This window comes from Canis lupus, chromosome X (genome assembly GCF_003254725.2).
Source record: "Canis lupus dingo isolate Sandy chromosome X, ASM325472v2, whole genome shotgun sequence".
NCBI classification, from domain to species: domain Eukaryota; kingdom Metazoa; phylum Chordata; class Mammalia; order Carnivora; family Canidae; genus Canis; species Canis lupus.
In genome coordinates, this window is record NC_064281.1 from 34,636,570 (window position 1) to 34,778,078 (window position 141,509).

At 53.8% G+C, this 141,509-nt stretch overlaps 1 protein-coding gene and 1 long non-coding RNA gene across 13 annotated transcripts; one reads left to right on the forward strand and one right to left on the reverse strand.

Annotated features, from left to right (window-relative positions):
- Positions 1 to 430: 430 nt before the first annotated feature.
- BCOR (BCL6 corepressor) lies at positions 431 to 114,711 on the reverse strand. 12 transcript variants are annotated; one of them, XM_035711850.2, is made up of 16 exons: positions 114,473 to 114,711; positions 24,750 to 24,875; positions 23,331 to 23,409; positions 19,556 to 22,399; positions 18,784 to 18,837; positions 18,117 to 18,303; positions 12,055 to 12,315; positions 11,361 to 11,705; positions 10,460 to 10,785; positions 9,860 to 10,114; positions 5,307 to 5,473; positions 3,798 to 3,943; positions 3,217 to 3,294; positions 2,862 to 3,018; positions 1,334 to 1,621; positions 431 to 1,015 (listed from the first exon to the last, which is right to left on the reverse strand). In XM_035711850.2, the coding sequence occupies exons 2-16, from the start codon at positions 24,833 to 24,835 to the stop codon at positions 1,003 to 1,005; spliced, it is 5,286 nt and encodes a 1,761-aa protein (XP_035567743.1). In that variant the 5' UTR covers positions 24,836 to 24,875; positions 114,473 to 114,711; the 3' UTR covers positions 431 to 1,002. The 12 variants fall into 12 exon arrangements, with proteins under 12 accessions (XP_035567743.1, XP_035567746.1, XP_035567741.1 ...); XM_035711853.2 differs by lacking the exon at positions 114,473 to 114,711 and adding an exon at positions 83,624 to 83,644; XM_035711848.2 differs by lacking the exon at positions 114,473 to 114,711 and adding an exon at positions 44,685 to 44,763.
- On the forward strand, positions 55,921 to 60,179 carry LOC118353692 (uncharacterized). Its single transcript, XR_004813010.2, has 3 exons — positions 55,921 to 56,143; positions 58,082 to 58,145; positions 59,957 to 60,179. It is a non-coding gene; the product is annotated as an uncharacterized LOC118353692 (long non-coding RNA).
- Positions 114,712 to 141,509: the final 26,798 nt, after the last annotated feature.

Sequence of the window (141,509 nt, forward strand, 5' to 3'; positions counted from 1 at the left end):
GCAGAGGGGTCAAAACTACGGGCCTGGGCCGCAAAAGGTAAAACAATGAGAGGTCTGGGGAGAGAAGGGACACGGCAGTTGGGTTTCTAGAACGATTGCTCCTTCAAGATAAAGGGTTGGCCGTGATGGAGTTATCATAGTCCATCAAGGCCAAAGACCATGTAAAGGTGTACTAGGGCATCAAAAAAAAATTTTTTTTTTAATGGGGAAGAGAAGATTCTGAGAGACATCAAAATAAATACACGCCCACGAACTGAGCTTTTAGGCTGGGACACATGTTGTGTTGGAAGGCTAACTCCCCTGAAATCCTCAGTTGGCTTTCGTTTACAGAAATGATAAATTCCCCTTCAAGTCACTGGTAGGGGACTGACTGCCATTGTCACATCTGTAACAATAGTAACATTTTAGGAATACATCGGACACGAAATACTTCAATTTTCTCCTTTCCTCAACAGGTTTATTGCCTTTTAAGAAAATTTTTGTAAAATATAAATACAAAGGCAGAGAATTTACTTACAAAGTTAAAACACAGATTTCAAACATAAACACACAATTCAGAAAATTTTAGTTTTATGTACATTTTCAAGCAACCTCAACATATTATGTTAGTTTTCAATATTTTACAGGGTACAGAAAAAAATAGCTCAAAGTCTTCTTTAAATAAGAGCATAAAATGTTTAAACATATAAACAATCCGGTTTGATGCGTGAAAACTAATTTCACAGCTTTTAAATTAGGATATAAAAGTTTCATACAATTAGTTGTTGTGTGTGGATATGGTTTGAATTTATATTACACGCTACTGGATTACATCCAATAGCATTTACCTGGCCTGAGCAGGTACTCTGTAAACAAAACATAAAGTTACAATTACCAAGTGCCTTCACCCAATTCGCTCCCCCAAACCAACCGTATGGTTCTGGCCACACTTGAAAACAGTGGTGGCCTCTGTCATGGGAGCTTTGTGTGACACCTTGAGTCCAAGTGTGCAGCTCCTTTTCCTCATTTTTTTTTCCTTAAAAAAGAAACGAAAAGAAACTAATGTTCCAAGTAAAAACGAACATATCCCAAAGCAGGTGTGCATTTGAAAAGTAAAGAAACATTATAACAACTTTGTAAAAACTGACTCAGAAGTTTAAAAAGGAAAACAAAACAAAACAAAAAACACCACATGTTGCTAAGTCCTTCTGACTGGAGTCGTTTCTCTTATATAAAGAAGAGATATTTTCATATGTAATAGTGTCCTTTCTTTACAGAAATAGTCGTATTATGACACATATGCACAAAGATTAACACTATGACACACTGTACACGGCGGGTCTGGCGAGCTCACCAGTAGTCGTCCGAGGCCATGTCGCTGGGGTGGAGCCACTCCATGGACGAGCCCAGCAGAGTCTGCAGCTCGCTAGTGAACTCCACCAGATCTAAGAGCTCCTTGCTTTCTGGGTTAAAGGCCTCCAGGTCTTTGGAGCAAGAGAACAGGAGACTTGCTGAAACTTGCCGGTAAAATTCCGCCTCTGCGATGGTGACGATTTCCACATTCGGGAAATTGCAGCGGAATATGCGGGAAGACATTTTCAGCTTCTTGAGCACATCCGAAAGCAACAGCCAGTTTCGAGGCCTGCGAACAAGACAGGAGAGTAGTTCGAACTTCTGGCCAACCTCGAAGCACTCAGGACTACGAACGCCCACCCTTGATGAGAAGAGTCCCTGGGCTGGCCACCACCGAGGACAGTCACTTCTGCAGTTACATTGCCACCCCGCTTCTCACCATCCTCAGAAGATCTACTTTCAGAGGCGAGAATGCTGGACCTGTCTGGATTTATTAAGAGACCATCGAGAGATGACCGGCTGACTTAGAGGGAAGCAGAGACAGCACCCCGAAGGAGCCTCGTCTCAGGGTGTCACGGTGCTGCCAGAACTGACACACAAGGACCCACTCACTCAGCTCTGGCCACAGCTCAGGTCACCACTCTCCAAGGCGAGTGCCTCACTCCTGTCACCGTGGGCAGCCTTCTGTATCCCGGCCTGAGAGTTGCTCTCGGAGGCCCCCTGGGGTCTTTCCTCCCCGCCGAGACCCCCAAATGGAGCATTATAAATGTGGAAGGCTGGCTGGCTCGCGTTCCCTTCCCCACACTCTCCATCCCCAACCTCCGGTGCTTTTGGGAGGGAGTGACGCTTTGGAGAAGGAAGGTGTTACATTCCTTCTGTATGCCCTGCCACGCTTTATGATTTCTATTACTAATAAAATGTCACCACAACGGCTATGTGTTTACAACTTTGGAGCCTGGGGAGGATGTTACTCATTAAGCACCTGTGTCAACACATAGCACAACAGTCCCCTAATGTGCACACACTCCCAGGGGATTGGTCATCTGCAGCCCCATGGCTGGACCATGGGGGCAAGACTGGATCTAACCAACTTGGATGACGCTCAAGAAGATCCCAGCTAATGTATAATGTTCTTTCCAGCTTTACACGAGAGGTGGTCTAGCAGCATCAGCCAACAGATCTCAAATGCCTTGGAAGGTCCCTAAGGTGGCCTGTTGTGGGGGGCTCCTGAGGAGGACCCAAAGAATTTAGTGACCTAAGGATCCAAGGTGCCCAGACTCTTCTGTGAAATTCCAGTCACTGAATTCAATGTCCTTTGGGCTCCGGGTAGGGGTCCTGTTAAGGGCACTTACACCATGCTGTACTCCCCCTCCACACCTTTTCTAGAAAGGATTGACTGCATTATGTGGGGTTTGTGGGCACTGAGGATTCATTCACCCACCCGCCCTCATCTGCTTATGGGGCTTTCTGACTCCTGCCACCTCAGGAGCAACCCATTGAGTTCTCAAGCACATGATAGTCATGCTCACCCCTGAGCGACGGACACTTGGATGTTGTAACACGGTAAGAGGGGGCTTTCTGAAAACTCAAACTCAAACACATCGCTGTAGGCCTCATCGTCGTCATCCTGGTCCTCTGGTCCTGGGGGGTTTGCTAAAACATCATATCCACTTTCATCATCTGGTTCTGATGGAGGGCAAAAGAGATAAAGAAATCAGTAAGCTGCCACAAGATTTCAGCTGTTGTCAAAAGAGGACTCTAAAAATTCTTGCCCAACTCAGCCCTGCTTACAGCATTGGCTGCCCACCGCCCCTCACCCACACCGGGGAGAAACGTTCTGTAACTCATTCACTTGCCACTGAACTCAAAAGAACCACTGCTCACCACACACAGAGCTGCCATAGAACTCCCAGGAGCCATTGGAGTCTTCGTCACTGCGACCCTGTAGGTCATTTAAGTAATCTGGAGAGAGAAAAACAAGGTAAGACCCACTGGGGCAAATCAAACCCTGGCCGCCTTAGGGGAGGCATGGGGAGGTCACTGTTAGGGCTGTCATATCACCTACATTCCACCTCACAGCGCTCCCTCTTAGGCATGCTTCCAATACCTTGCTCTTGGCCACATGGGACCAGAACCTGCATACCTGTCCACCTGCCTTCCTGATGGGCGGACTACCTTTCCTGCCCCTGGCCCACCAAAAAGGCTACATTGGCAAGCTAAGAATTTTCTCGGCCCTCACAAGCAAAGACAGTACGCGTCTGAATCATGTTATCCCTACTCTGATAGACAGGCTTTCCCCAGGAAGCAGAACTTAAAGGGAGGAAGAGTGGGCCCTGTGGGTTGGGGGGTGGGAGTGGGAGGGTCACTGGACGGAAGTGTGTGAAGAAACCATCTATGGTTGAGTTTTTTTTTTTTTTATACTTAGTATGGTTGAGTTTAAGACCATTTCTTGAACTTTGTCATACCTGTTAAAAACTTTTCCATGAGTTCACTGTGAGTCATTTTCATGATGGTTCTACCTGAGTACGTAGCCAAAGTGGGGTCAGCACCATAGGAGAGGAGCAGGCGGACAATTTCCAAGTGATCATTCTCAACAGCGTCGTGGAGAGGTCTAGGAGAGACACATGGTGGGATGGAACCTGTGCCTGCCTCCCACAGGCAAATGGACGTGTGTGCACCAAGCCCCCCGGGCACACTATTTCACCAAGGAGGTGCGGTGCGTACCACTGCTGCCACTCCAGATAGGGAAACTGAGGCACTATGAGTGGCCTGAGGTACAGCAACAACTTACTCTGCTATTATTTCTATGAGTAACCCTTTACAAGGCATGTGAAAGGACAATTTCAAGCCTAATTTGCAGATGCAGATCTATTTTAATCCAGGGCCCAAGGAGGAACTCAAGCCATTAAAATGAAACTCTTTTCAAAAGAACTTAAGTAGTGATAGACTGGAAAAAAGAAAAAAAGAATTTATAGGGGGCAAAACAAACAAACAAAAATCACACCATTATAGAAGCCAAACACCAAACAATTGTTCTACCATTAAAAAAAAAAAAAAAAGCCTACTCGTTTTTAAAAAAACTACGTACAAAGTGGAGCCTCTCCTGAAAGCCACACATGAGCAGCTTAGAGATCAATGATCAAGCCTCTGGCCCAGAAGTAGAGTCCCTGGGGCAAAATCTCAGGAGGGTAGAGTCCTCCAGCCCATGTCCACCGAGGTCAGAACATTGCCCTCAGTCCAATCCTGAGGGAATGCTATTTGGAAAGTAGCAAGATACCAAATATTTTTAAGTTTTGCTAATTCTCTGCCTGTCGGGAAAGCCCTATGCCCACCTCCCGGTAGCATCCCATGTACACCACCAGGAAGACGCTTGGGGGACTCCAACCTAGGAGTCTGACCTGAGGTCAAGGACAGGATAGGGGACAGGCCTGAGGACGTGGGTGGACATGGCAGGTCCTACGGGGCCAGTGGCCATTGGCCCTCTGTCTGTATTCCTGAGACTATCAACTTACATATATTTTAAATACAGCAATTTGAGAGATGCTGACAGAGTCTAGGGTTTTAAAATACAACATCTGGGCCCCTGGGTGGCTCAGTGCTTGAGCATCTGCCTTTGGCTCAAGTTTGTGATCCCGGGGTCCTGGGATTGGATCCTGCATCGGGCTCCCTGCAGGGAGCCTGCTTCTCCCTCCACCTATGTCTCTGCCTCTCTGTGTGGGTCTCTCATGGATAAATAAATAAAATCTTTAAAATAAAAGACAAGACCCTCAGTTATTTCACGCAGGCTCCAACATCTTCAGGGAATTCTGTCCAGGGGAGCTTTACTAATTTAAAAGTCCTATCTAAATTTGCCAGAGAGGTTTGTTCAATTCCATTCTAGAAGACTCCGCCATCAACATGCTTAGGTTATCACCTTTCATCTTTCCTTCGGGGGTTTTCCCCATGCCCTCCCGGTTCCTCCCACAGCCACTGACCTGGTTCCGTCCTGGGCACTGCAGTTGACGTCTGCGCCGTACTCGAGGAGATGTCGCACGATGTTGAGCCACCCCCTAGCACAAGCCTCATGGAGGGCGCAGTAACCCGCATTGTCTCGATGGTTCACGTCACAAATCTTGTTCTCCAGGCAGTACAAGACCACCTCCTGTGGGTGGAGAAGAGAGAGGTACACCATCAGAGCACTGCTCAACAAACCCTGTGAGGGTGTCCTGTCCATAGCCTGGCAGTGCCTACTCTCAAAGATGTGCATCCCTGGGGCTCAGAACCCCTGCAACACAGGCGGGTGGGGGGGATGTGCTGGCAAGGCGGCAAGAGCACATGTGATGGAGTGAATGGGTCCATTCAGTAGGTGGTAGTGTAGAAAAACACAAGTCTAGATAAAAGCGTGGATGACCGATGCCCAGAGATTAAATCAGCTGGAGAACATTCCTTCACGTAGAGGGGGGGTGGGGGGGGCCAGGTTTGGTTAGCCAGGTCCTCCCAAGCTCCTGCTTGCAGGGTAAATAGGGTAAAAGAGACACTCTCTCTTTTCACCACATATAACATCGAGAAAGGACACCAAATGCTTCAGATAATCCCACTCTCTATTCTACCTCACACCACCCCACTTGGAGAAGAACCAACATGTAAGATTTTCATAGTTCCTTAAGTTAAGGACAGAGATCCAGAAACCTGTACGCTGCACCCTACACGTCTTGAGAACTAAATAAAACAAGTCTACACACCCGCCGCCCCCGTATCAGAAGGTATCCTGTGTCAACGGTTTGCATTAGAATCACTGTTATTAATCTGACTTCTTTGGTGTGTTAAAATATTAATATGAACCGCTCCCAGTAAGCAGAGCAGTAATTTATTCAATGTTTTATTACCTTGATTAAGAAAGTTTTCAAACACACAGAACAGCATTTGCTACCAGAAAACACACCACACTGTTTTCCTACAAGTCATGCCCAGCAGAGAGCTGTCAGGTTCCCAGAGCTGCAGGTAGGCGGGGCCTGCCTACACTCAGTCTACTTGCTAGTGGGGAGCTGGACGGGGTCAGAGCAGGCCTCCCTGGAACAACTTTTAAATAACTCATCTGTTAAACCTAAAACTGGGGTCATTCCAGCCACCCACAGATGTAAGGTGGGATCTGCAAACCTTCTGTGCCCTTTCTGGGACCCATCAATCAAAAGTGACCATATACTTGGGAGTTAACTAGAACGTTCCATATGTTCACCCTGTGAACCTAATGTTGCATGCTGGTAAACTTGGCCATCGATGCCCTGTTGCTTCAGGTCCTGCTTCCAAAACAGGAGGAGGAAGACAGGAGGAGGAGGAAGACAGGAGGCATGCCCACAGACGCGTTTCTTCGTTCAGACCCCAACCTGCCAGAAAGCCCACAATCCTCTGGGCTCCCAGGCCACCTGCCCCAAGCCCTGGTATCCAGGATACCGCATGAAGCTGCTGCTCTTTTAGCAGGCCCTCACTAGCCAGACTCGAGTGGACGGCTGCAAGCTAATGAGTTGTGTGCCCCAGCCAGGGAGAGGCCTTGTCACGTGGCTCTGGGATCAGGTCTGAACGCCACCGACTGCTGTGCGCAGATCAATTTACCCGGGTCCCGGCGGCCTGCCTGGTGTCCTATCAACCCAGGGTTTATTTGCTCTGACAATTATGGCCTTCACCTGGAAACCTTCATCGCTACTGGGCGGGTATGAGGGAACCTAGAAATGAAAGGACAACGAAGCTGATGGGTAAGTCAACTCTCTTTTCTTGGAGGGTGGCAGGAGAGGCAGCTGTCACCTGCCGGCCAGGTCGGGCTCTTTGCCCATCATGGGCAGCCCTAACTGAACTGTGCTATTTAGAGCATGTCTTATTTTCCCCAAATGAGTCCATCACCTGCTATCCCACAGTAAACCTTTGGGACGGCAGGAAGGTTAAGGTGGTACTATTCTCATTCAACGCTTGAGGAAATTGAGGTCTGGAGAGGTTAAACCCCAAGTTCAATGAAGGTGAGGTACTAGATCTACAGCTCAAGTCGACGGGTAACCAGTCAGGAGGGAAGATCCTGAAGGTCCAAGAGGGCCCCTGTGAGAGGGATGCAGTCCGGCTGTGATGAGGCCCACTCTGTACACTCACCTTGCAAGGAGGGCAGTGGCCTCTACAGTGGTTGATGTCACCCACAGGGACGATGGCTACGAGGCTGGGCCAGTCCTCTACCCAACACAGTTCTTGCTTTATTTTCTATGCTAGACATGGGAGTGTTTGAAGGGCAGCCCACCCATTTCCAAACAAAATTAAACTGTTTTCGTTGGACAATTCTCTGTTAAGCGGCTATAAGCCGAATGCCATTAACCGCAAAATGTAACCATAAAGGCCATAAACCCGACATTGTTAATTAATTAAATGCCTCATTAACTTTTTTAAAAACATGATTTATTCAATTCATAGAAAATTTAACCATCACCACTAAACGCACAAGCATGTGGTTGCACACTGGCATTTTAGCCTAAGAAACAGAAGTCTTTTTATCAGGAGGGAGAGCTTCAAGTGTCTCTAGCCATGCAAAGTGGTCTATTTAACACAGAGGGTGTTTCTAAACCATAAGGACCAGATAACCACAACACAAAGCTCAGACAACCTTCTATGACACATAGTATCTCTAGGTAAGCAGAAAAATCACAGTGGTAAAGATTAACTTCTGCAAGACCCTCCCCAAATCAATGGCTTCGCAAAACACGCCTTTACTGGGGTTAAACAAACTGTCCTTCAACATTCAAAGATTCAGACTGTCAAATCTAAGTGGCCACCATCCCGACATTTTACATCCTGCCCAACGAAATCCTAGAAAGTTGGGGGTTAAAAGTGAATAGTTAAATGTTCGGCATCAAAACTGGTGATTTGTGTAACTTACATACTGAACTTTAGCTGTGAAGGGGTAAACCCCCCCGAGTTGTCCTGACCTAAACATTCCCAGGGCTTCAGACGCTATCAAAACCTGTTACGTAGCTTAATGCGTGGATTGAGTAAGGGCTCTTCCGTCCAGGCCCGAGACCCCCTGAGTTCCACAAAAACCAAGATGGAAACTTCCTTAGAGGACAAACAAGGGTCTCCTGAGGTTTCTGGTCCCAAATGGGGATTGCTGGAAATGTCAAGTTCAGAGGGGAGATTGGGAGCCCTGCCCTCTAAGGCAAATGGAGCAGGGTCACCCTCCTGCTCTCCAGTGTCTGCCAAATCACAGGTCCTTTTTCTCAGCCATGACCAATAACGAGCGAACGCCAGGCACCTGGGCTCTAGCTCAGCGTGTAGAGTATCTGCCCTGTCCTCTTAAGTGCTGCAGCTCTCAGCTCCCAGGAAGCCAACCGTGCCACGTGGGTTTCACCTCCCCTAACCAAAGAATTATTCCAGAGTTCTCTCCCGGCAATCCACAGATCTCTGGAAGAGACATGTCGGTGCAAACGGTAACACAATTAACTGACAACCTAAACTACCCCCAAACTAAGAAATCTGCTAGGGCTTCTTACTTCCTACCCAGTCACTTCCCTGGGGAAGGGAGGGGAGTGGGTGGCAGGTGGAAGGGGCTGGGTTGGGGTCAAGCTCCCCCCTACAGCAGACAGAGGCACAGAGCTGGCCAGGGTATGGGGGCCAGGACTCCGGGCAAGTCCTGGGAGCCCTCGACGGAGCCCTGGGCCGGCACAGGTCTTGCCACCTCGGGCCTCGTCCACACCTCCACACTTAGCCTGCTGAGCCCCGTTTTATTTGCACCATTCAATTCCCAGAGGGCTGATGCCAGCATAAAAAATGCCTTTGCCCTGTGGGCTATTACATCACAATTTCATCTGACAAGTGTGGTGGGGAAGCCGTGCAGGGCAGAGGGGGTAATCTATCTCTCAGAGGGCAACTCCAATGTGAGGGGGTCTTGGAGAGCAGTGGGGTGGGGGAGAGGGAGGGGGTGGTGAGTCTTAGGCAGAGCCAGAGTTCCTCCCCCTCAGGCTCCTGGGCCCTCAAAAAAAAAAAAAAAGACCCTTCTCTTCTGGTGTGCCCCCCACCGCACCCTACCCTACAACCCCTACCCCTGCCCAGACATCTCCCACCTCCTCCCAACAGGGTCCCCGCTTTGCCTGAAACAGCAGAAGCAACCCAAAATAGAGCTAATAACTTCTCTCCCCCTTGCTAATCAGAATCCAAAAGGGCTCATTAAAATTCCCCCAGTCGCCAAGCCCTGGGTTATGTCAGATTTTATATCAGAGATAAGTGAGCGAGACTGGAGGATGCCGAAGCAGCCTACCTGCCTGAACACGAACTGAACATCAGAGAGGCCTTTCTTTTCACACGGCGATTGAACAAGCCAGCAAAGAGACGGGAGCACGAGTGGGGCTCACACAAACATCCTGCTGGAATATCCAGCCTGGCCCCTGATGTGGAGGGGGCTGAGCCCCTGCCCTGGGGCAGGCGGCGGTGGCGGGGAGGGGGGGTACCCCCACCACCCCCAGCCTCGAAGGAGCAACGAGGGTCAGGGGTCTTGGAATGCAGGGCTCCCAAGGCCTCTCACCTCGTAGCCGAGCCTGGCGGCCCGCTGCAGGAGGGTCTCGCCTGCGTTCTTGTTGACGATGAGTCTCCGTGCTTCTGGAGGCATCGGGCGCGACTGGGTGGTCTCTGGAGGGGAGCTTGAGCGTGGCAGCTGTGAGGACTGGGAAGCTGGCAGCAATTGTTGCAAACGGTCGAAGGGCTTCTGGTCCTGCTTGGCTGGTGACAGATCGTAGTCGGAACTGGGCTCAGGCCGCTTTCTGAATCTCCGGACAGTCACCTATCACAAAACCAGGCAGCGCGGATGGTTAGGTCCGGCTTCCGACACCAGCTTCTCCTCCCCTCCTCCCCAAGTAACGGACCGGAGTGGAGGCAGGCATTTTTCCCTTTTCTTTTGTTTGGGGAAGGTGTGGAGAGGGGCCAGGGGTGGGTGGAGAGAAGGGGTTTCATTCTTACTAGTTTGAAACTTCATCACCAGCCTGGAATGGGGGGGCAGTGACTTTTAGGGGAAGGAACCTGGGAAAAGGAAAGCCCCGTCCTCAGAAGCAGAGAGGCGGGCAGGCGGGCAGGCAGGCAGGCAGTGCTCTCCCAGGCCCAGCGGGGGAGCAGGGGGGGCAAGAGGTACCTTGCCATCAGTGTTCTCCACATAGTAGTCTCCTGTCAGTGACAAGCCCTGCCTGGGCTCCTGAGGGATCAGATGCTTGGTTTTGCACAGTCTCTTCCCGGATGGTTTCTCGCTGTTGTCGGTGTATTTCTGCAGCAGGGAGGCAGCCTGGCAATCCTCTTCTTCGTCTGTGCACAGCACATCTGTCTTCTGGCTTTCTTTAATTTTCTGCTGTTTGGCAGGCGGCCTCGAGGCTGGCGTGCAGCTTGGCTGAGTCTGCTTTTTGCCGCTTGCATTGGTGGATGAAAGGCTCTTCATGGGCGGAGAGCCGGAGAACACAGGCAAGCCTAAATCCGGAGGGGGTGGCGGGCGGGAAGGAGGGAGGGGGAGAAGAAGCGGGCGTTACACAGTTGTAGCCGATGCGGAAAGAAAAGCCCATTGTTAGCACTGATCACTGGAGCGGCTTCAGTTTTTAAAGATATACCAATTATGTTTCCAAAGCATTAATATTTTAATTATCCCACATTGAAATGGCAAATAGGTTAACCCACAAAACGCCGCACGGCCAAGTTTCTTCAAAGGACTGGGACAGGAGGGCAGGAGCCCAGCCCTTCCATATCTCCCACCCCCACCCACAGGGGGTGGCGGGGGGACCCCTGGCCAGCCCCTCAGGGTCACCCAGACTGACTTGCCTTTCCTGCCCAGCGCCGGTGAGCAGGAACTAGGAAGCCAAGCTCCCTCCAGAGCCCCTCACTGTACACTCATTCCCAAGGGCAACTGGGGGCTGGAAGGGCCTCGGGGGAAAGCACTCCCCCGGCCACATCCCAGGCCACCCATTTCTCTGGTGTGCTCCCGGGGCCTCTCCCTGCAGGAAGGCAGGTGAGCCACCATCCAGGGCCAGGGTGGGGTGGCCTCTGCATACCTTGTTCATTGTCACTGGATTTGAGGGACTCCTCCGACCAGCTTCTGTTGCCTTTGGCCTCGGCCCTTTTCCTGCTGGGTTTCTCTTCGGGGCTGTTATTGCCCTGGGCGGTGACCTCAGGCTGGGTGGCCTGGGTCACTTCCTTCCTGCCCTGGCGGCCAGGTTTGCTCTCTGCTGCCGACACCTGCTGCTCCCAGCGTTCTCTAAGGTGCAGCAAGTGGCGTTGCTTTTTAGGATGGAGCCCTGTTAATTCAATGCACACCTTCAGGTTGGTCAGCTCACTATAATGTGGCTCTTCTAAGTGGTTAGAGGAACTGTTTGTCATTTCCCTCTCAGGCCAGTCATCTAATGGAGAAATAACTACAAATTAATCAAAAAGCCCCCTGGGGGGGGAGGGAACAATCTGTCTTACACATCACTAAGGGGGTGGGGGAGGGGAGGGGTGGGCCACCAAGTCTCTCGGGAGGGGACTTATTCATCTTTGGCCATCTTTGGGCTCCGACTCCTGCAGCTGGCTTTGGGGCCAGGGCAGGCGTGAGCGGCTTCCCCGGGGCTCCAGGGCGGGACATGGGGGACCTCCACTGCTCCGCACTAGGGACTTCCCCTGGGCGCCCCGCGGCTCGGGTGGGCAGCACCCCTTGTGTCCATCCACCTCTGGCCACAGGCGCAGGCGGCCGAAGCCGACCAAGCTCACCTTTGGACACTCGTCTCCGCTTGGCTTTCAGCAGAGGGTCCTCCGGCAGCTCTTCGGCGGCCGTCTCAGTGTGGGTGCTGTCACCTGAGACTTTGCGCTTTCTGTCCAGCCGGAGGGTGGGGCTGTGTGGCACATCCACGGCCGCCTGGTCAGCGGGAGGCTCGCTCACAGGCTGCCTGTCCACGAAGTATTTCTCCACAGGAAGATCTTTCTCCTCTGGAGCTTCAAAAGGATCATGTTTGTTTCCAGCACTGTATTCACCTGGGGGAGGGAAGACAGTAGCACAAGGAATGAAGGCCCAAAGGTCACCACAAGAAGGCAGGAGCTCCCTGCCCACGGTAATCTGCCACCAACAGCCCACTCTCCGGAAGACCCGGGGCGCCTGGCACATTAGAGGCACAAAGCCCACCGAGACAGAAGGTCCTGAAGGAAGGGCAGCTGAAGAGCTTCAGCAAGTAAAACAGAAAGTGAGGCATGTGCCACACTCCGCTTTCTCTACCTTCTTATGGTTGGGGCACAAGGAGAATTGGAAGATGAGGCATCGCCACAACTTCGATAGGCTTAGGTCCCTTCTGGGGGCCCTTTCCCATGACGGGGCAGGCAGGAGGGCAGGTGATCCCGCAGGAAGATCCAACCAAGCTAGGGTTGACCCAAGAGATCTCTCGGAAACATTCACTGAGGGTATTATTTTGAAATTAAAGGAAAGCTATGTAATAAAAAGAACAAATAGCTCCTCCATGTCATCTGCAGAAGGGACTGCATCCATGTCCCCTTGGGTCAACTGGAAGATCGTGAAGAAAGGGGGCTGGGGAGGGAGGGAGTGCTGGCAGGCAGAGAAACTGGGGGCCCAAGGGCAACTGGGAGAGGAGCTGGGGGAAGCCAAAGGAGAGGTTTCCTAGTGTGCGCAACAAGGGTCAAGGGCAGTTTCGAAGAAGTCAATCTGATTCACTACGCATCCCGTGTGTCTCTCACATCCGGGGAGAGAAAAAGCGTATTTTACCCCCGACACCTCAATGACACCATGCATACCCACGGGGACACCAGTTCACCCAAGTGGCACCCCTTTCAAGCCTTCCTTTAACATGCAAGCACTGGAGGACTTCCAAACACAAGGCTCCGCCCCCTTTCAGTGTTGGGGTGTCTTGTTGTGCTAAGGCCTGTAGTTGCTGAGCTGCTAGCTCCAGAGCTCCCTATGCCACGTGGGCTCCTTCCGCTCAACCAAGCATGGCCTTGGGACTTGGGACCTCTCCTTAAATCGTCTCAGCTTGACATCATGCACAGGCGGTGCCCTGGCCCAAGAAATGGTTCAACTTCTTGGGTCACCTTTCATCTAATACACAAATAATTTCATACTCATCACCAAGATGTTAAGGAGTGGGAGTTTGGTAGTTCGGTTAACACTGAGAACTGCTCGAGTCTCGAGTCCATGTCCAGATGAAGTCACAAACACACTCTTCATATGCTGACCCCATTCTTCCTCCTATTTCCTCCCGACCCCTGGCCACTTCGAATATCACTCCTGCCCATCGGGCTCCTGCGAAGAGCCTGTTTCTCCCTCTGCCTGTGTCTCTGCATCTCTCTGTCTCTCATGAATAAATAAATCTTAAAAAAAAAAAAAAACCCACCAAAACCAAAAAACAAACATCACTCCCGCCCCAATATGCGTTTTCTTGGGGACATCACCACCATTTAGTGATGGTCAGCAGTTTGGGGGGGGCGGTGTGTGTGTGGAATTTCTCCCTGGCCTTGGCTAGCCTGTGCGCTCAATGGTGGAAGGACCCCACCACGTGGGTCTTCCGTCACCGCAGCGTCCCAACACAAAAGCTCAGTGGCAGCCGGGTTGACCGCCGGCCTGGGTTGGGCCACGGCACGCAAACGGGGCAGGTTGTGCCTTGCATGCCTGCTGCTCTGTGACCCTCTTAACTGCTCTAGCAGTAACAGTGCTACTTTACAACTCGGCCCCCTTCAGCTGTAAAGTGGGAATATTACTGCAAGCTGCCTCCCGGGGTGGGCTTCATAAACACAGGCTGAGCCCAGCTAAGAGAAAGGCTGGAGAAATCACTCTAACAACAGACGGATGCCAAGACTGTCAGACTAGCTTGAATGTTAGCCCCATTGCATGAGATTTTAGGAAGTGAGCCCTCCTGGTTAACACCAATTGACGTCTCTGGTCGGCCCATCCAGAAAGCCCCGTGGGAGGTGCTGGGGATCAGCTAGCTTTCAGAGCCACCGCGTGCTAATTTTAAAGTCAGTTCAGTATATGTGTCATCCCTCTCCCCACACCTTAGGTAGGAAAGATGGTTCAAACCAGGTGACTGGAAAGCAGGGGTAACTGGGAGATGATGGGCACCTTCTAGGGATCACAACCAGGCAGTGGCTTAGCCGGCCTGGGGCCCTGGCCACCTCGGCTCACACCCGACATGCACCCTGATCAGTTAAGCCACTCTCCACCCCAGTGCTTCAGAGGTCACTTCCACATTTTACACTCTGGCTGCGAGTCTCACAACTACCTGTATCGGTAACAGCCCCAGTTCTTTTCAAGACACACGTCTTGCTCAGGGAGGCTTCTCACAAGTTTTCGCCCTGCCTGCAAACTTCCAACAGTGCGGCTCATTTCTATCTCGCCTACCTGGCCTCTCGCCATGTCAGCAAGCAGTGACTGGAGACCTGTCTCCCTGTTCCTGGCTGAATGACAGTCCCTTCTCCCCCAAGTGGGCAAGAGCCTTTCCCCCTCTGGTAAAATCTGCTTGACAACCTTTCCCCAGGCTAGGTACATCTATCCTCTCCACAAATCTCAAGGCTCTCGGGGCCAAGATCCCAATTCAACTCAGTGAAGGCCCGCCTCACCCCAAGGCCTCACGCTAGCACAACCTTACCCGGGCCAGTAATAATTCTCAAGAGCACCCATCATGACTGTCTGAGATACACATGGCCACGGCTAGGGGGGCAGATTCCATGTCACATGCCTGACCCAGAGCTCGTCGATGAAGCTATTCTAGCCACAACTCCCAGGAATGCCCTTGGAAGCAAAGGAGATGGAGAGCTAGATACACAGGGGTCCTAACCACCAGGTCTACCATCACTGCTACAGGGAGCCCTTCTACGAGTGGGAAGGCATGTGTTCTTGGTCACTGGACCTAAGCAGATGTGAATGTGGCTGTGTTGGGTGGCTTACCACTTGCTCCCTGCAGCGAGGTCCCATGACTCACAGCACATATATCCCATAGTTTATCTCAGTTGTGCCACTGTACTGCCTCATAGAAACCTTGCCATGGTGACATGTAAATGTCACCGTGGCAACAAAGCACCCTCCCCACTGTCAGCACCCCCTCCCCTGTGAGCCCAAAACAAGATGGGAGGGTTCCCCAGGATGGAAATTCCCTCCTCTGCACGGAACTATAGCACCTCCAACAAAGGCTAACTTTGTGGAAGCTCCTGCCCTCTACCAAACCCAACATAGTTTACAAACACACAGGTGCTCAGTCTGAGAAAGAGAAGTTTCGTGAAAAGCCCCTTGACTGAGGCTTCTTCCAGGTCCTGCCCAGGCACTGCCACTGAGCAGGTCCTGGGTCTGCCCCAGTCAAGTGGCTGGCAAGAGAGACCATCACTCTTGGTTCATAAGGGTGCGGCCAATTATCTCCTTGTCCCTCCCCACCTTCAAAAGGCCACTGATGGTTCCCCTATTAACAAACTTCCAAGTTTGAGAAGTCTCCTGAGGCATCTGTCAGACTTCTAAAATTAAAACTTAATCCAGCCACCCCTACTACCATAAAGAGCAAATGAAAATCCTGATGGTGTTTTTGACTCCATTTGCTCTTCTTAGGTCAGCCCCTCCCAACAAGATGCACCCATGCCTGGGCAGCTGGGGCCACGCAGGAAGCACATGCCATCTCACAAGCTCCTGGGGGCTACAGGAGTGGAGGGCTGCCTTGGAAGAGGGAAGGCATCTGGAAGGCATCCTGTGCCCTCTTTGTCGCCCCTGCCCCTCCCACATCCCTACCCCAGCTGCCATGTGCTCAGCTTGGCTCTCTGCCATGTGGACACCCGTGAGGGGAACCAACGTGGAGCAGGGCCCGAGCCCCCATGGGTGCAAGACATGAGGGCCAAAAGGACCAGAAGGCCCGTTAATTTGCAGCAGAATGGATCCAGCACCTACCATCCTCTGGATGAGGAGGTGACAGCAAGGACAATGGCTTCTCTAGACCAACCACAAGCCATGAGTCCCCAGAAGGTTGGGGATGGTGCCCCGCCTCCTTCGTTGGGCCCCCTGCCCCCACCAGGTCTTTAAAAGTGAGCCCATTGGTCTGAGCCTGGAGGGACTCAGGGCAGCAGAGAACGGAAGCCTTTCAGAGTCATCTGGGCTCTGCTCTCCGTTGCCTAGATTGAGCGCTCAACTCCAGGTTCAGCAGGAAAGATGGGGAGGACACAAACTTCCCTGGGAAGAAGGCCAGGGTGAGTGAGATGTGAAGAGCAGCAGCCACCCTGGGTCCGGCCACGTTACTGAAAAGCCAGACAAAGGGTGAGGAGACTCCAGGCTGGCTAGCTTCCTGCTCCCTTCCTCTGGCCTATCTCCCCCGTTTCCTCTTGCCAGAGAGGCACCCACCCACTAACTTGGTTTAGCCCACATCTACCCGGTCTCCCGGAGACTTCCCCAACAGCTGGGCTTAGGGGCAAGTCCGGGAAAGAAAGAGCTGCCCAGACTGAGCATCTGGAAGGAGGAAGGCATTCTTTGCTGCTTTACCCAAGAGCAGCTCAGACCCTCCATACTCCCCTATCAATGCCCCCCTTCCCCCCCCGTGGAAACATAGGCAAATCTTTATTACTCCAGGTACATCAGCGTCCCCACCACTGACCAGCAACAAAAACTCCCTTCTTTTGAGACTTCAGTAAAACAGACTGGTCCTGGTGAGGCCTACCCAGAAACCAGCCACAGGCCTTTGACCCCAGAGCTGACTGGGGGGTGGAGGGAGGAGAGGGCTGTGCTCCAGGGAGTCAGAAGCGCCGTGTCTGGGACAAGTTCTCCCCAAACTCCTTTGGGCACCGATGAACTAAGTAGGTGCACACGGGAGACACCAAACCTGTGACATCCAACATCTCACAAATTCACCTCCCACCCCTATTGTCCTGTGTCAGGAGGATCCTGCACCCACTGTCCCCTTGACATTCAGCCAGATGCCCTAACACCACCACCAGTGAAGGTTCCAAGGTCTAGAGTGGGCTGCAGGCCTCGTGCCTGCATATGTAAGAAACGAGGAGAAACACCTGCTCCACTTGCTACCCACACATCCTATTGGCCAGGGGAGTCTCTGGCCAATCCCTTTGAGCAAGTCACACTGCAGTGGGTGACCAGCTGCTGGGCCCAATGAGTGACTTGAGAAAAGCAGTAGCTTTCTTGCCGTTTTGCCTCCCAGGCACAATACAACCTCTGTCCGGTGGGAAAAACCCCCTTGTTTCTACCACATCCTCGGATCGTGCGGTCAACATCTGATGAAGGCCAATGGACCTGCCACAGAACATCATGATCTTATCTCTGTGGTGCCCTCATGGTCCTCCATCCCATTTTAGCAAAACCTCTGCCTTTGGAGGGAGACTAACCGCAGCCTCCGTTCCATGGGTGACCGTCATCGTGGTGGGTGGCGAGTGCCTCTGGCTGGAAGTATCATTCCACTGCTACAAAAAGGAAGGGAAGGGCAGGGAACCGTATCTGTACCCGCTATGAAACAGAACACAATACACACGCCGCGTTTCTGTCTCCTGCTGTCATTATGCTGCTTCTATCGTATCAGACTGTTACTAACTATAGAACCGGTGTTTCCCTAGGAAAGGAGATGTGTCCCAGGAAATAATCTCGCATGGGTACCTCATCCCTGGATATCACCACATTCAAATGGACAACCGGCTCTTCACTCCTCAGAGGGCAACAGCGGACTGTTTCTCTCAGCAGCCCACTGGCCATAGGGCTAGAGCAGCAGAGTTGCTTCCCATAGCCTCCCTCAGCTCTGGGAGCTGTGCCCCCCCCCCAGCAGTGCACCACCACACATAAGCTGCTTGGGGTTACTTACATCTCTCATTGTCATTCTGGTCGGCAATGGCCTCTTCCAGGGCGACTGACTTTGGCTTTTTGTCCTGATTTCCTTTCAACCTTTCCCAGTCGGCAGGGCTGAATTTGCACACCTCGGAGTCTTTGGTTGTTGGGTGGCCACCTTCTCTCTCTTTCATCTCCAGCTCTGAGAAGCGCATCATTGCACGCTAGAAAGAGAACGGAGACGGGGAAAAAAAAAAAACACAACACCTTACCATAAAAGCTATTTCGTTTGCCTTACCTTAAAGGAAAATAGTTTCAAAGAAAAGTTTGCCCAAAACCAACCACAATTTATGATACAACTGAGATATTTTAAAATGTAATAGATAAAAATGTAAGAGTAGCTATACGTAAGTAATCACACATTCTTTACTTATAAAGCCATATGTATATAGATATATATGCGCTGTGTATGTATATCCATACATACACCATGGCACAGAGACATTCTCTTTTGAAGGTAAATAAAAACAAAACAAAAACACAACGCAAAGAAAACAAAACAAAAAACACAACAGAAAAGAAAACAAAATGCACAATGAATAAAGACGACCATGGCCCACAAACTTCCCTTCGTATATTTGGAAATGAAATTTAACTCAAAAGGTTTATGTAAGATTCTAGTAATAAAAATTTGAAGAACTGACCTCACAGTAAGCAGCGGGTAGACATAAAATACTGTCCTCTTGTAATCCTTCCATCTATGTAATTAAAATGGGCACTCAATGGATCATTTAGATAACTTCATCCATTTTTATAAGCATAAACCAATTTTTTTCTTAACATTGCAACACAATTTGGCTTTATTTATCTTTTAATTAAAAGTAAAATATCTTAAGGAAATTCCTACACAACATCTATCATTCACTAGCAAGTTAAATACAGACTATCCCTTTAAGCGAGCTCTTTTTCTTTTTTTGGTGAAAAAAAAAAAAATTGCACGAATCCCACAGACATGCGGCTGCTACACACCTCCACCAAGTATCACGTAAGGCATTCTAAGCAGCACTGCTAGGTATTATTCGTTAACGTACAGTAATGGCAGAGAAATCAAAGCAACTGATAGGTAAACGTCATGCAGTCTTTAGCTGTCCTTTGCAATCATTAATACTTCTGTTAGCAGCATCTGAGTGGAGTTCTCTCAGTATCTACAGAATTTAACTTCAAGTATCCAGACACATGAACCTCCTAAGTGCTACCACTCACGTCCCCGTACCGGACACATTTCATTACATTTACTTGACCGTAAGCTTCATTAACCAAATCTGCCCGGTGCCCTGCCCTACCATACTTCCCCCAATCCACTTTCCACATTAAAAAATAAAAAAAATAAAAAATAAAAAAAAGAACTGACAACTGGCAAAGTCACTGAAATTGGGGGTGGGTGGGGGTGGTGGGCTGGGCGGGGGGGTGGCTCACCTGCAAGGCTCGCTGCTCCCGGCTGAGCTGGCTGGAATCTGCATACAGTTCCGTAGTGACACACTTGAACCGGTCACCCACGTAACCAGCGGAATTTGCGATTCTCTTTGCCAGCTTAGATGGCTTCGGTTTCAGAACTTTGCCATCATTGGACTCTGCCTCATCGGCTCCATCTTTGGTATAGGTGGGGGTGACATCCACGCTTGGTGGGGCACTGCCCACACAAAATGGTTTGGGATCCTCCTGGGTTTTACCAAAAGTTACAGCCGGGCCGTCGCTCCCCAGAGTTGGCTCCAGGAACGGAGTGGCGACTGGCATCCCCAGGTTCTCCTTGCTGGTTCCGGCCGGAACGCTCTCCTTGCTCAAGGTGAAGACTGGCTGGCCCGGGGCCTGTTTGAAAGCGTAAGCTTCGTGGAAGTCACTGATGCGCCCCAGCTCCTCTCGCAGGGCAACGAAATCGCGGTGCGGCTGCAAGGCCGGGTCGGCCGGGGGCTTGGTGGGCTCAGTGCTCGGGCCCACGCTCTCGGCCACGAAGCCCGCCTTGGCCACGTTGGCGTCTGTTTTCCCGTCTGCCTCTTCCCGGAGGAGGTCTACGTAGACAAGTTTGTCGCTCTTGACGACAGTTTTCCCTTGGTTCCAGCCAGGGCTCGGCTTTAGGTTCTTGTCGCCGGGGACCTCTGGGTGCAGCTTGGCGCTGCTAGCCTCCAGCATCTCGGAAAAGCGGTTCCGGAGGGTCGGGTCCTCGTAGCGGGTTCGCTCGTGGGAGCGGGACCTCCTCTCCGGCTTTTCCTCCTTAGTCATCTCAATGGGCGTGTGAGGTATCAACATGGGATGCACCATGCCCAACCCCAGCGCGTCCTGGTAGGTCACAAACTCCGGCCGGCCCGTGGGCAGCCCGTACGGCAGTCCAGGCTTCGGGGCCAGGTGCCCGGGAAAGAGACTGCCGTTGGGCAGCAAAACCGGGTGAGGGTAGACGGGTCCTTTGCCGTGTAGGGAGAGGGGGCTTATAGCGATGCCCTCGGGAGCCGGGTAAGGGAGGTAGCTCCTGGGGTAGGGGATCGGCGGGGACCTAAACGCCTCGTTTGGAGATAGAAATATGGAGCTCGGCGGAAGGCCATTCTCGTTGGCTTTGAAGCTGGGCTCCGGGTTGCCAGCTTTGGCGCCCTTGCTGCTGGTGCCGCCGCTGTGCTTGGCGGGCGTGGTCGGGGGCTGGCCCACGTGCTGAATGACCGACGGCGTGGTGTCCATGGAGCTCCTGCTGGTCTTGCAGCCATCTGCGTTGGCATTGGGGGCCGGCGACGCCGAGGCCGGGCGGCCAGCGCTCGACACGGAGCCCGAGACATTTGTGACCACGGCGTCCGTGCCGCCCATGCGGGGACACGATGAACTGCGCTGCTGCGGTATAGCCCAGTCCAAGGCCTTGTTTTTCAGCGGCATGCTTTTGCCATTGTTCTCTTCGTTAGGGCTTGGCCCGGGCACCACCCAGGACGAGGGCGCCGTGCTGATGATCTCAGATCTATAGATAGCACAGCCGTTTCCGGGAGGAGATAGTGTTTCTTTTGGAATCTCGCTGCCGGAGAGCACGAGGCCGCTTCCAGCTCTGCTGTGAACGAGGACCGTGGGAGCCATCTTTTTCATGTGGTCCGCTTTGGAAGCGTCTACATCCACCATTTTCGCAGACAAGTCCAGGGGCTTATCAGTAACGTCTTTGGTAACTGTCTGCTTCTCCAACAGAGGAGGCGAGCCACCGTCTTTCCTGTCCTGTCCTGCCGCTTTCCGGGCATGCCCGGGAACTGGCGGGCCACTCTCAGCCCCTTCCGGGCCCTTGGGATACTTGCCGTTGGAGAGCCTGGCTGACGGGAACTCGCTGCTCACCGTCATGTATGGCTTTGACAGGGTGACGGAGGGCGAGGTGGAGATCCTGGCGTAGTGCTTGTGAAATTCCGAGTAGGTGTCTGCAGCAGGCTGGGAAGGAAGGTGGACCCGGGGTGAAGGCCGAGGTGAAGGAGGCAATAGGAGAGCCGTGTCCCCGGGCAGGCCACTGGTGACTGCCTTGGCGGAGGGCACCCTAGGCTGCTTACTGTTCTGGATGTGGGGGTAGGCGTGGGAATCGACGGGGTTCCCAGGACTGACGCCCATCTTCCAGGGCAGGCTTTTGTCTGCGCAGTGGACCAGAGGGGGGATGGCCGGGGAGGCCGAAGGTGTTGAGAGCCTCATGGGTGAAGCCAGGGAGGACGGGATGTGGGGACTGACGTAGTGAGGTGGCGGCAGGTAGAGAAAGCGCTCCCCGTTGGTGCAGACTGGGGAATACAGCGGCTGGGCCAAGCTGTAGGACTGCTGAGGTAGCAAGGCCTTGTACATGTTCAGTGAATACTTATTTGGCGAGTCGAGGAAAGGGTAGATGGCTGGCGTGGCACCCTCCATGTAAGGATTGACCCAGGGCAGCCGCAGGTAACTAGCACCATTGATGTTGAGAGGGCTCTGTTTGTCGCTGGCAGGCCTGTCCAAGCCCAGTGTTTCTGCTGTGGGTACAGCACTTTTTTGTATTCCAGGTGGCGTTTTATAGATAGCACTGAAGCCATTTGGGGCTTTTCCAGAGACAGCGGAAGCCTCCACCGTCTCAGGTGTGTTCGGTTTGAACTGCATTTCTGGATTTCTCTCGGAAGAGAACCCGAGACCACCTAGAGTGCTCGTGGCGGCCTCCCGACTTTTCTCCGAGCCCAGTCCACACAAGCTAGAATACACGATGTTGCCAGGGACACGCAGCCCTTCCCGAATCAGGCCAGTGCGGTCCATGCTCAGCGCGGCCAGGCCATCGATCCGATGGGCCGTAGTGGCATCCACCTTTGCAGAAGAAGAACACGGGTGTTATTCGAGACGCTCCTTCAAGGAGGCAGGGCCCATCCCAAAGAGAAACCGCTAACTAGTTCAATGTGACATCAGCCTCAACATCTGAACAGAAAGGGTTAAAAAGGTAGACTCCACAGGGGCCCAGGTCCCCTGCCCACTTATCCAAAAGCCTCTGCTGCCTGCCTTCTCACCTCGGTTCAACTAGTATCCTGAAAGCCTGTAAAAGGTTGATCCCTTTAGACTTGGGGCCCATACATTAAATTCAGTCATCTATTAACTCTGGAAAATTCACCTTCTCAGCAAAAATTCTCTGCTGCAACAGAGATGACACCAGCTCCACTACTCCCAGCACCACCCTCATGGGGTAGGGACCTGAACCTCCCAGGCCCATTAGGTTTGGGGGAGGGGGTGCTCACTAGGGTTTTTTTTTCCCCTGGAGGTGGGGAAGCACTACTATTTAACATAACAAGAAACAATCTTCAGTGGGATGGACCATCAGGAAAGGAGAACTTTAGCTGTCTCATTTCTAGATCAATAGAAGAGGCCACGGGTCAAACTCTGGTTGTGTCTTTTGACTTCCTCTCCCTGCTGTCTGAAGATGGGTCAGTGTTTCCTATTTTCCTGGAAAAGGAAACCCTTAGGGTCTATTGGGAGGCTGGAAATTTACCCAACTCCAGGGGACATGGAGGCAGCATGTGGCTTTCTAGAAAAAAGGAGGCACGTATCCTAGTCACTGTGGGACTTGGACATAAATGGGCAGCGTGTGAAAAGGAGTGTGGGGGCCAAGGAGAGCAGGGGTAAGGACCTGGTCCTGCAAAAAAGCAGCAGCCTACTTGGCCCTGCCCCTGCCCTGCCCCCAAAAGGCCCTTGAGCTGCAGGATGGATTACAGATCACTGATAGTCACAGAAGCCGTGAGTCTCTTACCACGTTGTGGTTCAAGGGATTTTCTTCCCTTAGTTCCAGTCTGGCCTTTGAAGCGTCACCATCATTCACAGGAATTTTCCTAGTTAAAAAGGATATGCCAAACTTCGTGAAAGCATTCCCCACTTGATCCACCTTTCCCAGATCACCCCAGAACAGACCAATTTCTAACACCTCCATGTCTCAAACTGCCCTTACCGGAACAACTCCTCCCCAGCGGGCCCCTGTTGAGAGTTGTTCCCACATTGTGCTTCAGCTGGGTTGGAAGAAAACAAAGGAAAGGCAGGGCTCAGAGCGAGGGGGACGTGAAAATCACAAACGTCTCCCAAAACCGGACGCCACTGAAATGAACATCCTGCACCATGTTTTCTCTAGAGAGGCCAAGGAGGCCAATCTGAGCTCTGCCCTCCTAGCAGACCCTCCTGAGCTGCTTTACGTGAGGACTGACATCAGGGGAGTACGAAGGCCAAAGACCGAGGTGGAGACACAGGCTGGAGTCTGTGGGCTGGGTGCATGAGTCACTTCCGTGCTCCTCACGAGGGCAGGCTTTCAAAACTTTTCCCCAAACAAAGTTAGGTACCATGTTCTACAAAAGTGGTTGCCATGGTGATAATGAAGCCATATTTGACTGCCTTTATCAAAATGACGGGGGATACACACGAATATCATACAAATGTCAGCTGCTCCAGGCTCCAGAGAAAGCTGCACATCTGTGCCAGGCTGCTGCGGCTGCCCTGGGACTTGTTATCAGACAGCATCGATAAAGAAAGCGCTCAGTGCCAACTTCCAAATCCCCAGGATAAAATCGCTGACAAGCAGCAGCGGATACCCCGAAGAGCGGCTTCAATCATCTACTGCTTAGCTGCCTCTACCCCACACTCCAAAATTACTGATTAGGGAGCCTACCAGAGCTGCCAGGCAACTGAGACCAGGAGCCGAGGCCCTTGCCAGAATAGGCAGCAGAGGACACCAAGAAACCTGGGGCTTAAATGAAGGAAGGGGTGGCCATCTCCCCATTTATTACTGAGCAAACTATTTGTTTTAAAAGCACATCGAATGCCGATCCACCTGGGCCCACACTCCTGACATTTAGAGTTAAAGCAGCATATAGACTGGGATTAATTCTCCTTCATAAATATGAAATAATAAATTAAGGACGAAAGTGCACTGAAAGGCCGCTTTAGGGGCTAATCTTTTAAAGGGCGGCAATGCTTCGCTGAGCCGGGTTGCCTGTTAAAACTGTAAATCAAGGGCCGGCAGCTAGGCGGGAGATCATTCTCCCCCACCCTGTTTGGGCCTACTCTGGCTGTGAGAAGGTGAGGGGGGCTTCAGCCCGGAGAGCCCAGAGCATGGGGTGGGGGTGGGGCGGGACCGGGGGCACCCACCCCCTCTCCCCAGGCCTCAGCCAGACAGCACATTCACCTGTCTTCGTTGATCCCACACATGCGGACCCTCTCGCTGTTCATCCAGCTGTGAACGTTCCCATACAGGGGGGTTGCTGAAAGCATGTCGTCTTCTTGGATGGCAGCTTTTCTTCAAGCGTCTAGTCTGTTTAAAAAAAAAAAAAATCCCAGGAGGTTGAATAAAGAAGAGCCAAACAGGGAACCAGAGAGGCCCTCTTTCTAGGTAATTCATACAGAAGGCAGGCTGTGCCCAATGTTCTACAGATGTCCAGGAGTGAAGGAACACACCTGACTCGAAGGGTACAAGGGCTGCCCGCAGCTTCCTTGCCGGCGGGGAGGTGTTAAAGAACCATATACCACACCATCCACGCTACTGCACACATCGCACTGCCACCCCCGGCTGCCTCTGCCTGCCCACCCGCCCACCTTCTCCTTTCCCAGCCTTTGGGGAACACGCTTGGCAGTTTATGGCACTGCATCCCAGGGAGCCATATGCAGGTTCTTCTGGGGTCTGAGAGGACCAGGGGTGGTGGAAGGTACAAGGGTCAGGTGTGGCAACCCAAACTACGATGCGTCTCCGGGGTTGTGGTGTGGGCTACTTAACAGATCGAGGGTTAAAAAGAGTCGGTGGGCTGGTGAATCACCCCACTCAGCCCTAGATTAGATTAGGCGCTGAACCCCGGGTGGTTTTGCCTGGGTGGTTTGGCTTGGGAGAGCTACAGAGGGAAGCGGTTGAGTAATTCCATGACGCCTGCTCGCTGGGGACAAGAAATCATTAGTGAGTGCAGAAGTCTTAGCAGCCCAGGCTGCCGGGCTAGGAGCCACTGGCAGGCTGGGAGCAGGCAAAAGCCACGCATTTTCCTTGTCCGGGGAGGGGGAGGCTGCCCAGGCAGAGGAGGGGAGAGCACCTCTCCCCGGCTTTCCTTACCTTCGCTGCCCCCCCCCCCCACATCACATTCTAGTTTGCTGCATGAGTGAAGGGTCAGGACAAGCTGCATTTTATTAACAGGATTATCACGGCGCGTGATTTATCCTCGTGCAGGATTTTAATTGCTCTTTGGAGGTTGAGCCGTTTCTTTTGACTGCGCTTCAGCCCATATCCTGCTGTTAAATGCTGGGTTAATAAGTAGGGGAGCCTTTAATGCCTGGGACCGATGGCCCTCGGCAATTCCCCGCGCACAAACACATCTCCCTTGTCCGGGCCGGGGCTGGGCCAGGGCATCTTTACGCGGGGACCCAAATGGGAGTGTGAAGTCAGTGGTGTGCAGATCATCGGGGGAACTTTCCTTTCTCCTCCCTCACACACCCACCCACATAGTTTCTGAAAGCCCAAATGTTCCCTAAGTCGACACATTTCCTTTGTTAGCAGGGAAAAATATGCAAATGCTTGCTTTTACACTCGAGCACAGGGAGCAGACTGCCAGGTCGGTCGGGGTGGAAGCACCAGGTCCGGGGACTCTTTCTGAGAGTGACTGAGGGCGGCGGTTGGGGGAGCACCTGGGAGACCCAAATCCAAAAGCTAGGCTGGTCTATCCTTCAGCCTTTCTTTGTGCTAACTAGGCCTTTTGTCCACCAGTATCCTTGTTGGCCCCCTATACATAGAACACCGTCTGTTAATCAAGAGCCACACACACAGACACACGGCACGGAGTTAGAGCCCAACAATGAAGCTGGAAGAGGAGGAGGAGGACGAGGACGAGGACGAGGAGGAGGAAGAGGCAGAAAATCTGCAGTTGCAGCAGGCCTGGTGGGATTCTGAAGGAGCACCTTCTGGAGGAAGCGCCTCTTTCTTTCTCTTTCCGATGGGCTAGCCCCAGTGCCGCAAAAAGACTAACTGGGGTCTTGAAGAAGGTTCTGTGGGGGCTCTGGGCTTCTCTTCCTTCCTCCAAACATACAAATCAAGTTGGGGGTGGGAGAGAAGGCCACCACTAGTGCACAGAAGACCACAAGGCACATTCAAGGGACTGTCCCCTCCCTCACCCCTGCCGCCCCTTCTAACAAAAGAAGACATTCTGGGTGGCCCAATGTGGACAGTGGAGCAACATTGCTTGATGCAAGTGTCCTGGTCCTCAGCGGCAGCAGTGGGACTGCACAGGCCATCCCCTCACTACGTGCCACAAGGAAACGCAGAAATTACACCAGGAACCAAAGGGTTGATCAAGCACCCCTAGGAAAAGGATGAGGGAATGAAAAGGGGTGTGTGTGTGTGTGTGCGCGCGCACCTAGGAGACTTCAATCTTCTGTGGTCCCTGAAGTGGCCTGGCCTTCCACAAGCTGCCACAGACCCACCTCCTTCGGTAGCTGCCTGGTGACAAGGACCTCTGAGCACCTGACTGAGGAAACAGGATCCATCATCCCACTTTGCCCCCTTCCTACTCCCCCACCCCTGCAAAGGGCCAGCGGCCCCCTTCCCTGGACACAAGGGTGAATGTGATGCAAGACACCTGGGAGCCCTGGGTGCTCTCAAGCTCCCCACCACCACTGCAGGGCTCTTCCTGTGGGCTTTTCAACATTAATGCCGCACACTTAGGTGACACGGGCAGCAGCATGAAGTGGCTTTGCAGGCACAGGGTCAGATGAAGTATTGGGGGTGGAGGAGAGGGAGGAGGCTGTGCGAGAAGAAACAAGGGAGGGAGAGGTACATTGTTGGATCCTGCTGACTACACACACACACACACACACACACACAATCTTTAGCTGCCCCATGAACTTTTTGTGAACTGTTTAAAAGTGGAGGTCTGTTGAACAAACAGCGGCGCCACTGCCAGCCATAATTTCATTGCAACAAGCTAAAGACTTTTAACTCTTCAGGTTCCTGGGCAAAGATGGAGCTAAGTGGGAACGGCTGGTGAGCAATGGCCCAGCCTGCAGGGAGCCCCTTCTCCAGGGTGCCAGCCTGCTCCGGAGGAGCCCGGATCCCCAGCAGGTACATCCTCTGCTGAGGCCATGTTGAGGCCATGCTGCGTCCACCCCGCCCACCCCGCCAGGAGGCCAGCCTGGGGACCTCCCCTCCACCCCTCTACGGGATGTGGAACTAAGGGGGTCGGCATTTGGGTAAGAAACACAAAGAGCCCAAGGGGCGGAGATACAGCGATGCTCATCCCACTCCACTTCCAGAAGGGGCTGTTGAAATAGTTGGGGTCTTTTTTTGACTCTAAGAGAAAGTGCTTCAAAACTGACTTCGCTGACCCTAAGGCCACGGTGGAGAGGACAAATAATGTGATTTAGATGACAAACAGAGCAGGCACTTTGCGGCTCTGAGAGGCTTGTTTGCCTTTATTTCTCCGCGGGCACCAACTCCCCCCCCCCCCAAGGCTAGAAGTGCCAAGATGTGTGAAGTCACTCAAGAAAAGCACTTTACAAGCACCAACCTGTTTCCATGTTAGCTGCTAAGCTGCACCTTGGCGATGGGGTTTAACCCTTTTTCAGTGAATGGAGAGAAAGGGGCCAAGGATGCAGGATGGGGATGGAGAGGGAAGGGGAAGGTGGCTGAGAGGAAAGGGTCAGGCAGGGAGACTGAGGAGTGTCTGGTTTCTAAAGAACAGACCAGGAATTGTAGTGGTTGCCCGCTGGAACACCCAGTTTTGGGGAGAGATCTGGCTGGCAAAATGCGCACACGCGAGTGCACACACACACGTGCACATATGCACACCCACACACCCCCAGAGTGGACTCCAGCTCTTGAACTGGCAGTAACTGAAAGCACAAGAGAGCTTGCGTCTCCCTCAACAGACATGGGCAGTTATCTGCTCTGGGAGCCAAGGGTTATGCTTAGAGTACTAGGCTTGGCTTGAACACCGAGGAAAGGGCCTGACTGGCAGAAGGAGGTCAGAGGGACCAAAATTAGGAGCTGTCACCTCTGAGAAGGGGCACTGCCAAGCCTCTGACAGGACACAAGGAGCACATGGGTCCAGAAGTAGCACCCGCCGCTGCCACCACCACCACCCATTCCTGCCATGAGGACATCGTTATGCACTGAGGAAAAGGAGACGGCTGTTTGGGTTTTCTTTACAGGCGATCTCCCCTGGCAGACAACAGACAGCGGGTTGCAGACTTCAGAGGCTGGGAGGAGCAAGGGGACGGGAGGCAGCACCAGACCACTCTTGGCACCCCTCCTGAACTCTCCGCTGGGCTCCTCCTGGCACCAGGCCACCTGTACTGCCTCTGCCCTTGAGGAGGTGCTCCATTCAAGCCTGCACATCACACTTGTCAAGTTCACCAACAAAATGGAAAACATCACCATCAAACCATCCCAGCTCCCCTGCACCACGCGAGCGCCAATGGTGAGGTGCCCCTTCCTTGGGTCTCTCAACTGCCACCCCTTGCCCCCATCAGGCTGTTATCCAGGCAATGGTCAAGAAGGCCTGGGCAGGTGTGGGGCGGGGGGGCGAGCTTCCGGCTCAGAAGGCAGAGCTGGCATTGGGAAGGCTGGCCCAGTGTGTGTGTAGTGTGTGCTGGGGACCTCTTCGGGGAAGGGGCCTCCCTCCCATCACAGCCACTTCTCTGCAGAGAGCACGCAAGAACCTGATTACCACCACAGCCTCCCAGCTCCCACCCTCACCAGCAGTGTGTCTCTGGGCAGGTGGCCGAACCTCTTCAAACCTGCTCCCCTCATCTGTAAATATTTGGCACCGCATTTTCCAGAGGATTAAACTGCACTATGGACTTGAGTTTTGCCTGGCAATGCCTAGTACAGGCCACGTTTAACCCCATTAAACAGCATCTGATGCCACAGAGCGTACCGTGTGACAACCCCAGAATGGTCGCGTAGTTTCTTTGTGGCGTTGGGAAGGCTGAAGCAGGGACACAGAGGGGGCCAGGCCAGGGAGGGGTGACCTTCAGCAGAGTTGTGTGGATTTCATCAAAGCCCAAAGCGAACCCGCGGGAGCCCTTCCTGGGGCTGCTCCAGAGCAGACTGAGTCACGCACAGCAGCACTTCTCTCCTGGTGTCAAGGAAGGGAGGGGTGAAGAAGTTCCTATTTTAGGATGGGGGGGAGGGGGGCTGTGTGGGGGTAGATGATGAGAGGAAAACGCTCTCCCGGATGTGCACTGTTGGGGGCGGGTCCTCCTGGGCTGCTTTTTGGGGGGGCTGGTGGAGCAGCAGGGTGAAGCCGACCGAGACTGGGCCCCCCCCACAGCGCGCATCCGGTCGTCCAGGGGTGTGACTGAGGTTGGTGGCTGGCCTGGTCAGCCAGCCCTCCAAGGGTGTTGGAGGGGGTGGGTGGGGGTTTGGGAGGAGTGATCCAGGCTGCCCAGGCGCTGTCTCTTGGCACACTCCAAGCCTCGGCCATCGCCTCCGGGGGCGTCCCCACCCACGCCCCAAGTTTTGCATTAGTAACACACCAAGCTGGATGGGAGAGGGAGCGAGGAGGATGGAGGATGGGAAACTCGCGCGGTCCTGACCTTTCGAGCAACCAGAACCTTCCCTGCCTCCTCCCAGGGCGCCTGGGTCAGAGCAGAGCCACTCGGGTAGGTCGGGGGTGAACTTGGCCCTCGGCGGCGGCGGTGAGGGCGAGCAGGGGGAAGGGCGCCCCCTCCCCCGCCTCAGCCCGAGCGCGATCGGTCGGCAACAAAGAGATTTTCTCTCCCACCACACACACCCGTGCTGCTCCGGGCTCGCCCGCCCCTCCTCGCGGCTCCTCCACCGAGGTCCCCACGCGGGGCCGCCCCACGGCACACGCCCACACCCTCGCGACGCGCCCCCGCCCAGCGTTCCAGGAACTCCCGCTCTCTCCGGGACGCGGCTGGACCTCCGCAATCACCCAGTCCACTGACCCCAATTAACCCCTCGGGCCCTGCGGCCCGCGTGCTCCTCCGGGGTTCCCCCTGACTGAACCCCGCCGTTGAATCTCTGACAAAAAGGAACTTTGGGTGGGCATACGGAGAACCCTGGCTCCTCTGCCGGACCCAGCCGAGGAATGGGCGTCGCAGACACCCTCCTCCTGGCCATTCCTCCTAGGCTCCTTCTGAGCAGACTGGAGGTCCACCGCCCCCCCCCACACACACACACCCAGGGTCAGCTGTTGGACCAACATTGGGACACTTCCCCTTCTCCCCCGACACCGATGCAGGCCACAGCCTTGGGGTTTTGTTCCTTTCACTTTCTTTCACGTTTATGCCACACACCACCACATGGGCAAGAGAGGGCCTATTTGGAAGCCGGTGTCCCTCAACAGGAGGCAGCCCAGGACAGGAAACCTAGGTTGAATGCAATGAATCATCCTTCCTCCCTTATTCTCCCCTCCCCCACCCCCAGCCTCACACCCCCTTCGGGATAATCCCAACAGGGCTGGGTTGCCACTTGGGAGTCTATACAACCTGGGGGCAAACCCAGAATAAAGGAGCCGTATCACAACTCCAGAGGGGGTGTCAATGCACTGCCATCTCCACCAGGGTTTTGTAGGAATAAAACCACACTTGACGAGCCACCCCCACCCCGCCCCCCGCCAAAGGAACAGGCTACATGGTAAGGCTATCAACAACAGCGATCGTGAGTACACAGGAAGCACAAAGGAACTTTTTATGCATAAAAGATGCATAGCACACGGGCTCCTGTGATCTGCACCGGGGTTCCTTAAATGATTGTGCACTGCCTGGGAGTTCTGGGAGGGCTGGGGAATGAGGGTCAGAGGAGCAGAGGGGCTCCCACTTTCTTGACAAGGAACAAAAGAAACCCCATGTCTGCTACTCACTCTTGGAACTCGGAACACCCCAAACAAAGCTGTGGAACAACTATGGTGTAGATGGGGGCCCAGGAATTTTTGTCGCTGCTCAGAGCTTAATTACTCCTCCTTGATCCGTGGGACTAGACACGACACCGCCAAGGTTAAAATGCCCCGAACAGCGCCGAGCAGATGTGAGCGAGCTGGCAGACGCGCAAATGAGGCCTGCCTCGGAGCACGATAACAAGTGACTAATACATTGCATATCGTTGAAAGAAAATTATTTTTCTCTAATTTGCATTTGCTTGGGGAAAAAAAAAAAGCCAACCAGAGTCCCTCTTCACAAGCACGAGTCTAATCCTGGAAATACAGCCCGGCTGCTTTAAGAGAGCTGGAAGGAGGGAAAGACTGCCAGTGTTTTGGCGTTACAGGCTTGTTTATCTTTCCGCCTTTCCTCCAAGGCGAAACTCGTTTTGCAAGCAACATTCCTACAGAAAATGGCACACGTCATAAAAAGAGACCAATTTATAGAACTGGCACCGAAGTTCATGTATCACTCCAGAAGCATCTTCCCAGCTCCCCACTGGGGAACCCAAGTGGATACAAAAGTCCACGTTAAAACTCAAAGAGGGTAGGCCTGGGGGGGCCAGGGGCAATGAACTCAATTTGCTGAGATCCTGAAGGCTGTACATCCAAGGGACCAAAATCACAGAGAAGGACAAGATACAGAATCAAATCAGCTCTAAAGGATCCTCCAAACCCCGGGGGGCCAAGGGAGGTGAAGGGGAGGGGAGTGATTCTGACACCCATTTTGCCCCAGGACAGCCCAGAGGCGGGGCCCACCTCTCTGGTCACCCTGAACCCACCTGCTCAGGTCAACTGGGCATCTCCAGGACCAGCCAAGGGGGTGGCTACTGCCACCAACTGCTCTCCTTCCCACCCTGGTGCCTCCCCCCAGTGTCTGGCTGGCGACTAGGAACTCAGAGAAGGCCTGTGGCTGTGGGCATCTAGTTGATTAAGTCACAGAGTGGGTGGCGCTGTAAGCACACCTCAGAACCACGCCTTTGCGTCCTACAGCTGAAGTCGAATGTGCTCATGGAAATAGGAAGGCTTAGGAGGAAAAGTTAAGGGGTGTGGGTAATCAAAAGCCAAACTGCACCCTTTTACCCCACTCCAATATAACCCCCTTTGGGTCTTGAACCTACACACTTGCGTTTCCAGCCTGGGAAATGGTGGTGAGTGCACAGTACCCACCAGTCTCTCTACTCTAACTTGTCTGAGTAACAGAGCCATTTCCGAGGGGGACCGAGGGCCATCAGAGACTCTGCAACTTCCAGAAAGCCTTTGGTTAATAACACATTGTTTCCAACAAGCTTGCTTAGAGCTGCAAGTTATTTCCCCAAATCTTAAAACCATGCCTATGAGCACCAGAGGGCCCAGGTCCTGGCCAGACCCCTCTCTGAGCAGTGACACTTGGGACCCTGTGGGCCTTCTCCCACCACCTCTGCAGAACAAGCCCCCTAAAGCACAACACACAACGCACCCATCCTGCACCTCCGTCCTGATTCCAGGAGCCAGAAAGGTGTGTGTTGGGGGAGGAGGGGTGCGTGGGGCGGTGCGCGGCGCTGCCGACTTTTTCTCTCATCTCAGGACGCTGTGGCCAGAAAGCGGCGGCCACCTCTGCAGCTCTCCGCGGGCCTGCATAGTGCACGCTTTGTGTAAGCGCAGCGCTGCTCGTGCACCAACAGCTGTCACATTATTTGCACTCGCTGTAAACAGCCTTCACATTCCCCCCTTACCACATAGTTAAAGCCAGACTAACAATCCACAGTTCGAGATCAAACCAACAACAGCAGCATTGTGTCTGCCTCCGCTGCCTTCGCACCAAGCCCAGCAGCTGGCAGGTTTCTCCGGAACAAGGGGACCCCCCCTTCTTCCCCCACCCCTCCAGGCTCCAGCCAAGGCTAGCCAAGGCAGCGTGCAGTTTGTTGCCGCTGATTGTAAAAGCGAAAAGAGCACAGCCATGTCGCAGGGATTTCTGTGTGGTTTATCAGCCTTCTCCCAGAGTTTGCCCCTCCTGGTGGCTCGGGGAAGCACCCCTCCCCCACTTCCTCAGCTAGGAAGAAAGGTTGTTCAGACTCCCAGGGTCGCTTTCAACGCTCAGCAAGGCGTGGGCTGGGCCAGGCCTGGGGTCGGGGACAGGGAGGCCTGCCGCTCCCTGTGCTGGGTCACAGGGGGCCAGAAGGCTCTGCCCTTTGCGAAGCCCGCGGCCCAGTGCCTCTGGTGCCTCGAAAATTGTCCAACTCCCTGAATACTTACTGGCCGCCCCACTGATCAAAATGTCTCCTTTATGATTTTTGGTTAAGTCGAACATTTCCATAATCGTCATTATTAGTGCAAATTACACGCCTAATCGGTCCTTAAATAGATTTTAATTAAATAATCATACAAGGCTCATTTTATGACTTAAGAAAGGCATTACTTTTCGTTATAAACTTTCCACCAGGATATAGACTCATGATAGCAGACAAATACTTATTCTTTGAAACTTGGCAAGAACTGATGGGCAGAGAGGATCCTGAAATGACACCATGTCACCTTCTGGAATCCCGGCTGAGACCAGACATAACCACATCTGTGCAACTTTCCTCTTGGGAAGGGAGAGGGGATCTCTTCCTCCAAATCCTCACTTTCGCTGTCTCCTCTTTCTGGCCAGTGGAAAGAAGCCCCAAATGCTACTTTTTCCTTACCCATCTGCAGAGATTCCTCCAGCGGGCCGTCTCTGGTAGAGACCACTCCTCCCCACTGCCATCCATCCAGTCTTTCCCCCTGGTCTGCCGAGAGCCTCGGCGCAAAGCAGGCAGGGTTGTGCTTGTTAACTGCTGTGTAAAATGCTGTTAATAAAATAATAAATACAAAGGATGGAGGCTGCTGGTTTCCACGGCTGTTTTGACTGGAAATGCCTTGGCACTTGTCATGTGTTTATGGGAGGGCAGACAACTCCAGGATTTGCATAGTTTGGACATTTCTGTACTTCATTTATTCTGTCCTAAATGACGTAGGCCTAGAGCTATTTCAAGTTTGCATTTGTACAGAACTGTTGAGTGCCTAAGAGCTTCTCCAATTAGACCAAGTTTTAAATCAGACCCAAAGCTGGACCGTCCTGGCTCTGACTCGCCCCCTCTCCACCTTCTGCCTCTGTTTCGGGAGAAAACAAACAGACCCTCAACAACGACCCCCTGTCCTTGCTCTCCCCACCTTCACCCCCTCTGGGGGCATCCAGGGCAAAGGTTAAGGTGTCTTCAGATTACAGGCAAGGCCCCGGCTCCGCAGTGTGGAAATCATGGCAGTGAGGCGCATCCTGGCCACACTCTACCTCTAAAATAGTAGTGAGCTAAGATGCGGGGAAAACTGCTGGCCTGGTAAAACCCACTGTTCACAAAACAATGTCAGCAAAGGCTGGAAGGCATTCTTTAGAGAGGGACCAAGGATTCGTGCCTACTGAAGCTCTTTCAGCACAAAGGCTTTTAGGGGAAGAAGGGAAAAAGAGGGAGGAGGAGGGGGGAGAGGAGGAGAGAAGGGGAGGGCTCCTGTTTCAGAGCAGGCATCCCCTGAGAGTCAAGAACCAAGTGTAGCTTCAATCAAACGCTGACTTCCCCTCTGGGAGTCGAGTAGGAAACCTGATCACAGTAGCTTACTACCGGCCTGGATCCATACAGGTCTGGTTTTCTTCTCATGCTGGTAATTTTTTAAAATACATATCGATATAAAAAAAGAAGCGATCCCTGGCAGACTTTATTGAAAACCACACTGAGACCTCGTAACATCCGGACTTAATCCCTATCAAACAAACCACAGCACCTCTGGCCTCTGCAGCAGGCCAGCCCCTCACCTCTTCCAACCAGGTCTCTCCCCTCCAGCCCCTGGCTCTTCTCTCCCCCAAGAAAGGAGGACGAGAAGGCTTGCCAAAAAGCACCAAGATACCCGGTTCTGGAATCAATTCCTAACCATATAATGATCCCGCTTTGGGGGGGGGGGGCGCATCCAAGCCCTTTCATATGGAACCCTTTAAAGCGCAGAATGCAAAGAACTGCAACAAAAGAAAAGAGGAACCCATGAAGGCAGACCAGAAGGATATCAACGGAGGCGAATTTAACTTGCGACAGTCCCTGACACTAGCCTAGACAGGTCTCAGGGGCTCTAGGGGGCAGCCGGGAATGATGGAGCAACCTATAGGAACATGACCAGTCATTCAACGCAGTCCCTAATTCTCGGGGCCTACTATGTGCCAAGTAGTCTCCTTTGATCCTAAAGGTGGATAATTATTACCAGTCTTACAAATGAAGAAACTTACCAAGGCTCAGAGGCCATAAATAACTTGCCCCCAAGGTCACACAGCTAGTAAAAATGAGCCACGGTCAAACTCAGTCCTGGAGTTCCGGAGAGGAGCCAATTATTGGTCAAATCGTGCCATCTGAAAAATCCTCAAGAATTTCAGAAAGCTTCCCTTAGCTCTAGTACTCGAGGGCAGGATAAGAGCGTTTGACACCTATGTACCTTAGTTCACAAGGAAACCGAAGCCCAATTTCTCCTACATCCAGTAATCTCTTGGTTCACTTGAAGTCTTTCCCAATTTCCTGTGACTTCCTACACAGGAATACCCCAGTGTGAGGTCAGGGCTCCAACAAAGCCTCACTTTCCCCTCCTCCAGAAACGTAGAATAGGCAGGGGTAGGTGGGTCGCTACTGTCGGGTCTCCACAGAAAGTGCTGACTCCCGGTGCTAGGTCTGGGCCTGCCACCCTAGTTTTGCCACAGAAAGCAATAAATCAAATTATCTAGATAGAGCAAAAGCCCTTTTGGAAAGAGTGCCTCCACCTACCTTTCCTAGGGTTTTAAGGAAAAACCTCCAGGGACCAAAGTAGGGTGCGGGTAGAAACTAAGAGGTAAGTGGCTTGTAAGACGTCAGGCCCTCCTGGACTGGGGGTCCCCATAAAAGGCCAACGCCCGCGATAAGCCAAGGACTGAGTTATCTCCCATATCCCCAACTTCTCATTCCAGAAGGAAGGGGTGTGTGTGTGTATGGGGGGGGGGTGTCGGGGCCTAATATCGCCAGTCGGCCCCAACCCCAGTTTCCAGATCTGCCCCAGGCTTTCGGATGCTCCGGGAACTCGGCACACCGGACGACCCAGGCTCCACAGGGCCATCTCCCGCTCGGCAGGGGGACCGGACAGTCAGCTGCCCCGGCGGGCTTTCCGGCCCCGGACCGGTGGCTCCTCCAAGAGGCCGAGGCTCCGGACGCACGAAATGGCTCCAGGAGCGACTGGGCGGGCAGGGGCCTCGGGCGCGGGAGGGATCGAGGCGATGGCGGCGCCGGGTCCTCACCCCGCTAGCCAGCCGAACACGCCCCCGCCGCCCGGCCGCCCGCCCCTGGCTCCCCGCCAGTGGCGCTCGCTCGCTCGCTCGCTCGCTCTCTTAAACTTTCCGGCGTTGGCGATCGGGCAGGGCTTCCAGCCTCCGCCCTCCCCCCACCCCTAGCTCGGTGCAGGCCCTTCCAAACCTCCGGGGAGGCGACCCCCGCCCCGGTACCGCGAGACAGAGGCCCCGGCAGACACCCTCCCCCCCTCCCCCCCTCCCCACACACACCTTGAGCCACCTGGAGCCACTCGGAGCGGGCGGCTTCCCAAAGCGATCGGCGTCCGGCCGAGCGTGGGGCTGCCGCGTCCGGGAAGGAACTCCCGCAGCCTCCAACGGTCCCGGCCTGCCCGCGGCGCGCGTGCAGTGCGCCCCACACTCGCGCGCTCCGAAAGAACTTACACCGGGGGGAGGGGGAATGGAGCAGGCGGGGCTGCGCCCCCCCCCCCTTTTTTCCTTTTTGAAACTCTTTAGTTGCAAGACTTTTGGGTGTCCCTGGCAAGGCTGCGAGAGCTCGGGTAGAACAATAGAAACAGGGGCTTGCCGGAAATGGTGCAGGAAGACCCCTATAACCCTATAAACCTCTCCTCCCCTCCTCAGTTACTATTAGCATTAAAAGACTCCAGTGCCTTCAATGCAATAGTACCTGTTTATAACTTTCACCCGCTGGGTCCCCATACCCTAAACAAGTCCCCCTCCTCACATTATGAAATCACAAGGGCAAAGATCGCTCCCAAATCTGTGACCTCGGTAAGCTCTCTGGGACTTTCACCTGCTCTGCCCCTGGCACCCCGACCTGACTCACCCCCTCCCCCAGTAGTTCCTCTGGTTTGCACCTAGACAATAAATTTAGTTTAATTTAGCTTCCGGTCTTTAATTTTAGCAGGTCTCCTTTTTGCATGCAAATCAATATGGCAATTACCATCTAAAAGCTCGCCCAGCCCCGGGTCAATGTAAATTGATCATTGTCCGCCTTCCACAAAATAACACCGGGAGTCTGTGGTGCATAATGAGATTATACTGGAAACTGTCTTTTAGATCACAAATTATATTTTATGCTGTCAGGATCTTCTAGCGGACTTCCCCGCTAGTCTAATCACAGGGAGCTGAGCCCGTGGGTGCTGAGGGGGGATGGCTGGCTCAGGGAGACGTGACTCTAAAAAATAACCATGCGAGGGACCCCCCCATTTCCAAGACCCTAGACTGGGGACAGGCACAGATGAGTTGTGCTGGGAAAGGGGGCCTTCTACAGAAACATCCCGGAAAAGCATCGTTCATTAATTCCCATGCAACACAAAGTCAGATATCCCTTCCAGAGGGATACGTTAGGGGCAACCAGCAAAAAAGCCGTCGAGCCGGGCTGGTGGGAGGGGGGAGCGGGAGGAGGAGTCTCCTGCCAAGAACTCAGCACCAAGGCGGCTTGGCTACCACCCGGGGCGCGCGGGGAGGCCGTCCTCTCCGGCCCCTGCAGCTTCTCAACCCCGCCGCCGCCACCTAGGCCCCAGCAGCGCAGCCTGCTTTGCAAACAGACGGAATCCTGCGGGCCAAGCACTCGGGCAGAGCAGCTGGGGCGGGCCTTGGCCGGCCCCGGCCTCCCCTCCCCGAACCGTGTGAGCCGACCGCCGAAGCCTCCAAGCAAGGAGAAGGTCCTTTCTCGCCGAGAGCACGGCTCCCCGCCCCTCCGCGGCCCCCAGGGCACGGGTGTGACCCTGGGGCCTAACAAAGGGCCTTCTGAGTTCGCTTCGGCCTCGGGCTGGCGGGGGGAGGGGTGGGGACCGCGGGGGGAGGGGGAGGACTCGTCGGCCGAAGCGGACCCTCGAGGTCCTCCGCCCCGCCCCGCCGCGCCGCGCCGCGCCTGGCCAGCCCGGCCGGGCCCCGCGCCCTCGAGGAAACCACCAAGGTGGCATTGTCAGGGCTGCCGTGCGCTCCCGAGGACCGTCCTGGAGTTCGGGCGGCACTGCGGCCTGCAGGCCTCCCGCCCAGCCCGCGCGGCCCAGCCCTGCCCCGCCCGACCCGGCGCGGGCTCCACCCGAGTGCGGTCTTCCCAATAAAAGCTGGAATTCCCGGCTGGGCTCAGACAAAGAGGAACCGCGGCAAATCGACGCCGCGGGCAAACCAAACCCTAGCCTAGTTTACGTGAGCGTCTGGGGTCACACAGGCGCCTACTAATCCACCCTACACAGGCCGTTCCCGCAAGGTCTCCTCCAGGAAAAAAAAAAAAAAATTAAAGCATACCAAAATGAAAGCGTACCTCCTCTTTATTCCTCCCGGGGGGCGAACTTCGCACTTCTTTCGGTTCTATCTTTATCAATCCACCAGGCTGACAGCCACATTAGCCAAACAGGACTCCAGAGCAGTGCCACCATCCATTCCCATTCCTCCTGATCCAAAGCCAAAAGCTACTCCTTTTCCTCCACCATCCATCCACTCAAGGTCAAGAATTCAACATCTCTTAGAGATCCTCTTACCTGCTCCCACACGTACCCTCTTCCCCTGCCCCAGAAGGAAAGAAAACTATAACCAGAAGTAATATTAGTGAGGGCCATCCGCCCTTAGCTAGGCCGCTTTGCCCTCAGTTTCCTTCCAGCCTACCACACAGGAGTTCCCTGTGAGTGCGTGCACGAACGTGTTGGTATGGCCCACAGCCACATGTGCCCATGTGGCTCTCACTCGGCAGGAAGGCGGAGAGTCTACGTCTGGCGTGGAGGAGTTTTTGTCATTCAGCTCGTGTATCTAAGCATGGATGTATACATATGAATGCTTTTTGTGTTTCCAAGTGACCCTCTTCACACCTTTAAATGGGCTTTTGTCTCTGGTAGGCATTTACAGAAATTCTGCCCCAGTTTCCAGCTCAACAAAGTCTGGGATTTTCTCTTAGAATATCACTATAGGTCTCTGTATTTGCATATCCGTGTTTACATTCCTCTCGGCCAGTTCTTTATCTCTTATGTATCTCTTGTTCCATGTGGGCATCAGAGCCCAAGTGTCTTGATTTGTCTCAGCACATGTCATGCAGGCGCACATCTTAATCTGAGCATTCCGGTCTAGCTCCTACACCTCCCCACTACTTACATTCTTGCGTTGCCAGTAATGTGTGGCCCATTCCCAGGCTAGACCAATATGGGTTTGCAGTTTAAATATAACCAGAGGATCCCCTGGACCACAAACCCTAAAAGGAAAAGGATGGGGAAGGAGACAGAGGTGTATTAACTAATGATTTATTTATATATAGGGGAACCCACCCACCAATTTCAACCTCTAGAAAGAACTAGACCACCACCTGCGAAGTTATGTTAAATTTGGAGATTCAATGTCGACCTCACATACGTGAATGCGAATGATCAATCTTGCACACATCCCTAGCCAACTCCTATTTAGCAGCTGTCCCCTTGCACATATCTGATTGTAACTCCCCACAAGTTCATGGTTAAAGTGCATCTATTTATACAGACAACTCAAAGACCTCTTTGCTGTCTCCCACGCATACCTGTATACCCTGGCCTGACATTTCAGCCTCAAGTCTTCCATCTGCAGCAGTCTTGGTCAGAGGCCCCACCCCACTACGGCTCTGAGCCTCTGAGCCGACCTTCCCATTACTAGACCGTCCACATGAATTCTCTCTGGGAGGTCTAGATCTTAATCTCCCAAACTCAGTTCCTTAAGTGAGGGTGCACACTGGGTGTTCACGCCTCCCTCCCCGTTGAAAAGTCCTAGGTCAAAGTAGATCACCTAGCAGCTGCATTTGGTTTGTCGAAGAATCGAGTCCAATGCACCAGGATGTGAGCGTGCAAGCACAGAAGAGAAAGGAAAACCTTAGGCCTAAACTCCTGCCCCGCCTCCCCCTCCGGGGGGGGGGGGGGCTAGTCTGCCTTCAGGAATTTCTACTAGGATCTTTGTCCCCTCCCCCATCACACTCCCCCATTGCCTTTAAAGGGTTAAGAGAAATCCTCACTGCCTTCCCTCCACCCCGCTCACAGGGCCCGCAGGCTTGCTCGCTCACTCGCTGCTCACGGGAGTCTGCCGCCGCCTCCGCGGCCCGCCCCCCCCTTTCCCGTCCTTCAGCCGGGAGGGAGCCTGCATGCCTGTCTAGACCGATCTATCACAGGCACACCAACAACACCCGCGAGAGCACGGAGACCCTGCACAGGTCCCCCTGCTCGCACGGTTCCCGGCGGACAGAACCCGGGGAGCGTGACCGCGCCTGCGGGGTGGGGGTGGGAGCCGACGGGCGCGGGCCGCCCCGAGCGCACCGCGGGTTCTCGCCGGCCCTGGCCTCGGCCCCCGGCGCTCCCGCCAGCCCGGCTGCCGGGGCAGTCACAGCTCTGCGCGCTGGGCAGTCCTATTTTTATCTTGTCTAATCCCAAACTGGGCGGGGAGCACAGGCGTCGTGCTTAGAGAACAAGAGATAGGCGAGGGAGGCGGGGAGGAGCAGCCAGGCAGCGACGCGAGCAGGAGCGAGTTAAAGACACAGTCGAGGCGACCGAGACCAGGAAGAAAGAGCGGGCTGCGCGGGCCTCGCGGCGCCGCACGCAACGCGCAGCCCGGCGAAGTTACACTCGCCTCTCCCCACCCCTTGCTGCCGGTCCCTCCCCACTTCCCAGCCGCGCTCTCCGAAGCCCGGGCCGCGGGGCTCCGGCCTGTGTGGGAGGCAGAGGCCCGGCCGGCCCTGCAAAGGGCTAGGGAGAATCGCTAATGAGCTGTGCGGCCCATTGATCCGGAGAACACTTCCTAATTAACTCTCAGTCACCTACTGGTGACAGCGCCTCAAAGGACAGCGCTGGGGCCGTGCGAGCCCCAGCCCCGACCTGCCTGCCGAGCGCCTGGCGCCCGAACCCGCGCGCTCCCCTAACTACCCCAGGCAATCCCGGCGAGGGGCGGCGGATACCCGCACGCTGAAGGCCAGCCTCGCATTAAACCTGGACGGCATATTAATCACCGCCATCCTCCCCTCCCGTTCCTCCACGCGGTGAAATCGTGCCCCAAATAAACACGCGAACCGACACTGCAAAGCCCAGACCAGATAACAGGTCGGGGGTGGAGTGGGAAGGGTCGAGAAGCGAACGTATTCTCCAAGTGCCCACGTACAGAAGTCTCCGAAGCCGACAATTAAAATGCCTTACACACAAGCAATTCCTTTGGCAAAACCGAATCCAACACCTCGTAAGGATTGATTTCGACCCGCGGTGTCCGTTTCCAGTGCCACAGGAAGTGTCAGATGGCTAGAAATACCCAACTCTGTCTGCGTTCGCCACCCACTACCTTCTGGGGTGGGCCATTTCCTCCCTGTTTTCACTTCCAGGCCGTTTTTAAGGATTTTTCGACAAGAAGCTACCCTTACCCCCAAATACCACTACTCCCCTCCCCTAGCCTTCTCTTAAAAGAAAAAAAAAAAAAAGATAAGAAAAAAGAGAAAAGGAAAAAAAAAACAGCTAAAACCCTGAGCTGTCTGGTCTAGACACAGGGAGTCTGTGTGAATACCTATTTGAAGCGCGCTGGTTTCTTTTTAAGGTTTGTTTTTAAATACACATAACCCTCCCCCCTTCCTTCGCTCTTCAATTCCCCCAACCCCCACCCTTCAGACGCCGGCGGCGCGCGCCCTCGCGCGCAGGCACTCACAGCCTCTAGCTGGAGATCGCGACTTTCTGGAAAAGATTCATTAACGGCAAATTAAGCCTCGCCCGGCCTCGGCCTACACGCGGCCAGAACCCGCCGTCACAGGGACCCGGGGAAGTGCCCACTGGAAAGTGCGAGCGGCGGGAAGCCCGCCGGGACCACGCGTGCCTTGAGCCGCCCTGCTCCGCACACGGCGCCCCAGGGCTTGCTTGGTAAACAGCAGGCGCACGTCGCCGCCGCCCTGAGCCCCCGAGTTGGCGGAGGCTCTGCGGCGCAGCGGCCCGCCCGCTCCGAGCGCGAGCCCCGCGGCGCGGTGGCGGCGCCTCGCCCTCCCCGCCTCGGCGAGGATCGCGCCCCGGGTGCGCAAGTTCCTCTTCGCCCTCAGCCTCTGCGCCGCACGCCCTCCGAGTGGGACCAACTTCCTCCGGCCGCAAACACGCACACGCCCAACCAGCTTCCCCACTAGACTCCCCGCTGCCGGGTGGAGGACCCAGGTCTCGCCCCCCCACCCCCGCCCGAGCCCACCCTTCCCGCCGCCGCCCCCGCCCAATCTACCCCCCGCCCCCGGGGGCTCACAACTTAAAACCTACCCCGCAACGTCGGAGAGGGCGTGGGGGTGGGAGGGAGTCGCGGATTATAATTTCAGAAGAACATTTAAAAAACAAAGCGTCTGACCTGGCGGGCGGACGGGCCGAGTCGGAACCCCCTCGCTCGGCTCAGCTCGGCTCGATTTCCTAGTAGTTTCTTTTCTTTCCTTTTTTTTTTTAATCCACGTGATTCGCGCTTTGGGGCAAGCCAAGAAAAAACCCGGGACTCCCCTCTCGAGTTGCGCGGCGGCGGCGGCAGGTCGAGCTCGGCTCGGCCCGGGGCGCCCGCCACACACCCTCGCGCACGCACACGCCGTCGTTCCACTAGGAGGAACGACCGGCCCCTGGAGAGGCGAGACGAGGCGGCGGTGGCTGGGGGTTTTTACAGTTCTTTCCCGAGTCGAAAAAGAAAGCAGACGGGAACCCGCCGCCCTCCCCTTCCTGCTCGCGAGCTAACGCCGAGCCGAGCTTCCCAGCTTCCAGCCCAGCTGCCCCCCCCTCCCGCGCCCGACTCGCGGCGCTCGCCGGCGACCGCGCTCCCGCGCACACAGGCACACACAGGCTGCAAACTTCCACTCCGCGAACTCCCTGGTCTCCTCCCAGCCCCCGGGGAAGCGGCAGGTCCCCTCGCCGCGCCCCTCCCTCCCCGGTGCCCACGCGGGGCCGCTTAGGCTGGCTGCATTTTTAATAACTTACAGCTAGGAGATAAAAACGAAAGCGAGCCAAGCAGCCAAAGGGAAGCGCGAGGCGAAAGCTTCGAGCTCCACGGGGTACGCGAGAGTGTCGGAGGAGCAACCAGCAGCGGGCGGGGGCCCCGAGGGAGGGGGCCGACTGCAGCCCGCGGCGCGCCCGCCCGCCCGCCCGCGCGGCCTCCCCGGGGAAAGGTGTTCGGAGCACTGACCTGAAATCCCCGGCCGGGGAGTGAGCAGGGAGCCTGCGATCCGGCGCTTTGAAGTTTTACCCCCGAGCAGAGTCGAGGCGGCGAGGAGGAGCAAGGGGCGGATGGCTGGGTGGGGAGAGGTGTGCGGGGTCGGAGGAAAGTCGGGAGGCGACGTTAGCGAGCGGAGAAGGAGCCGAGCCGGGGAAGCGCGGCGAGCAGCAAAGTTTGCCGTCCCCGGCTGCCCGCAGCCCGCTCGCGGCGCCGCGCTCGCTCGTCTCCCTCGCCGTCTGCTGCCAGCCGGCTGCCCTCGGGGTCGGCCCCGCCGAGGGGTGGGCTCTGGGCCGGGTGGGGGCGGGGCGGGGCGGGGCGGGCTCAAAGCCTCCGGGCAGGTGGCGACGGCCCCGCGCGATCCTCCGGGCTCCCGGGGCTGGGCCGGGTTCGACCGGGCTCAGCAGCTCCCGCGCCGCCGCTGCTGCCGCCCGCGCTCCGGCAGGAGCCCCAGCGCCATGTTGACGGATCGCCGCGAGCGCCCGCTCGGGTTGGGTGTATGTGAGTGTGTGAGTGTGTGTGTGTGTGTGTGTGTGCGTGTGTGAGAGAGAGTGTGTTGGCCAAGTCGTCCCTGCGCGGCGACAGCGCGGCTTGGGCTCCCCGCCCGGCGGCTCGCGGGCTCCCCCTCCGCCGCCGCCGCCGCCGCCGCCCGCCTCGCTCCCGCTCTCGGTCGCGGTCTGGGCTCCGGCGCGTCTCCCCCGCAGCCGCCGAGCTCGGCCCGCGTTCAGCGAGGAGCGTAGCTCTGCCTCACCTTGCCGCTGGGAGCCCGGGCTCCGTCTGCCGCCGCACGCCGCGATCCCAACGCGTCCCCCTCCCCGGTTCCCTCCTCTTCCTCCTCCCCCTCCCTCCGCCCGCCCGCCCGCCCTCCCTCCCTCCCTCCCTCCCAGCAGCCGCCTCCCCTCCCCCCGCAGGCGCAGCGCTCGGGCGACAGCCGCCCGCCCGCCGCCGCCGCCGCCGCCTCCAGCTCTCGCAAGTTTGAGCTCCCCCAGCCTCCGCTCACCCTCCGCTGCGGCGCCTCGGCGGTGGGGTTGCGGAGGGGTGATTCCCCGGGAAAGGTCTGCCCGAGTTTCCCCAGCCGTCATCGATTCCCGGCCAGGCGCGTCTCGCCTCTCTGGGTCCGGAGCCCCGGACCACTTGGGTGGCTCTCCCCCTCGCCCCTCGCCCTCCCCTCCCCCGCTCGGACCGAGTTGGCTGCGCACACCCGGCCCGGGCGCGCGTCCTGGACGAGCCAGAGACCGGCTCGGGCGGCGGCGGCGAGGGCGGCCCGCTGATCCCGAGCAGAGGGGATGGGGGGCGGCGGGGGCGGCTCTCCCAGCCGCGCGCCGAGACTCCCCTCGCTACCCAGAAGGCCAGTGGAGGACCGCAATTACCATAAAGCGCCTCGCACTCAGCGCAGCCAAAGCTGTCAAACCCCAGCGGCTGCCGCCGCTGCCTCCTCTCGTCACCAGCGCTGCGCTCTCCCGCTCGCGCGTCCCCTCCGAGACCCAGCAGAGCCTGGCGGGTGCGCGTCGGCGCCCACCCTCGCCCACAGTCGCCCCCTCCTTCTGGAGGAGCCCTTGCCCGATTCGGCGTCCAGAGCTACCTGGAAACACCGCGCCGGGCCCCGGTGGCCGTTCTGCCCGAACTCCGCACCCGAGTTCCCCGGACGTCTCAATTGTGTGGGAATTGTTTGGAGAGACGTGGGGCGGGGGTTGGGGAAGGCAGTCAGTGGGGCACAAGGAAGCGGGGGTGGGGGCGGCAGGGGAGCGGAGATCCGCCAGGATTTCTCCCCGGTCACAGGCATTTCATAGTCTGCACCTCAGCTGGTTGGAGGCTCCGTCCTGGCCCCTCACCCCGGCCTCGAGAGATTATCTCCCGCGTTTTATTTTCCTTGGCAGGGAGCAACTTTTGGCTTACACCGTTCGCCCCATAAATTTCCACTCGGTAACGTCGTGCTGATCGGTGCTCGGCGGCGGCGTACAGCCTGCGCCCGCAGCAGTTCAATTCAATTGACACGTATTGAGCTTCTCCAGCGCACCCGGCGCGGCGCTGGCCGCGGGGGGAGGGCGGGGGCCGGCGGGCGGGAGGGGGAGGCGGGGAGGCGAGGTTCCGGCCTCCCCGGAGCGCAGAGCCTCTGGGGCGAGCGGTGAAGCCCCAGTTCGTGAAGCTGGCGGGAAGGGGTGGGAGTGGGGGAGGGGTGTTCCGGCCTAGCCGCACCCAGACCGCGGGCCCGGACCTCGCGGCAAAAGGTGATCCGACTCGGCTCTTCGCTAGAGTCTTTTTATGCTGGGGGTGGGGGAAGTCTCTTTCTGCCTAAGGACAAGATGGTGCAGGCTCGATGAGAACATCAATCCGAAATGGAGGTAGCTTGTAAATCCACACGGAAAGTTTTAAAATATCCTGGAGTGTCTCCATGCCAAAAATAATCAAAAGCATCTCAAGTTGATTACGAAGTCAAGGTCAAGGCCAAAATCAGCTCTAGCTAGCAGAGCCCTTTTAAAAATTAGACTTAATACTGACTGCGGGACCGGTGTTAGGTGCGATGTTATTTATTCTGTTTTAGTTCTCAGTACATAGTTATAAAAACAGCCCTTTTCAAAGCAGAAGTGAAACATCTCTACCGTTTGAAACCCGAAACTTCGGGCAGAATTAAATCTTCATGCTCCAGAGCTGCTTGTAACAACTGATGTAAAAGACAGGCAGGCAAGTGCCCCCCGAGAACAGTGCCCGGCCCTGCCGGGCTGCCACCACTTCCAGGACCCGCGCCGGCATAATGGAATGCACGCCTTTTTCTTCCCGGTTTTTCTGGAGGTGGATGTCTCTGAAAGCTAACCCACACATTTTTTTAATCTCCGGTAACAAGCAGAAAGACACCTGGACTATTATGCTGTAAAGCTATTTTTTATAAAGACATTTTAGGGCCAGACATTAAAAGTTATTAGACTGAACGCATGCGAGTTACAGACACAGCTGGAGAAAGGGCCTCTGGTTGTGTGTTGTAGCAACATTTCTTTTTGAAGCGACTCCTTTTATTCAAAACAAGTCTAAAATAACCAGGAAGGCTGAAGTTGGGTATTTGTGGAGAAACTCTCTGAACGTGGTTCCAGGCGAGGAGGCCGCCGTGCCACTGTGGGCCACGCAGGAGAGCTGGCCTGAGTGAGTGTGGAGCTGTGCCAGGCTCTTCCGGCTGGGTTAGGCTGCCGCAGAGACCCTGGCACCGTGCCCGGCCACCTTCTCTCCCCTTCCCATGCCTCCCCAACTCTCCCCCCAGGCATAGGCTTTTCCCGGAGTTAAGAGTTGCATGTAACCGTCCAGAACTTTTGGAAAATCCAGGAACTAAGCGAGACACGGAGCCTGCTGCCTCTCAGAATCCTGCGGCCTCCTGGGGCTGCTGACAAAGGGGCCTGTTTGTCTAACTTTAAAAGTCCCAGAGTTAAAATGAATTGGGGGGGGGGGTGCGGTGCTGTAAATGCGAGGGGGCCGAGAGGAGGGCTGACTGTGGGAGAAATTTGATGCTGGAGACAAACAGGCCAGTAAATTTGCCTTTGACGTAATTTGCAGCGTTCACCCCCCCCCACCCCGACTTTTTTTTTTAAGGAGCCTGGCCTCCCTGGTATCCCCGTGCGGGCTGGTGGGATTAAAGGGTTTCGCTTCCATCTCTGAGGGATACATTTTCCAACTCTGTGGGATTTTAAAAATATCTTATTAAGGGAGTCCTAAGAGGCATGAGTGTGTGTGTGGGGAGGGTGGTTCGTGACTCACTGGGAATTAAAATGTGAGATTTTCTGGAGGTGCTCTAAGGCAGGGGAGGGTTGGGAGTTTACACCTATTGGCCCGGTTAGTTGGAATCGGTCCAGGGAGGAGGAGAAGAAAGCTCACACAGGGCAGTCCCATCCTGTGTCTCCATTCAGGAATGGGCTCCAGGAGCTTGGGGGACACCTCGGGGCCTGCAGAGTATTAGGGAAGCCAGGGCCTTCCTGGGCTTCCTCCTCCCCCTGCCCTCCCAGGAGTCCCCCAGGAGCTGACCTGGGGGTCAGGCCGCTCTACCCAGCACTCAGCAAGGGAAGGATTTCAATGAAAGCAGAGGAGGAGGCGGAGAGAGGCAGTGAGTGAGCAAGGGAGGGGAGGCAGCACGAGCAGTGGAGAAAGAAAGAAATGGGCTCAGAAAGGAGAGGTGTGGAGCCACCCCTCTCCCACCCACCTCTTGTCCCCTCGGAAGGGTCTCAGAACAGATGGCTCAACCTCAGGCTCTCAGGCACTTCTCTGCTTGCAGATTCTATCCTGGTTCTGCAACGATGTAAGCAGGTTGGTGCCTCAGAGAGCAGGCCTGGAGCCTGGCCACCCTTTTTGGCCCAGGCCGATAGTGCAAGACCTGCCAGGGTCCCTTCAACCACCCCCCTGAGGCCTGGAGAAAGGCCCCGCATCCCCCGGTGAGGTCCTTACCTGGAACTGGGTGAACTCTGGGGTTCCAGCATTGTGGGTGCAGTTCATTTGTAACATATGTGTATGATCTAAAGCATAAAGCTCTGTAGACCCCTGGTGAGGCTCTTCAGAGGCTGTTCTCCCATTTATACCACTGATTATTGTAATAGGTGGGATCTGGGTGATCACAGATAATGTATTTTTACTTCATATGGTGTGAGCTAGCCCCTTAATGGTAACTATTTTAAACAACACACCACACCGACACCCATACTAATAGTCTTCCCTGGTTACTTTGTAAAAGAATTCTGGGCTTACCCAGCTGCCCTGAGAAGATTCATTAGCCTATCCCCTCCAACCCAGGGGCATCCTCCTTCCAGGGATTTCAGTCATCCAGAAACATCTAAAGGTAACTGCTTTCCATGGCAGAAGTCTGCTAGATTTAGGGGTCGGTGGCCAGGTTGAAGACGGCTGTTTTTTCTGCCTAGCCTTTGAGGGGTTATTGGGCCTTTGGGGGAGGAGGGTCCAAGAGGCAGGCCCAACGTGATAGCACCAACTGTCTCTTGGAATTTCTGGTCGGGGCTCTATTAGTGTCAGGCTCTGAGCTCAAACCGAGGCATCCGCGAGTGAGCTGCCCTTTAGTTTACACTGAGGGTTTCCCTGGGTAGATGGGTGTCGGCTTATTGCGCATAAATACTGGCGGCTTCAGGGAAACCTTGGCTCGAGCTCCACCTGGCCCCAGCTTAAGCGCCTTCAATGGTGCCTTGCTGGACCAGATGCTCCTGCAGATAAACCTGGACGACCCGTCCCGCCCTGGCTGCTTACCTAGCAAGGGGCCTCCGGCTCCTATTTTACCGGGCTGGGGGCAGTGAGTGGGAACCACGGAGTGGGGAGCAGGGTGGGGGAGAACCACCAACTCTTCCCTTGGGGACCCGGCAGGCTGGCTTTCCTCTCCAGCCAGTCTGTATCCAGCTTCCTTCCTCCACTCCCGGGGGTCATCAGCGGAAACGCATCACAGGGAGCCCAAGCCCCTTCGAGGGCACCACCTGGGGACTGGTGGGATCAGGAAGGCTCCACCAGCCCCTCCCTCAGGGCAGAAAGGGAGTACCGCCCAGCAAATGGAAGTGCGGCGCTCATTGGTCTCTGAAAATCTCTGAGGCCCCCCGCAAAGTCGGGCGCAGAGGTGAGTGGCGCGGGTGGTTGCCTCGGGAAGGTCAGCCAGGAGCAAAGCTGGGGGCCAGCGCAAGGCTGGGGATTCCACTTGGCCTAATGCATGGCACTTTTTTACCCTCTCCCATTCCCCCTCCGGCCCACTCTGCTCTGCTCTCGCCCGGAGGGGGCCCCTCCCGGTCTCTGCGACCCCAGTGCGTTAGCAGCCGCGCAACCCCTGGCTGGGAGTGCGGGGGGAGGGGGGCGCAGGGTGGTTTGTGTTGCGAGGCCTGACAGAACCTTCTGTGTGCGGCGGAGGGAGGAGGCTAATGCATAATGCACAGCGCCTGGAAGCCCGGCCATTAGCGGCCTGTCGGTGACACAGACAAACGACTGAGAGAGAGGGAGGAGATCCAGCTCGCTCTGGAGTTTAAATATACCAGCGTGGAGGGGAAACGCCATGATTTAAAAGTGTGTGTTTGCAGACACTCGCATATATTTTAATGATTTCCAGCAGGCCGTGCATCCCAGTCTTGCATCCCCCTCCCCAAAAGGGGGATGTATATGGGGAGGAGGAATGAAGGCAGAGTGAGAGGCCTCAACCCAAGACCCACCGCCGGCTTTTGAGACAAGAAGGGAAGGAGAAATTGGTAAACGCAGCACCAAGAAAGCAAGGCCTAGGGAAAGCCACAAGCCCAAGGCCATCCCCAGAATTTTTTTTTTTTTAATCTGGCCATCGAAGCCTTCCATCCCAGACTGGACCCTCTTCGTAGTACTAGAAAGGCTTGGGAGAAAGAATAAATCCTGTCACCCTTGTCCCCCCTCCCAAGCGCCCACATTTTGAATCTTCCTTTTCCACTGACAATCCAGAGACCTCCTTCCTCCCCGTTTAACACACCAGTGTTTTTTAGCAATTAAGGCGAGAAGGGGGTGGGGATAAAGATAAGCCAATTTTTTTTCCGCCATGCAAGTGTGAAAGATAAGATAACGCTAAGCTGGGGCAAAGCGGCTGCTTACAACCTCCCCTCAGCGATTTTGATCGGTCACTTCTTATCTCGCAAAAATGCTCCTTTCGAAAACTGCATCAAAAAAAAAAAAAAGGCAAGAAAGAAAAAGGCCGAGGGAAAGCATTTTCATTTGGAAGTGACATTTAAAACCCACCTCCTCTACACCAGCAACCCCTTCTTGATCCGTGGGGCTCCCCAGGAAAAGTCGCACCTTGACTACAGGGTTTCAGGCTTTCTCGTGAGGGGGGGCAGGATTACTAGTGTAATTAGGTTGAATAAAACCAAGGATGCGTGAGTTGGATTTATCCTGCATCCAACCCCAAGCTTGCAGCCGGGTTTTCTTCTCTTAGTTGCTGACCAGTGTTTGTGTTTCTCCATCGCGTTCGCGTGTTGAAACTAAACAGCTAGTTATATTTGGGAGGGTCATATAACTATGTCAACACTACGTGGTTGTTAATGCGAAATAATAAGAAACTCTGCTGGTTTTTGCAGGCCCCTGTAAAGGAAGGAAAAGGTATCATGCACCCCAGAACCCGAGAACTCTCAGCCCCACCGCACTCTCTGGGAGTTTGATAAAAATCCTCCCCACCCACCCTCCCGCACAAATATATTAAAAAGGGGTTTTCGGAAGATTTCGTATTTGTTTAGGGAGGTTTCGGTATTGAACTCCAAGCCCGGGGGGGGGGGGTGGCCTGTAAACTGCCCCTCTCCCCATCCAGGGCACGGGCTCCAGATCGCCAACATCAGGGCGGGCGCCCCAGGCCGAGTGGCTGAGCCTCCGTGCCCACCTCCGGCTTAGAGCTCCAAGGCTCCAGCCACTTCACCCCCCATCCCGGGTTCGCGCCTCGGCGCTGGATGCACACGGAGTCTGCCCCCTCCGGGCCAGGCTGCGCGACCTAAAGCCCGGGGCCGGCCGCGGCCGGATTGTCCCCCGGGGAGCCGAAACCGCCGAGCGGGGAAACCCCTCCTCTCGCCCTTCCCCGAAAAGCCTGGCCGCGGCGTAGGCGCCGAGCTGAGCGGGCATCCGCTGACAGCCGGGCCTCACGTAAGGCCTACACGCGTCCCATTAGTCAGCCTGAGTTCCCCTCGGGCGAGCCGTCTGGCGCGGCCCCAAGGCCGGGCGCGGGCGGGGAGGGGTGCGGGGCCGCAGCGAGCCGGGACCGGGGCGGGGGCGCGGGCTCTGCGGGACCCGACCGGGCTCGGTTCCGCGTTCCTGGGCCCGCGGGTAAGCTGAGCCGCCGGGGCAGGCCGCTCCCTAGCTGGCGCCGAGGCGCCGAGCTGCGCTTCACGTGCCCGCCATATCAGCGGCGGCGGCGGCGGCGGCGGCGGCGAGGAGAGGGGGCAGGGAGGCGCGCCGCAGCTCCCGCGGGGTCCCCGGCCCCCGCCTCCCCCTCCGCGCTGGGGGCTGGGCCGGGACCACTCCGCAGCCCCCGTCCCCGCTCCCGACAGGGAGCGGGGCTGCCAGATGCCAGGAGGCTGCTAGGGCGCTGCTCCGAAAGCTGCGCGGAGGCTGCAGCCAGGGGAGGGTGCTCCTCGCGGCCGCCCCGGGAACTTCCCAGCCGCCCCGCCGCCGCCGCCGCCGCCGCTGCCGCCGCCGCAGTCACCGGGACCGGAAGCCCTTGCGCCGCCCCGAGCGGCCTCTGCTGGCCCCCAGGGTTGTTCCAGACGAGGGCTGGCCGCGCGTCACCCAACATCCCTCCTGGCCCCAGGCGGCCTCCCTCGCCCCGGGACATCCCCAATTAAGCCCGGAGGACCCTTCTCGCGGTCCAGTGAGACCTCCTTCGGTGGCCGCCGTAAGAGCCACCCCCCACCCCGCCCCGCCCCCAGTCCCAGCCTCGCAGCTGGGACGGGAGGGGCACGGAGCCGCCACTCCGGCCGGGCAGGAACACCTGCTCCCGGGGCCCTGCAGCTGGGCGCGTGGTGCCGGGAGAGGCTGCCTACTGTTGTGTGCAGAGATCGCGGAGAACACGGGGCTCCGAAGCTCTGGGCCAGGCGCAGCCGCGTCTCGGCCGCCCCCATCTCCCACCCCTTCTGTGCGACCAAGCTCGAAGCCTGGGGACTCGGGGCTCCTGGGGGATCGAAGGGCCGCCACCCCTGGGATCCGACTTCTGTCCTTAAGAGGTCGTTCGCGAAACAGATGGGGCAAGACCTGTTTTGGGAGCCTTCCCGGTGTCCGCCCCCGCTCTCCAAACCAGACACACTCATCTCCCCTCGGCCCGGACTCTAGCCTTCGGCGGGGGACGAGAGTAGGTCATGGCGGCACTGGCACCTCCTCCACCACTCCCCCCCCCGCCCCGAAGGGACTGGTATGGGGTTCAGACTTTGCCACTCCGCGTGGGGAGGGTGGATGGACCCTCCGCATCTTCTCCGTGCCCCGAGGAGATCGGGCGGCCCAGATGACCCGCGCTGCTTGCCCTGCCTCACCCCCCCTCCCCCGTTCCGCCCTCCCCGGGCTCCTGGCCCAGGGCCCGGCCGGGGAAGGCGTTGTTTTGCCAGCGGGGGCCGAGCGAGTGCGCAGAGAAAAGCCTCCCTGCTCTAATGAGAGTGCACACAGCGCTGCAGCGAGGAGGATGATTACCCGGCGGGCGGGGGGGCGCAGGCCCGGGCCGCGGGCGGCGTGTGCGGCGGCCCCGCGGGCCCGGAGTCCCCGCCTGTCTGGCTGCTAATCGCACGCTTTCTGCTGTTACGGAGGCAGGCGGGAGCCGGCGGCCGAGCCCAGCGCCGGCGACTCGGCGGGTGACACGGAAACATGGCGCAGCGCCCCTCCCCCGCCCGCCCTCCCCGCGCTCCCGCCTCCCGCCTCGCACTTCCTCCCGCCCGCGCGGCTTTTGCAGTTCTAATGCTCTGCTGTCGGCCCGGCACCATTACGCTAGCAGCCGCTTCTCGGCGGCCCCGCGCGTCTCTTTCCCCTTTGTTTTCCAGGTCTATAGAAAACGTTTGCTTTTGTCCCGAGCTCTCGTTAAACCAAACTTGTGGTGGCAACGGAAGGCGGTGCGGGCGGGGAGGGGCCCGGGGATTTTGGCAGCAGCCGACCAGAGCGTGGTGGAAACTTCTCTCGCTGGGTTCCCCGCCACCCCGCCTTCCCCCCTCCCCCCTCCCCTCACACACACAGGCCAGCCGGCCTGCCGACGCTTCCCCCTTTTCCCCCGAGAGGCCTCGGCGCTCCAGGAAGGAGATCTGGGCCAGAGGGGCTGTGACCAGGGGTGAAGAGCCTAGGGTGCGTGCCTGTGAGCTCCGAGTCTTGGGGCACGCGGTAACCTCGATCCTTGCAGCCCTGACTGTCCTCTCTCCCTCCCTTTGGTCATTCGGGGCTTTGTATCAGCTGGTGGAAAAGGAAGGGGAGGGAAGAGAAGAAAGTGGTTTGTGTGTGGCTTTTCTATTAAGGGTTTGTTGGAATCTCTCACCCCCAACTGTACAGGCTCCTTTATAGGATCTAGGGCGAGAAGGAGGGGGGATAAGCGGGGGCTCCACAGGGGGTAAGGGTCAGGAACCTAGACCTGGGAACTGGATCTTACTCTACTGGCCGACTCCGCCACATGGCCCGCTTGAAGGGTGGGGCGACCCTGCAGAGTCGTGGACGGTTGGGCCGGGTCCCTGGATCCAGGAAACGCCAGACCTCCCTCCCCTGGGCAAGAGCGCAGGTCCCCCCTGGCGTGCTCCCCAGCCCAGCGCGCACGCCTTGGCTCTCCGCACCGGAGCTGCTCAGGCGGCAATTTTTTAAGCCTGCAATTAAGCGAGGCGTCGCCGTGTCCTCTGCTAGTGTCGATCCTGTCAGTCGCACATGGCCTTGGTGCTCCGGTCCGAGGCCCCGCGATTAGTCACAGGCTCGCTTCACTCCTTCCCTAATCCGCCTCTGCAGGCAGCCTGGGGACGCGGCCGACTTGGCGGCGCTGGCAGGGAGCCACCGCGCGGGGCGGGCCGCCTGGCCAGTACCAGCCCCGCTGCTCCCGAGCCGGCGTGGGCCCCAGGGTGCGGGTTGGGACTCCCTCCCCCTTCACAGCCCCCAGGCAGGGGCGGCGGCGCCCCTCCTCCTCTCGCCCCACTCCCGGGCCTGCGAGATCTATTTGTGTGGTGTCATTTGCATAAAAATAGGACAAGTGTTTCAGTGCGTTCGAACGCGGGAGGCGAAATCCTTATTGATGTGTCTGTGTGCAGCCCTCGGTTGTCGGAGCGGTTTGATTTAGGGTGTTTGTGTTGCCTTCTGCGAGAAATGAGAGGAAATCCTGCGCAACGCCTTCGGCGGCCGAGGCCCCCCAGAGCATCGTCCCCCCTCTGCGCGGCCCAGAACGGTGCACCGCCTGGACCCCAGCGCGCCGAGTCCACAGCGAGCAGGTTGTGGGCCAGGCGGGCGGCCCATTATGACTCATAAAACCGGGCGGCCTAATCACCAGCTGCCAACCCGTTTACGTGTGGCGCTTCCCAATGCTCCCTTCGCCCGGCCCGGGCCTCCAGCGGGCTCGCTCAGGACACGGCTAGAGCCGCTCAGTTGGGGCTACCCAAGTGGCCACTCCTTCCCGTCTGCAGCGCGGCTTCCCATCCCGGGCGACCCCCGCTCTCCTGGCCTTTGCGCCGCTCGCCAGCAACTCCTCAGCTTGGACAAATAGCTGGGAGGGCGCCGGCCGCGCGGAGCCAGTAAATCAATCATTAACTCCCCGGCGAGGCCTGGCTAGCGGAGGGAGGGAGCAGCGGCCGGAGCCGAGTGCGCGGGGGAGCGCAGGGCCCCCACCCCGGGCTGGGAGCGGTCCACGCGCCAGGGTACAGGGTGCGTGAAGGCGGGTAACCCCAGCGCCTCACGATCCCCTCCAGAAGCTTCGTCCTGCCGGGCCTCTCACGCCCGCACCTTGCCTCGCCGGGCAGGTCGGGTTACTGTGCGGCCCCGGGGCGGGCTTGAACATTAACGAGGCGCCCGGGGCCTCGCGGCCTGCTCTCCCCAAGAGAGCCTGCCGCGCTTGGGCAAGCTCCTCAGATCCGGTTGGGCTCCTCCAGACTCGGGTTTGCCAAAACAAACTCATCGCCCCCGTGCCAACCGGCCTCCCCGCGGCGCCCTCCCCACGGAGCCCACCGTGGGGCGGCACGCAGGGGGTTAAGAGCTCCGATTCGCCCTGGCTCCTCAGCGGCGCTGAGGAAACGCTGATCAAAGTGCTTACGGGGAAGGAAACACACGCACACTCGGGCCTGGGTGGTAGGAGGCCGACTGGAGAGACGGCTCCGAGCCGCCTACCTCGACCCGCTTCCCACACTCTCGGGAACGCGGTGGCGGCGGCGGCGGCGGCGCTGGCCCGCGCGATCCTCCTGGCGGAGCTCCGCGCAGCGGGGCCGGGAGGACGGCGGCGGCGGCGGCGGGGGGGGAGAGGGGGTGGGAGGCGAGCCCGGGCTGCGCGCCAAGAGGCCCGGAGCCGCAGATTAGTCACCGCTCGGCTCAGCACTCACGGGTGCGCCGGGAACCGGGAGGGCAGGCGTCGGCCCCGCTCAGCCGGGCTCCGGGGGCCTCGGCGCCACGGCGCGGGTGCCCCGCCCCCACCCCCGCGTGCGCCCGGCGCGGCTGCATGGACTCTCGGGGGGCCGGCGCTGCCGAGATCCACTTGTCAGTTCAAGGGCAGGACAGAAACTCTGCAAGCGGAGTCTCGCGAACAGGAAATTTCTCATTGACAAGGTGCTGCCCCTCCCCCACGCCCGGCTTCAAAACAAAACAAAAACCCAGCGCGAGCGGCCAACTCGGCCCGCCACGACCTGCACCCCTCTGCTGCGCCGGTGACCCCGCTTCTCGGCCCCGGCCGGGGGAGCCGAGAACTCGCCGAGACCCGGGCCCCGAGCGCAGGCGGCGGCCGACGAACAGGCCCAGCGGGCAGCTTCGGCTCGGGCCCCACCGAGGGCGCCCCGCTGCCACCCTCCAGGGCCCGGGCAGGGGCGGGCGGGGGCGCTGAGCCCGGGAGGCCTCACGCCTTCCCGGGGTCTGAAGCCGGCGGAGCGCTTCCGCGGGGCTGGAGACCGGCGGGTCAGCGGGTCCCCGAGGGCGTGGGGGTGGGGAGGCGGCGCGGCGCCGCCGGCTGGGCGAATCCCGCGGCGGAGACCCGAGAGGGCGGCGAGCTCGGCCTGGCAAAGTTCCTGCTCAAACTCCATGTTTAGAAACTCCAGCGGCGTTGCGGGAGGCCGGAGAGAGCCAGCCCGCGCGGACCGTGCGGGGGCGGCCGGCACCCGCCTTCCACTCCCGGGGCGGGGGGGGGGGGGGGGGGTCCGTGCTCCCCTGCTCCCCCCACTCGGGCGGACTGAGAAGTCTGTCTAGAGGGCGAGGAGGGCCGGGGCCCCGGGTTCATTCTTTTGTGTGTGTGCCCCTCTCCTTCCTACACACGCTAAAGGAAATTTCTAAACCCTTGTCATTTATTGAATTCAGCCAGGAGAGGAAGCCTTTTAGGGACCCTGATATTCAGGGTAATTTCGTATTTGACACATGTAAATACTTAGTACTCTCAGGTAAGGTCAAATTATTTATCATCTTAATTTATATTTCAATAGGCCTACAATTTGGAGGCGCGAAATGCCTCCTTATGAATCATTATGGTCTATTAGGGGAAGTAATGTATAAACAGCACTATTTGGGAGGGAATCACTTATGTTGACATTTAAATGGCTCTTCAATAGTTAAAAAAAAAGACATTCGAGTGCCTTTGATTAAATATACAATTTACAAGACCATCAGAAAAGCCATCAGGAATATAAATTCTTCTTGGGATTTTTATTTATTTCTTTCTGATTTTTTTTTAAGCCTTCCAGGGCACGCACGTCATTTAATCCCTATGGGAAAATTACAAATTTCAGGCAAAATATCCTCTGCTCTCCCCAGCTAATGTCTTAGAGGAAACCCAGGGAACCACTGGAAATGTGAGCCAACTCCACCAGCAAGGCAGGCCAGTGGGAAGTTGGGAGATCTTTGTACCTAGGAAACAGAATCAACCACTTTCTAACAATATTGCAACTGATCTGTGAAACATAGTAGCTTCCCTGCTGGACTAGAACCTTTCTTTTGGCCTGAGTCCATCTATCCATCTATCCATTCATCCATCCATCCATCCTGGTGCTTCCACAGCACCCATATCAGGGGTCATACCATTTGAAGTCATCCTCCTACACCTGCTAAAGTATCACAGCAGAGGCTCTTCCGGACTGCCCCCTCCCCCAACTCTATGCACTCTTTATTGAATTACCCTGTTGTATTCATTCCCTTGAAGCATCTCCCATCTTCAGAATGCCCTTCCTTGACCCCACCTCTCCTTCCCCGGCTCCCTATTTATCTGTTCCCTTGCACAGCTGTACTTCTTGAAAGAGGTGTCTACAGCTATGTGGCATTTCTATTTCCTTACCTCCAGTGCACTCAAGATCAGCTAGTTTTGAAGTTATTCTATGATTTGGGGAAAATTGTAGCTTTGTCTGTAACAGCATTAGATGAGAAACAACCGACTTGTCCAGTAATGACATTGATGGTACGTGCATAGGATGAAATATTCTGTGGCTATTTTAAAAATTAAGATCTGCTCTGTGAACTGATACAGAATGAAACCTTCAGGTCTTTTTTTTTTTTTTTTTTTTCCTTCAGGTCTATTGTAACGAGAAAAACAAGGTGCAGAAGGAAGTGGTGTGTATAGTATGCTACAATTTGGGTATGTTACACTTTGGATAAAAACAAAGTAGGGGGGAATATAGACACGTCTCTATTATGTGCAGGAAACATCTTCAACACTGCTGGGGAGCACCCCATCACTACCATTTTCTTTGTACATGTGCATGCCCTCCTCCTTCGTTTTATTTTTAGAAATGGGTATAGCATAAACTGTTTTCTGTTTTGCCTATTATCACTACATCTCACAGATCATTTTCTAGCAGCATGGGAAGATGGGCCTTATCTGTGCCAAGGTTGGTGGAGTTTCATTATATATAGATACATCATGTATCACATTCGTCAAACTACACCAGCCTCCCTGGCCATTCTGCAAAGATCCTCAAAATCACCGGTCACTTCCTTGTTGCCAGTCCTTCCTTTGGCCTCAGAAACACTCAACACCCCTGACTACACCCCCTCAAACTGCTCTTGGCTTTCCTGATGCCACAGACACAGGTTTCCATCCTGCCTCTGACCTTCTTTCTAGGTTCTTCTATATAGGTTCTTCTCTATGCTTTACTACTTGCTTTGGGCCTGGATGAGATTGGGGGAGGGGGAGAGGGGAGGATCCAGGCCCATGGCTTTATTTTTTTTTTAAGATTTTATTTATTTATTCATGAGAGAGGCAGAGACATAGGCAGAGTGAGAAGCAGGCTCCATGCAGGAAGCCTGATGTGGGACTCGATCCCTGAACTCCCTGGACTCCGGGATCATGCCCTGAGCCAAAGGCAGACGCTTAACCGCTGAGCCACCCAGGCATCCTAGCCCATGGCGTTAAATACCATCTATTTGCTGATGATTTTTACATTCCAGCCCCCCACCCCCACCATTCCACACCCCCTATATCAAGCTGCAGACCTGACATCTCAACTTGGCAATCTATGTCCGGTTTAATAATGACAATAGCTAACATTTGCATAGTGCAGGCAGTACTCCTCTAGTAAGCACTTTATGTAAATTGACTATTAATCTTTATCCACATTTTGCAGATGAGGAAACTGAGAAAGGCTACAAAACATTCCCAAGGTCACTCAGAAAATGCTGGAGATGGGATTCAAACCCATGCAGTTCTATCTCCTGTTCGCAGCCATTCTCTTCACTGCCTCCAGGCCTGTGTAGAACTGAATTCTTTTTTAAAAAAGATTTTATTTGTTTATTCATGAGAGACACAAAGAAGGCAGAAACATAGGCAGAGGGAGAAGCAGGCTCCCTGCGGGGAACCTGATGTAGGAGTGATCCTAGGACCCCAGGATGAAGACCAGAGCCAAAGGCAGATGCTCAACTACAGAGCCACTCAGGTGCTCCAGAACTGAATTTTTAAAATCACGAATTAATCTACCAATATGTGCGGGTATTCACTAAATGCCAGGACCTGTGGCAGGTGCTGGGGAAAGAATGATAAACAGGACAAACTCTCCCTTAAAAGGGGAAATGGGCTCTTTGCTTGGAACCTGCCCTTTGTCCCAATTCCCTCCCCTGTTGAGGAAAATCTCTCAGCCACTCAAGTACTGAAAGCAGAATCCTGGGGGGGAGGGGAAGAGGAGTGGTCATTCTTGTCGCATCTCCTTCCTCTCCCACTTCACCTTTTAGTGGCAGGGCTGTTTCTACTTCCAAATGTCCTGTCCAATAAACCTACTTCCCATTCTCCCACATCCACTTTAGGCCAGGCCATGATCTTCACTTGCCCATGATTATTGGGCGCCCGGCTGGCTCATTAAGTAGAGATTCAATTCTTGATCTCTGGGTTGTGAGTTCAAGCCCCAAGTTGCATGTAGAGATGACTTACAACTAACATCTTTTTTTTTTTTTAAGATTTTATTTATTTATACATGAGAGACACACAGAGAGAGAGAGAGGCAGAGACACAGGCAGAGGGAGAAGCAGGCTCCACACAGGGAGCTCGACGCAGGACTCGATCCCGGGTCTCCAGGATCACACCCCGGGCCGAAGGCAGTGCTAAACCGCTGGGCCACCAGGGCTGCCCACAACTAACGTCTTTAAAAAATAATAATAATAACCAAAGATTATGATTCCAGCCGGTCTCTGTACTGCCACTGTCAGCCCCCATCTGACCCATCTTCCACAGCAAGATGGTACTGAGTCAATATCCTATATCACAGCAAGAGAAGAAACCGAGTGTTTAAGAGAGCAAGACAATTGTGGGTGTGTGCTAAAGGAAAAGTGGGGGAGAGGGTCCCCGGGCCTGCTGGGAGTGGCTCTGTAGTTCTCTCAAGGATTGAGTTGTTGGAAGAATTTGAAAAAGGGAAGGATGAATCCAGAAGAGCCATTATTGTCTGGGAACGTCCAAGGGAGGCCCCATGGGAGCACAGGGGGCAGACCCACAGGTCTCTGCCAGAGAAGCCAAGGTTCCTGGGTGTGCCCATTGGGGGGGAAGGCCTTGGACATCCTTGGTATCCTTGCTAAGAGCCACAGACTATTATCCTCAGGAGATGAGTGAGGGACAGTCAAAAGCAAGCCAGAAACCCAGAGCCAAAACCAGAACCTCCTTAGAGCACCTTGCCTATTGCCAATCATCTGGTCTTGACTTGGTGGCAAAAGATTGTGACTAGCTTTCTTCTCAAGACCCTTCAGAAACCTTACGAGTGGGTTCTGGTCACACTTGACCTTAGGCAATTGGAGTTCTACTCTCATTTCCACACCATTTGACTTCTAACAGTAACTGTGCCACTGCGACACACTTGGTAGCAAAGCAGGTCTTTTTTAACAATGAATAATTCCTACATGATAAAAATAGCAACTGTTTATTGAGGGCTTTTGCTCTTTGCAGTTACTTTATTGGCTGCATTTCCAATATGTTTGTGTATGTACATCCCATAAGCCCCCCAAATAATCCTATGGGTGAGGTATTACTATTCACACATTATAGTCAGGGAAACGGGAGCTCTTACAATTGCCCTCCAAAAATACCAGCTTATCTGGCCGAGTTTGGCTACAGGGGATTTCTACCTGACTCCGAATCTGAGCTCTTTCTAGCCAAGTAGACGGTTCGCCTCCCACACACAGGCACCATTCCCCCAAACCCTAAACTATTTCTGGGATCAGATCCTACATAGCTTCTCTAATCGTGTCCTTCTGGGGTCGTCCTGGCAACTGGCCAACAGCAGCAACTATCACAAAAGGAGTTTGTTTCTTTCTGGGATCAGCAGGTCTCAGATGATCTGTTGTGTTCACCATGGGAACCTAAGAGTTTATCATCTGAATGAAGAGTTGCCTTCTTCCCAGCTAAGCTTTGAAAAAGTCCGGGACCAAGTTCAAGGGAAGGCCTTGCTCCCCAGAACAAGCAGGTTCCCTAGCTCTGTTTGGCTAAATTACAGCTCAGTGTTTGGCAAGATTATAAACCACCTTGCCCTTTCATACTTCTGGGCAACATTGTTGTTTTTTTCCTCCCTTCTCCTGTTCTGAGGTTTTTTTTTTTCTTTTTAAATTTTTAAAAAATATTTTATTTGTTCATGAGAGACACACACACACACACACACAGAGAGAGAGAGAGAGGCAGAGACATAGGCAGAGGGAGAAGCAGGGTCCCCGCAGGGAGCCTGATGTGGAACTGGATCCCAGATCCCAGGATCAGGACCTAAGCCTAAGGCAGGCGCCCAACCGCTGAGCCACCTGCCTTGAGTTTTGATAAACACTACTCTGCTCTTAGCACCGGGGGAGCCAGAGCAGGGGAAAAGATGATCCAGGAAGAACACCACACACACCCCTTCTGAAGCTGGACAGTTCTTGAGATTTAGGGAGAAGAGGGTCACTAGCTTTTTCCAGCTCTTACAAGAAACAATAGCTAGGGGGCGGCCCCGGGTGGCTCAGCGGTTTAGCGACACCTTCGGTCCAGGGCCTGACCCTGGAGACCCAGGATGGAGTCCCGCGTCGGGCTCCCTGCACGGAGCCTGCTTCTCCCTCTGCCTGTGTCTCTGCCTCTCTCTCTCTCTCTCTCTCTCTGTGTCTCTCATGAGTAAATAAATAAAATATTTTTTAAAAAAAGAAACAATAGCTAGGGTTTATTAAGAGCTTAGTGTCCGCCAGGCACAGTTCTAAACACTTTATATGCACTAGTAATCTCATTTCATAGAGAAAACCACCCTATAATAAAGGTGCTATTATTCCCATTTCACAGATGAAGAAACTAAGACTTGAGAGGATAATTAACTAGTCTACTTGCCTGGGCACTCATCACCTGATTCCTAGAGCCCAAACTTTTATCCACGCAGTCTTTCAGACTTTTCGGGCCCCCTGTGGTCAGCTTCATTACTCTGCCAATTGCACAGGCTCACCACAATTGGGTGCTTTATGCAGATCTGAAGGAAATGGCCTTCACGGCATCCTGGCACACCAAGGATGTCCCCTGAGGACATAATGGTCCCTCAGGTCCTTCTGAGGTATGTCTTCTCTTGAGTAGCTGTCCAAGATGAGACCCCATTCGGGGCGCGCGGAAACTCTGCTAGGATCCCCGCTCCAGAGCGTGGTCATCCCTGCCCTGCTCTTTGACAAAGCACACTGGCAGTCCATGGGTGCCCTCACCGGTTCAATGCCAGCGGCTGCACGGGGACCTCTCTGACCTGCTCGCTGGCACAGGGAGCGCAGAGGAGGGAAGATCAATCTCCAAGATAATTTAGGTTCTGTCTTTGCTCGATCCAGCCTCTGTCCTCTGCTCTAGGGCTGACGACTATGATTAATGCACCACCGAGTATTTCCTCTCGTCGGCTTCTTCCCTGCTTTGGGGTTTATTTTACAGCCGTTGCCAGAGTTTCTCCTCTGAAGAGAGTAAATACTCAGAGACTGGAGCACAGCCCTTGGTGTTACTCAGAGAGCGTCGCAGGCGGCAGGTGGCACTGGGCCATTTCTAGAGTAGGTGATGTGACTGTTTGGGGTTCAGCGTTAACCCACTACCTCCACTGACGGAAGCCTAATCTTTTAATTATTCTGAAAATACCAAGAATAAGGGTTGCGGGGAAGGCAATTAATAGGATCACACTGTCTATTCCTCATTTGTAATTATATATTATTATTTTTTGCCCTACTTTGTTCCAATAATGATTTAAGGATGCTTCCAAAGATACACAAAACCCAGCAAAGATAAATAGAAAAAATGGGACATGAATTATAATGTCATGCCTGCTCACAACATCTTTGCCCCGGTCCACAATATAGAACTGAATTCATAGCACCTTTCAAAAATGAGGGAATTCAACTCTTTTGGTGGCAACACTGGACTCTTTATAAAGTGAGGGGTTGGTATGCAGGAATGGAAAGAACCATGGAGGGGACAAGAGATCTGGTTCCTAAAGCTGGCTCCCTGGGTGTGTGACCTTGGGTGAGTCACTCATCCTCTCTGGATTTGGGATTCTGGGATTCTCAAGTGTCTCTGCCAATCTCAATCTCTGGGGTGCCTCCTCCCTCTCTCTGAACCTCTAACCCCTGCCATCATGCAGGTGGAAGCAAGAACTGCCCATCTGGCAGCAAGCACCCTAGGAATGAAGCTCCCCCCCACACACACACACACACACTGGAAAAGCTTCGCAGACCCTGGGACAATGAAACTCCAAATGTCTCTTCCCCCAAGGCAAGGACCTCACCTCCTTCCAATCTTTAGCTAACAGAGACTCCCAGAAGAGCCCAGGTGGCCTGGAGGATGTGCGTTAGGGAGGCAGGAGTCACGCCCCTCCAGAGCTTCAGTCTCTCCCTCCTCCAAGGAGGCGGGCAAGGGAGAGCTACTTTCTTTTCTCCTCTTGCCATTTAAGACCCTCTTCTATATAACCTGGTCCATCTCTCTAGATCCAGCCTCGTGTTCCCTTCATTCCCTCCTGTCTTCCACTTTGTTATCCCTTGCAGCACCGAACACAATGCTTAGCACGTCATTTGTGCAAAACATCCACAATAGCCCTCCCCTACCCCCCCACCCCCACGTCTCCGTGGGCCCTCTACTGCTTCTACTAAGGGATTCTCCAAGATTTCCTCGAAGGATTCCACAGGCCAGAGGGATCTCCGGAATCTCAGTCTTCATTACCTGCCTCGAGTGGGCAGCTGCCTGGGAAGATTCTTTTATACAAAGCCAGCACGGGCGACATGGGTTCACCCCATGAAAGACATGCTACACAAAAGAACACGCACACTAGGATTCCATGTACATCAAGTTTTCAAGTGGGCAAAGCCAGTCTAAAGTGGAAGCCAATCTAAGGTGTGCCAGAAGTCAGCGCTGGGGCTGCGGTAGAGGGAGGAGCACGAAGGGGAATTGGGGGGGTGGGGGGGAATATTCTGCATCTTGATCTGGATGCAGGATACACGGGTGTGTTCAGCTTGTAAAAATTCATCAAGCTGTACACTTAGGATTCATCCACTTTAATGTCGGTGCACTGCACTTCAATAAAATGTTAACAAAATAAAAAAAATACAATAAAGCAAAACGTCCAGAAACAAAAGGGGGGAGAAAGAATACGGCTTCTAATTGTATTAGAGCTCTGTGTGGGAGACCTGGCTGCAGGAGGGTGGGGACACTCTCTGGTGGAGTGAGGCTGGGAGAGAACAGGGCAGCGAGGTTATTCTAGACACAGCCCGGAGGCACAGGGGAAGATCACGTGAACAGAAGCAAACTTTCAGGCCGAAAGCAGGCCTCGTTGGCCGGTGGCCAGGCCCCCACCCGGGTTGAGGATGCACGGCGCAGCTTCGCGGCAGCCCTGCCCGTGGCCCAGGACTCCAGAGTAAGAGCGGAAAGCAGGCAGCGTTGGCGGATGGCCAGGCCCCCACCCTGTCTTTCCTCTTATCTTCCTCTCCTCTACAGGAACTTCCTTCCACTCCAGCCAAATTGGACTTGTCACTCCCCCCTATCCGAGGGCAGCCTCTCCCTACCATTGCGCACGCGCGTAACCCCCCCCACCACCACCACCAGCCTCCTTCTCCCACTAGTCCTCTAACCCTGCTTCCTCTTGCTGCTCCTGCTGACCACCTGCTCATTATATGCCGTGATGCATGGACTGGGATCCAGGAACCTGGGAGTCACCTTTGACCGCAACACGTTTGTGGACCTGAGCCAAACCCCTGGCTTTGCAGAGGCAGAAACCAAGGGCCCAGGAGGGAGGAAAGCCAGTGTCTCCAGGGCTCTGGAGGGCTCCTGTCTCTGGTGGGCCACCAGCTGCCAGGCCACAGATCCACCCATCTGGTTGCGGGAAGCCAGGGCGGGCTCTCTCCTTTGCACTTGGAACCTCGTGTCCCCTCTGTATGGCTGTCCCTGCTTTCATCTCTCACATCCAGTGAGTCCCCTCTGGTAGGTCAATGTCCTCCCTCCACAGATTATATATGCCTTGAGGGCAGGGCAGGCTTACTCATGTTTTTTGTTTTGTTTTTAAGATTTTATTTATTTATTCATGAGAGACACAGAAAGAGGCAGAGACACAGGCAGAGGGAGAAGCAGGCTCCATGCAGGGAGCCCAATGTGGGACTCGATCCCGGGACTCCAGGATCACGTCCTGGACCGAAGGCGGTGCTAAACCACTGAGCCACCGGGGCTGCCCTGTTTTTTTTGTTTTGTTTTGTTTTTTACTGGATTCTTGACTTCCTCGCCTGTACACTTCCAACTGGGGAGACTCCAGGAGCACCGGCTGCCCAGTAAGCTCCCGCCACCCGTGCCTGGAGGGCCACGGAAGCCGCGGGGCATTTGCTGGCCTGTGGTCAGATCTGTGGCTGGATATTCTTAGCAGCCTCCAGCCGCTGGTCTCGACAATTTCAACTTCCCTGTCACCAGGGCTTAGATCCCTCACCACCCTGGGTAGAGATGTTTTCCCAGCAGGCACCTCAGAATAGAGAGCGAAGCGGGCGTGCTGGTTTACAAAGGCCCAAACTTTGGGGCCAAGCCCAGCGTCACACTTCGCCTGTTGCTACCCACTGCTGCCCCAAGCCTGACTGACCAGCCAGACTGTTTGGAGAACACATTCTGCCTTAGCAGAACTGCTTGGCATGCCAGGAGCTTTTGGCCACAGCACGGCGGTTAGCACGTCTGACCTCGTTCCTGGGCCCCGGGGCAACTCCGAGGCCTGGGAGTCTCAGACACTTGCTGACCTTCCTTTTAGAGGTTTCGAGACATCCACTGGGGAAGAAACCGCGACTTTTGCAAAATGGGTCACAGGGATCAGAAATCCCCATTCTGTCTCTTTCTTGAAATCCCTGGGTGAATTCCTCTTCTGGATGAACATGCCTCTCCCACTTTCAAGGGGATGTCACATGTGGCCTGCCACCAAGCTGTGTGTGCAACTGTGGTGGTGGGGATGGGGGTGGCACAGGATCCCAGGGACCCTCCACCAGAGCACTGTGGGCAGGGAGGGCCATGTAGGGTCAGTAGGGATGCTGTGGTGGCTTACACACATTTCGTGGTGAAGTCTTCCGTGTATTCACTATCAGCTCACGACGCTGTTCACGAATAGAATAAAATCCTCTGCCCTACAGAGCTGAGGCTCTGGCAACTGCTGTGAGCTTTGTGGGCCTTCTCTGTTGGGTGCCATCATCCCTGAGTCTCTAAGCTGCACTGTGCACTCCTCAGTGCTGCAAGGAATATGGCACTTGACCTCCCCCAACTGCCCTGCCTTTTCTTCTCCTGGTTTCCTTCCCCATGTTCTCATTTCTCTTGGTGTGGCTGCACCTGTAGCTGTGTCTGACTTGGCTTCATTTATCTTGCTTTGGAAATGCAGGGGCACAGCCTGGGAGGAGATACTGGCTGGGGCACAGAATGGGTTCCCAGTATGTGTGTGTGTGTGTGTGTGTGTGTGTGTGCGCATGAGTGTAAGGTTCAGGTGGAGCAGAAATGCTTCCTCTCTCCCTGTACCACTGTCCCAACAATCCACAGCAGGTATAAGTCAGGTTCAATGTCAAAACCCCGCATCCTTGGAAGGTGCTAGCTGGTGAGGACGGCAGCTGTGGAGCGGGTTCAGGTAAGGGGCAGGAGGGGAGGAAAGAGCATCAGAGAAGCTGTGATGGAAGAAACCTTCCGAAGTCCCACTGGGCTCTTTGCGACTTTGAGATTTGAGCTAGGGCCTTAAGGGGACCGTGAAGATTCTGAAATTATACAAATGCTTATGAAACACACCTTATGTATAAGTCAGGTGCTATGGGAATGAGTCTATGTGCTCTCAAGGCAGAATGCCCTGGAAAAGACGCTCCAGGCACTGGGGAGGCTACTGGTCAGGCACAGGGTGGAGGGGTATGTTGTGGTTGGGCACGTGGGGGTGATAAAAGCTGTTGAGGCCAGCCTGGCTTGTCCAGTTCTGGAAGGCTGCCCACACAGTCCACTTAAGGCCAGCTGAGCCAGTGGGAAGATTGGTGGGCAAGACGGGTGAGGTCTCTGCAGTCTGCTGTCAGGCGTTAGAGGCAGCCACCCTGGGGAAGGTGCGTGATTGCTGGAGAGGGTGAGTTGTGGGGGTTAAGGCCTCTAGTGGAAGTGTTTCGTCACTAACCTCACAATGTGAAGGTAATAAAATAGTAATTCTAGCAGCTGGCATGCATGAGCATTTGCTATGGTTGTGTACTATATAATCCCCTGTAGTAGTTTAAACATGGCCACTACTTCTCTATAGCTCCTCCAACCAAGGGGGTTGTGTTATGGGCTGAATTGTGTCCCCTTAAATCCACATACTGAAGTCCTAATCCCTGGTACCTCAGAATATGACTGTGTTTGGAATTAGGGTCTTTAAAGAGGAAATTAAATTAAAATGTGGTCATGAGGGTGGGCCCTAATCCAATCTGTCTGGTGTCCTGATAAAAAGAAGAAATAGGGACACAGACACACCCAGAGGGAAGACCATGTGAGGTCACAGTGAGAAGGTGGCTGTCTACAAGCCCAGGAGAGAGGCCTCAGAAGCCAACCCCACTGACACTTTGATCTCGGACTTGTAGCTTCCAGAATGTGAGGCAGTATATTTCTGTCATTGAAGCCCCTCCAACACCCCCAGCATGTGGTACTTTGTTATGGCGGTCCAGGCAAACTAAGACACTATGGACTCTACATCCCCTCCCCTAGAATCTGGGCTGGCCCAGGGACCTGCTTTGGCCACACAGGGCCCAGGAGAAGTGATGCTGTCTGACTTCAGAAGCAAGGTCCTGAGAGACCATGCAGCCATCTGCTTCACTCTTTCAGGCAGTTCTGAAAACAGCCCCAGAAAGAAGCGAGTCTCAGGTACTTTTTTTTTTTTAATTTTTATTTATTTATGATAGTCACACAGAGAGAGAGAGGCAGAGACATAGGCAGAGGGAGAAGCAGGCTCCATGTATCTGGAGCCCGATGTGGGATTCGATCCCGGATCTCCAGGATCGTGCCCTGGGCCAAAGGCAGGCGCTAAACCGCTGTGCCACCCAGGGATCCCGAGTCTCAGGTACTAAAGGATGTGAGGTGACAGGGAGGGGAGCCACTTTTCACCCCACCTGGGAGCTGGTGCCAACTGCCAGACTGTGCACTATGCCCCAGTGTGCCTTCCCTAGGAGTCTTCCAGCTGACTGCACCTGTGCTGTGTGAGCCACCAGCTGTGTGCGGGAACTGCCAAACAGTGAGGGAGAATACACGGATGTTTAAAGCCACTACATTGTAGGGTACTTTGTTACACAGTAGTAACTAACTGATACATCTCCTTGAAACATACTGTAGAAAGGTTTCCTTCCAAAAATTTTGGAAGAAGGTGTACTTTCATGTATATTGCGGCGGAGCCCTCAAGGAAATGGGAAAATCCTTTATCCCGAACTGTTTCTTTGCTCTGGCTGCCTCACTCCCCCACCCTGCTCCACTGTGTCTGTATCTGCTGTTTCCAATTCTGGGGCATAGCACAGGGTACCTCAGGAGGTAAAGGAGGAAGGGTGTGCTCTCCCTGAGTCATCAAGAAGAAAGACCTCCTTTTTTTTTAAATTTTTTTATTTTTTATTATTCAGCCTCTAACAATAAGCGGCCCCCTCTGCCAGTCAAATCCCTGAACATTGATGAATCAAATACCTAATACCTACAGGATACACAGCCACAGCACCATTATGAAAATAGCCACCTTTTATTAAGCATCTACTAAGTACCAGGTGCATATTTAATGCATTCCCCTATTTAATCCTTGTGGGAGTACAGTCAAAACAAGTAATTAGTCATGATTATTATCCTTTTTGTAGACGAGGAAATCGACCCAGAGAGGTTAAGTAGTTCTCCTGAGGTCACAAAGCTGCTGAGCCCACACTCCCAAACTGATGGTTTTTCCTCTCCTCCAAGGTCTGACACTTAAGGAGAATGGGGACTTTTGTCCTGGTGAGTAGAAATAGGAGGAGCTGGTCCTCGAGGGGCAGGCCTCAGTGGTGGCTGGGGCCAGGCCAAGTCTGTAAGAGGAGGCAGAGCAATGGGTGGAGCCACCAGGAAATGCCTCGGGGAGAAGGTGAACCAGTCTGGAGGGAGGGAAGGAGGAGCTGGGAGGTCTTGGGGAGGTAGAGGTGGGGGTGGGGTGGAAGCTCCTCTACTGTCCTTACCTGGGGGGCAGGAACAATGAACAGCACACCACCACCCCCAACCACCCCCACCCCCGTCTCTCAGCCCATCCCTGGAGCAGACTGCCCCTCCATCACTGTCTGGCCTCCTGCTGGCTTCTCCATCTCGGTCACCCCACCTTTCTTCCCTGGCTCCTGCTGATGCAAATCCCTACCTGAAGCCCCACCTGATTAAGGGCTGACTGTGCCTAGCTTGTGCTTATCTGCACCCCCACATTTCATCCTCATGACACCTGAGGTAGGCACCTCGTCACCCCCATTGTACAGATGGGGCACCTGCGACACGAAGCTATGAGTGGATGGGAAGCCTACAGTACGGCCTAGCCTAGTTACTCTGTGTGGGGATCCCTTCCTGGCCTCCTGGGTCCTCAGAGACCTTCTCTGCCATAGATTCCCAAGGTGCTCATGTGTGTGTCACTCACTCAGGCAAGTGGTGTGTACCCATCAACCTGTGCTCCCCGGCCAGCATCATGGAGGCCTGGGGACCATTTCCCGCCCTCAGCTCAGTGTCTGGTGTGTGGAAGGGGCCCAGTAATGGGAGCTCCAGTGGTCAAACTGTTGCATAGATACGCAGCTCCATGCCTCACACACCCTCTGCTCTGAACTCCAGTCAGCCGACGTGAGGCTAGTGGTGGTGATGGGGGAGGTGAAGGAGCCCCAGAAAGAGAAGCAGGAGGACCAGACAGAGCAGCTTCCTCACACTGCCAAGCACAAGCTCCATTGCCTTTTTCCAGAATAAGAGCTTGAGCCAGAGGGGTAAATGGGACCCTTCCTCAGTGACAGCTCTCAACCACTCCTTTCTCAAATGACAGCAGATTGTAGGACACATATGATGGTTCTCCCTCCTCTGTTCTGCCTTCCCAGGCTCCCTTTTAATGCTGCCTCATCCTGAGTTACTCTGGGAGGCAGCTCTGGAGGGTAATCCATGCCCCACCTCCCTCTGGGAGCCAGCGAGCTGGCCTAAATGGTCTACCGTTGACTTCTTCAGCTCCCGACTCTCTCCATCCCAACACAGGTAGACCTCCCGAGGGCCCCACACCAGGATGTCTGACCTGAAGACATTGTGTCCTCAGCCAGTGTTCTCATTTGGAGCTCAAGAAGCTTCTAGTTGAGACCAGGCCCATGGGCAGGGCTGATACGGGATCACAGGGAAACCATGGGACACCTCGTGTAGCCAGTAACCCCCATCAGGGAATCAGAAGGTGCCCCTCTGCTGCCCTGTACCAACTATGCAAAGGGACTAGAAATGACTAGAAACCAAGAATGATTGTCCCTTTACCCCATCCCTACAGCCCAGTAGACAACTCCAACTGAGAACCCGGCAGCCAGCACTGACTTTGCCCCATGAGCTCCCAGGCCTCAGACTAGAAGGAGAATCCACGTTGGCCCAGCACTTCAAAGAGATCAACTCATTTCATCTTGAAAACCACCCCATGAGGGATGCCTGGGTGGCTCAGTGGTTGAGCACCTGCCTTTGGCTCAGGGCATGATCCCATGGTCCCAGGATCGAGTCCTGCATTGGGCTCCCCTCGGAGCCTGCTTCTCCCTCCACCTATGTCTCTGCCTCTCTCTGTGTCTCTCCTGAATAAATAAATAAAATCGTTGGGAAAAAAAAAAGAAAACCACCCCACGAGGTACACAGCTGCAGGTTATTGACACTCTTTCCACCACGAGTCGATGCCCCCACTCCTACAAATCTCAGCTGGGTTCATGACTGCTTTGAACACAAAGGACATCTGGGACAATTAAACTTACACCAGGAGTTTGCAAGTGGCTCTCTGGAGGAGGTCCACCTGGAGCCGGCTGTCAGGGAGAGGAAGACCATCGGCAGGCAGGGGGCCCAGGAACTGAGGCTGCCTGGTAGATTTCCCTGCAGCTTGTGGAAACTAGCGTAGAGGGGGATCAGGCCCAGGGAAGGGGAGCGGGGGGCTTGGACTCTGATCCAGTTTGTTTTCCCTGTTTCCAAAAGCTACTGTTTTTAAAGATCAAGGACCAAATCTCAGATTTTCCTGAAAAGTACAAGAAAACCACAGGCTCTTACGTCCCAGGGCATCAGCTAACATTTTCCCCATGATGGCTTTACGAGAGACACTTGGGAGAATTTTCAAGGAAGGAAATTACTTTGAAACCTAACAGGGTCCACGGGAATGCCTAAAAGGAAAAAGCGAAAATCCCAAGTTCTGGCAAGGAGAGCTCTCATACTTGGTTGTGGGAGTATACATGGGCATGACTGCCTTGGAAAACTTTGGCCCTGTCAAAGCTGAACAGAGGCCTGAGTTATAACCTGGCAATACAACTTGTAGGTACACATACAACAGCAACGTGTCCATCTATTCACCAGAAGGCATGTGCTCGAGTGTTCATAGTGGTACTATCAGCAATAGCTCCAAAGCAAAGCTGCCCACACGCCCATCAACAATAGAACAGTAGGGATGCCTGGGTGGCTCAGTGGTTGAGCCGTCTGCCTTTGGCTTAGGTCATGATCCTGGGGTCCTGAGATCAAGTCCCACATCGAGCTCCCCGCAGGAAGCCTGCTTCTCCCTCTGCCTATGTCTCTGCCTCTCTCTGTCTCTCATGAATAAATATATAAAATCTTAAAAAAAACCACACAATAGAACAGTAGACAAATAAATAAAGGTGTTTTCACACAGTGGGATACTACATAGCAAAGAGAATGAATGAACCACACTATATACACTGTGGATGAAACTTATAAGTGTAATGTGGGACAAAAGAAGCTAGACACCAAAATGTCACACTGCAGATTCTGTTTGTGTTAAGTCCTAAATCAGACAATGCTAATCAATGCTATTAGGAGTTAGGAGAACAGGGGTGCCTAGTGTGCTCAATTGGTGGAGTGTGTGACCCTTGATCTCAGGCTGTGAGTTTGAGCCCCACATTGGGTGTAGAGATTACTTTAAAAAGTAGAATAAAAAATGTTAAAAAAAAAAAAGTTAGGACAACAGTTATTTTTGGGGCCACAGTACCTGGAAGAGGGCACAAATTGATTTCTGGGGTGCTGGTGGTGTTCAGTTTCCTGATCTGGGTACTCGCTAAATGGGTGTGGTCATCAAGCTGCACACGAATGGCATGTGTGCTTTTCCATGTAGCTAGCTGGCTTGAACAAAAAGTGAATCATCACCATCGTCATTATCATCATCTAATGGGGAATGAAGGCTGTAAGCACAGAAGGGCCTCTGGGATAGAGTTGCAGACAGATTAACACTGAGAGTGACAAAGAAACAAAGCCAAGGGAGGTTCTGACATGGATCAGTTCAAGATAGACCCAGTTAAATCAGGCAGTCATCAGTGGAATCAGAGACCCAGTTGCAGAGTCAGGAATGGCCAACACGCTCCATAATGGTAGCATATCTGTAAGGCGGTTACATCCAGCTGGTCCCCCTCCCAGTTCTAGGGTAGGATTAGTTACAGAAGATGGATCACCTCACACACCTTTGGAGATGGGAGCCAGAATTCTCCCAAATAAGAGATGGTCTGAATCCTCATGGGGCCCCACCATTAAACATCTGCCCCTGGCCTCCATCATCTTTGCTTACCAGATGTAAATCTTGAGGTTGCCACCTTGAATTTTTAGACAGTGGATTCCTTTGATTGGAATCACTTTGGCCAAAGGCGATTAGATTCCATTAGCCATCAGAATCAATTGAACAGCAAGCTTTCCTTCCTAAAGGAAGGGGCCAGGTTCCAGTACTTGGCTGACTGCAGGGCTCTGGAGGAATTCATTGAAGAGAGGCCCGATTTTAAACATCATCACTTTCTGAAGAGACACATTGGGATCCCTCTCACATTATTCAAGGAGAGCATGAGAAAGTGAAGGCTGCATAAAGAGGAAAGGAGCTGCAAGAAAGTTCTGGATGCCCTTATACAACGAACACATGACTATCTATCCTAGACTGCCAAGGAGGTTAGCTAAACATCTAGTTGGTAGTACAGTGAGGCCCCGTGTGACACCTCCTGGGGCCTACTCCAGATCTGTGTCACTCTAGGACATGCTCAGAGGCCAGAAGGACACTTACTGGGTCTGGGGGTCTCCTCTGGTTTTTCCCACCTGCAGCAGTCCTGCAAGGGAAGCCCAAGCAGGAAGAAAGTTCTCAATCAGTTCTCAATGCTTCTCTCTGAGCACTGGGATGATCTGTGGTCCATCTTCCCAGGTTTCCTGAGGTTTGTGGCCATGACCCAGAAGCCTCTGGTCCCATAACAAACCACCTTAGGAATGCTAATGTGTAATTATTGCATGGATTTATTTAAATTTAATCCAAAACAGAAGATTCCAGCAAAGGTGGTTATATCATTTGATAGTATGTATTTGTATATATAAATGCCATAGCTAGAGATACATAGTTTGGGTTTGAACCATCTGTTTCAGATTGCATTACTGTTCCCAATTCTCCTGCCCTGTAGCCACACCCTTTTGTCATGTGACTTCACAACTCATCCAGCTAGAGGTGGAGTGTGCCTCCCATCCCATCGACATTCAGATTGCAGAACATCTTTTGGCCAATGGAATGTAAGCAGAACAGTGTGCAAGTTCTGAGACTAGGACTTAACCAGGCACGGCCTTTCCACTCTCCCCTCTTGCACTTTTGCCACTGCCCCAAGAAGAACATCTTCTAGGTTGTCCACTTGTTCATGGAGGATAAGAGACACATATAGCAGACTGGACCCAACCCACAATCCAGAGTCAAGCCCAGTTGAGCACACTCTAGAAGAGCTAATCACAGGTGACTCACAGATACATATGTGAGAAAAAAATACTTATTGATGTAAACTACTGAGTTCTGAGGTGGTTTGTTATACGGCATTATGGTAGCAAGCACTGACTGATACACCACTTAAGCATGTGACTCTATCAAGCCCAGACTCCTAATGCACAATCTACCAGCTAAAAGAACATCCCACCTTTCTCTATTCCCTTACCCTTCTTAATTCTTTTCTTAAAAGATTTTATTTATTTATTTATTTATTTATTTATTTATTTATTTATTTATTTTTTAAGAGAGAGAGAAAGTGAGGGAGCAGGGGGAGGAGCAGAAGGGAGAGGGACAGGGGCACCTGGGTGGCTCAGTGGTTGAGCACCTGTCTTCAGCTCATGTCATGATCCTGGGCTCCTGGGATGGAGTCCTGCACCAGGCTCCCCGCAAGGAGTGTTTCTCTCTCTGCCTAAGTCTCTGCCTCTTTGCGTCTCTCATTAGAATAAATAAAATCTTAGGCAGCCCAGGTGGCTCAGCGGTTTAGCGCCGCCTTCAGTCCAGGGTGTGATCCTGAAGGCCTGGGATCAAGTCCCACGTCAGGCTCCCTGCATGGAGCCTGCTCCTCCCTCTGCCTGTGCCTCTGCCTCTCTCTCTCTCTCTCTCTCTCTCTCTCATGAATAAATAAATGCAATCTTTAAAAAAAAAAGAATAAATAAAATCTTAAAAACAAAAAAGAGGGAGATGGTCAAGCAGACTCCATGCTGAGTGCAGAGCCCAGCATGGGGCTCAACCTCATGACCACAAGATCATGACCTGAGAAGAAATCAAGAGTCAGACGCCTGACCTACTGAGCCACCCAGGCACCCCGACCCTCCTTAATTCTTCATAATACTTACCACAACCTAAAATATTACATACATATTTTTGCTCCTTTATTCTCTCTCTCTGGTGAAATGAAGTTTTATGAATGGCCAAGACACCAGTTTGTTCCCTGCTATAAATGCCCAAAGCCTTGGTAGGTGCACAGTGAGTGTCAATTATGTGCAGAGTGGATGCATATAGTCCTTTCTGTCCTTAGGTAATATGCCCCTTATCTAATTTATGTTCTTGCATGAAGCTCGGTGACTTGGTGATAGGCAAAGTGGACAGAGAAGAAAACATTTTGTGGAGAAAAATCTGCACACAGGAGACCTCCTCATGTTTTCCCCAATGAAGGATGAGTTATTCTTCCTCGAGGAGCCACTCACAGTGGTTGCGGCCCTTGGAAACCACAGCAGGCCTCTAGGACCATGACCAGTCAGCAGGTGGCTTGGCCAGTGCCATCCAATGTCACCGCAACCCAGCTGAATTTCTGTGCCCCGTATCAAGGGCTGTCCTCCACCTTAGGAGATGTCTCCGCATGCTAGTTCACTGGGGGGAACTTCAAAGGGACTTACGTGGCTTCCGAGAGCTGTCAGAACGTTTGACTCTCTGGCATCGTGCCAGCATCACACGTTAATTGAATTATATGGCAGAAACACTACAATGTCAAGGTCAGATATTACAGCCATCAAAGCCTAACATTAGGCACAATATTTTATAGCACAGACCAAAGTATACCTTTAAACAAATTTCTTTATCTTTCCTGCATCCTCTCTTGCCTCTGGCTGTTAAGACATCCACCACTCAACCAGTCCTATGTGAAGAGCATCCAGGACAAGTTTGTCTGAGGGACCCTCTCTGGCTTATCAGACCAGGGGGACGCCTGAGACCCACTTGTCTGCTGTCCGACTCTGACCTCGGGCCCAAAGTGGGCCTTCTATGAGCCTGAAACTCAGAGAGAGAGAGAGAGATGCTCTTCTTGGCTCTGTCCCTAAATAAATGCTAGTTCTGGGATCCCTGGGTGGCTCAGAGGTTTAGCGCCTGTCTCTGGCCCAGAGCGTGATCATGGAGTCCCAGGATCGAGTCCCACATCAGGCTCCCTGCATGGAGCCTGCTTCTCCCTCTGCCTGTGTCTCTGCCTCTCTCTCTCTCTCTCTGTGTGTGTGTGTCTCTCATGAATAAATAAATAAATAAATAATCTTTAAAAAAAAATGCTAGTTCTATCTCGGAAGATGGTTCTATCAGCAGGGCAGCAACTAGCTAGACCAGAAAATGGAGTGGGAGGTGGGTGGGGGAGAGTTTCCCTCCAAATGCCTTTTTAATAAGCATGGCTAGAAACTCTCCATGAGTGTGGAAACTGTCCATGGGAGACCCGTGCCACTTATACGCCACTCTGCTTCAGCTCAGAGCAGAGCTGAGCTGGGGCAATTCTCTCAGGGGGAGGATTATGCAGCTGCATCCTGGGTTTCCTGGGGCCTCCCCTGCCCTAACCAATGAACTCAGAGCCAAAGGACTCACATGCAACATGCAATATGCAATCACCAAAGCAAAGTTGATACCTAATGTGTTTAAGTGTCCAGCCTCACCCTACCCCCATACCTATTAAGCATCTTCTGGGATCCCTGGGTGGCGCAGCAGTTTGGCGCCTGCCTTTGGCCCAGGGCGCGATCCTGGAGACCCGGGATCGAATCCCACGTCGGGCTCCCGGTGCATGGAGCCTACTTCTCCCTCTGCCTATGTCTCTGCCTCTCTCTCTCTCTGTGACTATCATAAATAAATAAAAATTTTAAAAAAAATTAAGCATCTTCTATATGTGTATGTGTGTGTGTGTATAAATATGCCAGGCACTATTTTAAGTGTTTTCTGTCCATCTACCAATTGAATTGCCATATTATTACCTTCCATTTTATAGAAGGGCAAAGTGAGGCCCCGGAGAGTAACTGCCTAAAGCCATGCAGTGGGTCAGGCGGCAGAGCCAGGTTTCCAGGCCAGGCCATCAGCCTTGGCTCCACCCTGCCAACCACTGCATGGTCTTAGCTATTTGAACCCCACAAGATTTATTCAAGGTCAACTCTGACCAGGGCACACTGATAAGGTGCTGAGGGCTGGAGGGGCTGGGGAGGAAGGATGGACGAGCGGCATATCTGCGAGGGCAAAGTATTCCTAACTAACATTTGAAGATAAAGTTAAATTAATTCAGGTCTTTGAAGGGGTTTTGAATTCTTTCCAAGGGTAGGCGTGTTGAATAAATATAGCGCTTTTGAAAATCTGCCTTCATATATGGGTGTTCATTGTACTGTTCCTTCGATTTTTCTGTGGGATTGGGATTTTTTTAAATAAAATAAAATAATTTTTTTAAAAAAGAATTAGCCTTAATAGATGATCTCAATCTCAGGGTGGGTGAACAAGATTTCAGGAGCAGTGACTCCCTACAGAGAGACGAACCGGATGACTTTCCCCCTGCACACTCCTGATATCAATCTTCAGAGTTTAATGGCACAGGCAGGTATTCCCCTTAGTGTCTGCCACCACCACTGTGACATTGTCTGGGTGGAGCCTCAGAAAAGAACACAGGATTCCCAGTTCCCAAGTCGTTGCCCCCCGCCCCTGTTCAGCAGATCCGCAGCTCAGAGTTGGCGGGAAACCTTTGCTCATCCAGCTATAAGTGGAAAGTGGGCAAAAGCACACCATCCACTCTTTGGCTTGAAAAATATAAGCCCGAGGAGGAAAAGCCAGGGCTGCTCTCTCTCTAGGTTTCAGTGAGGGTGAGCACAGTGAGGTTTTCAGCCAAGTGGGGCTTATCTCTCTTTGGGGACATTTTAAGTTCTCTGAGGAGGTGCTCAGGCCCTGGGGTATCCCCCAGCCACTCCCCAGTGGCCATAAAGGCGATGCCCAACACACAAGAGGGGCTAGGTGTGGAGGGCCTGACCCTCTCCCCGTTATGTGTTCAGGTATCTCTTGGAGCCCGGATGTCACATCTGTCACCACTCGGCCGGATGGTGTGCTCTTCTTCTAGTGCGCCAGGGCCAACAAGTGACCAAGTGTTAGCCACCCCCCAAGATGGCTCCTCAAGGCCTAAAGCCACCTGTCAGGGGCCTGGGCCAACGCCAGAGCCACCGGGACACCCTGAGGGCCAGCCCCTCACTCCTGGGAAGTTGTGGGCTTGGGGGCCTGCAGGGGCTGCCGACTGGCACTGGAGCTGGCCACCTGAGTGGTGAAAGGGCGGGCCGAGAGGGGGCCACCAGGGGTCGGCCGGGCTCAGGTGGGTGGGGGGATGCCAGGGCTGGGCGCGAGGGTGTGCCCAGGTCTGGGGGCCAACGCGGGCCTGAGTGGTGGGCTGGCAAGGGCACGCTGCCAGCTCTGGCTGGCCCACAGCCAGGAAGTCTGACTGAACTTGGGCCAGCCCTGTTGGCCCACAGACTCTGTAAGCTGAACTGCTCCAGCGCTCCTTGGCCTCTTTGTTTTCACTTCCCTGCAGATCTCCCTTAGTGTTTAGGAATGTGCTTTGAAGGTTCCAGCATGTTTCGCCTCTGCTTAGGGAAACGGAGAGCAGAGGCTGGGCCGAGGCCAGATGGCTGCAGGGAGGGCACCTGTGATCACACTGTGAGCGCCCCAAGGGGCAGGTGGAATCTGGGGGGTACCGAGTGGGGGGGACACGCTGAAACCAGCTCCCCTTCTCTGCTGGGATATTCTGTTTCCAGTGCTAAACCTTGGAGAGTCTCGGGTTTGTTTTGTTAAGGGAAGCAGTATTCCCTTACCAGCTCCCCTGGAGAGCCTACATTTGTCCAGGAGCTTTTGGGGATAAGCTACCCTCCTCTGTTTGTCCAGGGCAACAGAGAGCGCCTGGAGTGGGGCAAGTTGCCTCCCCGGCAGGCATTGCAAGGCAAGTGAGGTGGAGGGCCTGATCCAGATGTCCTCTCTCGCACCTCCTGCCTGGGGAGAAGAGTCTCACCATCCAGGCTGCCCTGCTGGAAAACCTCATTGTGAGCTGCGTATGAAAGCGGACCCCTGCGAGTGGTCGGCTTCTCTCTTTCCTTCTCCAGCCCCCCTCAACCTGGTCCTTTAAGAGCCTTTGTTACCAGGCACAGAAAAAGGACCGTGGCTCCCCTGCACATTCCTTGGAGGTCTCACAGCACTGGGCCTCATATGCCCAGAGTAGTGCTTTGTACACTGCAAGTACCTACTAAATGTTAAAATACTGGGCCTCTGCAGTGGCCAAGAGCACCCTGGATCTCCCTCTAACCATGGGTCACCCTCCTCCTCCTATGCGTTTCCCAAAGCAGGGAGCTCTGGGTTCTGGTCTCACTCTTGCCAGTAATGGGTCACCTTGAGCGAGTGTTCTTTTCACCCTCTGAACCTGTTTCTTCAGCTGGGTTCAATGGGGGCTCAATTAAAGCCCTGGTAGCTTGGCTGTTCTAGAAGGTATGCATCCACTTCTATTTGCTGGCTGTCACTTTTACCCCGGGGTCAGAGTAAATTGACAATGACCCAGGTCGGGCCACTTTGATCATTCCTGGGCCCGGATCTTTAGTAGGGTCCCTGGCCTTCTGCTGAGGATTCTCCTCCTGCTTTTCCACGGTCTGTTTAGCTTCACAACACACACCTGGTCCTTGGGCTCCTGACATATCCGTTCCTTTCTGTCCTCACAGCCATTTATATATACAGCTGCAGCTCCCGCATGCGACGGGGCCATGGCACATGAGCAATAACTCCAATGCCACAAGGGCACCTGAGTCATTTTTCTGCAGCCAGCATTGTCTGTTTGGAGCTACGGTAGACCTCCCTCTTGCCTGGTGGTGACACAGGCCCTGTTTCGTTATCTGTGGGCTCTGGATTTTTTTTCTCCCTAATTTCCATTTCTCCTTGATTTCAGCAAGATAGTTAATGTGCACTCAGTGGCTCTGCTGAAGGTAAACAGAAAGTGTGATCAGAAGGATCCCAGTCCTCCTGTCTCTCAGAAGATTCACTTTCTCTGCCCAGGTAATGACCCCCTCTTCCTCCCAGCTTCCTCTCAGCCTCCGTATATTTAGCACACGTTGCCCTGGATAGAGTTTAATTAGGCACCAATGCACCCAGGGGCAAGAACCAAGGACCCCTCTCGGGTTGAGCAAATGGGGCCCAGCCCCGGCACAGGAGCCTGCAGCCAGCCTCCCCCCACTGGTAAGTGATGGGCTGCCAGCAGGTAGAGGTTGTCCATTCTCAGCTAATGATCGCCTTAGGCGCCAAGTGATGGAAAATCCAGGCGGGCTGGCGAGCTGCAGGGTGCAGTGAGGGACAATTGTATGGACCAGTTTAACTCGGCTGGGGGAGGGATGGCAGAAGGAATATGTGTATGTGTGTGTGTGTGTGTGTGTGTGTGTGTGTGTGTGTTTCCTGGTCTCTTTTCTTTCCTTTCCGCACTGCCTTTCCTTCCTTCTTGCTCTCCATTTCGGTCTTCTCTTCTGTTTCTAGCCCACGCGAGTTGAAATTAGAAAGGTCTTTGCATTCATTTATTTGTTTTAATAAAGACAGCATTTTTAAGCAGCATATTTGCAGCAATTGAGTGTTAAACTAAACACCAAGCCAACTAAATGTGTTAGGGGGAAATGAAAAGTCGGTTTACAAGAAACATATAATTAACACGTTCTCTGACTTTCCCTAAGCCTTTGTCTGGCTGAGGACAAGGCAGAGGAACCATAATCAACTTTAATAAAATGAAAGATGGTATCAAGGCAAAAGGGGAACAAAAAAGTTTGGAATGGGAAAGGATTCTCAAGAGGGAATTCTTGAGTTAGAATAAATATGCTTTAAAAAATGAATCTTAAAAAAAATGAATCTTGTGATGCCTTATTTTAGCCAACAGCCATGTTCTCCTTACAGTGACAAAGGCTCCAGAGGCTCTAGTTTGTACTGTACCTGTTAGCCACTGAAGGATGCTGGAGTGGGGGGCAGAGGCGCTGGAGTGGGGGGCAGAGGCGCGGGAGGGGGGTGGTTCTGAGGAACTGGCAGGAGATGCATGGGAGTTTCTGGAGGCTGATCTACCCAGGCTAATGGAAATTACTATTGCACAAACACCAGAGTCTTCACGTGGCCTGACTTCCAATAAACTGTTCCCCTCCTCACCCCTTGGAGAAAGTGAAATAAGACATTAGACTTTCAATAATCTCATATGGTGATGATCAATCAAAACCCAGAGGAGAAGGCCAATTTATAGAAATTGTATCTGCTTCACTGGGCGGCTACAACCAGGGAGCCGCAAAGAACACTGTGTTTGCCTTTGATGTGTGAAGTTGCCTAAAAATGACAAATGCCAAAAAATATCGCCTATTCACACGAAGGCTTTTCAAAGGGAGAGGGTGCTCCAGGGAGGCCTGTGTGAGGTGGCTGGCTGCAGGGACCTGCCTGGTGAAAGGCACATGTTTAGGCCACGTCCAACTATTTGTACTGTCTTTTGGCCATTTTCAGTTGCCATCTTTCTTGTTTGTTTTATCACCAATGAAGTTTATTTACTGAATTAACTTTTAAATGGATCCTCTACTTTGTTCTTCAAAGTTAGCTTCTGGGAGCTTTTGTAGCCAGGACTTCTCTCGCCTTTGTGACCAGCTCTCACCAGTTCTCACAGACCCCCAGCCCCCAAGACACACACACACACACACACACACACACACACACACCCCAATCCCAATCCTGGAGGTGAAGAGCTCAGCCTCTGTTAACTCCTTGCCTGCTGGTGTCTTTTCTCTGGAGCTACTAATCACCTCCTTTTGATCACTGCCAAGTTCTCAGGTTGAAGGAAGGAGAAGACCTCTTGACCATTCTGGCTGGCTTTCCACATGAGCCTGAAAATGTCGACAAATTTGAAACATCTGCCTGGCTGCTTTGGTCTGATTGCTAAAATATGCCGACCTCAAGCCCCCTCCCCCCCCCGCCCCTTTTAATCTGTTTCATATTCACAAATTAAGCATTTAGTCTGGGTAATAAATCAGGGCGGTTTACGAGGCTCACACGAGACAAACAAGCGAGCAGGGCACAACACAAGCCCCTGGAAGCGGAGTGCGCGCGGAGCTGCCAGGAGTCGGGAGCTCCACGCGCTCGAACGCGGAAAGCAGCCCCGGCGCGCCCTGACACGCCGCCAGCACCCACACTTTGGCCGGTCCCCGAGCGGGCGGAGCGGACGAGTGCGGGGGGGCAGCCCCAGCCTGGGCGCACATCCCTCCAACCTTCCCCGGGAACCAGCGGCGCCCGGCCCGCCCCAGCCCTGGGCAACTCGGCGCCCCCGCCCCGCCAGGGAGGGGCTGCTGGCAAAGGCGACGGCCTCACCCGGCACACACCCCTTGGTGGGTCCATTAAGCCTCTCCCAGCCGGGAAGACGGGATGCCCCCTCCCCCACCTCTTCCATCCGGCCGGGTTCGGCCTTCAAGATCCCAGGCCCACTCTCGCCAGAGAAGCAAATGATCCCCCTCCACATCCACGTGTGACCTCCACTAAGCCTGGGCGCTAGGCACCGCCCCCCACCCCATCTCCCCGCGTCGCCTCCTCGCAGGTTTTCTGTCCCGGCAGCCACAAAGCTACTTTCAGATTCAGAAAGGGGGGGGCGGGCGGGCAGGGAAGGGCTCTTCTTTAGAGTGGATGGAGGCATAAGAGAGGCATGTGGAGGGGACCCCAGGCCCCCGCGGCAGAAATCCCGGCCCAGGCTTTCAGCGATCGCCCAAACTCAGAGGGTTCTAACCCGTGCTTTTCCCGCCCTCCCCCGTGCATCAGCGAGAAGAGGACCTGGACGGGGAATCTGGCCAGTCCCAGCCTAGGACCTTGGGAGACCCCGGAGGGGATAGTGGCTCCAGGTCACCTCGTCCGGGCCTGCGTCGCCCTTCCATGCTCAAGTTCCCTATTGACTGGCGTTCTCGACGCTACCGTGGGACGCGGCGGTGGAGAGGCGGAGGGCGGGAAATCAGGCAGCCGGAACCTGCAGCCCACCCCGGACCCGGTGGGGAAGGCATAGGAACGATTCCCCCACCTCGCAACACTGTACACACATCGCCCTTCCTCTCTTCTCCTAGCACACATTCCGACTGCGAAAGCCATTACCGCCGGCGCGCGAGAGACTTTTTAAATATTTACAGCCCGCTCTCCGCACGGTAGCCTGATCCATCTTGTGGGCGCGGAGGCGGGGCGCGGGGCTCCGCTCCGGGGGAGGTGCGGACCCAGGGCGGGGGGCGCCAGCCGCCTCCCCCGCGGCCCGGGTCCTCCCGGAGCTCCCCATCTCGTCCTCCCCCCAGATGGGGAGGAGGCCAGAGACGGCGCGCAGCGTGCCCGGGGCCCTGCTGGGGCCTGAGCAGGCGGGGGGCAGCGTCGGGGCGGAGGGAGGGCCGAGAGGCTGATTTAAAGGTTCTCACCGGGAAGCGAGCGAGGCACAGACCTGAGAGCCGCCGCGCGGTGAAATCCGAGGAGCTCTCTTGGCGAGGAGGGGCTGTCAGAGGCCATTTATCTCTCGCCAGAGTGGAGGCTCGGCTCCCACACCGCCCGCGAGTAACAATGGCAGCGATCAGCAGCTCTGCACGCGCTTCAGTGCATGAATGGATTGCGGAAGATGCCTGCGCTCCTCTCCGCTCAGGCGGCTCTCGGAGCGCCCCCTCCCCGCCCGCCGCCCCCGCCCCCCGGCCTCCTCCAGCCTGAAAGCGCGCGGTGCGCCTCGGGGTTCGCGGCTCCGGCCACCCGGCGCGGCCACTCTCACCCGACCCCGGCTGCCCTTCCCCCTGCCGCCGTTCCCAGGGCCTTGGCACCTTGCCACCGAGTGTCATTAGGGGCTGAAACTTGACACAAGCCTTCCCGACGCAGACCCCCCCGCCAGCCCCCTCCCTCCTTCGCTCCCCTCGCGGCAAGTTTACTTTCAAGGAGTTGGTCGCTGTTTCCGCCTCAAAGGCCGGCCGAGTGCGGGCCCAGGGGGAGGGGGCGGGCCTGAAAGGGTGTCTTCACCTGTCCCGAGGCCTAGGGTGTTCTCAGGCCCCTGGCTGCCTCCCCTCCCCCGCCCCCCGCCAAGCGCCCGAGGCCAGTGCCCCCTCCCCCCCTTTGTAGCGTTAACCGAGAGTCCCTGCGATCTGCACACATGTACCCGAACTCCGGGCAGCCCTGCCCAGACCCACACTCTGGCCAACTTTCGGGTCAAAGGCAGAACCCCGTAGTCAAATTCTTAAGGGCTTACAGTCTCGAGAGTTCGGAGAACGCGCAGAGGTGCCAGGTCGGCCACTGAAGAGTTCCCCCTTCACTCCGAAAAGTAGGTCTCATAAAAGCCCCCTTCAGTTGCTGCCTAGGGCCGGGAGCATCAGGGAACGCCGTGAGGGATACTCCGACCCTCTTGGGTTTGCTCTGGTGGAGCTAAACCAGAGTCTCCGGCTGTTTCAGTTACGAAGGTCGCAGACACCCAGACACGCCGGCCTGGGCCAGGGGAGGGGGTGCAAGGGGTGGACACTCCCAGCGATCCTAAGGCGGTGCCAACTAGCCCGAGGGAAGGGCCCGAGCTGAGCCCGGATCTAGGGAAGGGGGCCACACGCGCGCTTGCAAGAGCAAGGCAGCGTAAATGCCAAGATGCATTCGGAGAGGCAGAGCGCGACCGGCCGACCCAGGAGACTGGCGAGGGCAGGCGAAGCGCTGGCAGCCAGACAAAGCGGGAGGAGAGAGCCGGGGAGGCTCAGCCGCAGACCCGGAAACACTGGCAGCAGCAGACGCCGGAGCCCCGACGCGGAGGCGTGCGCAGCCAGGCTGGTCCTGGCATACCCCAGTTCGCTCCCAGGGGACAGCTACCTGGACTCCTGACGGGGCCTACTGCCGAACTACTGTTGAGCCGCCTTAGCGAGTCAGCCTGGGCCTTCCTCGGCTCCGGGGTGGTCTTAACTAATAGGGACCCGTCCTGTCTCTGCCGTTCCCCGAGCCCCAGACAAAGGTATGGGTTAGAGGGGTTCGACACTTTCTCAGGGCCCTTGGAGAACTTGCGTCTCTGCCCTAGGGGCCTCTGGCAACTGTTTGCCTGACTTGGACGGTTCTGGAGGGCCGCCACCCTCCACTGAAGGAACATTTGGGCTTCCTGATCTTAAGGCTTTTATGGCAAAGCCCACTCCCTGACTTCCCAACAAGCGGGAAACCTGCCATGAGGAACAGTGCAATGTGGCAAAGAGGTCCCCAGGCTCAGGTTCTCTGCCACTCCTTCCCACTGCCTGCACAGTGAGCCCACCAGCCCCCCCCCCCCCACTGGGCCAGCAGCAGCCCCAACCCACTGCTTCCCCCCAGTCTCGCCAACCCCAGCTTCGCAGTCCTGGGGCAGCTGCGGCTGAGCACGCCTGTCCTCCCTCGAATGGAGCCCGGCACACTGGCACACTCCCTCGGCTTTTGGCCTTGTACACACTAGCTACACCCACCCCCACAACACACACACACACACACACACACACACACACACACAGAGTCGTTCTCGTCCTTCCTGTCTCCCGCTGGGCATCCTCGAAACCTGACTGTCTAGTCTGAGCCCAGAGCCATGCTGAGCCAGAAGCCACGGACGGAGACCAAGTGGAGGTGGCCAAGGGAGAGGAGGGGAGTAACCCATAATGGAGGAGGGGGCTCATGCAGGAGAGAAGGAAGCCAACCGGGAGACACAGCGTGCGGGAGAGGAGGAGTATAAAGGGAAAGCCAACACTAATCCCTCAGCCTGCCGATGATGGGGCCTGAGTCTACAAAAGCCTTTTCCCTGAATATTATATCATTTGCACCAGCCTCACTGCCGGGCTGTGAGGGAGGTAAAGCAGATAGCATTACCCCCATTGGCAAAGGAGGGAAACGGGCCCAGAGAGGTTAAGAGAGTCTGTATCAAGGTCATAGAGCTAAGAGTGGTAGAGGAAGCCCAAGGCCTGAGTTTCCTGCCCCCAAGTTCACTTTCCTGTTCAACAGCTCTGTGCGTGTGTGTGTGTGTGTGTGTGTGTGTGTGTGTGTGTCTGGGGGAAGATCCGTGTGGAGGGGAAGGGGGATGGCCGGCCAGGAATGCACAGTCCAGGCAGGCAGGGAAGTCCAGGAAGGAAGGACACAGCCCCACACCTCTTCCTCTCCCCAGGTCTCACAGATCTGGCCACTCTTTCGGTAGCGGCCTGAGAGTTGGCCCCCAGCCCACCTGCCCAGGGGTGAGCTGTCAGTGTGCCTGGCTGTGCCTTCAGCAGTGGCTACTCCTGAGATCTCCTATCTTTGGGAGGCCTGGCTCCGCTCCTCTGCTCTGCTCTCCTCTCTGCCTGTCATCCCCGCCCCCAGCCTCGGCTGCAGGATGCCTTGCGTCCAACTGTGGTTTCCGGGCAATAAAACAACTATTAAAGTCTCAGGCACGGCTGGTGATTTGCATCACATCCTCTCGTGCATGGATTCAATATTTAATACACAATATTGAATACGGATATTAAAAATCAATAGCTGAGGACCCCTGGGGAGGCAGCGCAGTGCAATCCCGCTTCAGGAACACAACCAGCTCCTCTAAAAAGACAGGAACGGCGAGTTCAGCCAAGCCGAGCCCAGCGCCAGGGGAAGTGAGGAGCAGTGGATGCCGCTCAGCTTCCTGGTATGCTTAACTGTACCCAAGTAAGTGGAGCTAAAGGGAGGCCGAAGGAATGGTTTGTCCCCAGGCTCTATGAGTTGGGGGTGGGTGGGGAGGGGTAGCATTTGTTTCTGGGCCATCTACCAGGTGGATGGAGCTGCTCTTTGCATTTTTTTTTGGGGGGGGTTGCTGTTTGCATTTTGGTGCGGGTCAGGTCTGAGTCCTGCAAGCAAGTACTCAACTCTTCCCACCATGAGGGCTCCTTCCCCTGGCCTCATGACATCCATCACCATAGGCCCCATGGAGAGCTCTTGGCATAAGCTTTCAGGGAGATGGAAAAGGAATTCCAATGGCTCAGAATATTCTTTGCACAGCAAAAGAAACGTGAATGCCTACTACCAGACTCAAGAGTAGCAAGGTCTGCTGGGGCACTACCAGCCTTCAGGACAGAAATCCTCTTTCCACGTGGCCCACCCAAGGACCTGGTAATGGCTGGGTGGGATGACGAGGAGAAAGCTGGGATACCAAAGCACTCCTGCTCCAGAACGAGAATCCAGATTGTCTATTACACAGCCAGGAGAAGAGCGAGCTCCCAGGACACATAATTATCTTTTCAGGCCCGAAGAAGAACACAAATTACTCTTTTCTTTATCAAAACACAGGAATATACTTTACCCTACACAGAAACAAAGTTCTCCAGACTGATAGGATACAAGGGAAGAAGAATAAACATCTTTGAGGAGAATCTTTTCTTTTTTTCCACTATAGAAAGAGAAGAGAAACTAGCAGTGGGAAAATACACTTTGATTATCTGATTGGAAGGGCCTGGAGGCTTTTAGATGCCAAAGAACTAGGTGAACTTGACCTACTGAAGCACCATCCTAGACACCAAGTTCTCATATTAATTTTACAGATTCCCCTTTTTATCATAGCTCAAATCAATATGGACTGAGTTGGAAACCTTGCTCTGTGAATAGAGAGGACACCTCAGGAAAACCTCCAAAGAGGGGGTTTGGGTAAAAGTTAGAAGGGAAGGAAAAAGGTGTTGGAAAATGAGCCAATGGCCCTGCCTCTTTGTTCCCTAACAGTTGCCAGATAATCATCAAAGGGGAGGGCAACCGGTGCCTTTCTCAGAAGAGTCACAGGAAAAGCTGAGGCTCTCTGGCTGCTACTGATCCCCTGGGTGGTGGTTTGCAGACCCAGCCCCCTGGGAGTTTGCGGGTGTGTATTTAGGCGTTTCTGGGCTGGGGGTGCAGCCACTTTTACAGCCTAGGCCCTGAGTCTGTGAAATCCACTAGGAAAAACTCATACTCTGAGGAAAATTCGTTCTAAGGCGGATGTTGGATATAGGGCAACTCTCCAGTATCATGAACAGTGTTTCCTTGAGTCTCTTAGTACTATCCAACTGCCTCACTTCTTTCTCCCTTGGCCATCAGGTCAGGCTCTGGGCCTCCTCTAGACCCATGCAGAGCGGACAGTCTGCAGACTCCATAGCTTGTACCAAGCAGGGACCTGTGGATAGGGTATATGATGGCAGGCCAAGGGAGAAGGGAGGCTCAGCTGGAGGGACCCAAGGCCCAGGAAGGCCTGCTGGCACAAGTTTAGAGCTGACCCAGCTTGGGGAAGGTGCACCTCTAGAACCCACTGAGGCTGACAAGTGCCTCCTGGACCCACTTGGTACTTCAAACTAAGCAGGAAGGTGGCCCCAGCCCATTCAGGTGGGCTAGGCGCTGGATAGGAGAGCTCTGCTGCGGCAAGTTCCAAAGCCTGAGAGGGACTGGGGGCAGGGCAGAAGGCAGCAGGTAGTTTCCTCCTCCCAACACCCCCAGCCTTCTGTAACATCTTTCTGGAATGGACTGTAGTTACTACTGGAGTTGCTCCTGAAGCCCCTCAGGTACTGTCACCACTCCTGGTGCAAGACTGCGAGGACGATGGCTCTCTGCCCAGAGGATCCCCTGGATAGTATTCGACCCCACCAAAACGAGTCTCAGATTCTGGCGCAAAGTCTCACTCTTCGATAAGACTCTACCTCCCTCCCCACGCCCCACAGAAAAACACCCCCGAACTGCTGGGGTCAACACAGAGTCTGAGGCCAGGGTCAGCGGAGGGGCGTCCCCACCAACAACAAGTTGCCGCCGAGATAACAGCTGTGGGAGGGGGAGGGGAGCCGGAGGCAGCCACGACTGAACGGTTGCGATCTAGAAAATTCAACAAGAGGCTGCCGCCGCGGCGGCGGCGGCTGCGGTTCCAATTAGCTGAGCCAACTGGGAAGGCAGAGAGCGAGGCAGCGGCCCCGTCGATCGTGCCCGGGGCGAGCAGGCGGGCGAGGGCGCGGGGCCTCGGCGCTGCCCGGGCGGCCCTCGCCCGGCCCCTCCCGCGGGCTCTCGGAGCGCGCCTGGTGTTTACACACTGTCCTTCCGACACGGGATCAAGTTTCAGGACGCGCTGGAGGCGCCGGGGGCCGGCCACAGGCCCGGGAGAGGGGAAGAGCTGGAGCGGGATCTAAGGCAGCAATGCGCGGACAAGGCCCGGCTCGCGTGGGCACTGCTAGTGCTGCGGTCCCCCCGGGGGCGGGGTGAGGGGAAGTCCGCCGGGCAGGGTGGGGCCGCGGGGCGCTATCTGCAGCGAGAGGCATCTTCGAGTCGCTAGAGTGGAGAGCTTTGCCCACTCTGGCCGGAGGGCTCACCCCTGGGAGGGAAAGGGCTGCTAAGAACCCCAGCGCAAGGACTGCCCTGAGCGCCCCTCGCGAGCTCTTCCCCCAGTCCCTTTGATATACTACCCGATCCAGGCCATTGTTGGGGAGGAGGGGGCGGTCTGCGGGCTAGACGAGGCTCGCGCGCTTGGAGACCTCGAGCTTCCCAGCGCGCCCTGGCCCCAGGGCTGCGGAGGCCTCCGGCCGAGTGCCCGAGGGCTCGCCGCTGCGCGCCTCCTCTGAGCTGGCAGCGCGCGGGTGCCCCACGCTGTCAGGCGGCGGTGGGTGAGTTCCAGCAGCACAGGCACACTGTAAACAGCTGCGTGCGCGCCCTCCCAGCCCGGGCTGGGAACCTCACCCAAACACCATGTCGCCTTCTCTCTGGCTCCGGGCGGAGGCTAGGGGAGCTGGCCCGCGGGGGGCGCGGCTTTTGTAGAGGGGCCTGGGGACAGAGGGCCCCCACCCCATCCCCGGGCCGCCCGGCCCGGGAGCGAGCGTTCTGAACCTGCAGGGGTGCGGGGTGCTGCGGGGAGGGGAAGGAGTCAGCGCCTGCCCCCTCCCCACTGAATGTCTGCTTTGTTCCGGAAAACAAGGGAAGCATTAGGCTGCTGCCCCCGGGGAAACACAAAACTTCTTTTTGAATCTCGGGAAGGGCGGTTGACTGCGCTACGGGGCTCCCGAGACAGACCGAGGAGGGGAAAAGCTGAGAGGGCGGGCGGAGACTGGGAGACTCCGGAGAGAGGACGACGGAAAGAACGGGGGGGGGGGCGGGGGGAGCCGCTCAGGGTGACTGGGCGGGAGACCCGGGAACCCGACTCGGCGCGAAGGTGCCGCGCGAGTTCCAGCGAGCAGCCGGCCCGGCCAAGTGGCGCCGGCCCAGCCGGCGGCCGTGCCAGTTTCCTGCCCTGCCCAGGACCGCGGAGCAGTCGGGGACGCCGCCGCAGGCTGGCCCGGAATCGCAGGACAGCGGGGGTGGGGGTGGGTGCGCGAAGCCACAAGTAAACCTCCGACTAGAACTTTCTGCACACACACACACACATACACACACACCCCAGAGTGGGCCGGGACCCCGGGCCTGTGGGGCGTCAGCTTCAGGCTTTACACCTTGGAGGAGGGAGGGGGTGAAGGACCGGGGAACTCCCTCGCGGAAGGTGGGGGACAGTCTGAGGTGTCTTTGGTGTCATTTGATGACCGCTAATCCGATCGGCTCCCAGGCCCTCTGTGCCGCTCCGAGGGGGTGGGTCAGTTCTGCCCCGGCCGGTAGCGTCGTGCAGGGGGACGAGCCAAAGCAAACCTGGAGCTCACTCACTCTCCAGCTCCCTGTCCTCCGGCCACCACCCTTCACTTCACCTTCCCGCATCTAAGGAAGGGGAGGGCAACCAGGCCCTGCCCCCCACCCCGCGGGGCGCTCCCCTCCGCCTGGGAAGCTCAGACTGAGAGCGAGGGTTTTCCCCCTTTCCCCTGGGCTCTCTGGGTTTCTAACTTCCTCTAAACCTCCCTCCTCGCTCCGAAAAGCCCCGAGGAGAGGAGCCGAGAGGAAGCACGCCGCGAGTGTGCGAAATGAAGAACATGTGTGGGGACGGCGGCATCAGAGTGCAGCCGCCGGGGGGTGAGGGGTGGCGAAGGCCCCCGCGCAGCCGGAGGCTCGGGGCGGCAGCAGCCAGCGCCTCTGCTCGGCGTTGGGGACGCGGAGCCGCAGCGAGAAGCGGCGAAGAGGCTGGGCTGGCCTCGTGGCGGGCGGCGGGGGGGGGGTTGCGGGGGCTGCCGCGCCGTGGGGGGTGGGGGGCGGGGACGCAGCCCCGGCTTCCTGGGCCGCAGCTGCGACCGAGGGCGCAAGAGCAGATCGTGCTCGGCGGCGGCGGCGGGCGGCGGCGGCGGCGGCGGCGGCGGCGGCTCGGGCCCGCCGCGCTCGCAGCTGAGAATCAACAAAGGGAGCCGGCAGGCGAGCGGGGGAGGGGCGCCGCCGAGCGTTCGCTGGCTGCTGTGGAATAATAAAAAATAATTAATAATGATAATAAGAGAAAAATCCCCGGGCTTTCATGGCTCTAGGTTTCCGTGTGGCTGCAGCGGGAAGCGCGCTGTCCTTGAGGCGGCCTCTCTCGCCTGGTCTCCCCGCCCCTCCCCCTCCCTCGCCCCCTCCCCTCCCCGGGAACCGGGAAGAGAAAGGTCTGCAGCTGACAAATATTATCCATTCTCCCCATCGATCGCGGAGTGTACAGATGTGAGCGCTTGATGTGCCCGCGGAGCGGCGGATCCTCCCTGCTCGCTCGCTCTCGCCCAGGCTCCGCTCACCGCCCCCCTCCTCCCCCTTTGTTCTCCTCCCCTTTCCCTCTCTTTAAATAGATTTCAGGGCGCTGCCTGTTGGAGAGCAGCTGGCGATCTCTCCCGAGAGAGGGAGCGAGCGCAGCCCGAGGTGCCCTGTCACCAGCTTCCCCTCCCCCACCTCGCCTTCCCAGTGCGGGCCCACCCCCCGTCCCCACCTTTCTCCAGTTTCCAAAACAGAAAACACCGGGAACACCCACGTCCACTGCACCGCGAGTCTCTCGGAGCCTTTGGACCCCTCGCGCTGTCCCTGTGCTGTTCCTGTCTTGGCGTCTTTCTGTGCGGGGAAGGGAGGGGGCGCAGGGAGGGGACCCAGGGACGTGCCGGAAGAGCTGAGGGTCGGGATCTTTCCCCGGCAGCAGCGGGGACGCAGCCCCGGTCACGCTGAGGGGAGACAGTTTATCCATTAGGGAAAGTCGGCGGAGGCGGCCCTTTTATTCCTCTTTTGCAGATGGCAGATTAAGCCGACAGCGTCCGGCCTCAAAGGGGCCGGCAGCTCGGCGAAGGGTTAACCCGTCAACCGGTGATCGCGGGCGGGCGGGCGCGCGCGCGCGCACACACACACACACACACACACACACACACACCGCGCGCGCGCGGCGCGCCCTCCCCGCCCGCCCGGGCGCCCGCCACAGCCCGCAGTGCGCCCGGGGCTTGGGGGGGGCACTTGGGGGGGAGGGGTGGGGCGGGCTTAACCAGGCCGCTCGACTGAGCCGAGGCCACCTCGCCGTCTGTCACTTAAATGATTGTCCTCCGCTCTGCTCGGTGCGGTCAGTACGGGCTGTTAACAGGCAGTTGCAATCAGTTTCCGAAAGGTCAGCCAAGGTCCTCCGGCTCTCGCAGACGGAAGGCATTACGAAACCGCTTTTGTATCTGCAGGCACTTTAGAAAAAGAGGCGAGGAGGGGCGCACCGCAGCGTCGCGGTGCAGCGAGCCCCGAGAGCGAGGGGCGGAGGCCGCAGGGCGGGGGGGGGGGGTGTCTCCCCCCCCCGCGGCCTGCACCCGCGTTGGGAAACCAACCGGCGGGTGACCCAGGCCCTCCCGATTTCGATGGGGAAGCAGGAAAGAATGGGGAGTGGGTGGGCAGGCGGCAAGGGAAGGAGGAATGGGAGGAAGCGGGAGAGGCGTCCTGGCTCCCCTCCTCGCCCGGCCTGCGGCCCACACCAGGACCCGGACGAGGGCCGGCGGCCTTGGGTGCGGCAGGACCCCGCTCGGACTCTCAAGTCCTCCTGACGCCGGCAAGTGGGCGAGGGACGGTTGTGGGGGCAGGGGAAAGAGAGACCCTCGCAGAGCAAGCGAGTCCCCGCACCGTGTCTGAAGACGCTGCTGCTGCCGCCGCTAGAAGTCGTCCATCAGCAACCAGTCCAACCTGCCAGTGATAATGTGCGATCAACACCAAATCACCCCCGCCAGGCGCGATCCATCATCGCTGCGCGCCGCGGGCCCGCGTGAGGCTGACTTGGGGCTGGGGGCGGGGGGGGGGGGGGCTGCGGAGCAGGAAGCGGTCGCCCAGCGCATTGGGATTGCCGGCGCACCTAGCCGCCCCTCTCCGAGGCCTGCAGAACTCTCCAAGTTCCCCCGCCGCAAAGCGCAGACCGAGTTCCTGGCGCAGGTCACTTAAGGAGCCCTTGCATCCTCGGTGCCCTACCACCTGGGTCACACCCTACAAAGCCATCCCGTCCTCGGAACTGCCCTGCCGGCCCCTTCCCCCTCCTCCGAGAAAGCCTGGCTGGCGGGAAATTAATATTTAATATCGTGAAATTGATTAAAGGGCTGGAAGCCGACGATGGGGTGGGGGGAAGGGTAGGGGCGTAATTAAAGATCTGAGAGTCGTGGCCGTTCCTCGTCTGCCCCAGCCGCACGCGGCCTTTGTGAGGCTGAGGCGGGGTCGCATCGGGCTGAGTCTGGCGGTTCCAGGGCCCTGGTGCCCGCAGCCTAGGTTCTGGCAGGTGATGGATGGCAGAGGGCAGGGGTGGCACCGCGAGGCCTGACTGGCCCGGAGATGGCGAGTAACCTCAGCGCACGTGGAGCTGTACCGAGAGCAGTGCCTCCTTTGCCTGCCGGCTCAGTGGGCTCATCTGGGCCGCCGGAGCCCGAGGGTGGGATGCTGCACTTCCTCACTGCTGGTAGGGCGCAGAAGCGCCTTAGATGCCAAGGGAGACCTCTAGGGCGCGACCCCCCTGAGACGCCAAGGTCCCCAGCGCAGCTTCACAGCTTCACACTGGGCTCTGAGGCCACCTCCCCAACCCCTCACGGGGGGTCTTCCAGGCCTCTCACACAGCCGTTCGAAAGAAGAGTCAGGTTCACCCAGTTCTGTAACTGCGGGATCCTGAGACCCAGGCTGCCGGGCGCTGCCGCTGGTTCTTTCTCATCCAGGCCCCACCCCAGGCCGCTCACACTTGGGGCAGCTTAACTCGTTCAGCTGCACTGCAGATGGGGCCTGCCGCTCCAGGCGGCGGTCTCCTGGGAGTCGTCACCAAACCTGCTCGGTGGGCCGCCTGTCGTGCCTTTTATGGTTACTGCGCCTCCCAGGAGGGGCATGGGGCTGGACAGGGCTGGAGGTGAGTGCGCCCTGGCCATCGGAGCTGGTGTTACCAGAGGAATTCTGTGGGCACGTGGTCAGCGGTAACCCGTTGGCGCTGGCTGCGGTTTCCAAAGCAAAGGGATGGCTCCCTGGCAGTATTGACTCCCAGCTCCTGGAGGCCTGGCTTCAAAGGGCCGCTTTGAACTTTTTCTTGCATATGATTTATTTTTTGGTAAAGCATTGTGTCTGAATACCAACAAGTGCACAGAGGGGAGACAACGCATCAACACAACCAGCGGCGTCCTTGGACCTCATCAGTTGGGGAGAGCCAGGACAGCCCTCGAGGCTCCAGGTCCACTAGACGGAAGGTTAGGTCCAATCTTGGGTTTATTGCTGCCCATGAACAAAGCACTGGGAGCTGCCCAAACTGGGGCAAGAGAGAGGTAATTAAAAGAGGGGCTGCAGAAGGCTGGAAAGGCTGGTGTAGCTGTTGCTTAGGTGGGTGGAGGAAGTGTTCTCCATAAGAGTAACAAGCCTGTGCAAACCTTATGCAGAACAAGTTTATTTCACCAAAACAAAACAAGTTCAGATTCAGCCTCTCACACTCAGCCGATAAACCACAGGCAAACTTTGGATGGAAGCTTGAACTCATGGGAGGTGCCGGCCTGGAAGTTTACAGAGGACAATGGCCAGCTTTTCCAGGTACATCTCTGTTCCTACCATTGTGATTCTACCTGCATCAGCTGCTCCCTCCCGGGGCGGGGAGAGGCGGCTTCTGACCTCCCAACCTGAGCCGGAGGCGAGATCACTCAGAATGCACCGCATTCATCAATGCCATTTCTGGTAAATTGGACCTCAGGTTTTGGAGTGTCCTAGGAAGAAGGCAGCCTACACTGTGCGCATACCGATGTCAGAGCCAATGTGACCAGCGGCCCACGTCCTATAGCCTTTACTAGGTAATATTACGGATTTCACAACCGGATGTGCCAGATTTTCCAAGAGAATTCTGATTTCAAGAGCCCTGGGCCCTGTGTCTTCGCCGGGCATGACCCCCTCCCTGTGGTCACTGGCATTGCGTAACTGTGCACCAAAGGTGTTCCGGGGCTTACTGGCCGAGCTGCCGAGGCGAGAGGAAAAGGCTCGGGGGTGAGGGTGAGGCCCGCACCCAGTGGTACCCGCTGGCCCTTCGTCCACCGTGCGTACTCCGGCTGCCACCCTCACAGTCCTTATTTCAGCCAAGGCCTGGCCCTACCCCTTCGGAACCCGAGTCTGGGAGAGTTGGTTGATAAAATGTCCCTTTAGGGCCCGTCCAGGTAGAGCGCCTGGCAGGGTGCCTGTCTGGGGAAGTCGCAGGACTGGGTCCTCGGGGGTCCCTGCGGGTCGAGGAGGAGCGGTCCCCCGGGAGACACAGCCACCCGCGCCGGCTCCCGCGGGGGGCGCTGCCTGCCTCCCCCGCCACCCCGGGCGCCCGGGGCCCGCGCGGCTGCTCGTCGGCCGCCATCTTAGCCCGGGCGGCGCGGGCGGCGCTGCCCCCGGCGGTGGGACTGCGGAGCCGCAGGCCGGGCCGAGGCGGGCGCGCGGGCGTTCCCCGGCAGCCGGGGCGGGGGCGGCGGGGGGCGCGCGGGACGCCGCCGCGCCCGCCCCCTCGCGGGCCCCCTCCGCGCCGCAGGGCACGGCTGACCCCTGGCCCCGGGCGGCCGCTCCTGCTTGGAGCGCGGTCTGGAGTCGCCCCTCGCCGCACCGCCAGAGTGGATTTTAATCCCAAGCAACGACCTCTCGTTCCCGGAGTCCTGCAACGGTCAACACCTTGTCACCTCTGCCGCCGAACTTGGGCTGCTGTTCCCGACTGCAGCGTGCGGTGGCAGCTCCCGGGGGTCGGGGGCAGCGGGCGTGGGCAGTGGGGCCGGGGAGCGAGGCCTGCAGCGCAGTTCCCGCTGTTCGACAGATTTCGCAGTCGCTTTCGGGGCAAGAGAAGATTGGAAAGTTCCCTCTCTTTAAGGGGATCTTGATTGGAGAAGACTGCCACTCTATTTGTCCACTTTTTTGACATGCGTTTATGGAGAGCTTGCTAAGGGCAAGGCACTGTTAGGTCCTAGGGGAATCCAAAAGTACAAAAGTGAATTTTGTAAAAAGGCACCCCTGGTCCTCAAATGATTTACAGTCTAGGTGGGAAGACAGACTTGTAAATGACTAACTAAACACAAATAAAAGGCGACGTGAAATGAATGTAAACAAAGGGCACGAATCCTGCAGTAAATGGCCTGGGGAAGGGCCAATTAATTATTTTTAAAATGACCTTTACTTTCTAAAAATGTAGAATCCGTTCTGAGAGGGGAGGAGCGGAAAGGATAGAAATTTACTAACACTGGCTAGTTCCAGGGTTCCAGGGAATAACAGTCATCACTTCTGAAAGGTTGATGTTTAGGAAAAATGGTGAAAGTTTATTTAAACTAAGCAAAATACCAAGAATCAGAAACTTCGGATTCATCTCTCAGCTCTTGACATTAGCTGGGTGGTAGAGATGCAATTTTCTAACAAGACACAATGCCCTCGTTTGAAATTGGTAAAACTCCCACCACACTTCATACAAAGAAAAGTTTTTAAAAATAAAGCTAAATTGGGGATTAGAAACTTCCAGAAAGCTTTCAGACCTAAAGATAATGGGAATTAAAAAGAAAACACACAAAACAAAATAGATCGGCCTATTTATTTGCAGATGGTCTCCAGGATGTGAACGTGCAGAAAACTGTCCCAAGATGATTTGTACAGAGGTTGGGGAGTGTGGGAAAGTTAGTCATAGGTCAAAGAAAATTAAGCAAATTAAAAGCTGAGGCAATTATTAACCCCGGGGGGGGGGGGGATGTTCAAGAAAGGAAATGTGATCACTGAAGCTCATTTGCCTCAGCAATATACAATATATATGTGGTCACGAAGTAAACAGTGGATATGAATTTCATAAGAAATTATATAGCTCTACTGTAAGAGTGGGAGAGGGGAAGTACGATGCAGAGAACTAAAATCCTCCTGTCCCATACTAGGAGGTCAACAGATGATAGTTACCACGGAGTATTTAAGAGAAGGCCACACCTACATATTACTTAGAAATATGATGGTAGGGGCCCCTGGGTGGCTCAGGTCATGATCCTGGGGTTCTGGGATTGAGCCCCCTCCCCCTACCATTGGGCTCCCTGCTTAGCTGGGGTTCTGCTTCTACCTCTCCCTCTGCCCCTCCCCCTGCTTGTGCCCACACCGGCCCTCACTCTCAAATAAATAAACAAACTTAAAAAAAAAAAAAAAAGAAATATGATGGTATCTACCAGAAGAAACAGGCAGAACAAGGGAGGGGTCTGCTTTTTTGTACCAAGACTTTGCATACTATTTGGCCTCATAAACTTTGGGCAAATATTCCTTTGGAGACAACTCCAATTTTTTTTTAAAGATTTTATTTATTTATTCATGAAAGACACACAGAGAGAGAGAGAGAGACAGGCAGAGACACAGGCAGAGGGAGAAGCAGGCTCCATGCAGGGAGCCTGACGTGGGACTCAATCCCGGGTCTCCAGGATCATGCCCTGGGCTGAAGGCGGCGCTAAACCGCTGAGCCACCCCGGCTGCCCAACAACTCCAATTTTTAAAAAATTAAAAACACACATTCTGAGCACCTGTGTGGTGTGGTAGTTGGGTATCCGACATTTGGTTTCAGCTAGAGTCATGATCTTTGGGGTGAGATCAAGCCCCTGGTTGGTCTCTGTGCTCAGCAGGAGTCTGCTTGAGAATCTCTCTCCCTTTGCCCCTCACCAACTCCACACCCCAACTCATGTGCAGGCTCTCTCTCACTCAAATAAAACTTTAAAATTTAAAGAAACACACACCCATTCTTTTTTTCTTTTTTTAAGATTTTCTTTATTCATTAAGAGAAAGTGTGAGCAGGGGAAGGAGGAGACAGAGAGGGAGAGAGACTCTCCATCAGATTCCTCACTGAGTCGCAGCCCCTGCAGGCTTCAGTCTTAGGACCCTGAGATCATGACCTGAAATCAAGAGTGGGAGGCTTAACCGAATGAGCCACCCGGGCACGACCCCACCCACAATCTTAGAAAAATCTCTGCAAACTCTCAGTCACAAGGATGTAGTCCTTCAAAACCATCCTTCAATATGCCCAATTCAAATTATCGGAAGTGTGGGAAAAATGGGGAGGGAAGTGAATGGATTTGGGGCTTCCAGGCTATACATTCCTGGTTAAAGGGGAAGAGCGAGTCCTCTAAATTTGCCTTTCTCAATACCTTTCCGAGTGTTAATGGCATTCCGAATACCAATACTGTCCAGTACAGAAATGAACAGGAGTACGCTCTACAGGGCTAATTTAGAAGGCTTCTAAAGGCTTTCCCTACCAGCCTATTGCTAACACCAGAAAAATTCCACTCTGGACTTATTTAATTTTGATTAGGAATTGCTTTATCTGGATGATTGTCCACTTTTTTTTTTTAAGTAGGCTCTATGCCCAATGTGGGGCTTGAACTCACGACCCCAAGATCAAGAGATGCATGCTCTACCGACTGAAACAGCCAGACACACCCTGATCTTCCACTTTTATTTATTTTATATATTTTTGTTTTTACCTCTGTATTTCTGAAAGTAATCTCTAGGCCCAACATGGGGCTCGGACTCATGACCCCAAGATCAAGAGTGGTCTACTCTACTATGGAGCCAGCCAGGCATCTTCTGCTCTTATTTTTATTTTTTAAAATTTTATTTTATTTTACGATTTTATTTATTTATTCATGAGAGAGAGAGAGAGAGGCAGAGACCCAGGCAGAGAGAGAAGCAGGCTTTATGCAGGACTCTAGGATGATGTGCTGGGCCAAAGGCAGGCGCTAAACTGCTGAGCCACCCAGGAAATCCCTGGCATCTTCTGCTTTTAAATGTAAGTTATCTTCATCCATTACACATTAGCATGCATTTTCCTTCACAGGTAACTTGTTAAGATGTTAAACTCCGTTGCACTACCTGTTAGGGTCTTATGCTCAAATGCCTACACCCAGTCCGTAAGGGCCTGCAGTTAGCAGCATCCCTTAAAGTCTTCACATTTGAAACCAAAGAAAACATGGTACCCCCATTCCCAATGCCACCTTGCTTGCTAAACAAGATACATAGATAGAGTGACACCCTGTCTTTTTTTTTTTTTTTTTTATATATATACTCCAAATAAAGCCTAGAAGGAACCCAGTAATTTAGGAACAGTAGACTTCAGATGAGAGCTGACAAAGCAAAGAGTGAGTAAATGGCCTACTGCTCCAACCTGCTGGGTCAACGCTGGCTTGGTCTGCAGCCTTAGGCAGGCCCACTCTGCTCCCAAGATGCCCTTTTGACCCCTGCTCTGCCCTGTGTCACCATCTCTTTTCTTCTTGATCAGAGAGAGAATCTGTTTCTCCTCTGCCCTGAGAAGAGAACTGCCACTAACCTACTCAGTGATTTTGTAAGAATGGGAGAAAGGTGCCCTGGGCCTGAATTCCAGCCCTCCCTGTCTTGGCTGGAGACCTTTGTGCAATGCACAGAATGCACAAACCAATGTGGTGACCCAGCCTGAGAAGCCAGCTTATTTCAGGGGTCACCCTGACTGTTGCTTGGTTCTGACCTACAAGGTTCCTGCAGTACCTGGGTTTCTTTGGCTTCCGAAAGAGAAGTAGCCAGCCCCACAAACAGAACGAAATCACCTGCAGGGAGGCCCCGAGTAGGCCAGGTACAGCAAGGCAAGTGGAGGTGAGGTCAGGAAAGGGGCAAGTGGGTCAAAGTTCACCCAGGAGTTTTCCACTAACCCTGGGGACTTAGTTTTCATTGAGATCTAAAACATGAGCATCCTGCCCCCAAAGCCTTGCTGAAAATTAAATCTTTGTGAGCAAAAAGGAAAGCAGGCCAGAGGGTGCACATGCCTTTTGGATTTTCAAAAACGGGAAAATGATTAGATTTCAGATTTAGGGAAGGTGTGTCGCGTTAGGGGAGCCAGAGAAAAGAAAAACTGCCAATTCCAAAGCAAAACAAAATCATGTTTTTCCACCACGTTTCCATCTCTGTCTCCTAGTTGAGCCACAATGAAACAGCGGATCAAGTAGCAGATCAAAGGCAGAGGCAAATACAATTATGTTGCCTGTGAAACCCCTAGCATGAAATTAGAAGTCAAACTCTCCATTCAGGGGTTAGAGACAAAGATAATGAGAACCTGGGGCCCTAGAGATGTACGCAGCCCCAACGCTCTCTGTGCTGGATATTTAAAACCACACCTGAGGGTAGGGGGCAAACATTAAGTATTAGAGTTATTTATTATGAGACTAATGTATTATTTTTTCCACACTCACTTTAGGAAATGCATTGACTACATCTCCAGCTTTGTACCAACACGGAGATACCCGTATGTTGGAAAAAACAAAAAGCGATTGGTAGGCAAATAGTACAAGTGCTGTTGTCTGAAGCAATGAAGGGCGGCCACAGATCCCCCAAAGATGGAGGGCGAAGGATGGGGAGCAGCTGAGTCCTGTCCCCTACCGCTTTCCCTTTCAGTGCTGCTTCAGATCCCAACACAAAATTCTCCTCCGTCCTTCCCACGCTTCCCAAGCTCACAGAGCTGTCCTGATACTGTCCATTTTTCATAAAATCCGTATTTGCTTTATGGATCTGCTTCTTCTACCCTGGCCTAACTTTAATTCTGCCTCCCCCAGCCTCTGTATAATTTTTTAAAATATTTATTTATTTATTTTGAGAGAGAGAGAGAGAGAGCAGGGGGGAGGGGCAGAGGAAGAGGTAGTGAGAGAAACTCAAGCAGACACCACCCCTGAGCGTGGAGCCCAAGGCAGGCGCTTGATCTCACAACCCTGAGATCCGACCTGAGCCTAAACCAAGAGTCCAAAGCTCAACCAACTGCGCCACCCAGGCGCTCTTACCCACCTCCCTGTATAATTTATGCGGCCTCTTGAGATTACCAGTTCCTATTACAATGTAGACTATTCTGTTTGGAGCCGCCACTGCTAATTAAGCTTAGCTCTCAAGAGTGCCTGGCATGCCCCCACACACTATGGCCACAAGTTCTCTGACACTCCTGCCGATGAGAGGTAGGGTCTAAGTCCTCTTCCCTCTACTGTGGGTTTGTGACTCCCTGTAACTGGTAAAATACAGTAGGAATGATACCACATGACTTTTGAGGATGGGGCAGACTAGGTGATGCAGCTTTCTTCCCGTCTGGGGGCAGGCCTGGGTTTGGAGCTCTGAGCTGTGGCTGTGGGACTCCAAGGCCTACATTCCCGAAGCCACCACATCATCTGGAAGCCCAGGCCACAAGGACAGCCCCGTGTTTGTGCTGCGGGACAGAACTGAGGTCCCAGGCAGCAGCCAGACATGTGGGTGAAGCCGCCCCCAGACGATTCTAGCTCCCAGCTGTTGTATTTCCACCGAATTCTGGACCCACAGAACCCACAAGCGAATTCAGTTGCCTCTGAGTGAGCTTCCCTGCAGCTGACACATTCTGACCCTTATTTTTGTGATAGTAAGTAGTCATCAGTTTTAAAACATGTTGTTAAATCCGTGGAAGAAGGTGAGCTGGATTAAAAACAGAAGTGTGGAGGATAGGACACTTGATCACGGCCCAAATCCTCCACCTTTGATGACATAACTGATCTCTTGTTCTTTAGGGAATCCCTTTAGGACAGTGTCCTTCTCCTCCTCAAATCTGATCTCACACTTCCCTAATGGACCTGGTTGAAAGAACCCTATCTGTTGTCCCCTCCTGTCCTACAGTGGCTGCACAAGGCAGCCAGATAGCTGGGCAGGAGACCTGGACCAAGCATTTCCACCTGGCTAGCTTTGCTCTCCCATCTATTCGCTTCTCTCTCCACATTCTTCTTGCCTCTCCCCGAAGAAGGCTCTCCCTTCTGGGATGGGGAAGGATGGAAATACAGAAGGAGTGTCAGCATCAGTTTCTTCCCCCACAAACTCCATGTCTTTCGTTCCCTGTCTCCAACTACTCCACCGGTATCACCCTCCAGACACGTGTATTTTCATTCACAATACTCAGAGTCACACTGGCTGGGCCATATGCCCACAGAATCACCCAGCAGTGCCCTTTGGCCTGTCCTACCCTCTGTCCTCCTTCACAGACCCTTATTCATACCTGGCCCTCCTGGGGAAGTGCTGAGCTCAGACGATGAGTCCTGGGGAGGGGCTGCAACAATCTAGCATGCAGAAGACTGAGGAGGGGAATGTGGGGAGCCCGAGTGGTAACCACTCACCCCCAACAAGCAAGGCAGTCAGGGAGCAAGAGGAAAGAGCCCACGAGGTGAAATTGCCAAATTGTGTGTGCGGTGGGGTGGGGTGGGGAGTGAGAGGTGGGTCGCTGCTGAACAGGCCAGAATAAGACAAGCAGCAAAGAGAAGCAGGCAACACCCCCTCCCTGCCCTGCCAAAGGCCAGAGGATGAACTTGTCGAAGATAAAATACAGCCATGAAACAGGAGCAGAGGTCAGGCGGAAGGGACGGTTCCCCAACCACAGAAAGCCAGCACCAACTGGGATTATCTGCCAGTCACTCATCCCAGGAGGCCCGACCGTCAGAGTGCGGCCAGGGCTCAGGCACAAGTCAGCCCTGCAGAGGAGAGAGCCCAAAGGCCTGGGACCTGCCCCTTCCCACCTTCCCCAGAGCCTGAGATGAAGGCTGGCGAGGCTCCCAGAGCTCCTGGTGGGGCTGCCTGTCCCCTCTGGACAGTGAGATCCCACGGCTCCCATTTACAGGGCTACTGGAACACACATTTTAGAACCAATTTTCTCTTCTGACCGAAATCCCAGGCCAGTGAGATCTGTGCCCAGCTAGGGCCTGGCACGAACTTTCCTTCCTATACTCCAAATAACATCAGCCCAAACCTTCTGTCACTCCTTCAACAATATTTATTAAGCTCTTATTATTATCTTCCTGGTGTTTTTATTTGTATTTTTTAAAGATTTTATTTATTCACTTATGAGAGACACAGAGAGAGAGAGAGAGAGAGAGAGAGAGAGAGGCAGAGGGAGAAGCAGGCTCCATGCAGGGAGCCCGACGTGGGACTTGATCCCAGTCTCCAGGAACATGCCCTGGGCTGAAGGCGGCGCTAAACCAGTGAGCCACCAGGGCTACCCATCTTTCTGGTGTTTTACATGCAATCACTTCATCTAATCTTTCCCCAATCTTGTGATGTAGGCATTCTCATACCCATTTCACAGATAAGGAAACTGAAGTTCAGATAAGTTATACAACTACTGCAGGGGAGGGGGGTGCACAGAGGCTCCCATCTTAAGCCCAGATATGTCTTGTTCCAGAGATGTCCACCACACCTGTGATCTCCCAAATATTTTTTTTTAAATAAATTCTCTGTTCAACAACGTGGGGTAGACCTCACTACCTTGAAATCAAGAGTCACATGACATGCTTTACGGACTGAGCCAGCCAGGCACTCCAATCTCCCAAACATTTTGAGCATGTATTTTGTGCCAGGCCCTGAGGTGGGCTTGATCAAGAAGATAAACGAGACAGTCTCTGTCCTTGGAGGGTTTGTAGTCTAGTGGGGGAGACAGAAACCCCACAATACAGTGGCACAAGAGGGCCAAATGGGAGATGGTCCGAGTACCATGGAGCCCTTCTGACTATTCTGAGCATCACTGCCTGTCCAGTCCACCTCTACTTTCTTAGCTCCTTTGGTTCCTTCTCATAGGCCATTCTTCTTTTCTACCTTAGGCATTGGCTGCTGGCTTCCCTCCCATGTCTGTCTTCTGTCCACGGGGTCTGCACCCACACACCTGGCAGGGATCCTGGTACCCTACTTGCCTTGGAGGGGCCACAGTGGTTGAGTAGTTGCCTTTGGCTTCTGGGGTCTCAGAGAAGGAGCTAGCCCCTGACCACAGCCCTAGGCTTCCTCAGCTGGAAAATGGGCACAGGGGTCCAGACACGGAGCAGGCTGGTAGGCCCTAGTAAGGCTTTTATTGAAGCCTGTTAAAGGGCTTTGGGCTTCCTCTGATGAAAGGCGCTTAAGTGCATCTGGTTTTGATTACAGGGGAGGAGAAAGCCAGGCAGTCTCTCGGGGGTTGGACCAGTCATCTGGCTCTGCCTTCCTCCGGGCAGAGCTGGCTGCTGGTGAGGCCAGGAGGCCAGGTGTGGGGGGGTGGCAGGCAGGAAGCAGAGCCAGTACAAAAGCCCCCAACTCTCCAAGGCTCCTCACGGGAGCCCCTGGCTCTGCCAGGCATGAGTCCCCAAAACAGCACGGCGGCTCAGAGGTGCCAGGATCCCTTGAGAAAGTCAAGTTCAGAGTGGCTGCTGCCCACTCCTGACCACGTAGCTCTTTACTGATCACCTGCACTTCATCTCCAAAATACCCTCCCAAGAGCCCCTGACTGTCCAACAACCTTCCTGGACTGCTCCTCTCCCTCTGATGAAGTTAAAATAGACTTCTGCCTCAAGGATTTGCGCAAGCGACGAAAACTAAGGAAATGAAGACTTTCCAAAGTTGAAAACCCCTCAACGTTTTCTTTCTCCTTTTCGACTCGCAGATGATCATTTCCCATCAAACAGACATCGTTAAGGATTCCGCGTCCCTGTAACTGACAACATGCTGAATTAAAGGAAGAGTTTGATATTAAAATAACGCGGCCGTCCCAGGACGTCATCAGGCAGTCCCGGGCTGCTCACTGCCCAGCACCTGTCCCTGCGCGGGACTCCACGTGGGTACAAAAACTCTTGGGGGACCGGATGGGTTAAACGCAGTCCGCGGTTCTAGAAACGAAAATGCATTTTCTTATTCCCGCCCTGATTTAATCCTGCTGCGTGTTATTATTGTCAAGTCTCTTCGCACCACCGTTTCTAAAAAGAAAACCCGTGGGTCTGCGCGGCCCTTCGCCGCCTGCTCGGCTTTTATTGTGCACGCAGCCTGGTCTGTCTGCGTGGATTCAGCACGTCGTGACCGCTTCGCAGGCGCGCACGGACACCCTCGGATTGGCATTTCGAGAAGAGCTGGGTGCATTGTCTCAGTGGCGAGACGCACACACGCGCGCGCACACAAAGATAATAAAGGGCTGCAGACCTCTGGCCAACCCTCCTCGCAACCCGTAATTAGAGATGACCTTTGCGAAAGGCAATTAAAATATGGTAATGATCGATGCGCTCCCCCCCCCTTTCCAAAAAGGGAAATACACAGGTGTTGGCTTCGGGAGGCTCCACCTGGCACGGCCAGGAGGCCTCCGCCAGCTCATGAATGAACTCTTTCTCTGGGGGAAGCTTCGATTCCCCGCTACCTACGCGAGCGCTGGCTCTCCTCCTCCCCTTCCCCTCCCCCACCAGTGCTCAGGCTGCCAGGAGCTTGCTGGCGGCGGCGGGGCTTTGTCATCGGAACGCACACACAGACACGCACACGCGCGCACCCGGCCACCACGGGACCGCGGCGGCCGCTGCGCTGTGTCCTTCCTCCCAGCGCTCCCCTCCCCGCCCACCCCCCCTTTTTAAGAGCTCCACCGAACCCTTTCTTCCCTCCTTTATGAAAGCGGTCCTTTTAATGGAGGAGCTAGGGAAGCATTTTAGGGGGTCCTCTCGCGGGGCGCGGGACGGCAGGGCTCAGGACGCGCGCGGAGAGGACGCATGGGCAGCTGGGCTTTGTTCTGTCCCTTGTCCTGGTCCGGAGGGCAGAAAAGTCTCCGCCGCGCTGGGGCCCACCGGCGAATTGGCGGCGCCTAACACCAGCAACCCCCCCACCTCCACCAGACTGGAACGCGAAATCCCCTCCGGAGTTCACTTCGGACTTGGGCCGGGTGGGGCGCATCGCCTCGGGGAGGGTCTCTGGTCCACAAGTGGCTCTCCTCATACAAGCAAATGTGCAGTGTCATTATGGTGGCTCCTGTTGCTCGGGCCCCGGGGTGCTCCGGCGGCGCGCGCACCCCATCCCTACACGGCAGGGAGGGCGGGCCCTGGGGCTAGGGCTTCCCCGGGGGCTGCGTGGAGGAGACGCCGCGTCCGGCCCTCCCGCACCTCCTGGCTGTCTTCTGAGACCGCGAGCACGGAGCCAGGGCGGCCTCTCGCCTTTCATTACCGGGCCTACGAAAGCAGCAGCCCAGGCAAATATGTAGCTATTAAAATTAATCGCCCTGCGTTGTCAGCTGAACATAATGCAAATTATTTATGGGCTGTCTGCGCAATATTTATCATCGTGCAGGCTCCAGGCGCTTCGTGCCTCCCGGCCTCCCCCGCCCGCCCGGCCCGCGCAGGTTGAAGCTGCGCACGGGCTGCAGCAACCTGGGGGCTCTGGGCACCAGAGTGGGGTTCCTAAGGTGAGGCCGCGCAGCCGGCTGCCCTCCAGGCCAAGAGCCTCATTTTAGGTTCTGACATTCATTCCACGTTGGTCGGAGGCCTACTACGTGCACAATTAGGAGGTGGGCGAAATGAGGGGTGGGGTGACCAATTTGGAGAAATCGGGGTGGGACAAGCTCAGGCCGAGGGGCGATGCAGGCGGGGGTTCCTCGGCTGCCGAAGTGAATTTTCCGTGGCTCAAGTCTGTCCTCCAACCCGGGAAACGTGTTTGTGGCAGCTGGATTCAGAGAAACCCAGAGCATCAGAGGTGCCCAACAGATCGGAGTGCTTAGGATCCTGTTGACGGGAACAGGAATTCGGTGTCCTTCGAGCCTCAAAACTTGTTTGCAGATCGCAGATAACAGATTAACTGCTAATTGGCAGAATCGGCCAACCATTTAGTTTATCACTGCTGGGGGCCCCTTGGTATTCGCTGCACTTTTTATATGTAAAAACAGCCTTGGTACCTCCTAAACGGCTTTTGTGTGGCTTTTGTTTCTCTTTCAAATACGGTGTTTTAAAAAACAGCAGCAACACGCCACCCCACCCCCTCTGCAACCAAGCCTTCTCGTTAAAAAAAAAAAAAAAAAAAACCCAACCCAGGAGGAGAAATAATCTATAGGACAATCCCCCCCTACTGGTCGGCGCTGGCGTTAGGGCTTTTAAAGCAGATCGAGTAGCCCTGGGCTGCAGAGGTAAACAGGCTTTCTGCACCGCTGCTAAATGAATCACGAGGGGGAGGAATGGGACTCCCGGGCGGAGGAGGCCTCGGGATTCAGGCTGGGTGCCAGGGAGGGGAGGGTGCAGCAGAAGGGGCAGTGGGGTGGAGGCGAGTTGACCCTGTCCAGAGGCCTCAGGGCCAGGGAGGGGAGAGGAAGGTCGATGGGCGGTCCAGCCAGAGCATACCCCCCCGCCCCCGCGCCCCGCCTACAATCTGCTAGGCTGGGTGAATGCACGCCCAGGGCCTCTCTCCCCAGCGTGCCTGGGTGCCACCTGGGGCTGGTCACGCTGTGTGAGTCCATCTGTGGGTACAGAGGTCACGGGGCGCCCCCTCCCACACAGTTTGGGCAGCTCTGGGCCTTCAGGATGCGGAGGCAGGCCTAGGTCTTTCTTCTGATGTTCATTTTAAGCATATTATTACCAGTCGTCACTGTCCTCGCCCTGAACTCCAATGTCACCTCGTACTTAGATGACCCAGGCAGAGTCAGGGCCTACTTCCGGGGTCCTGCGGGGTGGAGTGGCTGTCTATGGCATCTGCTCTTCAGACTAACTGAAGGAGCCTGAAAGCTACTTTGAATTTTTATCTATTCTTCATCCCGGTTTCTCCTCCTCACAATGTGGTTTGAGCCAATTCGAGGGTCTTTTTTCTTTCTATTTAACCCTCCGCCCCCGTTTTTGACCGAGATTTTTCTTGCAACATCCCAAAGCTTCTCCCATCACTTCAGAAACTTACTTTGAAGCGATGAAAAAGAAAAAGAGGTTCACAATATTAAGTTGCTTTTGGATTCCCTTTTTCTTGTGCATTCCCGCACGGATTTGAGGAAGGGCTGCTTTTTTACTCTGTTTTGTTTTCTAATTATCAAATCACTGTGTTTTCTAGAGGAGGAGAGGCTGGGCGTTGATCCCGGTTAAGTGGAGGGGTCGTGCCCTTTTAACAAAGTGCTTTTGACACTGTGGGCCCCAGAATCCCACCTGAGCTGGGCAGGGTCACCGCCCTTGTTCCCATTTGGCAGCCGAGGAGCCTGAGCCCCTCCGCCCCCCAAGTTTTAGGGATCTGATCTTCCTCACTGAACTAGGGCCAGAAGCCAGATGACCCCGGCCTGCTCCTGCTTGCACCCACCCTCCTCCAGTTCGGTGTCTTGTAGCAAATGCCGCATCCATTTCTGAGCTCCATCTACCGGGCCACCCTCCGGCAGAGGCAGCCCCCCACTGCCTCCATCTGGGGCAGCTCCTCTCCAGCCTACAAACCACCCGGATCGGCTCTTACAGCCTCCTGTTTACTCACTTGCCTCCACCAAGTTAATTCCGACTGCAGACCCGGGAGGACAATTTTAAAGTGTTTCTGCAGACAGACCCTCTGGCCCCGCCGGAAGTGTTTTATGGACCTGTGAGCCGAGTTAATCCCAGGAGGGGCGGCAGGATTAGTCCCTGGTGTGGGTGGGGGATTCTTGTGTTAAGGTTTAATCCCCTTGGGAGGAGAAGAGATGGGGAGGGGGGGAATGGGGTGGCTTTGGAAACGGGTGCCCCCCCATTAGACTCTTCGATTTTGGGGCGGGGCCGATGGAAACTGAGGCATGTGGCCCCGGACCTCAATATTTGGCTCGGCAGCCCGAGGGCACCTCGCGTCGAGCACCCTGGGAGCGCAGCAGGGACCTGGAGTGCAAGTGGAGAGAGCGCAGTTGTGTTTTTCTCCAGGTTTTATTCTCCCAGCCCTGTGGAAAGGAGGAGAGCCGCAACCCGGGGAGGGAGCCGGAAAGAAACACTTAATCACCGGCGTCTCGCTGCTCGTCACGCGAAGATGGCAGCGGCTCCCCTGGGTTTCAAGGTTCCGGGAAAGGCGTGTGTTCTGCCTCGAGGCGCGCGGGCTGCTGCGCTCCCTCCCTCCGCTCGGCGGCCAGCCCGGGCCCTCGGAGCCGCTCTCAACCGCCGCAGGGGCGGCTAGGCCGGCCGGCCTGCCCTTCTGCGGCCCCGGCGGTGGCCAGGGCAGCCGGGCCGAGTCGTCGCGTGCAGAAAGTAAAGGCTGGAGGAGGTGGAGATCTGATCGCCCAGCGCCGGCTCTGACCACGAACCCTCCAGCCCCACCCAACACACACCCTCACGCCGGCCCAGGCACGCAGGGGCAGGGGCGTCAAGCTGCGGCCAATACAAGACCTGCAGGGTTGACTCCTATTAGCGGTGGCCGGAGGCCAAGCCGGCCTTGGCGGGAAAGGGGATTTATCCCCAACCCCATCCACGCGCTCACCCCATTGTGTGTGTGTCCTCCCCCCGCCCCCGCCATTAGGAAACACGGCGCACAGGTCCCCGCCAGCCGCCGCCAGGAGGGGGTGGGGTGGAGGGGAGATTCACAGGCCTGGCTGCGGGCCCCGGGGTGCGGCGTGCTCACGGGTGCCCGGGAAGAGGAAGGCACCTCGGCCCCTCCACCCTGACTCCACAGCCGGCGCAGCACACAACCGCCGAGGGCTTCCGAAGCGCCCTAGCGGGAGGGAGGAAGGGAAGGCGGAGGCCCGGGCGGCCGGCTGTGCGCTTGGAACCCGTGCTTGCGCGTGCGCGCGCGTGAGTGTGTGCCTGCGCGCGCTCTCGCCCGGAAAGGGTGTCCCGTGTTTACGAGAGGCAAGGTGGGTGTGAGCAACCCACAACCAGCCATCCCCGCGGGGACTAACTGGCTGGCCTCTCCAGCCTCCCGCCATGGGGCTCCAGGCCCGGGACTGGCGGTTCAAGAGGAGGGGAGCCAGGAACTGCGGGCTGCGCTAAGACATCCATCCAGTTCTGCGGGAGGAGCCCAGGGATCGAGCCGCCCCCACAAGCGTCCGTTTAGCCCCGCCTCCCGAGACCACTGACACTTTGTGATAAGGAGTTCCTCCGCAATCGGCTGTTCCCAGCCCCCAGTCACCTCCGGTAGTCGTGACCACCGGATGCTATGCGGCAAGATCGGGCATGGGGCCTTTGCACTGCCTTCTCTGACCCCTTCTCCAACGCGGAGCCACAATAACGTGCTTCTGTATGAAGACCCGAAACTTTCTTTTGCTAAATAAGGGCCAGATGTTGGGCCTTCACCACTCTTTCCTTAACTTTTTCCTTTAGAAGGTAGGGGTTCAGGCAGTCGACCCCGACGACCCCGAAACATCCCCCAAAGGGCTCGCCTTCACTACCCAACACTGGAGAGCACCAGAGCTCTGCCTCCCTCCCTCGGGGCAATCCCTGCCCTATCCTAAACTGTGTTGCTTTGGCCCAGCTGCTGAACAGTTCTGAGCTTCAATGACCTCATCTGTAAAAGGAGGCCAACAACAGTGTCTAATTCACAGGGTTGTCTTGAGGATAATGAGTTAACATGTAAAACACCTAGAGCACTGCCTCTCAAACAGTGCTATGATGTGTTTGTTGTTATAATTCGGTACTCTCTTTTTGAAAACGGCCAGGTTAAAGTTCCCAAAGGTCCATATGGAGGCAGGGATTTGGGCAGGGAGGAGAGGGCACTGGTAGCCAAACAGAAAAGGCCAGAAGGCAAGATGGGCTCAAACTGTCTGAGCTACACTTTCCCTTAAAGGCCTGAGTGTGTGGTGGTGATGTAGGGAGGAACGTGCGCTTTAATGGTGCTCATTTAGACTGGATTAATGGGAAGCTTCTGCCAGGGCTCAGGCACCATTACCCACCATCCTCTCCCTGAGGCCTTGGGTAAACAGCACCAGTGGAAAGAGGACCTCCAGTAGACTCTCCCAGGCCACCTTTCTTTTCTTTTTTTTTTTCTTTCTTTCCTCTTTTTTTTTTTTTTTTTTTTTTTGATGGCTCAAAGCCACCTCCTATAAATCAGTTCTTGGAGGCGCTGGGCAAAAGCCACATCCTCTGGGGATGCACTTTAGCCAGAGTTTAACACCGGTCCAGGCCTGGAATGTGGCAGGCCTAGTTGCTGGGCCTCATTTTAGGGACACATAAATGCACTACTATTTATGTCCATAGAATTGGTCAGATATCTAATTACAAGAAGCTTCCCATTTCCTTTGAAATGGGGTCTCCTGTGTGATGGTTTGGAGCTGGGGCAAAGAAGGGTCCGAAGAGGCCTCAGTGCCCCTGGCTCCCAGGCTGGGCCTCTCTGGGTCACTCATAATTCATTAGGTGGGACAGCCTTTTCCTTTTCAGAGACAACGCAAATGGCCTTTGCCTTACGTGGCTGCAGGCGTTTGCCTCATCACTGAAATGTGCTGGCGGTGCGCTCTCCCTCTTGGTTGATCCTTATCGGAACTGTGCGTGCCAGGCTGCCAGCCCCGGGGGAAGACAAAGACGGGGCTGCCTCCAGGTCTTTCCCCCCGAAGCCTCAGGGTCACCTACAGGGCTTCCCCTCTACAGCCTCCGGCCCCCAAGCCGCTGCCTGAAACACAGCCGCAGCCCTATGTCAGAATTCCAGTTCTCGAGCGCCACCCGGAGAGCTCACATTTCCCCTCTTTCGAGGCCGCGTGGTGCGCCAGCGAGAGATTAAAGGTGGTGGCAGCACAAGTCTGGCTGCGGGGGGTGGGGGACGACGCGAGAGGGGGCGGGCGGTTTCCCCACATCCAGCTGCACGTTCGCAGGAAAAGAAAAAGCTGAGAAAAAACTTGGGCTTTAAAAGCCCAAACCCAGGGCAGTCTACTAGTAAGTACAAACAATCCCAGACAGGAGTTTGCAAGGAGTAAGCAACCTCCAAATAGAAACTACAACTAAAATAAATCCCTTTTTTAGAGTTATATTAAAAGTCCTCCACGGTGCAGTGCAAAAAGGGGAGCGCGCCTTGTTAGGACACACACGGCCGTGCCAAGATACATCGTGCTCAGCCCAGCACCTCCTGCGCATACGTTTAATACTAGGCAAAAAAACGAGGTTCTCATCCGCATCTAGTAATTAACCAGTTCTCCTAGTATTTATAACTGACTCAACGTGTACTCGATTTAAAAAAAAAATGATCCTGCTCGAAAGATACATGGACGACCTGTATTGAGATAGGCTAAGTTCCCGTCGCTGTCTGACCACATTTGTCTAGTCTCTCTAAGAATCCACGTTTTCTAGCCCGGGAAGGGGCAGGCGGCCCTCGTGGCTTCCCCTTCGGCGGTTTCCTGGCGAGGCGCCCACCCTCCCCAAGCACCGGGAACGGAGGCGGCCGCATTAATACTCGCGGGCAGCCTGCTCTGACCTATACTGTCATTTTTTCCATCGGTCAGGATCGGGCTAGGGTGGGGGGGGGCGGTGGGTTCTCCTCCGAGGGGCTCTGCACGGATCATTGGGTTTTCCCCGGCGAACTTAACACGGAGGCAAAAGGGGCAGATGGAAACCAGGCCTCCGCTGGCCCGGCGCGCGTAAGCGCCGCACTCTGCAGCTCGACGCAAAGCCAGGGCTGGATTTTCGCGGCCCGGGCCCGGCGGCCTCCCCGCGCCGGCGCGAACCTCTCTCCCTCCGGCTGAGCAAACGTGCTCGCCTAATTCCGCCCTGGAGACAGCAGCTGTGCGGCGAGAGCAGGGGAGGGGTGGGGGGGGGGGACTGCAACTTTTCCAACAGAAAGTGTATGCGCACAGGAGAGGTGAAGGCCCACCCCGATTCTGTGCACGTACCGACACAGCATCTAATCAGTGTCACTGCCAGGAATACGCTTCCGCGGCGGGCGACACCCCCGCCCCCGCCAACCTGCAGGAGGGAGGGGGGAATGCAAATGGCGTCTCACGTCGTCCCAGACTCTGCACAGCTCCCGCTGCCCCACGACCCCGAGCAGACGTCGCAGCGGGCCAAGCGCCGCCACCCTGGGGACACTGACACGCTGGCGGCCAGCGTCCCTCTCCTGCGTCCCGGTTTCGGGAAAAGGAACTAGCACCTCTCCCCGTTTCGAGGCCATTCCCCTGCCCCACGTCCGGAAAAGTCGCCCTTCCCCGGCTGGGGGGAGGGCCAGTGAGGGGACGCGGGAAACTTTGCGAGACAACTGTTCCGCGCCTTCCTCGCGTGGCGCCGGAGAGGAACGTGGGTGGGTTTCCCGTCCGAGGCCTGACCACGCAGCCCCACTCTTCCAGGCCTCGGACCTGGACCTCGTGGGCAACGGCGGCGGCGGTGGGATACATTTCAGGCCACGGGGCTGGGAGGGAGGACACCAGAGTCCGGCGTCTTCAAGGGCTCTGGCGGGTGGCCAAGTTTGTGTCCTTTCCCTCCCACGCTGGAGTAGCGCGCGCCGCTTGGGGAAGCGTGAGACTCCTCACCCCTGGCCACGAGGCCACTCCTGTCTTCAAGGTGGGCCGATGGTTTCTCTACAGCACCCTCCCCCGCTCTGCGGCCGCCTCACGGCTCGCAAGCCCCCGGGGAGTCCCCAGAGACGGCCGCGCCTTCACTCGCCGGCTCTTCCGGGGGAGGGGGAGGCGTGTGTGTCGTGTGCACCACGGCTCGGGCTCGCACCCTCCGCGGAGCCACCTCCGCAGCCCTCCCGGGCCATAGCCTCAGCCGATCCCCGCCCGGAGTCGCCCGGCGGGATGCAGCCTCCTCCACGCGGAATGGGGCGCCCCAAGGACGCAGGCAGGGATGGCGGTTCCGGTCGTTCCGGGGTTTGCGTGCAAGAAGAAAACAAGGCCGGCGACTACGAGATCGGCGCCTCCATTCTCGGGGTTCGGACGCCCGCGCGGTCTCCGCGTCGGTCCCGCTATCACCACTCCGGCCTCGGGGGCCCGCTTCCGCACCGCCCCCCCCCCCCCGCAGCAATTCCTCGTCCCGCCCGCGCCGCACCACGCGGAGCGCCGAGCACCCGGGCTCCCGCACCAGCAGCCCCCGCTCCTCCCCGTAACTCCCGCGCCCGCCTCGCCCGGGGCTCGGGGCTCGGGGCTCGGGGCTCGGGGCGCCGTTCGCTCTCAGCGCCCGGAGCACGCCGGTTCTACCCTCGGCTGCGAAACCGCCACCCCCGCCCGGACGGGCCCTTGTCCCAGCCTGGCTCCCCCGCCAGCTGCGCCGCCACCGCCGCACGTGACCCGCCCCCGTCGTGGCTTCCGCTGAGCTGCCTGTTCCGGAGCACAAACAATTTCTGCTCTTACGCGGGGTCTCTCGGGCCCTGGCGTCCTCCCCTCCCTGCCCCCCCTTCCGGGTACGAGAACTCAAAACAACTCGCTGACCTTCGGGCCGACCAGCTCCTGCTTCCACCGACTCCGGCATTCCGTTCGAACCCAGCCGCCGCGGCTTCTAAGATTTCACTCCGCGCTGGGCTGGGGGGAGGGGGTGATTTCTCCAGGAGGGGGTGTCTCAGATCGAAAGAGCCACTACACGCTCCTTCCTCTCCTCCGAAGTGAGTTTTTAGACTATCCGGAGGCCCCGGGGAAATGCTTGCAGCAGCGCGAAAAGAAACCACCCCACTGCCACCACACACAGACAAACACACATACACACGCACATGCCGCCTTGACTAGTGTCTGACCCGATTTCCAGGGTCACGGCCCAGCGGCAGAGGGCCTGGTCAACCTCAGACATACTACCCAGCGGTGGGCCCGTGGCACCGATCAGAGCTGGAGTGGGATGGAGAGAGTGCGTCAAGTAATGAATAGTAGCTCCCACTTCCGCTTTGTGCTAGTATTTCAGAACCCCCAACTTCGCAGATCAAGAAACTGAGGCATAGAGAAAGATCAGTTATATAACTAGCTCAGGATCACCCAGCTAGTTAAATGACTTGGTGAGAATTTGAACGAGGTCACGCAGAGTCCAGGGTGGTTAAACATTATGCTGTAGTGCTCTCACCTTGGAATCAAAAAGACCCATCTGCAAAAGCTAGTATTCACTTGCGGGCTCTATGTTTTTGCAGGACGCATTGTGGTTGGCACCTAGTGGTCACTCAAATGCTGGTGGAATCAATGAGTGGGTGAATGATTGATAGAATCGGTGCAAGTGATTTTCCAGAAAGTAGCCTTGACTATTGTTTCTCCCGAGATGATTGTCCTGCCTTAATAAAATCTCTGGTTTTTGAGTGTTAGCAGGTAACAGGAAACTTATTAAAAAATATGTTAACCTCCCACCCCTCCCTCCCAGCCAATCAGCCTGGCAGCATTTGAACTTGCTGGGGCACATACCCAAAGCAGCGTTTACTTGGTGTCAGCCATTTCTCTCCCACCGTGTTCTTTCTCTGGAGGCTTCTGCTCAGGGTCAGGCAGCCTGGAACCGCATTTGAGGTGATTCAGAACATATAGCAAGAAGGAAGGAGTGTATACCCACCAAACATGGCTCATTGGCCTCCCTTCCACAGGCGGGTTGGTTGGGGAAGCATGGTTTGCAGCTCAGTGGTTCTTTTTTGAATTCATGGACCACGTCAGGACCACCACCATCACACAGTCACCGCCCTCACCAGCTGTGAGGCCACATCTGTCTGAAGGCAGACAGCTCTGAGATGCTCATCAGTGGGACCAACAGCTGCCATTTGGAGACCTGCCACTTGGCCCTCTGTGCTGTCCCCCTCCTTCCGGTGGCCCCTAACAGAGGATGCGACCAAAAAAATTTGTTTCGTCTATTTAGATAATCCCATAGAATGTACTTTTATACTGTATTGTTATTCTTCCCTCCTAATTTTCTAAACCTGACCAGTTGTCCCTTCTATGCTACTGATTGGGCAATGCGTAAACGAGGACCAGTTTCACTTCCAGTTACCTGAAAGCAAACTTTCTCCTTTCCAGTTTGATCCTTCCAACATCTGTTGCATGCCTCTGCGGTCTAAGTCACTATATTAGGCAGAACATGGAGGAAGAAAATGCCTAGTCTCTGTTTCTGATTATTGATATAGTCTGTTCTTCCCCCTTCTCTTGTCCCTCCCTCCCTCCCTCCCTCCCTTTCTGACAGTTGTCTATTTTGGCTCATACTCCTAGGATTATTAACCAAGAAATGAAAACATTTATTTTCTAAGTGATGACCCGGTCTTGACTATAAGGCTGGGGTTTTGGGGGCCTCTTTTACAATCTTGTCTGGAGTGACCAGCAAGACCCTGTGACCTCAGCTCGTGGCCAGCCCAGGTTGGAAGCACCAGATGATTTCCAAAGAGGCCACCAGCCTCAATCTCACGTGGGCCCAATTGTAGCTGAGGACAGCCTTGCCGAAACTCACTTACCCCTTGAGCAGGGGGACGGGTGACAAGTGATGCTGAACGGGAGGTTCAGGATGCTAATTTGATTTATTATCTGTGTACAGCCTGGGGAGGAGAAAAGGCTCATAAAAGTGTTCTAGGCTGGTCATTCTGAATGTGAGCATTTATTTCTCTGCAAAGCTGCCGAATGTCCCTGCAGGAAGTCTCCGGCGCAGCAACCCCTGACTGCACAGACAAAAGTCTCCCCTTTACACAGGGCTGCCCTCATTGTTTCCAACAGCTTTGTGCTTTCCCTGGGGGAAGAGGAGAGTCACAGAGCGAGTTTTCTTCCTCTTTTCTCACGCTGCAGAGGAAGTGATGTTGTGGAAACAGTCGCATTAACTTGGCCTACAAACCGCGTCGGAGCCAGTGTTGGGAATAGCATGATGCAGGGTGGCATTCCTAGGGCTTGTCTCCCCCGGGCCCCCAAGCAACCTGGCCTGGGTCTGAGTGTAGGGATGGTGGGCACTCACAAGTGGCACACTGCAAGAGAAGTAATACTTGAGAATCATTTCCTCTTGGTGCATGGATGCTTCTGACCCCTTGAGCCCGCTTCCTTCTGGAGCGCTTTTCATTTATTCTCTCTGTTCATTTATTGGGCAATATTTCAGGATCTCCCACGTTGTGCTGGACACTGTGCTAGGTCTGGGCGTGCAAAGGTAAGAAGACCCAGCGGCCCTGCCTTCACAGAGTTTACATTCTACTGTCTTGGTGCACAAAATGTGCAGGATGTGGGGTCCCCGCCATCAAATCCTGTGGGTCCTCCATCTGTGACATCTATCCTATACTCTTACTCCTCTGCCTTAATTCAGAGCCTTGAGGACTCTTCGTGACACAATTGGACCCACCATCCCCAGACTTGCCTCCTCCATCTGATCATGCCACTCACTGCTTTAAAAATCTTTCAAGCAGCAAGAAGGGGAGGGACAAGAGGCAAAAGGGACACCCCCCTCCATTTGAATCAGCCTCCTTTAAAAAGATTTCTCAGAAGTGTCACCCAGTGATTTCCACTTCTGTCTTATTGGCCACCTCTTGCTGCAAGGGAGGTTGAGAAGTGTCGCCTTTTGGCTTGGGTTCATGGCCACCTCCTATTACTAGGGCAGAGGAGGGATGGCCATTGGGATAGGCAACTGGCCACCTCTGCTCATCTACTCACAGAGTGTATGGCAGATGGCAGGAAAGCACTTTGTAGGTGGTAGGAGAGGGTGCGGGAGGGACCTTTGGGGCTCTGTTCCTGGCTTGCTTTGTGGTTCTCTGGGAAGTGGCCCTTTATTTCTTCCCCAGGGTCGGGACACCAGCAGGCTTCACTGTGGCTGTAGGTCCAGGTGGAGCCTGCCGCTGGCTGAGCCGGTTCTTTTCTTTTTCCTGGGAACCGCCGATTGGGAGAGAAAGTTGATCAGTCGGGCCGGGGCTGTGGCTCCACTGTGTGTGACCATCGCAATCACGTAGCCCCCTGGCTCAGAAGGGCCCCACGCTCAGTTGCCATCTTGTTATGCTGAAGAATATCATTTCTAATTCATGTTTGGTAGGTGAAGCCTGATGGGACAATGGAGCATGAGCCAGGGGCGGGGAGCCTCGGCTCTTGTATGGTCTCACCTCCTGGGGTACCTCCCCCGAGGGGGGTTCTCTGATGCCTGCTCCCCAACTCCCAATGCTGCCCAGCCCTCCTCATACCATCTTGGTTGGGACTCGGGGGCTAACACTGGGGAGGTCATGGCGTCTTGGGGTAGGGAGGCTGGGAGGGCCACAGCACGTTTGGCTGGCAACTTGGCAGGGGCTTCCCGCCCACCGCGGATACAGGCACCGAGTGTGTCCCAGCGTGGTGGCTGTGATCCCTGAGTGGAGGCAGGAAAGAGGCGGGAAAGGGAGATTGTCTTCCCGGCCCTTGACTGGGGCCGTGTGTTTTAATTTTGTTCCGGGCCCTGCAAATTCTGTGGGCAGTCCTGCCTGACCGTGGGGCCATTGTGTTCCAGCCTGTGTATGCCAGGCGGGGGAAAGGCGGTCTGCAGAAAGGCAGAGAATAATGAAGAAGTGCAGTAAGTAACAGAGCGCCTTCAGAACTATGGGGCCTCGGCGAGGGCAGAGATGGCTTCCTGGAGGGGCTCCGGTGCCCAGGTCCTGCCCCCGAGGAGGCCTGGCTGTGCTTGTGTTCCTCTGTTCTTCTTATCAATTCTCTTCTGTTCCTTGTGCTACTATGAATGGGTCTCCCTGATTGCCAGCTATGAGTTCCCCAACCAAGATTAAAAAAAAAAAAAAAAAAAAAAAAAAAAAAAAAGCTTGGTTTTTAACAGACTGTGCGATACTGGGCAAGTTAGTCATTCTCTTTGAGCCTTCACTTTCTCAGCCTTCAAAAACAACTGGATATAATGGTACTAGCTTGGTGGGCTGCTCTGAGAATTATGTTTATGCCCTTTCTTGTTGATGGAGGAGCTTAAGGCACAAAGCATGCAGGAAATTTAGAGTGAAATTACTTCCTTCTTTCACTGTTTTCTCAGTACTTAAAAACTGCTTATTTGAATCTGGTTAACTTGAGTGGTTAGAATAGGGTCAACCAAGAGGGATGTCATAGGTTTGAGCACGAGACAGGTTTGCTTGGCGCATTTCCAGGACGGAAGACTGAACACGTAAGGTAGATATTCCAGTTATCTCTTGCTGCACAGTGAACAGCCCCAACTTGGTGGTTCAAAATGACAACCATGTTAGTGTAGCTCATGGTCTTGTGAGCCAGGAATCGGAGCAAGACTAGGAGTGGTGATTCTTCTGCTCCACGTGGGATTGATAAAAATAAAATCTTAGAAAAAAAAGAAGGCTTCCGAGAGATCCTGGGTAAGGAGCAGGAGATGGAAAAGCTCTTGGGAGCATTAGCTACTGCAGAGTATCTGAGAGCTAAGTCCCTGGGCTTTGTTTGTTTTTTATTTAAAGATTTTTATTTATTTATTCATGAGAGACACAGAGAGAGAGGCAGAGACATAGGAAGAGGGAGAAGCAGGCTCCCCGTGGGGAGCCCGATGTGGGACTCCATCCCAGAACCCCAGGATCATAGCCTGAGCTGAAGGCAGATGCTCAACCACTGAGCCACTCAGGCGTCTGAGTCCTTGGGCTTTGGATGTTAAACCCTAGTCCTGCTTCTCTCAAACTTACACACACACACAAAAATTTCAGGTTTCTATGAGGGAGAGACTATAATTATCTCCATTTTCTCTATAAGGAGACTGAATTGAATTGCCTAGAGTACCAGCTAGAAAATGGTACAGCTGGAATTTGAACTCAGGCGTATCTAATGCCAAAGCAAGAGGTCATTTTACAGTTTACAGTTTTAAGTAATTTTCCTGGGGTCAGCCAGAGAAACCAGAAATACATTTCAACACTCATTCATGAGGTAAATGCTTTGTAGACTTAAAAGAGAATGGAAATTCCTTTGTCTGATAAAGAGTATGTACATACAAAACTTACACTGAACGTTATCCTTAGTGGTAAAATATTGGAAGCTTTCCCTCCAGAGATCAGGAACTAGAAGGACATCTGCTATCACTCCTCTTATTCATTATTATTCTGGAAGTCGTAGCCAGTGCAATAAAGCAAGAAAAAGAAATAAAAAGCATCCAAAGTGAAAGGAAGGGCTGAAACTGTCATTCACAGATGACATGGCTGTGCACATAGAAATCCAAAAAAGCCTCACAATCCAGCTATTAGACTTAATAAAGGAATTCAGCCATTTAACATAGGGCTTTTGTGGGGTTTTAATGGGAAACTTATATCAGATACTAAACTCCTACCTATTTAATTTTCACAACCACTGCTCTTTGGCCTGTGGCACTGGTGATGCTTCCTCCTTGACGTTCCCTTTACTCTGGTTTCCTTGAAACTATCTTCCTTTGTGTCTTGTCCCCTTTTCCCTCCAGATTTCTCTCCCAACCTCCTCTTTTGGTATCCACCCTTACAATGTTGGCCACGCCCAGATCTCTGTCCATAAGCAGTGCTGTGGTGAGCACAACTACATCATGGTCTACATGGATGGCACCTCCCATGATTGTCTAACACCCTCATACCATTTCTTCCCTGGACTGTCTCACTGACCTAGTCTTCAACTGTCCCATCTTTAATCTTTTCTCCTCCCACTTTTTTTTTTATTATGGTGCAATCTCATAATGTGAACCTTACTGTCCTAAAAGAAAAACTTGCTATCTTAACCATTGTAAGTGTACAATTCAGTGGTATTAAGCACACCCATCTGCTTGTGCAAACATCGCCACCATTCTCCTGCCTCCAGTCTTGCTCTTTTTTGCATCCATCTGTTACACAGCTCCTGGGGTTATCTTCCCAAAAAGCAACCTTGATCCTTGCCATCTTTTCCCTATTTAAATTTCTTCAAGATGTTGAGACACCTTGTTAGATTCAGCATCCTCTGAATGGTACAATAGCCCTCTGTAATCACTGTCCTGCTCACTACTGATGCACACCGTCCATGCTCTCTTGCTCTGTTACTGTCTTAATTTGGGTACCTCCAAAAGCTGACCCTGAGCCACGAATTTGGGGGCATAAGAGCAGTGATCTCAGGAAGCACAGTGAAGGAGTGGGAATTGAGAAAGGCCAATAAAGGGTGCATTGGTGAGTAGGTTGCTGATGTGGCCAAGGAGGCTCGATCCCCACTGATGCCTCTCTGGGATCCTGTGTAGCACACCCCTCAGAACTGTCCTCTTGAGGAGTGAAGAAGCTGGAGTATTTATCCACCGACTCCCATCCAGTGGTGTGCTGGTAAACCAGCTTTCTGGGAGGACAAAGAAAGTCTCAATTTGTAGTGTTTGCCAATTGCCATGATATAAATATTCCCACTGTGGCTGATTCTAAGCTAGCAATGGTTTAACAATTGGCTTGCAAATTTTCTGAATATGTAACAATCAGGCTCTCCAGAGCTAGTACCACGGCTCCAACACACCCCTGCTTCCATTCTGCATTAGTTGAGGGTTATTTCTGGGAAGCCAAGCACTTAGGATCTGCCCACACATATGGTGGCCAGCTGAACATGCTTCAGAGGCCAGAGAACTCTCTCTGATGGAGTTTCAGGAAGTCCTCTTTGTATTTGGGAAGTCCTTTCAGGTGCCTTCCAGGGTGGGCAGAGGGACATGGGTGAGGCACCAACAGAACTCACCATAAGGTCTTTGCTGGGCTCCTCCCCCTGCTTGGAATGTCTGCCCCCTCTCAGCCCACCACTGAACTTCTCCTCCTCCCTCAGTACTCAGCCATGGTGTCACCACCTTCATGAAGCCCTCCCTGCATTCCCACAAACAGTCCTCGCTTTCTCTACAGCCCCCAAGCAAACCCTTCCCTGGTCAATTGTTACCTGTTTTTCTCCCTCACTGAACTGCCAGCTGCCAAGGTCCGAGATGTTGTCGATCACTCTCGGTAAGTGCAGTGGTTAGCCCAGTGCCCAGCGCAAGCTTAGCTACTTAATAAATACATAACTCATCCCACCCCACCTGGCACGTAGTAATGGTTGAGTCAAATTAACACTCTCCCCCGCCCTTATGTATATATCTGCTGCTCAATCAATCAATTGGTCTCTCCATGGCTTTATTGCTTATTCCCATCCGTTTCCAAAGAGGACTTGAGGCAGCAAGCAGGTGCTTCCTTTCCTGTGAAGGTGTGAGCGACCATATTTTCTGAAGCAATGATCAGGACACGTGATCCGACACATGTTCCAACACATGGTCTGACAATGGGACAGAATATTTTAAATCACCACCGTCTCGGAAAATCCGGGCTGCGTGGCTCTGTGTAGAAAAGAGCCAGGAGCCACGGCCTCATAATGCATACCCAGAAGAGGCAGGAGTTCTGTTTTAAAGACCTCTGTGATTTTTAAGAGCAGCATGTGAAGATAGCTGAGGAGAGAAGTTGATTTCTGTGCACTCTAGCTGGAGTGATCATAGGGAGCGGGAAAAAATTTGTGGCAGAAACAAGCTCTCATTAAGACCATATGCTGTATTTCTAATCGATGGCTCTTAGAAGTAATTCCCCGACATTTCATTCATTTTTACTGCCTCCCCTTCAGGGGCAGGAAGAACAGCGTTGTTAGCCTGCATTTATAGATGAGGGTATTTAGAAACAGAGAGGTTAAATGGCTCAGCCCCAGTCACAGAGTGAATCAGAGACACCGCCAGCCTTGAATTCAGAATTCCAACTTGAGCTTCTGTGCCAAGATCCCTCGGGGCACATTTCCTTTCTCATTTGCATAAATCATCAACATTTTTTTTCCAAGCTTGTGCTGAGAAAGCCCCTTTTCAAACAGTGGAAACTCCCTTTGCCTTCTGTTGCCTTAGTTTTATTTTGTGAACCAAATTCTTTTACTTCAACACGTAGACTTGCTGTTTTTCCTTCCATAGAGCCCTTTTCAAGAGGTCGTGACCTTTGCTTACAGATGCATTGGAAACCGGTGAGCCCAAATAAATGCAAACAGATGATCTGGAGACTATATAAAGTGTAATTCCAACTCATGTTCAAAATCCCATGCCGTTGATTGCAAATCTCGAATCATGGCAGGTTATTAGGAAAAGAGTGGCTAATGGCGCTGCCAGTGTTTGAACCCTGTCGGGTGTGAAACGTACTTCCAACTTGCAGAGCAGATTCACAGGATCAGAAATGGGAAACTGGACAGGGGTGCCTGGGGGTGCACTCTGTTACGCGTCTGGCTCTTGGTTTCGGTTCAGGTCATGATCTCAAGGGTTGTGGGATCAACCCCCGTGTTGGGCTCCACACTCAAGGGGAGTCTGCTGGAGATTTTCTCTCTCCCTCTGCCCATCCCACAACCCACACTCACTCTCTCTTTCTCTCATTGTCTCTCCAATAAATAAATAAATCTTTAAAAAGAAATAAGAAACTGGACAAACCAGGGCCATGCAAGTCTGAAAATGTCAGTCTGAAAATATGTAGGGAGTCATACCTGAGATTAATGGTATGTGAACTTGGACTTCTAATCACCAGTGTAATTACATAATTACTCACAATCCTTTCACATATTTAAGGAATTCTTAGCTCATGACCTCATCTGTCTGATGGTCCTTAGGTGACTCCAGTATTGAGGTTTCTGGGCATAAACTGCGTTTCCTGGATTCCCAGGTCAGCACTTAGCACATTGCTGACACTCATGAAATAGTAACAATCCTCCTGAAAGTGAAAACATATGCAACGTGTTTGGGAAAAACTTCCCTTCCCTGTCAAATATGTTAGACAATCAAAATAATTTATGGCTTATCGGTTTAATCGTTAGACAAAAAGAAATAATATCTATTCGGAATCCTTGGTAAAATGAAATTCAGCATAGAGAAAGAGCTTTCCATCTACATGGTGTAGTAATTTACTTTATTACTTATCACATTGGTTAGTTATTGGTGCAATCATGCTGTGTAACAAAACTTTTAAACACACCACACCTCAGTGGCTTAAAATGCTCATTTCCTGCTCATGGGTGGGAGGCTTGTTCTATTGATTTCAGCTGAGTTTGGCTCATTCTGGAGTTTGCGTCCAGGCCTGCTCCCATGTCTCTTCATTCTCCTTGAACCAGCAACTTCCTGGGGGCATTCTTGGCGTATGGTAGATCACCAGAGAGCAAAAGTCATGCTGAATGGTGCAAGCACACTTAAAGCCTTTGCTGGCCTCTTATCTGCTGACATACATTGACTAAAACAAGTCACAGAGTCAAACCCAAAGTCAGTGGGGCAGGGGAAACAGCACCCCAAGAGGGAGAGGGAGGCAAGTGAATGTTTGCCGAACACCAGTCTCTCATGATTAGCATCCCAAAAAGGCTGCATTGTGTCCCTTCAAAATTCATATATCAAGCCCTGACTCCCCAAGACTTTAGAGTGTGATTTCATTTGGAAATACGGCCTTAAAAAGTGATTAGTTTACCCCCCGTAACTAATACTACACTATATATGAATTAACTTGAATTATTTATTTATTTATTTATTTACTTACTTACTTACTTATTTATTTGAGAGAGAGAGTGAGAGAAAGAGAATGCATGAGCAAGGGGAAGGGGTAGAGGGAGAAGCAGACTTCCTGCTGAGTGAGGAACCTAATGCAGGGCTGGATCCCAGGAACTCCAGGATCATGACCTGAGCAAAGACAGATGCTTAATCCACTGAGCCATCCAGGTGCTCCTTAACCTGAAATTTTTTTAAAGATTTTATTTATTTATTCATGAGAGACACCGAGAGAGAGAAAGAGAGGCAGAGACACAGGCAGAGGGAGAAGCAGGCTCCATGCAGGGAGCCTGACAGAGGACTCGATCCCGGGTCTCCAGGATCATGCCCCGGGCTGAAGGCAGGTGCTAAACCACTGAGCCACCCAGGCTGCCCCTTAACTTGAATTTAAATAAAATCTTGAAGAAGAAAAAACGGGATTAAATTATGGTGAGGCCATTGGGGTGGGCCCTAATCCAATCTGACTGGTGTCCCTATAAGAGGAGGAGATTTGTTTTGTTTTGACTTTTTAAAAGATTTTATTTATTTACTCATGAGAAACAAAGAGAGAGGCAGAGACACAGGCAGAGGGAGAAGCAGGCTCCTTGTGGGGAGCCCGCTGTGGGACTCGATCCCAGGACCCCGGGATCACGACCTGATCCAAAGGCAGACTCTCAACCACTGAGCCAACCAGGCATCTCTAAGAGGAGGAGATTTGGAGACACAGAGAGACCCCAGGAGAAAAGGCCATGTGAGGACACAGCAAGAAGATGGCCAACTGCACGCTAAGGAGAGAGGCCTCAGAAGAAACCAAAGCTGCTGACACTTTAATCTTGGGCTTCCAGCCTCCAGATCTGTGAGAAGTAAATTTCTGTTTTTTAAGCCCTTCCAGTCTGTGCTATTTGGTTATGGCAGCCCAAGCCGACCAAGACAGCCTGTAAAACCCCCTGTGGGTGACTCAGGGCTATGTTGTGCTCATCATGCTGCCCTTTCCACCCCCACAGCACTTAGTGCATTACCTTGTGTCCATGTTTATGTGTCTTTGGCAAACAAAGTCTCTCAGTCTCAACATGGGCAATTATTTATTTTATCAGCTAGGACTCAGGGTTGCAAGTGTTAGAAACCCACTTACAGTTGTTGAAACAAGAAGAAAATCTTTCAGGTCAGATGACTGGGGTAGCTTCTAACATCTAAGGAGTGAATATAGGAATCAGGGCCTTAGGTATTGGCACAGGGGACCACACACCTGCTAGATCCTCTCTCCATATTCTATCACTGAGGCAATTGGCCTTTTTTTTTTTTTTTTTAAAGACCCGCTACAAGCACCTGGCTAGCTCAGCGGGTTGAGCACGAGACTCTTTTTTTTTTTTTTTTTTAATTTTTATTTATTTACTTATGATAGTCACAGAGAGAGAGAGAGAGAGGCAGAGACACAGGCAGAGGGAGAAGCAGGCTCCATGCATCGGGAGCCTGATATGGGATTCGATCCCGGGTCTCCAGGATCACGCCCTGGGCCAAAGGCAGGCGCCAAACCGCTGCGCCACCCAGGGATCCCGCAATTGGCCTTTTTAAAAAAATTTTTTTTTCAGATCACATGGCTACCAAAAAATGGCAGGTTCTGTTTTCAAAAACTGGCATTAAGAATATCTTCCATCCCAGATGTTCATCTTACAATGTGACTTCAATACTCCTCCCATTGAGAGACGGAATCTATATTTTCTGGGTGTTTTGTTTTAGGAAGAGAGAGCACATGTAAGAGGGGGCAGGTAGGGGCAGAGGGAGAGGGAAATGGAAATGGAGAATCTCAAGTTGGCTCCATGCCTGGCACAGAGCCCAACGTGGGGCCCAACCCCACCACCCTGAGATCCACGCTGTGAGGAAGCTCAAACTATGGGGAGAGGCCATATGAGAGTGTTGTGAAGAAGAGCTCCAGCTGTGGTCCCAGCTAACAGCCAACGTCAACCACCACCTGTGAGTGAAGATGCCCCTTGATGATTCCATCCCCCACCCTTCCCCATCACTGAGTTCTCCCTGTTGAGGATCTAGATACTGAGGAGCAGAGACAAGCCATCCCCACTGTGCTATCAGAATTTCCAGCCCACAGAATCTGGGAGTATGATAAAATGCTTGTTTTATGGTGCTGCATCTTGCCATAACCTGTTAGATACCAATAGTATGTGGAATAAAGAGCCCAGGATTACATCTTTTTTTTTTTTTTTAAGATTTATTTATTTGAGAGAGAGAGAGAGAGAGAGACGGGGGGTGGGGGAGAGGAAAAGTGTTAAGCCGACTCCACACAGAGTGGAGAGCCTGATGTGGGGCTTGATTTCATGACCCTGAGATCAAAGCAATATCAGAAGGAGTGTGAAAATGTGTCCTGGGCACACTAAACTAATAGGTACATTATATCAGCTTTATTTTATTTGGTAACTTTTTTCTTTGGGAGGTTTAAGATAGTTTCCTTTACTTTTTTTTTTTTTTTTAAGTCCGGGGATGGAGGCAGCCCAGGTGGCTCAGCGGTTTAGCACCGTCTTCTGCCTGGGGCCTGATCCTGGAGACCTGGGATCGAGTTCCATGTCAGGCTCCTGCATGGAGCCTGCTTCCCCTGTGCCTGTGTCTCTGCCTCTCTGTGTGTCTGTCTCTCATGAATAAATAAATAAAATCTTAAAAAAAAAATAAAGTCCAGGATGGGTTGAGCCAGGAGTGGCTTCAAATTCCAGCCCTACAATTTCCTGGAGGTGTAAATTCAGGTGTGCTATGTAACCTTCCGAAGCCCGGTCTCCTTTGTATTTTTTTTTTTTAAGATTTTGTTTATTTATTCATGAGAGACACAGAAAGAGAGGCAGAGACACAGGCAGAGAGAGAAGCAGGCTCCATGCAGGGTGCCCGACGTGGGACTTGATCCCAGGACCTCAGGATCACGCCCTGAGCCAAAGGCAGACGCTCAACCGCTGAGCCACTCAGGCGTCCTTAATATAGTTTCCTTTAAAAAGACTGGAGAGCAGGCTCTATTACCTATAAGCTGTGTGACTTTGGGCAGGTTACTTTGCCATCCTAAGTCTAATAAGAATAATTTTTAGGGGCTCCTGGGTGGCTCAGTTGGTTAAGTGTCTGCTTTGACTCAGTCACGATCTCGGGGTCCTGGGATTGAGCCTCAGGTCTAGCTCGCTGCTCAGCAAGGAGTCTCCTTCTCCCTTTCCCTCTACCAGCTCCCCCAACCCTTACTCTGTCTCTCAAAAAAATAAAGAAAATCTTAAAAAAATATTTTTAAATAATTCTCTGGCATGTTGTTAAGGGCTTGTTAGAGACACTTTTCATTTTAACCACAATTCACGTGGGGACAGTCATCACTTGGAAGCAGGGACTTCAATGTCCTGGTCCAAGAGATACACACACACACACACCAGTCATATAAGATGTGCATATACACATATTAAATATATATTTTTCACATATTCCAAAAAATACTAAACTTTTCTTCTTCTTCCTCTTCTTCCTCCTCCTCCTCCTCCTCCTCCTCCTCCTCCTCCTCCTCCTCTTCTTCTTCTTCTTCTTCTTCTTCTTCTTCTTCTTCTCCTCCTCCTCCTCCTCCTCCTCCTTCTTCTTTTAAAGATTTTATTATTTATTCATGAGAGACACAGAGAGAGAGAGGCAGAGACACAGGCAGAGGGAGAAGCAGGTTCCCTGTGGGGAACCCCATGCAGGACTGGATCCCAGGACCCCGGGGTCACGCCCTGAGCTGAAGGCAGACGCTCAGCCACTGAGCCACCCAGGTGTCCCAAACTTTTCTTGTTTACTGAAAACCAGTAATATTTTTGCAGCCTAAAAATATTCCTAGGGTCAGTATTCTCTATCAGAGATTGACAGACTTTTTCTCTAAAGGGTCAGAGAAAAAAATAGTTCAGGCTTTGTGGGCTACATGGTTTCTGTTGCAACTGCTCACCTCTGCCACTGCAGCGAAAGCAGGCTCCAGAAAATATATAAGCGAATGGGTGTGGCTGGGTTCCAACAAAACTTTACTGACAAAAACAGGTTGCTGGCCAGATTCGGCGTACAGTGTGTAGTTCTATAGAGTCTATAGCTGCACTGTCTGATAGAAACACAGTGCAAGCCACATATGTGGCTGCAGGGAGAGGGGATGCCTTCTCAGCATCAATTTCCAGCTCCCCTGTTGCAGAAGATGGTATCCAGGTAGAGCATTGGAGATATGCTGGAGGAAGGGAAGGCATGTGAGTATAATTAACTGTCTCCCACAGCTGTAGTGAACTCAGGCAGGCCGAGGGGATAAGGAATGGGGCATCAATGGTGTCTACCTCAGGGAGCAAAGCTGAGGAAGAAGCCTGTGCCTCGGAAAGCAGGTCAGTGAAATGGGGAGGTACTAGAGCACGGGACTCTACGTCGTTGGATCAAGGCGTGCCTGAAGCCAACTCTACCTCTGGACTCTAAGGTCATAGGAACCAAGATATCTCCCAATCGGTATTGAAGCCAGTTTTAGTGGAGGTTTCTATGTCTTCTAACAGAAAGCAGTTTTTACTGCTCTAGGAATTAAACAGGTTAATTACTCCAGCAGCTCTTCAGATGCTGAATGCCATGAAAATTGAGAGTGGCAGAGGTGCAGAGATTCTCTTTTAATATTTCTGAGTGCCTCTATATTTGATATGAAACTTCCTTCTCATTCCTGGCCTCTCAAACAATCAAATGAATCCAACTTTTAAAAAACATACCCTAGGGGCGCCCGGGTGGCTCAGTCAGCCAAGCGTCAGACTCTTGACTTTGGCTCAGGTCACAATCTCAGGGTCGTGGGATGGCTCCTTGCTCAGCATAGAGTCTGCTTGAGATTCTCTCTTTCATTCTCTTTCTGTCCCTCCCCTCGTTTGCTCTTTCTCTCAAAATAAATAAATAAAAAATTAAAAAACCCACCCCACATCCAATATCAGTAGTAAAATAAGACAAGAAACACTGAGAAATCTGGGTGGACCCATTTAAAAACTTTTAAAATTTAATTTTAATTTTTTAGCAGAATTGATTTACTTATTCATGAGAGACACAGAGACATAGGTAAAGGGAGAAGTAGGCTTCCTGTGGGGAGCCTGATTCAGGACTCCATCCCAGGACCCTGGGATCTGACCTGAGCCAAAGGCAGACCACAGGTGCCCCTCCATATCCATATATTTTAAAGTAGACTCCATATCCAGCATGGAGTCCAATGCGGGGCTTGAACTCACAATCCTGAGATCAAGCCCTGAGCTGAGGTCAAGAGTCGGACACTCAACCAACTGAGCCACCCAGGTGCCCCAGGTAGGACCTATTTCTGAACTGTCCATGGCAATCTGATCACTGGAAGGCCCAGACTATTGGCTGAAACAAAGTGTAAACATAAACCACACCATAATTAAAGGGAATGTGATATATATTTAATGGAATATTATTCAGCCATAAAAGGAGTGAAATCCTGCCATCTTCAACAATATGGATGGACCTTGAGAATACTCTAAGTAAAATGAATCAGACAGAGAAAGACAAATACTGTATGATCTCACTTATATGTGGAGTCTATAGAAAACAAACAAAACCCCAAGCTCATAGATACAGAAAACAAGTCCATGGTTGCCAGAAGTGGGGAATGGGTGAAATGGGTGAAGGGAGTCAAAATGTACAAACTTCCAGTTACAAAATGAGGAGGACCTGGGAATGTAATGTACAGCATGATGGCTATAGTTAATAATACGGTCTTGCATATTTGGAAGTTGCTAAGAGGGGTGCCTGGCTGGCTCAGTCACTGGAGCATGCAACTCTTGACCTTGGGGGCATGAGCTCAAGCTCCACGCTGGGTATGGAGATTACCTAAAAAAGAAAAAAAACTTAAAACAACAACAACAACAACAACAACAACCAATCCTTTAGGGAATCCAGAGAGCTCATACTTGATTGGCTGATGGATCAGGAGCCGGTTCTTACCCTTCATTGATAAACATTATTGGAATGTCCAGATCCCAATTCCAATTTGTGGGGACAGTGGGGGATTCTCACACCAACAACAAGCAATGCTCTGGACACCAGCTGAGGGGGGTCCTACATTCAACTCAAGTCTGACACTACCTCCCTAGAGATAGTGTCAGATCCCACAGGGGAAAGGCTCAGTCCTACAAGATCGCCCTCCTCCCCCATCTCAGTTGCCAGTCACAAATCCAAGTTGTCACCTGTGCTTTTGACTAACCAGCTGTACAATGGAGGTTCCAATGATGCCCTCCTTGGGTTCAATTAAATTGCTAGAGCAGCTCATAGAGCTCAGAGAAACATTTCACTTACTAGATCCTTGGATTATTACAAAAGGATAGAATTCAGGAACAGCAGCAAATGGAAAAGCATAGGGTTTGGGGAAAGGATGAGGAGCTTCCATGCCCTCTCCAGGGGAGCCACTCTCCCCACATCTCCAAGTGCTTGCCAACCCTGAAGCTATATATTTTTTTTTTTTTTTTTAAGATTTTATGTATTTATTCTTGAGAGACACAGAGCCAGAGAGGCAGAGACACAGGCAGAGGGAGAAGCAGGCTCCATGCAGGGAGCCTGATGTGGGACTCGATCCTGGGTCTCCAGGATCACACCCTGGGCCGAAGGCAGGCGCTAAACCGCTGAACCACCCAGGCTGCCCCGTTTTTGGGTTTTTATGCAGGCTTCAGTACCTAGGCCTGATTGATCAAATCACTGGCCATTTGTGATTGACTCAACCTCTAGCCTCTGTCCCCGATTCAGGGTCAGGGGCTGGGAATGCAACTTCCAACCCTTTAATCACTTCACTGATTCCTCTTGACCAGCCCCCACCCTTAGGTGATCTGGGGCTTTCCAAAAGTCGCCTCATTAACATAACAAAAGACATCTTGATCACTCTCTGGGCTTAAGAAATTCCAAGGGTTTTAGGAGCTCTGGGCCAGAATGGGGTGAGGACCCAATGCCCATTTCTTGTTATAAATGACAATATCACAGTGAGCCTTCTTGGATTTTACGAGAAGTAAATGAGGCACCTGAGGTTAAACAAGAATCTGGAGCATCATGGTGAGATCTCACATTTTTCTAGGACCCAAGTCGTCACCCATCCCTTGTCACTCAGGAGACAGGCCTTTTGTCTCAGCTTCTTGCGCTGTTGGGAATCTCCAGCCTCACTTCTCTTCGCTGGTAGTTTATGGCATTCAAAAAAACAACCATCACAACAAATTTCCTTTTCTGGCTTTTCCAGCGAGAAACCCAAGTGCCAGTATTATTTTCCACTTTTAATCACGGCTTGACCGAGATGGAAAGTTAAATCATGTAATTGCTTTTGTGTTTTGTAGTTCTTTTCACTATTTTGGAAAAAAGAAATCGTTCAATGGATAAAATGTGGGTTTACACCAAACCCCAAACATCACGAGCGTTAATGGCAACCATGTGTTATTCCTGAGAATATGCACCTAATTTGTTTGAGGAGGGAAAAAATACAGTGCTGTTCAGCCTGCATGTAGAGCCAGCCAAAGGGTTCCCAAGACATATTTGGGGACAGTTAGCCTTTCAGGTATTTTAAAGTAAAAAAGAAAAAAAAAGAAAAAGAAAAAGAAAGAAAAAAAAAGAAAAAGCCTATTTTGTAAAAACTTCAGATGTAGCTTACAATAGGAATATTTGAAGCAAGATTGCTTTCCCAAAACTCTTGAGTCATAAAACATCTGTCTCAAAATTGGAAGACTGGGGATGCCTGGAGGCGCATCTGGCCCATCCGCCGCTGCCTTCTGCCTGGATTGTCCACAAAGAGACTAGGCCAGCATGTGACCCTCTGAGCAGCTCGACCGACCCACCGTGTGTGTGCACGCGCGTGTGCCTCCTCCTCCCCCCGCCCCGCCCCCCCACCCCCACCCCAACGGACCTCGACCGGGCTCTCCACACTGCACTTGATCCTTCCCCTTCTCTCATTGCCAGAAGCCTCAGGATGGCTAGGGGCGTAGCAGAACAAACTTAGAGACCTATTGGTTCTAGGGCCCGAGACTTGATACCACTAAATCCTGATTTCTTGCTGGAAAGACCAGTGCAGGCTTCGTCTTTGTGAGTTTAGTGTCTGCTCATGGGCTGGAGTCGGGGCTGTGGCTGGACACATCCCAGCCCCCAACTGTAAAGTGGGTCGGAATTTTTGCTTGGTCACAAAGTCTGGTATGCAAAGACTAATGCTCTTTATTTTCTTGAAATTAAAATGACCTTGGCCCTTGAGCTCACATTTCCACTGGTGGTGGAGAATGTCAGCGTGCCAATTCAAACCAGCTCAAGTCCTTCTAAGTTTAAAGGTGGTCCCCTTGCAGGGTGAACCCGGTTCTTCCTCATATCCACCTCCTCCCTCGCTTCTCCCCAGGGGTAATCCTGGGCTGAGTCCTGGTCCTGGCCCCAGGAAGGCTACTGGTACCCACTGACTTCTGCCCTTCGGGTTATCTATCTCCAGCTGCATACCAAACCACCGTAAAACTCAAAACAAACACAGCATTTATTTTCCCCATAAAATCTGTGACTTGAGCAGGGCTCGGCAGGGACAGCTATCTCTGCTCCACTTGGTATCAGCTGCGGTGGTTGAAGGCTGGGGGTTGGGATCACCCCTTGCAAGGCCTCGGGGGAGTTGATGCTGAGTACTGTCTGGGACCTCATCTGGGGCTGTCAGTTGGAAGAGCTGCACCTGGCCTCTGCCTGTGGCCTGGGCTTCCTCACAGCATGCCAGCTGGATTATGACGGTGAGTGCAGGGGGTCAGGGAGAGACTGAGGTGGGGAGAGAGAGAAAGAGAGAGAAGCCAACCTGCCATTTGTGATCCAATCCTAAGAAATCATACAGCATCACTTTTGTCACATTCTGTTTGTCAAGATGGCCCCAAAGACCTGCCCAACTTCAAGAGGAGAGAGATATAGACTCATTGCTCTTTTTTTTTCATTGCTCTGTTTTTAAACAAAGATTTATTTATTTGAGGGAGGGGAGGGGCAGAGGGAGAGGGAGAGAGAACCTGAAGCAGACTCTGGGCTGAGCATGGGAGACTGACAAGGGGCTCCATCCCACGACCCTGAGATCATGACCTGAGCCAAAACCAAGAGTTGGATGCACCACCCAGGTGCCCCTAAAGTCATCTTTTGATGGGGGATGGCAAGGTGGTTCTGGAAGAGTATGCTAAATCATAAATATCATTGAGGACATTTTCGAAACACAATCTTCTACACCCTCTCTTCTCAATGCATTTACTGGTGACCTTTTTCAAGCTGCTATGGTTGCTGGTTCATTAAATCCACTCTGGCTCCCTCATGCTACCCAGAGGTCTCTTGGTGTTGTAGCCCCCGGCTGCATCTGCCCATCTACACCCAACATGGGGCTCGAACTCACAACCCCAAGAGCAAGACTCGCATGCTCGAACTTACAACCCCGAGATCAAGACTGAGCCGGCCAGGCACCTCTAGCAGGCACTATTGATGCCCATCTCTATATGCCCTCAGCCCACCCCTGCATTCACTTGCAGCTGCTGTGAGCTGTTTCTGGAATGCCTATAGTGCCCTCCTCTCTTTTCTTCTTGACCTATGGGCTTTCTTTGGCATCAGAGATCTTTCTGTAAGCATGCAACCTGAAAATCCCACGGAGATAGCACCATGGGGGAAATCCTCGACCTGGCTGCCCCTGGCTGGGTGTTTGGAGTTGCAGAGTGTGCTCTGAAGCATATCTCACATGGCCTTTCATGGTGTTTCCAGGGGGATCAAGCCTCAGCTGCTCCCAATGGCAAACTTGCTGGTCAACATCCCTGTGATTTGGCTTCCATCTCTGTCTCACTTCTCCCCTCCCTCACTGTACTTGGAGTCACCTTTTTTTTTTTTTTAAGATTTTATTTATTTGTCAGAGAGAGAGAGAGAGAGAGAGAGCAAGTGAGCACAAGCAGGGGGAGGGACAGAGGCAGAGGGAGAAGCAGACTCCCCACTGAGCAGGGAGCCCAATGTGGGGCTCAATCCCAGGACTCTGGGATCATGACCTGAGCCAAAGGCAGATGCTTAACCCACTGAGCCACCTAGGTGCCCCCTGTGATCACCTTCTGACTGAGCTACTTGCATTGAAGCCCTCTTCTCAGGCTCTGCTTTTGGGGAAACCCCAACCAACCCCCATTCCCAGCCCCCTCCCCTGATATATAAAGTAGAGAGGCTGAATGCTTACTTGTCTGGATCCCTTCACAGTTATAGGTGGCTCATAAGCTGAAGTCTGCCGGAAGATTCCTTGGAAAGCTTTCACTTCTTTATAAAAGGAATAGATATTTTTGGTGCTGCCTCACCTCCTCCCACTTTCCTGCCTTGACCATGAACATGTTCTTGGAGCTTCAGCGGCCATTTTGAGGCCAGGAGGAAAGACCAAGAGAATCACAGAAATGCTGTCCCTGATGTTTTACGAGGTTGAACTTGTGCCTGTAGACACGAAATTCTAGACTTCTTATGAGAGCAAAATAACCCTTAGGTTTGTTTAGAATGCTGATCACGAAGTTTTTGGTTACTTGCACCCTAATGCAGGCCTAACTGATGCAGTTGCTCAGGGCACTGAAGTCCGTGGAGGCTGCTTCCCAGATATCCCGGTCATGAAGCCAGCCAGTCAGGCTTCTCTGGAGCGGCACAGCATCCCCTTCCCTGCCAACGCCCAAGCAGGAGGGCCAGGTGCCCCTGGGATTCCCACCTCCTGCTTCTCAGACTTATAGCACGAGGAGTGCAGGTGGCTTCAGAGACCACTGGCAAGTCCCTGGCTTCCTTAACTCATTTTCCTTCCTAAACACAATTTCCTCCTTTTTAACTTCAGCTTTGCAGAGAGAGCAAGCTCTGAAGGAAAATGAAAAGAGACTACCCGCGTGTTTGGGACAATTCCCTGATTTCCCTGTGATTTACATCTCTTCATCACTCTGTGGCTTGTTTTGTCTGAGAGTGCAAGCTGGTGAAAAGCAGGCTATGGCTTCTCCGGGCTGAATGGTGTGCAATTGTTAACTGAGGCTTACTGAGCACCTAGGTCGCTCTGGGCTGGGGAAGATAACGGGGAAACAGAAGCCCTGCCCTGTCCTAAAACAAGATGCAGGGCAGCCCAGCTGGCTCAGCAGTTTAGCGCCACCTTTAGCCCAGGGCCTGATCCTGGAGACCTGGGATCGAGTCCCACGTCGGGCTCCTTGCAGGGAGCCTGCTTCTCCCTCTGCCTGTGTCTCTGCCTCTCTGTCTCTCTGTGTCTCTTGTGAATAAATAAATAAAATATTTAAAAACAAAACAAAACAAGATGCAGTCTGGATGGGAAGCTCCTGGAGCCACCCGAGACAGCCTGTAGTTAGAGGGACACTGTAGCACAGGGATCGCCAGCAGGTGCTCTACAACGAATGGCCCGTATTGAGCAAAGTACTTAACCTCTCTGTGCCTCAGCCTCTTCCTCTGTGAAATGGACAGAATAATGGTACCTAATCCTTGGGGTCACCTGTGCCTGCACATCCTAAGCTGTGGGAACGGTTCCTTCCTTGCGCACCTATCCCTGAGTACCCAGGGCACACCCGGCACCGTGCTGGGGGTTAGAGGCTGGTAGACAGATGAGGTACCTGCGTTTAGGAGGGACACGGACACGAAAGGGGTTACACGTGTGACAGCTAAGGCTTCCAGGCAGAGGTTCCCAGCCGAGGTTGGGGCCTTGCAAGCGAAAAGGGGCGGGTTCCGGAGCCCAGAGGGGCGGATGTAAGCAGAGGCTGGAGCAGGTCCAGATCCTGTGGGCCTGGAGGCACAGGTGTAGACGGATGCTCCATGCCAAATAACAGTGGTTTGGACCAAACTGCCGGGGAAGTCTGTCGCGTAGACACAGGGCAGGGCGGACGAGAGTCGCACCCCGCGCCCCCTTTCGACCTCCGCCTCTCCCCTTCCCGGGGGCAGTGTGGAGGGATCGTGGGGGCCCCCCGTGGGAGCCCGGCCGCCGGCTCCGGCAGGCAACCGCTCTGATCCAGCCGCGGAGGAAGATTAGCAATGGAAGATTAATTTCTCCTTGTCATTTCCCCGGGGGCCTTAAGCAATCTCGGGAGCAATTTTCCTCGCCTGGAACACCGCCCTCGGGAAGCTGGCGGTGATCTGCCGCCGCGCGGCGCCCGGCGTGGGACAGCGCCCCGGCCGCTCCGCAGCTGGGTGGCAGCCAGGGACAACTGTGCCTGCCGCACAGTCATCGCCGGCCTGTGATGGATGCCGAACAAAAGACAAGAAAGCAGAAGCATCGTTTTGCTGTGTGAGCTTTGCTTTTGGCTAAAGAGCGTGAAGGACACCTGAAGGGGGTGGGGGTCCCTGCTTTTCCGAGCAGGCGGCCACTCGGGGCCGGGCAGCCTTTGTCCAGAGCGACATTGGTTTTCATAGTCTCCGCTCTGCTTGGAGGGAGGGGTGCTGAGTCCCAGGCACTGTTCATTCCCCCTGTTCAAGACAAGGAAGAGGGCAGGGCTGTCCTGTGCTGGAGTTGGGGGACCCCAAGCTCACCCCGACAGGGGAGTCTGAGGTGAGCCCTCAGGAAGGACGTCCCAGCCGTCGGATTCTCTTCAATCTCGATTTTGATTAGAGGCTTTTCTTTTCTTTTCTTTTCTTTCTTTCTTTCTTTCTTTCCTCTTTTTTTTAAGATTTTATTTATTTATTTGAGAGAGAGAGAGCGAGAGGGAGAGCAAGCGCACAAGCAGGGGGAAGGGCAGAGAGGGAGAAGCAGACTCCCCACGGAGTAGGGAGCCCAATGCAGGACTCGATCCCACCACCCGGGGATCATGACCTGAGCGGAAGGCAGACGCTTCACTGACCGAGCCACCCAGGCGCCCCTGATTGGTGGCTTTTCAGTGAAACAGAGAAAGCTGTTGTTTGGGATGAATTTGAAGATGCTTAAGCTGGAGACTCAAGGATGATCCGAAGATTGGGACAGGGTATGTCCCACACAAGGTTGGGTTTCCTGGGCCCCCCAAGATAGGCAGTGACTTTTAGACCCTCAGCAGCACCCCTGCTTGGTCATTCATTCATCCTTTTGTAGCTTTATTGGGCACTGATTGTGTTTGAGAGAGGGCTCCACCTGTGTGACCTTGGACGTGGTATTTTTTAAAAAAATTTTTTTACTTTTTATTTATTTATGATAGTCACACAGAGAGAGAGAGAGAGAGAGAGGCAGAGACATAGGCAGAGGGAGAAGCAGGCTCCATGCACTGGGAGCCCGACGTGGGATTCGATCCCGGGTCTCCAGGATCACGCCCTGGGCCAAAGGCAGGTGCTAAACCACTGCGCCACCCAGGGATCCCCCCTTGGATGTGGTATTAACCTCTCAGACTCCATTGCTTCATCCCGAAAATGGGCTTAAAATGTCTTCCTCACAGGCAGATGGATGATGGATGATCTAACATTGCGAAAGCAGCCCTTATATATGGCCATTAGATGGGGTACATTCCACTGCGAGGGACCAAAGACCCCACGAAAAGTAGCTCAACAAAAAGGTGAGGTGCCTGAGTGGCTCAGTGGTTGAATGCTTTTGGCTCAGGGCTTGATTCCGGGATCCTAGGATCAAGTCCCTCATCAGGCTCTCCACAGGGGGCCTGCTCCTCCCTCTGCCTATGTCTCTGCCTCTCTCTGGGTTTCTCATGAATAAATAAATAAAATCTTAAAAGGGGGGGTCACATATCTCACAAGACAAGAACTCCTGAGGCAGACTGGTTTCTAGGTGGGTCTAGCAACTGGGGTGTGTTCCATCTCTACACCTTCCTTTCCTTGATTGTCGGAGATGACTCTCCTCATGGCCTCAAGATGACTAACGCAATTCCAGGCATCACATGTTCAGCGTAAAGAAACTGACACTTCCGTCTTTGTGAGTATTTTGGTAATGGATTTTACTTCCAGCCTCACTGTCTAGGACTGGGTCACATGGCCATGCTCAAGCCATCTTTGGAAAAGGGATATGAAACCTCCATGATTGGCTCAGACCAAGCATGATTCACTGCCCCAGGACTGGGGAGGGGTCACCTTCCCTGACCGCACAGAATGGGGAATACTCGAACATATTTTAGGCTTGGCCATCAAGGAAGATGGAAGGAGGTAGGGGGCATGGAACGGGAGAAGTACCCCTTGGATAAGCAGTGCAGTTTTGGCCACAGTTACCTGCCTTCCTACCTTTTTATTTTTGACTGTATGTCATATCTTCATTAAGAGAGAGTATGGGGGTGCCTGGTTGGTTGGGTCAGTGCAACAGGAGACTCTTGATCTTGAGATCATGAGTTGAAGCCCTACACTGGGTGTGGAGCCTACTTAAAATAAAAAATGTTTCTGGTGGGGGGATCCCTGGGTGGCTCAGTGGTTTAGCGCCTGCCTTCAGCCCAAGGCATGATCCTGGAGTCCCGGGATCAAGTCCCACATTGAGCTCCCTGCATGGAGCCTGCTTCTCCCTTTGCCTGTGTCTGCCTCTCTCTCTCTCTCTCTGTGTCTCTCATGAATAAATAAATAAAATCTTTTTAAAAATGTTTCTGGTGGGAGATAAGGTGTATTTTTTTTTTTTTTTAACAGAGTACGGCGCCCGGGTGGCTCAGTTGGTTGAGCGTCTGACTCTTGATTTCTGCTCAGGTCATGATCTCAGGGTTGTAGGTTCAAGCCTTGCCTGGGTCTCCATGCTCAGCAAGGAGTCTACTGGACATTCTCACTCTCCCTCTCCCTCTGCCCTTCCCCCTCTCTTTCTCTCTTAAGTAAATAAATACATCTTTAAAAAAGAGTTGGGGAGAGCACCTTAGTGGCTCAGTTGGTTAAGTGTCTGTCTTTGGCTCAGGTCATGATCCTGGAGTCCAGGGATGGAGCCCAGTGTTGGGGGGTCCCTGCTCAGCGGGGAGTCTGCTTCTCCCTCTCCCTCTGCCCCTCCCCCTGCTCCTTCTCTCTCTCTCTCTCTCTCTCTCTCTCTCTTTCTCTCTAATAAATAAATAAATACAATCTTAAAAAGAAGAGAGAGCATAAAAACTTGCTGGTAGGAACTTTTGTTGATTCTTCTATTCCCCAACCCTGGTCACATAGTAGGCACTTCATAAACATTTGTAATTGATGATAGCATACATAAATAATTATAAAATCATGGTGCAGGAGAGTTGACTCTTTCTTTCTTTCTTTCTTTCTTTCTTTCTTTCTTTCTTTCTTTCTGTAAGAAACTTGAGGAAACATAATTTTTGAAGCAGTTCTTAAAGTGTTACTCTGAAATTCATTATGAGAGAGTGATCAAGGAAGAGATACTACAGATAAAAGTATGTCGTCTGGCGACAGGAAGTCAGGAGGAAAGAAATAACCAACATATATCTAAGGGGATATATATATGCACACGCAGACTTTTTTTTTTTTTTTTGGCCCATTTTCCTTTCCTGCTTTACCAAAGTAATCTGCATTGAGAATTTCCCCCCTATGGTAAAGCATTTTTACAGTTTGGTTAGCCGAACAAATCAATAGTGGCACCCAGTGGCTAGAGGGGTTAATCAGGGAACAGCAATTTCTTTTTCTTTTCTGTGGCTCAGTTCTGCCAAGCGAGGCCACCCCTAAAAATTCAGCCATTGAGTAACGCATTTGAAGAAAATGTCTCTTTGGGCAGCATCTTGTTTCCCACGCCTCCATTACCTCTTAGCAGCAGGGACCTCCGAGGCCCATCTTCCACCTTGGAGCACAGAACGGGGGAGCGAGAAAACCTCCTTCGTCTGGCATGGCAATGGGGTTTGTTAAAAGCTTATTTATTCTATGCTCACGCTGGAACTAAGCGAGTGCAATTATGTGCATTGCTGGAGTTCCAGGTCTTTCCCCTCCAGAGGACATTTCCCCCCAAATTTGCTGATGTCTGGTCCTTACTGAATTTCAAGAGACAAGCAATCCAGAGGAAACAAACCTCTGCCAGTTAACAGGATAACCAATTAACTAAACCGGCAAGAGGGAGCATGAAAATGTTCATGTCTAGCTTTGGATTTCATGGTCATTCTTCCAGCAGTTCGCAGGGAGAGCACGTGACTTAGGCTAGGCTGGTAATTACTTAGTCACTAGTTTTTGCAAGGTTTTAAGTCTTATTTATGAAGCTGCATGGACTGTGTTTTTGACTCAGAAGGAAAGATAGGCCCAGGTTACATGCAGACAGAGGGAATGAATTATCTCCTGTTCCAAATAAGCTGGAAGATCTCCATGGCACAGGCCATTAGTTGGCCCTAAGTAGCTCTTTCCTCACTATTTATAAGTAATCGAGTGTTAGCTGGGGCACATAGCCTCCTGGAGGAAAAAAACTCCTCTATTTCCCAGTTTATTTGCAGCTAGGTGTGGCCATGTGACTAAGTTCTGGTCAACGGCATGTAAAGGGAAGTCTTGCATGCAACTTCTGGGAAGTGGGGAGTGTCCTTAAAAGGAGTCATCTTACCCTATTCCTTCTAACATTTGCTTGGAATCTAGTCCTGATGGCTGGAGCTTAGGCAGCCTCATTAGGCTATGAGGTGGCATAGAATGGTCAAGTGTCAAGATAAAAAAAAATCTGGTTCCTAAGTGCCATTTCAGTTCTGGGCACATTATAAACAGGCTTTTGTCCCTAACATTTTATTTTTTCAAAGATTTTATTTATTTATTCATGAGAGACACACACAAAGAGAGGCAGAGACACAGGCAGAGGGAGAAGCAGGCTCCATGCAAGGAGCCCGATGTGGGACTCGATCCTAGGTCTCCAGGATCACGCCCTGGGCTGAAGGTGGCGCTAAACCGCTGAGCCACCCAGGCCGCCCTCCCTAACATTTTGTTACTCAAAATGTGGTCTTGAACCAGCACAATCAGAATCACCTGAGAACTTGTTAGAAATGCAAATTTTCAGGACCTATCCCACACCTACTGAACCAGAACCTCTACGAGTGGGACCAAGCCATCTGCATTTTAATAAGCACATGGGTGATTCTTTTTTTTTAAATATTTATTTATTTATTCATGAGAGAATGAAAGAGAGAGAGAGAGAGAGAGAGAGAGAGAGAGGCAGAGACACAGGCAGAGGGAGAAGCAGGCTCCACACCGGGAGCCCGACACGGGACTCCATCCCGGGACCCCAGGATCATGCCCTGGGCTGAAGGC

Coding starts and splice junctions, on each gene's coding strand:
- BCOR (XM_035711850.2), bottom strand. CDS start 24,835: ATGCTTTCAGCAACCCCCCTGTATGGGAACGTTCACAGCTGGATGAAC. Junction 22,400..23,330: donor ATCCCTTGAACCACAACGTG/GTAAGAGACTCA, acceptor TCTTCTGCAAAG/GTGGATGCCACTACGGCCCA. Junction 18,304..18,783: donor TACCCGCTGCTTACTGTGAG/GTCAGTTCTTCA, acceptor TTCTCTTTCTAG/CGTGCAATGATGCGCTTCTC.